General features: G+C 31.8%; 5 protein-coding genes, 6 long non-coding RNA genes and 1 pseudogene across 14 annotated transcripts in view; 7 read left to right on the plus strand and 5 right to left on the minus strand.

The window, feature by feature from the left end:
- LOC11413526 (uncharacterized) overlaps nucleotides 1-1046 on the plus strand; it is a 2261-nt gene extending 1215 nt beyond the window's left edge. For 3 of the 4 annotated variants that reach the window (XR_005646327.1, XR_005646328.1, XR_005646326.1), the window contains 2 exons: nucleotides 1-29; nucleotides 152-1046. The exon at nucleotides 1-29 is cut by the window's left edge and continues 31 nt beyond it. This is a non-coding gene — a long non-coding RNA (uncharacterized lncRNA). The remainder of the gene's footprint in view (nucleotides 30-151) is intronic. The other variant, XR_003012531.2, reaches the window with a different exon arrangement.
- Nucleotides 1047-16190: 15144 nt separating this feature from the next.
- On the plus strand, nucleotides 16191-21931 carry LOC11408657 (potassium transporter 6). Its single transcript, XM_003613201.4, has 8 exons — nucleotides 16191-16461; nucleotides 16610-17105; nucleotides 17750-17803; nucleotides 18638-18898; nucleotides 18973-19025; nucleotides 19839-19962; nucleotides 20060-20314; nucleotides 20675-21931. The coding sequence occupies exons 1-8, from the start codon at nucleotides 16423-16425 to the stop codon at nucleotides 21739-21741; spliced, it is 2349 nt and encodes a 782-aa protein (XP_003613249.1). The 5' UTR covers nucleotides 16191-16422; the 3' UTR covers nucleotides 21742-21931.
- A 25791-nt stretch (nucleotides 21932-47722) lies between these two features.
- LOC11408038 (uncharacterized) lies at nucleotides 47723-51420 on the plus strand. The gene is made up of 6 exons (XM_003613207.4): nucleotides 47723-48126; nucleotides 48219-48257; nucleotides 48343-48420; nucleotides 48495-48554; nucleotides 49524-49584; nucleotides 51151-51420. The coding sequence occupies exons 1-6, from the start codon at nucleotides 47782-47784 to the stop codon at nucleotides 51207-51209; spliced, it is 642 nt and encodes a 213-aa protein (XP_003613255.1). The 5' UTR covers nucleotides 47723-47781; the 3' UTR covers nucleotides 51210-51420.
- Nucleotides 51421-52176: 756 nt separating this feature from the next.
- LOC11411991 (mitochondrial Rho GTPase 1) lies at nucleotides 52177-57925 on the minus strand. The gene is made up of 14 exons (XM_003613208.4): nucleotides 57688-57925; nucleotides 57362-57494; nucleotides 57123-57272; nucleotides 56860-57036; nucleotides 56431-56679; nucleotides 56238-56306; nucleotides 56085-56140; nucleotides 55792-55873; nucleotides 55341-55552; nucleotides 55182-55254; nucleotides 54621-54733; nucleotides 53739-53886; nucleotides 53317-53503; nucleotides 52177-52598 (listed from the first exon to the last, which is right to left on the minus strand). The coding sequence occupies exons 1-14, from the start codon at nucleotides 57831-57833 to the stop codon at nucleotides 52528-52530; spliced, it is 1866 nt and encodes a 621-aa protein (XP_003613256.1). The 5' UTR covers nucleotides 57834-57925; the 3' UTR covers nucleotides 52177-52527.
- Nucleotides 57926-65744: 7819 nt separating this feature from the next.
- LOC11409467 (potassium transporter 6-like) lies at nucleotides 65745-68280 on the plus strand (annotated as a pseudogene).
- A 6693-nt stretch (nucleotides 68281-74973) lies between these two features.
- On the plus strand, nucleotides 74974-76081 carry LOC120580712 (uncharacterized). The gene is made up of 2 exons (XR_005646443.1): nucleotides 74974-75680; nucleotides 75901-76081. It is a non-coding gene; the product is annotated as an uncharacterized lncRNA (long non-coding RNA).
- Nucleotides 76082-78094: 2013 nt separating this feature from the next.
- LOC120580474 (uncharacterized) lies at nucleotides 78095-78577 on the plus strand. Its single transcript, XR_005646174.1, has 2 exons — nucleotides 78095-78176; nucleotides 78397-78577. It is a non-coding gene; the product is annotated as an uncharacterized lncRNA (long non-coding RNA).
- Nucleotides 78578-79414: 837 nt separating this feature from the next.
- On the minus strand, nucleotides 79415-79797 carry LOC120580705 (uncharacterized). The gene is made up of 2 exons (XR_005646422.1): nucleotides 79729-79797; nucleotides 79415-79588 (listed from the first exon to the last, which is right to left on the minus strand). It is a non-coding gene; the product is annotated as an uncharacterized lncRNA (long non-coding RNA).
- Nucleotides 79798-81917: 2120 nt separating this feature from the next.
- On the minus strand, nucleotides 81918-82317 carry LOC120580739 (uncharacterized). Its single transcript, XR_005646495.1, has 2 exons — nucleotides 82232-82317; nucleotides 81918-82091 (listed from the first exon to the last, which is right to left on the minus strand). It is a non-coding gene; the product is annotated as an uncharacterized lncRNA (long non-coding RNA).
- Nucleotides 82318-82338: 21 nt separating this feature from the next.
- On the plus strand, nucleotides 82339-83583 carry LOC120580740 (uncharacterized). The gene is made up of 2 exons (XR_005646496.1): nucleotides 82339-83126; nucleotides 83347-83583. It is a non-coding gene; the product is annotated as an uncharacterized lncRNA (long non-coding RNA).
- Nucleotides 83584-84880: 1297 nt separating this feature from the next.
- Nucleotides 84881-91656, minus strand: LOC11412337 (mitochondrial Rho GTPase 1). The gene is made up of 11 exons (XM_039834649.1): nucleotides 91516-91656; nucleotides 89008-89076; nucleotides 88855-88910; nucleotides 88557-88638; nucleotides 87933-87998; nucleotides 87788-87849; nucleotides 87635-87704; nucleotides 87357-87469; nucleotides 86499-86649; nucleotides 85313-85499; nucleotides 84881-84954 (listed from the first exon to the last, which is right to left on the minus strand). The coding sequence occupies exons 1-11, from the start codon at nucleotides 91654-91656 to the stop codon at nucleotides 84881-84883; spliced, it is 1071 nt and encodes a 356-aa protein (XP_039690583.1).
- Nucleotides 91657-94199: 2543 nt separating this feature from the next.
- Nucleotides 94200-97113, minus strand: LOC120580716 (uncharacterized). The gene is made up of 7 exons (XM_039834832.1): nucleotides 96683-97113; nucleotides 96386-96444; nucleotides 96166-96258; nucleotides 95906-95974; nucleotides 95675-95730; nucleotides 95315-95375; nucleotides 94200-94317 (listed from the first exon to the last, which is right to left on the minus strand). The coding sequence occupies exons 1-5, from the start codon at nucleotides 97005-97007 to the stop codon at nucleotides 95689-95691; spliced, it is 588 nt and encodes a 195-aa protein (XP_039690766.1). The 5' UTR covers nucleotides 97008-97113; the 3' UTR covers nucleotides 94200-94317; nucleotides 95315-95375; nucleotides 95675-95688.
- Nucleotides 97114-111351: the final 14238 nt, after the last annotated feature.

A 111351-nucleotide genomic window follows, 5' to 3' on the forward strand; every position in this document is an offset into this window, starting at 1 on the left:
TTTTTCAGTAAGACCAATACATTATACAGGTCAGTGAAACCTCAAAAATCCTTTCTTTTTGAAGAGGAAAGCATTCAGTTTTCTTTACCACGTCTTTCGTTTATGATTTTTTTGAATTTGCATTAAGTCTCTCAAATAATTCTTTATACAGATTGCTTACACTAGCATAGTTTGTTTCTTGTCGCCTCCTTGCTTATATGGGCCAAGCTGCTTATTTGTTGATGAACCCTACTTCTTATTCATTGATTCTGTTCCAGGTGATATATTTGCTGATATTATGTTTGTGACTGTGCATATTAGTCACTGTCCTAAAAAATTTAATTGAATGTTATCAAACTAGATACGAGATTGAATCGGTGAGACTTCTGGATTATGGTTCAATCGGTTGAAACAACTGTTGTTAAAATTGGTTCTATAGGACTGTAAACTGGCCGTGGTTGAACCAACCTCCAGACTGGCCAGTTATCGGTTGAACCATCCGATCCGGTCTTGTTTTAACAACACTGGTCTAATTATGAGATATTTGTTTTTGCGTGAAACAGGTAGTCTCTTCTTGCTCATGTTTCTGATTGTCACACTTGCTGCTATGAGCCTATGATTGCTAGCCAAGCAATGTTATCTGCTACATTTTCATGCATAAACCAATACGACTTTAGGGTGCTTTCTTGGGTTCAAAATAATTCACACACCTCGACAAAGTTTATGGGTCAAATTTATGTCTCTGTAGATAACTAGTTTCTGATGGTCATGTGCATACTTGTTATTTCCATCTTCCAAGTGTTACTGATATTGCAAATGCATATGGTAAAGTTCCTCTCATCTCCATATTCCATGTGGTACTAGTTGTTTTTATACTCTTTTTCTTTATCATTATTAGGGTCACAATTTGGAGGAATCGATTTGGATAGACAACTTTAAGCCTTATTGTTAGCGGCCAACACTCAGTGTGAGTTAGGCCCCATAATTTGCGACACTTATAGCATAAACACTTATTTTATAAGCGCTTATGTATGAGCTATTTCTATATAAAAAGTCATATTGTTTCATATAAACTATAAGTTGTTTTCATAAGTTATCCTTGAGACGTTATGAAATTAAGTTGAAAATAACATATGATCATGCCATAAGCTCTCCGAAACAGTCTCTCAAATGCTTGTGTCGGTAGATAAGTTTAAATAAGTTAATTCAAACACGTACAAGATGAAAAGTTTGACGATATGATGATTTGAAAACAAATTTATATTCTGGAGTTTTAATATGTGTCGATGTCTTGTCCATGTTAGCGTGTCAACATTAATAGGTCTAAAATCCCCTCGTGCAATTCTTTATAATTATTTTGTTATGCAACCTAATAGGGAACAAAATAGAAACATTGTTAGCGACACATTTTTTTTCCTTTTTTGTTAATAATGTTTGATAAATTTTTCATAATACATTATGGTTCCCAATTGTATATTGTCTTGGTTCATAAAGACGTGTGTGGTCCATACAATTTCTTTTTTCATGATGCATTTCAATGATATTGGAGCTCTTGAAATGTTCATGTCATGGGCCAAAGTAAAGAAAGCTGTCTTTGGACCTACAACTTCAGGTTGATAGGCAAAAGTATCTTGTTTGTCTTTTTTGATTGATTGTTGTAGTGACCGACTTATTTCTGAAAATTTAGCTGCCTTGAGGACAAGGAAATTTTTGAAGTGACTATTTATCGAGTAATAACATTCTTGATCTTAATAAAAGATTCTTTACTTTTTTTTAAGGAAAAGATTCTTTACTAAAAGGTTGGCCAGAGATTTCGAATAAAAATACTATTTCCGCTAAGTTGATGATGAGAATGTTGTAATCTTTTTTGGATTTGATTCGATTGATGCTTATCATTACACACATAAAAGAAAGAGTCCTATAAGATGAAAATAACAAATACGATTTTGGAATGAAGATTTTTTTAACCAAACGACGAACGTAACAAATATCGGTCCAATTTAAAGGACCGAAATTACTATAGTGAAGAAGAAATATTATAACACAGGTTTGTTTAACATTTGCCTATCCAAAAAACAATGCTTATATAGCTAAAATTAGTATGCACAATTACATATATATTTGCCCCACCCTTATCACAATATATATTTTCTCTACTATGAATGTTCACAAAAAAGAAACATACAATTTTATGTCTTTAGTTAGTAACACGTGTCAAAAATGTATGTGGATATCAACCATGTCTCTAGTTCATAAGACTTATTAAAGATGTATTTGAAAAATATTGAGTAAAATATTTTTTAAAAGGAAAATAAATGCTAGATAATTCTAAGATAATTTCATCAAGTATCAGATGCTTATCGTTGTGAGATATCGATACTTTTATTCATTATTGAAGTACATAAACTTCTTAGCATATATCACAATGAAAGTGTCATTTGCTTGAGTATATCATAGCTTGAAGCATAATTAATTATTCCTTGTCACATACACTACTCTTTGATATTGATACAAAAATAAAATTATTAACTATCAAAAAGGACAATTGCTTGAACACATGATGGTTTACGATTCAAGATTTGGTTATGAAAGTTTCATTACTCAATGACAGCTCCAAATCATTTTGCATATCTTTTCAATTCAAAGGGGTGAGATTGAAAACGTTAAATTATATAATAAGTAGGGTCACTTTTTTTATGGGTGGTTATAGATTCATCTCATGTACCACACAAAGAATTAAACTATATAAATAAGTAGGGTCATTAAGGTGACCACACCTTTTAATGTTTTGAACATTAAACTACTTTGTCCTCTTTTTTGTGAGGTGATTATTGACCATGATAGATCCCAATTTAGATTAATGGTTAAGTTATGGTCAACAAAAATTGGTACATTTAAAAAGCATGCAACTCATAATCTACATCAATGTGAGTTCAAATTGGTTCATGAAGGGTAACATTGCATTAACACAATAGTCTCTTAGAACAACAAAATTTAAAAAAGAAAAAACATTCTTAGAGAGTATCTTCAGTTAACTAAAATATCCGTTTATGATTCCTCATTATAATTTTTTTGATAGAATTTACTTATTTTTTTGGTAGAATTTAATTGGTAGTAAGATACTAGCTTGCACTCACGCATGGTAAATTCCCAAAGTTTCATAGACTTGATTTTAAGCCGTGTACGTTGTTCATATACAAAAAAGTTAGTACACGTATGTCCCAAAAAATTAACAGTAGGTTTAATAAAAGTACATAAGTCGAATTAAATTATTACACTCAAGCTAATTAAGTATTTTGGTGGTATACACGTACTTGATATGTTTAATTAATTATTCAATGAGTCGTCGTGGCCTAACAATGGATATGGTATATTGACAGCTAAGTGTTTGATTAATTTTATAATTAGTCTAACTCGTGCTTTGTTTTACCTAATTAAGCTTGATGAAGTATATTTCTTCTGGTTTATGTATTTTTCATATTACAATAGTGGACCCATCAATATATATATATATATATATATATATATATATATATATATATATATATACACTTACATGGGTCCTTATCAAATTGGAGGTTTTGCTCTAATATTACCAGATACAAGTTTGTTTGTTAATTTTCCTTAAAAAAAAAAAAAAGTTTGTTTGTTAATATTGTTTTCACTATTTCTTTAATTTATCTCTCAGTTCCCTCATTTAATCTCTCTTGGTTAAAATCCTAAAAGATTTTTTTTAAATTATTACTAATCACTAGAAAACATTTAAGACAGTTAATGCGAAGTAAGGGTAGATTTTTTTATTTTTTTTTTGAAGGAAGTAAGGGTAGATTTGACAAAGTATAAAAAAGTACAAAAATATAAGTAAAATGGAACAAAAATTTGTTTAAAATGATATGTATTAAACAGCAAAAAGAGTATTCTTTTGTATGCGCTAGTCAAATATTATACTTATGACTACATACTTAAAAGATCGATTATCTCATAACTTGTTGGTATATTTTTACATATTAATTATAAGAGGATATAATATTTATCAATCAGGTCGTTGACGACATCTCTAACAATTTCAGCACCAATTTTATATTCAACGAGATTTTAAACACTTGCAAAATTTAATTTATGAATCATCAAAACTTTAAGATAAGTTTCATCAAGAGACAATCAAATAATGTTGCCCACTTATTAGTTAGGGCGCCATTATCTTATACTAGTTCCAACTCTTAAATTTATGATTATATGTCATCTTTCTATTACAACTACTATTAATACTATAAGATTAATCACTATTAATTATTATCGCATATGGGGTCATTTTCTTTGTTGATTTGTATATGTTTGGTTAGGTTTGATAAACTCCAAAAAGCCTACCTTTTGGTAACAAACAGAGACAGAGGAGAATCAAATGATATAATCTCCAATAAAATAGTGAGAATTTCATAAATGCACACATTTGAAACTACTTAGAGAAAACGACGTGATGAACAATCTATCATGTTGACGATTGTGTAATTCTGAGATTAGCTAGTCATTTGAATCAAATTTCTTCATTAATTAGCTCGTGTTTAGGCCAACACACTTCTTTATTTGTTACAAATGCTTATTATAGCATGCTTTTAACATTTCTTTTGTTTTTTTATATTGCGTACTTGTATAGATAAATTATATCCATGTGTTTTTAGGGTAATTTGAAACCACATTTGTGTAAAGTCTCCAACTCGACAATTTTAGATAGTAAGTTAGTATCGTAAAATAAAAAAGAAAAGGAATGTTGCATTTTAGTAAAAATGGTAGTTACCTTTAATTGTCTTTATTTGTGTCTAAGAGATGTCAACTTAATGTTTAGAGCTTTGTTTTGTAATTTCATAGATACAATATATGGCATATTAGAACATAATATGATGTAGTAAATTGTTTGTCTAGTATGATCGGAGGTGCGATTGAGGGATCTTGGCAGAAGTCATGAGAGAGAAGCAAGGGTTGAGTGCTCTTCTATCTCTTCCTGATGCTTTTATTTTTACTAGTAGGAGACATTGTGTTCTGACCTATTGGAAGCAAGAGTTGAGTGCTCTTCTCTCTTTTCTAGGTTAAAATTAGAATAAAAAGTAAGTACCATTAGTTTATATTTTGTGGTATATTACAGGACCTGCGATCTTTGGGATGATGATATTGAATGACTTTTGAGTAGTACACTTTCGGCAGTTGCTGCATTCTTCTCTGTCGCCAATCTTCTTTAAGCAAATGGGGATGGTGTACCTGCATATGCTCCAATGTTCAAGTTCGTGAGTGTGGGATGATAGGTGTATTTTCTGAATAGTGAACATACCTGACCCTTGGGTCAAGAGCCAATATTTATAATTGACGATTAGGGTTTAGGCCCTTGTACCTTTTCCTAGACAACTATCTTGGAAGGGCAATTGTTATCCTTTGAAGGACATATGTGAAGCTTATTCTTTGGTAGATTCATGCCACATACCATGTCGGTTGTTCACCTTTTAATTTGGTTTGTGTGCGCTCGTGTGCCACAGATCATAGTAGTTGTTCATCTTAGCACGTTTTCTTCTTTTACCACGGGCCTTGGTGATTGTTCACCTTAGTTAGTGATCTTCCCCGTTGTAGGTTTCTTAAGTCGTCTTTCATGTGGATCTGTTCGCCCTCATGTCACAGCCCCATAGACTCCTCCTAGGAGGAACCCTTTGGAATTTATTAGTGGTTAGGCTTTGGTCCATGCTTAAATAGTTTCCCATCAATCTATTATTTGAGGAACTCATGTGATAGCTTGTACATGAAGTTGAAGGGAATCCCTTTATAGTTAGAATATGTTAGCGTGTTTATTCCGTTTCTCAGGCCATTTGGTCCATTATTGCGAGTTAGGTTGCTGATCTTGTGGCTTAATGAGGACAGGTGGACTTAGTGCGTTCCCCCTAGACTGATCATTGTGATTGTTGGCCGTTTATCTCTTTTTTGTGTCATTTTGATCTTTTATTCATGCTTGCATATGAAATATCAAGCTTTAAATTTATGATTTTGTACGAGAGCATAAAATATATTTAAGACTGAGAGTTCATAAGAAAACAAAACCATAGATTTAAAGTTTGAAATTCATATCAAAATATGTGAAGGATCAAAATGACTTGGAAAAAAAAATAACTAAATTATTACTTCATTCATTTCTTTTTAAGTGTTGTTTGAGTATAAATTTAGCGTTTCTAATTTAACTGTCGTTTTGATAGTTTAAAGATACAATTTGTCAATTATACTTTTTTCTCAATTACTCTTTTTTACTCTTTTTCAATAAAACTAATTAATGTTATCTATTTAGAAAACTCAAGTTTTTTTGTTTTTGAAGAAGAAATGAAAATTTATTTTTTGTTAGGAAAATTCTATGGTACACCCAAAGATATGAGTGTATTGGTACACTAAATCATTAAATTAGTAGTTAAATGTGTTATTTTTTAAAGAGAAAAATTGTTTTCTATCACCTATAATTATAATAATTAAATCTTATTTATCAAAAACATCGACGAAATAAAATTTGATTTTTCTGAATTTTTAGTACTCGTAATAGAGAATTTTGATTATTTTTTACAATAAATCTAAAAAAATTAGTATGATTTTTATAAACAATGAAATGATGCTTTTTTTCTTATGAAATGATATTTTCTAAAATATAGATATCAACAAATAGCTTTTTATTTCATAAAAATGATAGTTAATTTATAAATTTTTGAAGTAAGAGTACCGATACACCTTAATTTGCAGGTGTACCGTAGAAGTTCCCTTTTTGTTAACTCAAATTTAAACAAAATTTTGTTACCTATAATAATGCTTCCATGAAAAGTTTAAATTCTATAAATAAAGTAACATCGTTAAAAATTTCAATTACAAAGAACAATTCTAGTGAAAAAAAATAAGAGAATATGTATGCAAAAAATGGAATTTATTAGAGAGAGTAAGAGTAACTAACAATTGTTTGTTATGAGAGAAAAATAACACATTAAATTTATTCGAAAGAAAAAATGTGTGTAAAAAAATATAAATTTATTGGTGGATTAAAATTAGAGTATAATAGAGAAAAAATATCTAAATATCCGTTTTTCTGATTTGGTGTTACTATTATAAAACGACATCTAAAAAAGACGAGGAAGTATGTGAAATTAAGTTAAGGGACATTGAGATAAAAAAAAAATATATATCTAATTTTTATAAATTTGTTTGGAGGGTTTATCAATTTTAACACCTAATATAAAGTTATAATAAGTGTTAAGATTGTTTTATTTCGGAGAACATTTTTATAGGTAAACCTTATTGGTAGTACTCTTTTGACTTTCTCGGATTTCAGGTGTACGAAGGGAAAGTTCTAAACTTTTTTCTATGATTCGTAGTAGAGCAATGAGCTCAGTTTGATCAAATGAAGTTAAAATACAACATGAGTTTTTTTTTTTTTTTATTATGCTAAACTACAACATGAGTGGTATAAAAGTATTCGTATTCAGAGGACTATAAGCTTACAATTATGTATAATATGGACTCTAAAAAATGGACTAAAAGTGAACTATTACCACTTTTAGTAATGAATAAATTTTATAATAAAATAAAATGAAAAGTATATATAATATTTTATTAAAATTTACACACAAAAAATAATAAGGTTTACTTTTGGGCCAAGTTTATATTAGACATCCTTTTATTTCAATTATAGAAGGATCTTTCATCTACCACTCTTTGGATTTTATTATAAAGAAAGTTCATGATACAATATTTATTATTATCATTTATTCTCTATAGAGATTAATATCACGAATCATCATATAGATCACAATAGGTGTAAAATTGCTCCTTAAGAGCTTTACTGATGCTATTATTTCTTGACTAAGTATAAACTTAAGATCTCTGAATAAATGGAAAGAGACTCGAACTATCTCATTCAAGAATTAAGATACGTTTGTGCTATTTTTGATATTATTTTATTTTTAAGCAAAAATGATATATTTATAATTGGTACTCTACCTTTAGCAAAAAAACTCCCAAACACAAACTTCATTTTTGCCAAAGAGGCGACCTCTAGGATTGATCCACCACTCATAAGAAAATGCAAGGCAACCCTTCTCCATTTGCTAGAAACCATTGCAAAGAAACGTGTTGTATATGCTCCACCACATCTTCTACCTTGGCCACTTTATCCTTGAAAACACCATCATTTCTACCCTTCAAAATAGACCATAAAGTAATATGCCAAATCAACATTAATCCCTTACACTCCCTTCCCTTCCTCAAAAGAAGCACCAACTTTGGAAAAAAAATTCATGTGACTTTCGGATAACACCATCACCACTTCGAACCACTTAAAAATTTATACCAAATATCACCCATAAATATACAAGTGATAAAAAGATGATCCTCAAATTCGGGCACAGTCGGATACCACAAACAACTAGAGTCCCCTCCATTTGTACAATCCCTCCTATGAAGAAAATTCACTCTTGTCATTATACACCCAAGGAGCATTTGTATATATATATAAAAAAAAAAAAAAAAAAAAACTATAATTTTTTATGGAGCATAAATCTTCCATTCAAATTTGATCCAACGACTCCCCTTTCATAGATCCCAACAAAAGAGATGTAGAAGAAAGATTATTAAACAATAGATAAAAGACTTAATAAGTTTGTCCTATTTTCCACAATTATTCTTAATATTATTATTATTATTGTTATTGTTATTATTATTATTAATTATTATTATTAGCTTTTGATTTCAAGGTGAAATAGATTTTGGAAGAAGAAGAAAAAAAGTGATGGGTTTTTTGGTCAAAATATTAGGTCATGAAAAGACAGAAAATAGTGGCTACTATTTAAAAAGAGACATGTAGACTTTCCCAAACATGAAATGATGATGGTATGTAACTATGTATCTTTGATGCCGATATTCCACTCCATTTGGCAAACGCACTTATGCGAAATATGAGCGTCTGCTTATACAAATGAGAATCAAGTTCATATTGCCCTTTATAGCCTATCAAAATCTAATGTTAGGTCAACACCATTTATTCAACACCATAATCATCATGAAAACAGCTAAGTACTCAATGTTGTCTTTTACTTTGGGTACAAATTCTCTTTTTCAATTGAATTTATTAGTCTTTTTTATCCTATATTATAAATGTCTCGGTAGATTATTTCACACAAACTAAAAAAACTTATGTAAATAAAAGAAAGAGAATAATAGTTTAAATAAATTCAATTTACTAAAAATTGATGTATCCATTATTATTATTATTATTATTATTATTATTATTATTATTATTAATATAATTAAAGAAACTAATTGCTAAATATTAGTTGAAGGATAAAATTAGAGAGAATAACAATATTATACAAAGCTCTAATCAACATGTATGACTAAGAACACTTGGACAAGATGTTAAGAAATGTCTTCGTGAGCTTAATTCAATTGCTTAGGACATTACATAATAATTGTGGGGTTCAGACACCCCACTTCTCTACATTTAAAATGTGTAAGCTCCAATCACTAGGTTACTTGATTAAAAAAATATGGTAAAAATTTTTTTTACCTCTTAACTAGACGTTATGAGTTCGAATTGTGCTTAAGAAAGCAACAATGTTAAATATCTTGATGGAAAATTTTGTCATTCATTGTAATTATTTATTGAAGTGGAAGCAAAGCAAGGTTGTTACTTCACTTGTTTAATTACTTGTTTGACATGTCTTGTGGTTCACAAGACTATTTCTTGTGGTTCACAAGACTATTTCTTGAAGTGAAAGACAAGCAAGATGATTACTTCATATTTTTACTTTTTGATCGCCAAGTTTGAAGGGGTGTGTGATGTTTATATATATGTGGCTTCTCTTCATCAAATATAGATAGATACAAGAGGTGAGAATGAGGTAAACTAGGGTTTACCAAAAGAGATGATTCTTAGGAAAGCAAAGACCAAGGGCTGGCTCCTTTTGAGATAGAAACTAGGGTTAAGAAACACAATGGAGATAAATCAGTTAGTGGGTTGGTTCCTCTTGAGACAGAAACCAGGGTTGGGAAACACCTTGGGCATAAATCATCGAGTCTATTGGTCATGGAAAGTGATTCGTGTAAATGATTGAAAGTAGGGAGGGTTTGTTGTTGAAGGAAAATTTCTTGTAACTCTTGTATCACTTTGTAAGAAACTCTTTAATAGTGAATTGGAGAAATCTATCTCCTCAAGAAATAGGTCAAATTTGGGCCGAACTGGGTGAACAAAAGTTGCATAAACATTGTTTGTCGTTTCCATCAAAGGCGTGATAACTTCCCCTATTTATTGAATGAACATATTCACCATTTCATTGTTCTGGTCACTCACATGCTGTCAGACACTTAACTATGAATCTAGAGTTAATCCCACATAATCTTGTGGCATAGAGAATGTATGTTGCAGGGTTAATGATGTTGGAAGACATTTCAAAAATTAGCCTTGTTATTGGTTGATGTACAGTTGGCGTGGGTTGTACATCCCTTAAAGGTTATCCTGAAGAGGAAATGGTTGTTCCTTGACGCGCTAAATTTCAAGTATTGGCCTGAATTTGTTTAACTATTTCTTGGAAAGGTATGTTTTGCGATAGGTTACCCCTTTTGGTGTTGCTTCACTCCAACGCTTCAAAAGAAAGTGATAATATGACATTAAGATTTGTAGTTGTCGGCACACTTGACAATGCACGACTGACTCTGCTAGAGATTGACATGGCTATAGCACTCGCAGTACTGTATATGCCAATACTCATTGTATTAGACACATCATCATCATCGTCACTTGTCTTAATTGAAGTTTGTGAATTTCTGACTTTCCACTTCGCAACAACATGCACACGCACAGCAATAATTGTCACAAAAAGGAAAAATCAAACATGTAAGTTACACTAAACACGTCCAATTGAGCGTGTCAAATTGTTGATGGTGATTATTGGTTAAATGTAAAATGTGTCATATTTGACCACAAATGAATGTTTGATCAATACAACTATGAGATCTTAGATGAGTTAATTGATAACTTGATCGACTTTTAGTGTGTGCATAGTTAAAAAAAAAAACGTGAATGGCAAATGAGTTTTGAAATATAAATTAAAAGGTTTTTTTTTAAATTAACTTTGAAGAATGGTGGGTAATTTACCCACCAACCAATGAAAATGAGCAATTTATTTGTGGGGTCAAGATAGTTTATGAATATGTGCTTATGTGACTAATGTGTATTGATTAGGATAAATTACCCATCATTCTTTCATGGGTAGCCTAGTTGTCACCAAATTAAAAACACAAAAAAAGAGTAAAGTAAATTGTGTCAAAATTAAACCACAAGCAAATAACTAAGCTGAAAGTAAATTGATAAAGAACGTAAATTGACTTGAAGTGTAAAAATGTGTAATGAAATGCAAAACTACCCGAAGTTAAAAAAAAAAAAAAAGTTTTAAACTTTAAAGAAGAAAGTAAAATGTGAAAAGATAAAGGTTTTAGTCAAAAGCATAATTTGTTGAATGCTTAAAGAAATTTAAAGATGTGGAAGACATACTTAGATTCTTATAGCATGAATATATTTTTAGTTTAGTAGTAGGTCTTGAAATGTTGTCTGATCTTATTTACATCGTTGAACACTACGATGTAAAATCTTACATTTATAGCAGTTAATTTTACTAAATTAGTGATTTTCAACGCTAATGCGTTGAAAACCAACAAACACCTACCGGTGTCGGTTAATCAATCTTACTAACATTGTTTGGATGTTAATCATCGCTCTTCAATTTTGCTTGTTAGGTGTTGACTATCTTGAATCTATATTTTTGTGTCATCATTTAAAAACGTAGGTCTATATTTTATGACTTTATCTAAGTTTATAGGAAGAGAGGGGAGAGAGGATGGCTATTGAAAGGTGGGGTTGAGAGAACTATATTTAAAAATCTTACATTTTTTATCGTGTGTTTTTGTAAAAAGGATAAATTAATATTTATAACTAATATATTTTTAATTTTAATCTTGTCAATATTTTTTTTTTAATTTTAACTTATACTTGGAGTTGAAAAATTTATCTAATTTTCTTTTTTTTGAAATATTGTTGTTTAGTAAAGTAAAACAAACCCTTCAAAGTTTTCATGTCACAAAAATGTCTATTTTAAAATTCTCTTTCTCAAAATTCTTCCTTCCTCTCTCTTTCAAACTCATAAATAGACATTAAAATTTGCCATAAACACCCTCAATTTTTTTTAAGAAATAAAAATGATGTCACCTTTGAATATTCTGTCTGCAACCTCGAATATTCTGTGTGCACGGTGTGAGTTAATGAAGAATCCTTGCATTAAATAACTTGAGTTAATAAAATGATCTCATCACTTTTTTTTTTTGAAGAAAGAAGAAGAAGAAAAAATGATCTCATCACTTAAATGTTTATTAATGCTAAATTGTCGTTTTTTACAAACAAGGCATTGGATTTTGTTAAAAAATGGAAAAAGTACTGTTTAGTACAAGAAGATAGTTATCTGATTAAAAAACAAAAATAAGATAATTCTCGTTAACTCAAAAAAAGAAGAAGATAATTCTCATCGTATACTCTTGGAATACATTCCATAAAATTCACGATTACAAAACTAAACGAAAGGAAATTACTAGTTTTCAAATTATCCTTATCTATTTTTTACAAGTTTGATTTGTTTGTTTTTTTGTCCAATGCCATTATTTCTCTTGGTAAAAAGTTATTTTCCGTGTGTAATCAAGAAAACTATGGAACTCTGATAAATTTCTTTTAATCAAAATTTACTTTGTAAGGGGATATCAATGAATAAGTAAACAAATTGAGGTTCGAATGCCGATAACGTTCTTATCAATTAAATTATGATTAAGTTATTACATTTTACATTTATCATAATGTTGAAAATATTGATATTTGCTTCGTAAAGTTTAACTCAAGTCATAACACAGTATTCTTAAATGGACAATTTTACTTGAATTCAAACTTATGAAATTAATGTTTGTTTTGTCTTCTTAATACACTTAATATAGAGTAGAGAGAATTACCAACAGAGCATGTGGGTATTTCCAAGGATTTTGTTGATTCTTATTTTTATATAGTTATTACTCACTCTGTTGCAAAATATAAACAAAAATTAATATATTTGATTTAAAATTTGTGCCAAATACATCACATTATTTTATCCATTTTTACTTATATTATAGGACGGAGGAAATATGTTATTACGTTGAAAATACTCGTCGAAATAAGTTTCTATTTAAGAACAATTTGTTTGAACTTAGGGTTACCTGTGTACGTTGTAAATATGATTAGTTTCTTACTATACTTCAATTTAATTGTTGAAAAAATAAAATGCTTAAAATAAACAAATATTACACTTATTGAACCAACTCAAGTTTTCTTATTAGATTGATACAAATTGGCTTGGTCATCAAGTTGAACCAGACATGTGTCGAATGTCGATCATAAACAAAAACCACCAAAGGTGGACGACTAATCCGGCTCATGCGTAGAGGCATGTGCACTGGCCAAATGTTGTTCCCCTTTAGAATCGAACCCGATATTCTCCGGATACGTCCTTAGAATGAGCTCCTTGCCAGGAGCCCAAGCAACTTGGTTAATATGTGATTTATTTTAGAGGAATAAATATGTGATAAAAACATAAATTCCCGTAAAAATTTGCTTTAATTTTATACACTGGTTTGTTAAACAATGACTTCGAGAAATATTATCCATTAACATTTTTCATTCTATTCTTTTTTGTAGGCATAATATTTATAAGAAGTTTCCACCGCTGTTTAACAACAATTACTACCCATTAAAGAATCTGTAGGATACACAATATTAGTTTTTTCCATTTAACCGAATTTTTCCCATACACATGAACTAGAAACGGAATCATAATAATGAAAAATGTCTTTCTTATTGACAAGATAAAAAAAAATGTTAAGGTAACAAAAAAAAGTTAGTAGCATGTTGATGTTAGAATGTCTTACTGTTATACTCCCTCCGGTCATATTTTCAAATAAAAAATCACTTTTTAGATTCATTAAATAACTAATATATTTGATCTATAAATATGACTGAATACATTAATTATATAATAAATCTAAAATATTGTATTTTACTTATAAATATGTTCAGAGAATTATGATTCTCATCATACTTATCACTTTACTAATTAAATTTCAAACTTCAACCGTCAAGTCAATGTATATACTTCTTGTCAAAAAAAGTGTATATACTTGCCATCATTTTTATTTTTTTTAAGGAACTATTATTATTATTTTTGAAAAATATTATTATTATTATTCATGGAATATATGAAATAGTGTTAAATTTTATTGAAAAGAGATAACAACACACTATTCCTAAAATAGGAAATATTGAAATTTCCATTGAAAATTAAATGGGTCAAACACATCGTCATTAATGTCAACTAATAATTTGGGACTATTCGAGTCAAAAACTAAACTTATACTATGAGTATATATATATATATATATATATATATATATCAATTTGTTGGGTCATGCTAAGCAAATACTAGTAAATCTAGGTTTTATGTTACAAATATTAATTTTCAAAAATTTGAAGGTGTTGAATGAATCATATTTGAAGATCAATTTTTTTTTTTTTTTTTTTTTACTTTTTAACAAGCGTCAAAAGTCAAATGTCGAAAGACACCTATGAGCATTTTTTTTAGTTGTTTTACTCATAGACTATGTGTTAGCATACATTGTTTATTTTTTATTATGATTTGCTATCAGTTTTTTAAACATTAATTTCTATTTGCAAATTCAAAATTTTCTCTCTTTTTAACATAATATAGATAATTTTCTCACACATATATCCAATTTTCTGAAAACATGTCAATACATATCTATAGAATGAGGTGTGATTGAATGTACGTACATATACATACAAATCATACGAGTATTATTACCATTTTTAGAATATTATCTACTATTTTTTTGAGGAAAGAATATTATCTACTATTTAATTTACAAATATAAATTATATAAGATCATAAAAATAGTGTTACACAATTACTCTCTCTTGAATCAATGATGACACACTATTAGAGAAGATGAAGCTCTTATCATGAACATCAAAGAAAGGTAAGCAAAACTCCCACCAAACCCCACCTCACAACTTTTATTTTTCTTCTCATCTAACATTCCCCACACACTTTGACTCTCTCTCTCTCTCTCTCTCTAGGTTTCTCTAGAAATACACGCAACTCTTTTCCTTTTTTGGGGCTTCAAATTTTGACACCAAAGTTTCACACAAAGATTGTGCCTTTTCTTGTTTGCTTCTAAGTACTTGTACTTTTTTTTTAAAAATATTTTATTGTCAATAACTTCTCATATAAGTGAACCTTTATTTGCCTTATATTTATCATTTTAATAAATAATAAAATAATGAAACCGATATTTCGTGTGCATCTTCCTATCACATTCCAAACAAATAACTCTAGGCAGGCCAGGGTGGTCGTTTTCTCAGTGTTGAATGACTTAATCTTCATTATTTTATTTTGCCGTAAAGAATATGATTTTGATTCCTCCCTCCTTCAATTAATTCATTTTTTTAAATTTCATCTATTAATTATAGAAAAAAACCCATCATAGATCTGGAAAGTTATATATACAATATTTTTATCAAAAAGGATTAGCTCAAAAACAAAATTAAATATTTTTTTGTTTGTAGAAAAAGTCAGAAGTATTAGTGAAATTTAACCAAACAATTAGATTCAGATGTTTAACGAGCACTAAGAAAAATGAATTGTTTAAAAGAATTTGAGTTTGTTTTTTAGATGAAGCAATTATGTCAGATAAACATAATCTTTTTTCCTTGAAAAATATGGGGTTAATAAAAAATATGTGAAACTCGCCACAACTTTTTACAATAATATTAGTTGTTCGGTTTGATAATATCGACATTATCAGTTGAGATTCTACGAACCAAAGTTAAATAACTAATCGAATAAGGGATGTTAAACAGTGTCCCCATGACATCGGTTAAACATCCAAAACAAAAAAGCTCATTAAACATCCAAAACAAGAAAGTTTTCAGAAGAAAATTTATTTGGTCAAAAATAATATCTTATATTTCCAAGATAAAATTTCTATTTATAGGTTCTTTTGTCAATGTCCGTGGCATTGATTAACATCAAATAAAAAGAAATTTTTTTAATATGATTTTAATTTCTTTTCAACATCAAATTTCACTTGCACACCAAAAATATATATGGTACTACTATAAATACATATCTTTAATCATAATTTCTTTCTAAATCTTTAATTCGGTTTTTCTCAACTAGGAGAGTTTCAGTTGCAGCAATTGGGTGATCATCATCAAAACAAAAACCTTAAATTCTTGGTTCCAGAAAACAAAAAAAAACATGGTTCTTTGAAACTTCAAAAACCTCGCATGTTATGGATCTAGAAGGTGGAACTCGTCGAAATTCTTCAAAGGTAACAGAATGGGCATGCTTCAAAACCTTAAAAGTTTCAATTTTTACTTCTTTGGTAGATTCTATTTTCGATTCTAACAACGTTTGAACATGTTTGTAATGTTACACTGATGTTTTTTTTTTTTGGTTTTTTTTTAAAATTTTTGCAGAAAGATTCATGGAGAACAGTTCTAACACTAGCATATCAAAGTCTTGGAGTAGTTTATGGAGATTTAAGCATTTCACCTTTATATGTGTTTAGAAGTACTTTTGGTGAAGGAATTGGACACTCAAATACAAATGAAGAGATTTATGGTGTTTTGTCTCTGGTGTTTTGGTCTGTTACATTAGTTCCTTTGGTTAAATATGTGTTCATAGTGTTAAGAGCTGATGATAATGGTGAAGGAGGCACTTTTGCACTTTACTCTTTGTTGTGTAGATATGCTAAAGTTAATTCTCTTCCTAATTGTCAATTGGCTGATGAAGAATTGTCTGAGTATAAGAAAGATGGTTGTGGTGGTGGTGTTTCAAATGGTAAAGGATTTGCCTTTAGGCTTAAGTCTACACTTGAGAAAAGGAAGGTTTTGCAGAAGTTTTTGCTTGTTCTTGCTTTGATTGGAACTTGTATGGTTATTGGTGATGGTGTCCTTACACCTGCTCTTTCAGGTGATGATTATGTTGATGATGATTTTGTTATGTTTATTTCTTTAGAAAATGTTTCTGTTTTTAGGGTAAACTAAACAGTCATCTTGGTCTTTAAATTTGTGAGACACTGTCGCAATAGTGCGACAGTCTTTGGATGTATTGAAATTACCACAAGCATGCCTAAATCTGTCTTTTTGTTGTTATTTGTTTTTTTTTTCTTTTCGGAAACTCGGTATCTGGTCCAAGGACCGATTAATCCGTGAACCAATCCCACCATCCACTAGCAGGCCCAATTGATGCCTGGGAAAAGTCCTGTATGGACTGGCCCTACATAGGAATTCTGAACATCTAGAGGATTAGAACCGAAGACCTGGTGATGAGCACACTCCTGGGTCCTAAGCCTACACCACTAGGCCGACCCCTGGGGGTTTGTCTCTTGTTATTTGTAATTTCGATACATTCAAAGACTATAGTAACAACACCTAATAAATATATTTAGGGACTAAAATGATTGTTTACTGCTCTTGTATCCATTTCATGTTTTTACTTTTAATTAAAAAATTGAAACTTGTTTTCAATTTCTTTCCTGTTTCTAAGATTTGTATAGGAATTTATTTGCTTTAGTCCCTTTAAGTCACTGAGTAAGTTATTTTGAATGAGTGCAGTTTTCTCAGCCATATCAGGATTTGAGCTTTCAATGTCCAAGGAACATCACGCATGTAAGTTTTATCTCAATTCTGATTTATGTTTTGTTTAGGAAAAAACGCCTTTTTTTTCTCTCATTATGCCACTAGTAGTTTATCTCTCAGTGTCTAGATGCTCCTTTTTCTCAGTTTGGCAGTGTTTCTTTATACTTTTGTTGGAATGTTTGTGAGAAAATTGTATTAAGGACAGACAATTATGTTGCATTTGTTTCTGCACGTTTAGGGTGTGACTTATATCCGTCCTTGAAAAAGTCTAAATCCACATGATCACATGTGATGGGCTCCAACACTCTGAGCTGCATGCTTGTACTGTATGCTTTAGGCATATAACTTAAATAACAAGTGTGATGTGTTTGATTGAGCTGTGACATGATCAGTTGGAACTTGAATTCTTGGAGTTTCCATACTGGTCGGTCTTTCCAAATGCCAAAATCTGTCATTATTTAATTGAAGCAAGAGCTATATGCTCATTTCAATAGAGGTTTTTAAGGATCCTAAGATCTATTCTGCTGCAATAACGTCCTATACTGTTACTAACTTGCTATGGATGGTGTAACAGATATGTAGGTCACCTGTAATATAATAATTAACAGTAATAAGACTTTTTTGGACTTGCGCACCTATCAGAAATTTATATTTTCTTTTTTTTTTTTTTTTTTGATAGCTAACTTATCAGAAAGGATTAAAGAAGACGAAAAAATTGTTTGTCTCGTTATGCTTTAATTTTGTTCTTCCGTTATATACCTTTTTGCTTATATCTGCACGTGGAATTTTGATACCACTCTTTTTTATGTGAGAGATGTGGCACTTTCCTCGCTGATATCGCTTTTGAAATTTGTTGCTTGACAGATGTAGAAGTTCCAGTTGCATGCATCATATTGGTAGGCTTGTTTGCGCTTCAACATTTTGGCACTCATCGAGTCGGCTTCATGTTTGCTCCAATAGTTATGGCATGGCTATTTTGCATCAGTGCCATTGGAATATATAATATATTCCACTGGAACTCTCAGATATACCGCGCACTCTGTCCAATTTATGCGTTTCGATTTATGAGGCAAAATCAAACTGGAGGTTGGATGGCTCTTGGTGGAGTTTTGCTGTCCATAACAGGTCTGTATGTTTTAGTTGATGGTTAACTTATATTTTATGCCGTTATCCTCACCATTTCTTTTGCACTTATACAGGGTCAGAAGCCATGTTTGCTGATCTTGGACACTTCTCACAATTATCAATCCAGGTATGTTATTTTTAAATTTGGTTTCGTGTAGAGGACAATCAAATATAACTAATACTCCCTCCGTTTCAAAATGAGTGTCGCTTTAGGCTTTGGCACACAGATTAAGAAATGGAATGAAATAATCATTGGATATAACACTTTTACCAAACTGCCCTTACTTTATAAGAAAAAGACAAAATTAAAGTTGCATTGAAAATTGTGAGAAAAAGTTGGAGAGGGTAAAGTTGGAAGGAAAAAATTAAAGTTGTATTGGAAATGTAAAGTGACATTCATTTTGAAACAAATTTTTTTAGCTAAAGTGACTCTCATTTTGAAACGGAGGGAGTATTAGATTTAGCGAACACAATACATTAGCATTTCTCACAATTTCACTTGCTCTGTTTGGATAGCTTATTTCATCTGGTTCACTCCAAAAGTTTTAACTTATCCCCCTTGATATGATAACTGATAAGTGTTAACATCGCTTCTCATATTGGTTTTAGGTCCTGTTTGGAGAAATAGCTTAATAAAGTGCTCATAGAATAAGCACTTATGTACAAAACTATTTCTACAGCAAATATATAAAATAAAGTCAAACTGTTTTCATCTAAACTATAACCTGTTTTAACTTTTAATAAGTTGTCATGGAGAGCTTATGGAAATAAGACGAAACAACTTATGTACATGTCATAAGTCATTTTTATAAGCTCTCTCAAACAGTCTCTATAGTGCTTATGCCAGTAGATAAGCTCAAATAAGTCATTCCAAATAAACTCATTGTTATAGTCAAATAGCTTTTGGAAATGCTTATTTGATTAAGATCTCTTTTTGCAGATTGCTTTCACTTCTGTGGTTTATCCATCTTTAATTCTTGCATATATGGGACAAGCTGCATATCTATCAAGGCATCATGATACTGAGCATGCTTATCACTTTGGGTTTTATGTATCTGTTCCAGGTAGCTGCTGCTTAACTCATTTTAGTTTTGTAGGTAGGATGTAGATTGTGAAGGAGTTCTCGGATAATTGACATTTGTTCGCTCTTTTGCTTTCCAGAGAAATTGAGATGGCCTGTTCTGGTGCTTGCTGTATTTGCTGCTGTTGTTGGAAGCCAAGCCATCATAACTGGAACATTCTCAATTATCAAGCAATGTTCTGCATTAAATTGCTTCCCAAGAGTTAAAGTGGTTCACACATCATCCAAAATTCACGGGCAGATATATATCCCTGAGATCAATTGGCTATTGATGATCTTGTGCTTGGCTGTTACAATTGGTTTCAGAAACACACAGCATCTCGGCCATGCCTCAGGTATGACAACAATCGCAGATTACACATACATTAATTTTCAGCAAGAGGATGCATTTTATATAAGTTGCAGTGGAATTTTGTATGCAACACAAAGTAACATTGCCATCATAATCATAAGCTATGCAGCACTGACACTTCAGCCATGTCGGTGTCTGACACCAAGTGGCACCAACAAATGTAGCTACATTCAATTGTACTATTTTCTTAAATTATTAATGGTGTTGGTGTGTCAATGTTGTGTCTTATCAGTGCGAAATTGGTTATATCGTTAATGCTTGTAATTGCTTATTTGACTTGTGCTTGTAATTGGTTATTTCGTTAGTTGCGATCATATCTGACATAATGCTCTTTGCCTAACAGGTTTGGCAGTTATCACAGTGATGCTGGTAACCACCTGTTTGATGTCACTGGTTATTGTACTATGCTGGCACCAGAATGTTTTCTTTGCACTCGCGTTTGTTCTCTTTTTTGGCACCATTGAGTCTGTCTTCTTTTCAGCTTCTCTTACCAAGTTTCTACAAGGAGCATGGGTGCCGATTGCATTGGCATTTGTTTTTATAACTGTCATGTATGTCTGGCACTACGGCACGCACAAAAAGTACGAATTTGATGTTCAAAACAAGGTTTCCATCAACTGGCTGCTTGGCATAGGTCCAAGCATAGGCATCGTACGAGTGCGTGGTGTTGGCCTTATACATACAGACCTAGTATCCGGAATTCCTGTCATCTTTTCCCACTTTGTGACCAACCTTCCAGCTTTCCATCAGATCCTAGTCTTTCTCTGCATCAAACATGTGCCCGTTCCGCACGTTAGACCCGAGGAAAGATTTCTAGTCGGCCGTGTTGGTCCGCGGAATTTCAGAATCTATCGTTGCATAGTGCGGTATGGATACCGCGATATCCACAAAGATGATGTTGAGTTTGAGAACGATCTCTTATGCAGCATAGCTGAATTCATACGCACAGGGAGCATCGGAATATCTTCAAATGACGAGGTCGAAAAACATGACAAAATGACAGTTGTTGGGACATATTCTTCACAAACCATTTTGAGGTGCAGCGATAATAATTCGGATAATAATGTTGATAATGTCGACTCGGAAGAGACGTCATCAGAACTTAAGGAGATAAAATCGCCACAGGTGAATCAACAGAAGAAAAAGGTGAGGTTTTTGGTACCTGAGAGCCCTAAGATTGATACAGAAGCAAAGGAAGAGTTAGAAGAAGTGATGGAAGCAAGAGAAGCTGGAATAGCTTATATTATAGGACATTCTTACATGAAGGCTAAACCAGGGTCTAGTACTATAAAGAAAATAGCTATTAATTTTGTGTATGAATTTCTAAGAAGGAATAGTAGGGCACCATCCTTTGTACTTGGTGTACCTCATGCATCATCACTAGAAGTTGGTATGATGTATCAAGTTTAACTTTTTTGGTTTCACAAAGCATAGAATTCTCAATGTACATAATTTTCTTGTTATATAGTTTAGTCATAAGGCCACACACCACCTCTCAAATGGTGATATATAGATAGTGTACAAGTTTTGGTCAGTTTTGTTTTGTCCCTTTGTCACTTATAAAAAAATGTGTATAGAGATTGCTATTCATGATGTCAAATACCAATTTTTTTTAGGAGAGTAAAGATGACAAAAGGTGGTGAACATGATATTTGGATCTGAATACTGTTTTTGGGCATGTCCTAGCCCAACACGTGTTTAAGAGTGATACGTATGTGACACATGATGTTCAATTTATAAAATAATGAGTAAATTAACATTTTCATCTTTTAAAGCAAAATAGTAACATGTACTCGAGAACATGTTAAAAAATTATATATAATAATTCTGTTTTAAAAGTTGTATATTTAAATTAAAATTATAAATATTGTTCTTTTTAATACAAAATTTTTATTTTGAGTTTTTTAACATATAATCTTAAAGCATGAGTTAGTAAAACTATTTTTAAAATTTTAAGTATCTAGAAATTCGAAGCACCAAATTTTCGAAATACTATATTGCGTTCTTAAATTGTCCAATGTTAATCAAAATACTTTATCATCAAATAGTTTTATTAAAGGTGTTAATATCTCACGTTAAGGTGTTTAAGTTTATGTCATATTCACACATAACATCTTGACAAACATGCAATGGTTATATTTTTTTCCCCTTATTTATCTTCCCCAGGTTTTCAAATTTGAAAATCTTCAAATCAAGAAATTCAACAATACAAATCTCTTCAAATCAAATATGGGAGAGAGGGAATATGAAACAAGGACGGGGAGAACATACTATTTTGATATGGATACTATTGTTTTTGGATGTGTTCTAATCTAACATATGTTTAATAGTGAAGAGTGTTAGAGTGAGTTGTGTTCAATGACTAATGAATAAATCACTATTTTTAATTTTTTTAATGAGAGATGTTTGCATGTTATCATTTATTTAGATTCGAATTATAGACTTTGACTCCTTTAATATTTAGTTTAATTAATTAAATTATCATTACCCCATTATTTTAATTCTTCAAATTATAATTGTCTAGCAACTTGAGACTCCAAATATACTAAATACTAAAAATTCAATCCATCAAATAATCATGTTAAAGGTTTTGGCATGTGACATTGTGGCTTGTCCACATTGACATCACGTCATACAAAGTGTTTTAACAGTAACAAGACACAATAAAAAACATAAAACTCAACGACTATTATTAATTTTTTTTTTTATCTATTTATCTTCTTCCCTAAGTATATATAACTTTAAATCCTCAAATTTTTCCTTATCTCTTTTTACAAGTTAGATTTGTTTGTTTTTCTTTCGCCAATGGAGTACCAGTTATTTCTCCAAATAAAAAAATATTTTCCGTGTGTGATAAAAATAATCCTTGGAACTTTGTTTAATTTCTTCTAATCAAAATTAACTTTGTGAGGGGATATGAATATGAGGATAATTTGGTGGCTGGAGAGTGGAAATAAAAAGTGGAGTGATACCTTTAAAAAAATAAGAAGTGGAGTGATAAAACATGTTTTAGAAAAACTTTCAAGACTTGCGTAAATTTTCTTCATCTCACGATGAATGTCAATTTGTAACAAAAAAAAATGTCCGAGTGATTGTCATTTTTATTTTTAAAATTGTATCATTTCATTAACATTATGTGCTTCATTATCAATTAATTATATTCCATTTATTTTAATAATGAGCATATTAATTTTTAGTTCGTAAAGTTTAACTAAAGGGATTACGTCAATACTATTAGATTGAACACTTTTATTGAGTTCGAACGGATAATATCGCATGTGTTTTTTCTATTTAATACACATAGTATAGAGGAGAGAAAATTACAGTGGTGGATAGTATTTCTCAAGGATTGTGTTGTTTCTTTTGAAAAATGTTAAATAGTGATTTAAACATTAGTTAAACAATCAAAATAAGTAAATTTTAAATAAAAAAATAACCTAATTATTACTACTTGATCAATAGTAACCTCTTATATTTTTCAGATAAATTTCTATTTATAGATTATTTAACTAATGTCTCTGTGCATTTAAGCAACACCCTTTCTTTTTCTTTATTTTGTACTAAATAGAGAAATTATTGCAAGTTATACTACCGAGCCACCATGTTTGCTTGCCTTCTAAAATTATTGGAAGTTGACAATAACAACGTCATTCATGGAGCTTGTCTTTAGCACGCTGAACAATGAATGAGGGAGATGTATCGGCTATAGAATTGTGATGACACATACAAAATATACAGGATCATAAAAATGGTGTTTACACTCTATTACTATCTCTTGACTCTGGAGTTATGATGACTACTATTAGAGAAGATCACGCTTTTATCAGGAACATCAAGAGAAGCTGGAATAGCTTATATTATAGGACATTCTTACATGAAAGCTAAACCAGGGTCTAGTTCTATTTTTGGTTTCGCAAAGGATAGTTTTATTGTCATTGGAGTACATAGTTTTGTTATATAGTTTAAGTCAAAAAGTCACACACCACCTGTCAAGTGGTGATAGATATTGTTTTGTCCTATTGTATTTGTTGTCTCATTTCTTCATTGTCACGTCTATAAATATGTTTATAGAGATATTTGCTATTCATGATGTCAAAAATGGTTTCTTTTGGGAGAGGAAAGAGGATGCTATTTCAATCTGGATATATACCACTGTGTCCTAGCCATTGAGAAGTAATCTGGGATTCATGGATCTTATATTCTATATGTAGGCATCAAATTCAGATGCCTAATGAGAAAGATGAATAATGAAAGCAAATGGTAGAGAAAAGACGGTCGTTTTAGAAGCAAAAGAAGGTCGTGCATGTTAGGTTTAAGCAATGTTGTTTAATCCACCTAAAATTAAGGATTAAACAAAGGGTCCTAAGGATAAGATTGATAATAAATTGTAAATATGATATGATAGTTTTATCATATTTTGTCTTTATGCACGTTCTAAAATTGTGTTATAAAATTTGAAAAATGATCAAATTGATTGATATTTTTTTAATTTATGAAATTAAACTGCTACTTCACACATTTGAAAAATTAAATTGGCCGACTTTTACCAAAAAGTACGAGACCAACTTTACTCACCTTTTCCTCTCAAACATAAAACTTTAATCACCGTCCTTGTGAGTTTAGCTCAATTGTCAGGGACAATACATAATATATGCAAGGTATGGGTTTAAACCCCGACCACCACAAAAAAATAAACATTAATCATCTTTTAGCTAATGAAAAAAGAAAAACATTACACCCATTCATTTTTTTTATAAAATCAGAGAGTGACTCTGAAGTATACCTTTGGACAAAAAGAAAATATAATTTTTTTTTTTTAAATACATACATGAGGGAAAAAGATCTATATTTTTATTCTTTTTATATGTATATTTGAAAGTAACTTTGAGAAGTTAAAATGTTCTTTTAACAAATATAGCTTTTTAAATAGATTTTGTCTAATGTATATAAGTAAATTAAACTTGGACCATACACAAGTATGTTTTCTACTACTCGATCACTAAGTTACAACATATAACAATTGATCTAATTATAGGAGCAAGCTTGTGTGTGGCGACCTTTCAAAAAATAAAGTTTGTGTTTGGTGCAACACTTATTTCACTTAAGCACGATGTTTTATAACCCATACCCGTTGGACCGGGAATCGGAGATTTGAGCATGTCAGTCTGGCAACCGACCCAGGGAAAACAAGTGTGATACGGGCGGGTGACTAGTTGGACTGTACAAACCTGGTAAACCCGACAAACCAGTTGGTAAAATAACTTCTTTTAAATAAAGTTAGCTATATATTAGCTAGCAACTAGTTATGAATGCGGAACCAACGGTTGCACGCTTAACGAGTTAAATTCCTCTTAATTTACTTAAAATAAATGGATAATAAGAGAAATTGAGATATTAATAAATGGAGAGGATTTTAACTTACGCTTAATATACCACTTATCTTTCTTTTTAATTCATATAAGCTAGAGTTTTCTCACTAGTATATAAGCGTCACCCATGTCATTCAAAAGAATATGGATCATTTTACCTTTGTAGATATAGGGTAAAAAAAATATTTATAAGGTGAATTCTGACTGCTAGGCTACCTGACTGAAAAAAGAAAAAAAAAAAAAAAAGACTTGGATGGTAAATTTTTTTAATGATTTTTTGAAGGCTAGTTCATTTTTAGATGGTAAAAAAATCAGAATTAATTTTCCCTTGTCGAAAAATTATAATTTGATGTGGAAGACCTTATTTTAGCGTCTTAAATTTGTCTGAAAAAAATTCAACCTCTAGTTCATTTTTATGGACTTTTATCTAAAAAATTATATATTTTTCTTTATTTTAATATCTCAATTACAATCCGGTAAAAAAAAAATGGTACGTCATAAAAAAGATCAATGTAGCAAGATTCTGTGTCTTACTAGTGCCTCATGTGGCAAGATTCTCTATCATGTTAGTGTAACTAGGCAACTTGAGGACCAAAATAGGAAGAAATTCAAATTATAGAAATATAATATGTTTCTATTTTTATGTGGTATTTTCGGACGATGTGTATATATACAAGGGTTATTTCCACAATTAACTCTTTAATTTATGTGATGAAAAAAAAATATTGTACATTCACTCAAATAACGTTGTGTAAATATTTGTGGAGATATTTTAAAAATATACCTATAAAAATAACACAATGGAGTTGTTTGATTGGATATGGTATTTACATAATAAGTGCATAGAAATTAATCTTTTAAATATGTCTTAGGTCTCAAATCTCTTTGATCCTCAATTTTAAAATTGAATTAGTAGCATTAATTCTATTAATATTAATTATCTTAGGTTCCATTATCAACTACACTCATTAATTTTATTGATTCACAATGCATTAAATAACACAACAAAATTTAACCATGTTTCATCTTCTTTCTTGATCTCTTATGCTTTGTTTCATATATATTTTTCAACTTGCACTAATTTCTTTGATTCTTTGATCTTTTTCAGCTCCATTAGATCCAAATCCTATAACTGATTTGAATATTATTTTGATATTCACATTTACGTGCAAGGATGTCTTTTTAAGGAGACATGTTAATTGTGTAAGATATGAGTATTGTTAGTATATTAGTCATCTCAATTAATGCATTTGGTGAAGAAAAAAGTAATGATATTTATGGAACTTAATGATATTTCATAAAGAATAAAATGAAAATTACCACGTAGTTATTGCGGATCGAATTTGAAATTGACTGTCATCCATGTAACAAGTCAACTTTCAAATATTTATGAAACTTAATGATATTTCGTTGTGAACTCATTGCTCATTATTGCTAATCGAAATTTCCGGTCATGAATAGATGGGAAAGTAATAAACCAATGTTCACGCCAAAATGTCAACTATTGGTATTTATGATTGACACTAACAACTTTTGGAATTGGAAACGTCATAATGCATTACAAAGCATTATGCAGTAATTGCTTTTATGGCTGCAATGAATAGTAATTATTACCAATAGAACAAGAGTCAAGGGGCAGCGTACAACTTTCAGAGAAGAAAATTTCCAATATCTGTTTCATTTGCCATGACAATCAACAAGAGTCAAGAGCAATCACTTAAAAATGTTGGAATTTATTTGCCGAGTCATGTGTTCTCGCATGATTAGTTGTACGTTGCAATTTCCAGAGTCACTTCAAAACAATGTTTGAAAATACTAATCGTTGATAGAGATGGAGAGAACGCTAATACGACCTCAAATGTTATTAATCACGAAGTCTTTCATAATGTATCTTGATGGTTAATGTTCAAACCTTTTTGTTATGTATGCTACCTTTTCATTTTGTTGCTATTGTTGTCTTAGAAGGGAACATATTTTTAAATTGTTATAAAACTTCCATTAACTTTCTCATTAAAAGCAATTGTTATTGTTTAAACAACATTAAAGCAATTTTGAATTATGATTTCTCTCCCTCCTATTTTCAAATCTTTTTATTACAAATAAATGTGTGTTTTAATTGTCCATTGGAATATACATACTCGATATAAATGTGTACTAATGACATTCAAACCATTTTTAGAAGTTATATAACAAAATAATTAGTTAGCATTGGAAATTGACATGCACATTAAGTATCATTATTAGTGATGAATGCCTATGAGGAACATAAAAGGAAAGAGCTTAATGGACAATTGACTTATTTCAAGCATTATATATACACACACTGAGATTTGTTTAGCCATAACAACAAAGATATCACCCTCTACATAAGAGGTAATAATGATGGACAGTCAATCTGCCATAAATGTCATAAAATTCCTCATTCACTGTCAAAGAGATTTTTTTTCCTCAAAAGGTGTTATCTTTATCTGCATTTTCGTTTTCATATGAGTTGAGGTTTTGCTATCTGTTTCTGATGTCTTTCTTATAAATTTGGCTTTTATAGATATGACTTTATGAGAATATGAACCAACAGATCCAGCTTATATTCATCTCTTGAGGCTTAAATGACGTACTCATCACGTATAGTATCATCCAAAAGAGATATATTTGATAACATACCTAATTTTGTAAAGCCAATCATATTTGTTGTCCTTTGTTCATGTTATATATGTAGCATTTGTAAGAGAAAAAAATGTTATAAATAAATCATTCATATTGCTTTTAAATGTTTGTTGCAACTAATGAGTTTTTGAAAAGGACTTGCAATTGTTGAGTTATTTTATAAAAAAAAATCTTCTTTTGTGTTGCTTAAGTAATTGTTTTACTTATTTTATTTTATTTTTTAATTGTTGGATTATCTACATTTTAGTGAGTTTACCTTGTTCTTAGGCCAATTACATTGAAACCTACAAACCATTTTAGGCAAGTTTTTATGGTTATGCATAGTTTGATGAAAAATATAATGTTTATTCCTTCTCTTTTCTCTATTATTCTGTTTGTTACAATTGAAGAGGTTCTTGCTTTGCAATGCTTAAAGAGTTTGATATGCCTTTTTGTTGTTTGATTGATTTTTCATTTTTGTTCCATGTTGCTTTTCCAAACAAAATTGTTTATATAATTTATTAATTGATATTGACAACACCATTGAACATCAACTTGAATATTGTCAACGCTAAGTATATCGACACTATGAAATTTATACATTGAACAAATCACACTGAATTTAATATCAATGTTGTATGTTATTTAATCTTTGTTGTATTTGTCTTATGTAGTTGCTTATTTATTTCTCTTTTACATTGTTTCTAATATGGATGTTGTGTATCATACTAAGTCTCGGTTTTGCTTATCCTTTTTGCTATTCTAAAATTCTATTTCTGAAATCCTTTTTAATGTGCAATTTTTTAATGCTACAAGTTTTATTGATTACTACACTAATCATATGTATGGTTACTTGAAACACTAATCATACGTATGGTTACTTGAAGTTAGTTGTAAATTTAACCCTTTGGATCACATCTATATTCAAAGAGAGTTTGCAATCATCTCATCAAAATTACATTAGGCAATCATTTCTTGCGAAATAATAGTTATGTTTGAAATTATATAATTTGGATTCAAATTTGCTTTTAGACAAACGAACATTTTGATAGGGTAATCTTAAATTAAGTTCAAGAATACTAATGTGGTATAAGTTGTTCACTTATAAAGAAGAATTTTAACTTATCACGTTCATGAAGCTATACAAAAAAGTTGTGTGTTGGCAATGCGGTTTATATCACTTTTAAAGCCAAAACTCAACCGATCCACTATGTTATTTAATTTTAATTTAGTTTCGTTTAGAATGAACCATTTAAAAAAAGGATTTCCTACGTATTTTAATGCGGTTTAATTTGGATATGTTATAATGCGGTTTTTTTAATATTAAATTTTTAAAATATAACGATATAAACTTATTGATAGTTAATTATTGAGCTTTATTTAAGAAAATTGTGTGAGATGTTTGGTTAAAAATATTAAGTGTTACAAAAGAGTGATGTGTACATGGGATCTATTTAAATAGCAAAAGTACCAAAAATGAGTGTCACATTGTAGATGCTTCTATAAACCTTAGAGCACAAAACCCTAAAAACGTGAACGCTTCAGCAACTCTGAAATGGCGGGAATTCTTTGGGATCTACCTGGAAAACATGTTTGGATATTGATGAAAAATCTTGCAGGTAAACGAAACTTTAACTATTGAGTTATTTCTTTATTGTGATGTTATATGATAGTGATGGATGTAGTTACGTTTAATCGTTGACGATGTTGATTTGATAGATGATACCACATTTTATTTTTTTAGGACGCTGATGTGATTGATGTTACTCGATTTAGATCAATTTTTTTGTCAAGAAATTAAATGATATGCTGCATGGATTAATGTTTCCATATTTAGATCCGTATTTTTCTAACAATGTACTAACTTAGATATGATATTATTTATTTATTTCATTTAATTGATTTCAAAGAGGGCTTAAAAGTAAGATTTGACATTATCTTGATTCATATATATCTAACGTTACCTTGATTATGTTAATATTTATTCTTTAATTAGGTATGCAAAAATGAAACAAAAAAACAGGATCTTTTAAAAAATTTGATATTGAAGGAGAAGTGACACCGTTTTTGGTATGTACAAATTGAAATTTACATTTCTGCTATGCTGATATTGTTATTAACTATTTTAATTTTAATAAACTATTTAAACAAGCAGGAATATTCTAGTAGACAACTCAATTTCCACAACAATGACAAAATTAGGGGCAAAGTTATCAATAACAATCCAAATGTGGAAATAATGTTTGGCTCAACAAATAAGGATTTCACACACTTATTTAAAAATGCAAAGACGTTGTCAAAATATATGATAATTTTACTAAACTAATCTTATTTACTATTGATTTAATACTTTGGAAGTAGTGTATACTAAATTAATTAGAGGGTAAAATTATTATTATTGTTTTTGAAAGAAATATTGTTGTTATTGCTGTTATTATTGTTGTTGTTGTTGTTGTTATCAATGTTATTGTTATTGTTGTTGTTGTTATCATTTTGTATATTTGTTTTTGAAATCGTATGGCTTGTATTTGTTATAAGTGAGTGCAAATGCAAACCGAGGTTCAAAACCACCATTGGTCTGCATATCATTTGTAAACTAATTTAAAGGAATTGCATTTATTTCAATATTTAAAAAAATTAAACGAGACATAAATATTTTTGATAAAGGTAACCGTACATGTTATCACAATTCAACAATGAGAGATAATTAATAACGTAATCAATTCACTTTTTAAATTATTAACGTTATCAGTATACTTCATATTTATATGTTATTTATTTGTGATGAAGGTAACTGTAAAGACAATGTTATCAGTATACCACATGATAGCGCCACCTTATATTGAATTACACGTGTCAACGATACATATATACTGCTATTTCTTCTGCACTGTCTGAATCAGGGCCGCGCAACCCCTAAGCAGCCGCGAAAACCCTAATGGATGAAAAACCCTTTTATGTGAGGTTGCCGGATTCCATTCTTGAATGGATAAATGAGAAATTATCACAGTCCACTTTAAAAGGTAACTGCTACATTATTAATTTTCCTTTTTTATCTTTGAAACAAACCATATAAATATCAGTTCTGTTATTCTATATCTTAAAATCAAAACACCATCAACTATTCATTGATATTATTTAATTTCCTTTATTTTCAAAACATAATGATTCTGATTTTTAAGTCAAACGCCTTGGTTATTATTTCTCCAGAACTAGAGAGGCAGAACATAATCAACCATACAATTATAGATGAAATTGAGTTGAAGCTTCATGGATCAGCGGTAAATAATTTAATTGCAGTTGAATTAATTAGTTATCTACAACTTCATAATTAAACTGAATTTGACTGATGGATAATTTATTACTTAATTTAATTGCAGTTGAAATAATTTGACTTATGGATAATTTGTTACTTTCTATTCCATAATCAGTTCAAACCCCCAAAACCGACGAGTTGTATATCAAAGCCCAAATTGAATACTAAATCTGGTCTATTTTGGACCATTTTACCTTTTAAAAGTGATCTATTTTTTCCATTCAAAAACTACCTTATTTTGGACCATTTTACCATTCAAAAGTGATCTATTTTTTCATGCATATGAAAGCATGACAAATTTTTCAACATTTTTTGACATGCTCAAAATACCCAATCCCATTGTCAAAGTCAGTATATGAGTGAACAACCTTCAATATTGAAACGAAAAAAACATTGCTTAGTTTCATGAAAAATAGCAGAAAATAATGAAACTAGTCTTGTGTTGAATGAATTGCCAAACAGATGAATTACCACTTGATTGATGCATTGCAGAGACATAATTGTCCAGTTTGACAGTTAGTGGATAATTTCATATCTAATGTATAATCAAAAAGAGCATGAACAAGCCAGTTCTTGTTATCACTTTCTTGTGTATCAAGTATCAACGCCGGTAAAACACAATGAAGGATAAATAAAAATATTGCTAAAACCCAATTGAAACAATATGACAAGTAACTAAAATAATTTCAGATTCAAAGCAACAAACTAAAAACAATTAAGGTTTGTAGGTTATTATGAAAAGGAAATAAAGATATGCCTTTTACGAGTGCAGCAGGCATTCAACATCATACCATTCAAAGAGAGTCGTACCTAGTTGAAAGACATACCAACTTCTTGCATTCAATACCAGAAAATTATACACAGTTCTAAAACTTTGCAGCCCTATAGGGTGAAGATCTACAAACTGAACCGCATTTCGAACTCTTGAAACTGAGGAGTGTACATATTTTAATCCATCAATCACTACTAAATTCAGCACATGCGCACAACACCTCATATGAAACCCAAACCCATTCATCATAAGCCCATTAATGTTTATTATTTTCTTTTTCAAATACTCCACTGCAACATCATTTCATGACGCATTATCAACTGTGATAGTTGACACATTTCTAAGTCCCCAGTCCTTCAGCACCTCCTCAATCTTCTTACCCACATACTCACCATTATGATTTGGAATATCGAAAAAACTAATTATCCATTTTTGGTAATTCCAGTCCCTATCAATAAAGTGGGCGGTGAGGGTCAAATAATTAAGATTCTGGAAAGAAGTCCAGCAATCTGCTGTAAGGGTGAGTATGTAACGCCCACTTTCGTTTAATCGTTTATTTAATCGAGTTTAGGTGATTATATTATATTTATATAATATATGCATGATTTTGATATGTCTTGATGATTTATGATGATTTGATTGATGACGTGTTAAGTTATGAGATTTGGAAGATTTGATAAGAATAGGAGAATTATTTTATTGTTAAATAAAATAAAGATTTGAAAATAATATAAAATATTTAGTTGAGGGCTGTTTTGATATTTTAGATAGTTTTGGGGGAGAAAGTGAGATAAGATAAGTTATTAGAAAGAGGTATAAATAGGGAAGACCTAATATCTTTAGAAAACTATTGTACGTGAAAACTTTTGGAAAAAGGGAGAAAAGCTTAGAGAGGAGCAAGAGACCAAGAGTGCTGCGATTTTCTTCAAACAAGGTAAGGGTGAGACTAATGATTCAATAGCATTGATCGTTGTAATTCTGATGATTAATTGACAAAGTTAGGATTGATTTAGAAAAGTTTTGGAATTAGGTCAAAACCCTAAAAATTGATGATCAAACGGTAAAACTTGTTTAGATTGATGTAGAAACCGTCCTTTAACCTTAGAACATGTTTAGGATGGATTATGGGACCAAGATTAGGCTTTGAACCATGTTGTGTGATGGATTTTTGAGAAAAACCCTAGTCTGCCCGTGCTTCTGTTCATCGCTCGCCACGGCGAGTGATGATCCTCGCCTCGTGAGTGATGAACTTCATCGCTCGCCACGCGAGCCCCTTCCCTTCGCCTCGCGAGTTGTTTGGTGCAACTCGCCATGGCGAGCAACCCTTCCTCGCCTCGCGAGCTTAGGCAGAGTGCATGTCATATTTTGTGTTTCGACATTTTCAGTTGGACCTTGGATGCCATAGAGTGCCTGAACATACCTAGTATTGATTAGGAATGAATGTAGGATCAGAGGGAACCCAGAACAACATTAGTTTGGGAGATGAGTGGTACTCGCCATGGCGAGTAAGAACTCTCGCCTCGCGAGTACAACCAGAATGAACTTGCTTGAGTGTTTGTGCGATCTGTGTCCCACGTGTTGATCAAAAGTGAACCCCTAGTTGGTATTAAGACCTAATGATGACGTTTAATGCAGTCTGTAGAGTTGTTTAAGTTATGTTGATATTAAATGGACATGAACTAATCTATTGTATATTCATGCAAGATATGGAAACTTGATAATGATGCAATTTATGTGCTATTGATATTATGATATCATTTTGTTTATGTGACCTGTTTATGCTGCTTCCGTTATTTAACTAAGTGCATAAGTTTATGATGATGTTAGCTCCAAATTATTGGATGCATGTTGATATGTTGATTACGATGTTTTTGTTCATAAGTGTCCATGCATAGCATCTCATTGAGCTTAGTCCTCACCACGAATAATAGGAGCTTTGTCCTCCGCACGTTTTATAGGACCTTCGTCCTCCGCACGATTAAAGTATATTAATACTTATGATGACGATTGGTACCACATGCATGTAGGGAGTCTAAGAGCATTGTCACATTGTCATGATTAAGATGCCTTGTTGATGATGATTGAATACGTGATTACGTGATAAGTGTTTATCAATTATGTGATTTTGTTCATGATAATTGGATATATGATTATGTTATAACTGTTTAGCAAATATGCAATGTTAATTAAGGAATGATTATGATGTTAATTTATGATTCGCAATTACATTGATTAATGTTATTTGATTATGAAATCTCACCCCTTCTGCTTGAAAATGTTGCCCTTCGTATGGGTAACTTGCAGGTGATCGTGCTTAGTGTGCAGTTTGCTTTCGTGAGTTGGCCTTGCCTTCACTGTGTCGTCTAGGTCGCTCTGATACGTAACGGGGTGGGGTTATATGCTATAGCATGCTTCATTCTTTTACGTGAACTGCTATGACAATTTCTGTTTTGATTAACTCTTTTGAGATACTTTATTGGGGCCTGCGTGCCAAACTGATTTATGGTTTATGAACTAATATTCCGCTGCTATGTTAAGATATTATGTGGAAGTTAAATTATTATTTAACTGTTTTTGGATTACGTTTTTATGTGATATCCCGTTTATGGTTTTTACTCTGATAAACGTTTAAGAAATTTGTATATTGGGAAAACGGGGTGTTACAATTGGTATCAGAGCAGGTCGGTCCGTCCGGTCAATTAGAGAGTCGTGTCGAGTCTTAGTAATATTTATATTACTATCTTATGTTGTTGTTGCTACTTTTGTAGAATCTCGGAAATGGCTGGAAGAAACGATGTTGCGTTAGCTGCTGCTCTACAAGCTGTGGGACAACAACCTAACGCAAATGCTGGTGCGAATGCTGAAGCTAGGATGTTGGAGACTTTCATGAAGAAGAACCCTCCAACTTTCAAAGGACGTTATGACCCTGATGGAGCCCAGACGTGGCTTAAGGAGATTGAGAGGATTTTCCGGGTTATGCAGTGCACTGAAGATCAGAAGGTGCAGTTTGGTACTCATCAGCTAGCCGAGGAAGCTGATGACTGGTGGGTTACTCTTCTGCCTACCCTTGGGCAGGAGGGAGCTGTTGTGACTTGGGCTGTTTTCAGGAGAGAGTTCCTGAGAAGATACTTTCCGGAAGATGTTCGCGGGAAGAAGGAGATCGAGTTCCTTGAGTTGAAGCAAGGAAACATGTCTGTGACAGAGTATGCTGCCAAGTTCGTGGAGCTGTCAAAGTTCTACCCGCACTATACTGCTGAGAATGCTGAGTTCTCGAGATGCATCAAGTTCGAGAACGGTTTGAGGCCCGACATCAAGAGGGCGATTGGGTATCAACAGTTGAGAGTTTTTCCAGACTTGGTTAATAGCTGCAGGATCTATGAAGAGGATACGAAGGCTCACTACGAGGTAGTGAATGAGAGAAAGGGCAAGGGACAGCAGAGTCGTCCTAAGCCGTACAGTGCCCCTGCTGATAAAGGGAAACAGAAGATGGTTGATGTTAGGCGACCTAAGAAGAAGGATGCTGCAGAGATTGTGTGTTTCAATTGTGGTGAGAAAGGCCACAAAAGCAACGTCTGCCCTGAGGAAATCAAGAAGTGTGTCCGGTGTGGCAAGAAAGGTCATGTTGTAGCTGATTGCAATCGTACGGACATTGTGTGCTTTAATTGCAACGGAGAGGGTCACATTAGTTCACAGTGTACTCAGCCTAAGAGGGCGCCGACTACTGGTAGGGTCTTTGCTTTGACTGGTACGCAGACGGAGAACGAGGATCGTTTGATCAGAGGTACTTGCTATATTAATAATACTCCTTTAGTTGCTATTATTGATACTGGTGCTACACATTGTTTTATTGCTTTTGATTGTGTTTCTGCTTTGGGTCTTGATTTGTCTGATATGAATGGAGAGATGGTTGTCGAAACTCCGGCTAAGGGTTCGGTGACTACTTCTCTCGTATGTTTGAAATGTCCTTTGTCTATGTTTGGTCGTGATTTCGAAATGGATTTAGTTTGTCTACCTTTGAGCGGTATGGATGTGATTCTGGGTATGAACTGGTTAGAGTACAACCACGTTCTTATTAATTGTTTTAGCAAGTCAGTGCATTTCTCTTCCGTCGAAGAGGAAAGTGGTGCGGAGTTTTTATCTACTAAGCAGCTGAAGCAACTGGAACGCGACAGTATCTTGATGTTTTCGTTAATGGCTACCTTATCTATTGAGAATCAAGCAGTGATTGATAGGTTACCGGTGGTGTGTGAATTTCCTGAAGTTTTTCCAGATGAGATTTCTGATGTGCCTCCTGAGAGAGAAGTTGAGTTTTCTATTGATCTTGTCCCTGGAACGAAGCCGGTCTCGATGGCACCTTATCGTATGTCTGCTTCTGAGTTATCTGAGTTGAAGAAACAGTTGGAAGACTTGCTTGAGAAGAAGTTTGTTAGACCAAGTGTTTCACCTTGGGGAGCGCCGGTTTTGTTAGTAAAGAAGAAAGATGGTAGTATGCGGTTATGTATTGATTATCGGCAGTTGAACAAGGTAACTATCAAGAATAGGTATCCACTTCCGAGAATTGATGATTTGATGGATCAGTTAGTGGGTGCACGTGTTTTTAGCAAGATTGATTTGAGGTCAGGTTATCACCAGATTAAAGTAAAGGATGAAGATATGCAGAAGACAGCTTTCAGAACGCGTTATGGTCACTATGAATATAAAGTTATGCCTTTTGGTGTTACCAATGCACCTGGAGTGTTTATGGAGTATATGAATCGCATCTTCCATGCATTTTTGGATCGGTTTGTGGTTGTGTTTATCGACGATATTTTGATTTACTCCAAGACTGAAGAGGAACATGCTGAGCATCTGAAGATTGTTTTGCAAGTGTTGAAAGAGAAGAAGCTTTATGCTAAATTGTCTAAGTGTGAATTCTGGTTGAAAGAAGTGAGTTTTCTAGGCCATGTTATTTCTGGTGATGGTATTGCAGTGGATCCGTCTAAAGTTGAAGCGGTATCACAGTGGGAGACTCCTAAGTCCGTTACAGAGATTAGAAGTTTCTTGGGTTTAGCTGGTTACTATAGAAGGTTTATTGAAGGATTTTCTAAGTTAGCTCTTCCGCTAACGCAGTTGACTTGTAAAGGTAAAACTTTTGTGTGGGACGTCCATTGTGAGAAAAGTTTCGGTGAATTGAAGAAACGTTTGACGACTGCTCCAGTGTTAATTTTGCCGAAGTCAGATGAACCTTTTGTGGTGTATTGTGATGCGTCCAAGTTGGGTTTAGGAGGTGTACTTATGCAAGAAGGTAAAGTGGTAGCTTATGCTTCAAGACAGTTGAGAATTCATGAGAAGAATTATCCTACGCATGATCTCGAGTTGGCGGCCGTAGTCTTCGTATTGAAGATATGGAGACATTACTTGTATGGTTCGAGATTTGAGGTGTTTAGTGATCACAAGAGTTTGAAGTATTTGTTTGATCAGAAAGAATTGAATATGAGACAGCGAAGATGGCTTGAATTGTTGAAAGATTATGACTTTGGTTTGAATTATCATCCAGGTAAAGCTAATGTTGTTGCAGATGCCTTGAGTAGGAAGACATTGCATATGTCCGCTATGATGGTCAGAGAGTTCGAATTGCTTGAACAGTTTAGAGATATGAGTTTGGTTTGCGAATGGTCACCTCAGAGTGTGAAACTGGGTATGCTGAAGATTCATAGTGAATTCCTGAAAAGTATCAAGGAAGCGCAGAAAGTTGATGTCAAGTTTGTGGACTTGTTGGTTGCTAGAGATCAGACTGAAGACAGTGATTTTAAAATCGACAATCAAAGTGTGTTGAGATTCCGAGGAAGAATTTGTATCCCAGACAATGAAGAGATTAAGAAGATGATTCTTGAAGAGAGTCATAGAAGTAGCTTGAGTATTCATCCGGGAGCTACGAAGATGTATCATGATTTAAAGAAGATTTTCTGGTGGTCTGGTTTGAAACGAGATGTGGCACAGTTTGTGTATTCCTGTTTAGTTTGTCAGAAGTCTAAAGTTGAGCATCAGAAACCTGCTGGAATGATGGTACCTTTAGACGTGCCAGAATGGAAATGGGATAGTATATCCATGGATTTTGTGACGAGTTTGCCAAATACTCCTAGAGGGAACGATGCAATTTGGGTTATTGTTGATAGATTGACGAAGTCGGCTCATTTTCTACCGATTAATATTAGTTTCCCCGTTGCCCAGTTGGCAGAGATTTATATCAAGGAGATTGTGAAGTTGCATGGTGTTCCTTCGAGCATTGTGTCAGATAGAGATCCAAGATTTACTTCTAGATTTTGGAAAAGTTTGCAAGAGGTTTTGGGTTCGAAGTTGAGGTTGAGTTCGGCGTATCATCCACAAACATATGGTCAGTCGGAGAGGACAATTCAGTCGCTAGAGGATTTGTTGAGAATTTGTGTTCTTGAGCAAGGAGGAATTTGGGATAGTCATCTTCCGTTGATCGAGTTCACATACAATAATAGTTATCATTCAAGTATTGGAATGGCACCTTTCGAGACTTTATATGGTCGGAGATGCAGAACTCCGTTGTGCTGGTTTGAGTCAGGTGAAAGAGTGGTCTTAGGACCAGAGATTGTTCAGCAAACTACTGAGAAAGTTCAGATGATCCAAGAGAAAATGAAAGCGTCGCAGAGTCGACAAAAGAGTTATCATGATAAGTGTAGAAAAGATCTTGAGTTCCAAGAAGGAGACCACGTGTTTTTGAGAGTCACTCCTATGACTGGTGTAGGACGTGCTTTGAAGTCAAAGAAGTTGACCCCGAAGTTCATTGGTCCGTATCAGATATTGGAAAGAGTTGGAACGGTGGCTTACCGAGTGGGTTTACCGCCGCATCTTTCGAATTTGCACAACGTTTTCCATGTGTCGCAACTTCGAAAGTATGTTCCGGATCCATCTCATGTAATCCAAAGTGACGATGTGCAAGTTAGAGACAACCTTACGGTAGAGACTTTACCGGTGAGGATTGATGATCGTAAAGTGAAGACGTTGAGAGGCAAGGAGATACCTCTCGTGAGAGTCGTTTGGACGGGAACGACTGGTGAAAGCTTGACGTGGGAGCTTGAGAGTAAGATGCTGGAGTCTTATCCAGAGTTGTTTGCTTGAGGTAAATTTTCGAGGACGAAAATCTTTTAAGTGGGGGAGAGTTGTAACGCCCACTTTCGTTTAATCGTTTATTTAATCGAGTTTAGGTGATTATATTATATTTATATAATATATGCATGATTTTGATATGTCTTGATGATTTATGATGATTTGATTGATGACGTGTTAAGTTATGAGATTTGGAAGATTTGATAAGAATAGGAGAATTATTTTATTGTTAAATAAAATAAAGATTTGAAAATAATATAAAATATTTAGTTGAGGGCTGTTTTGATATTTTAGATAGTTTTGGGGGAGAAAGTGAGATAAGATAAGTTATTAGAAAGAGGTATAAATAGGGAAGACCTAATATCTTTAGAAAACTATTGTACGTGAAAACTTTTGGAAAAAGGGAGAAAAGCTTAGAGAGGAGCAAGAGACCAAGAGTGCTGCGATTTTCTTCAAACAAGGTAAGGGTGAGACTAATGATTCAATAGCATTGATCGTTGTAATTCTGATGATTAATTGACAAAGTTAGGATTGATTTAGAAAAGTTTTGGAATTAGGTCAAAACCCTAAAAATTGATGATCAAACGGTAAAACTTGTTTAGATTGATGTAGAAACCGTCCTTTAACCTTAGAACATGTTTAGGATGGATTATGGAACCAAGATTAGGCTTTGAACCATGTTGTGTGATGGATTTTTGAGAAAAACCCTAGTCTGCCTGTGCTTCTGTTCATCGCTCGCCACGGCGAGGGATGATCCTCGCTTCGCGATTGATGAACTTCATCGCTCGCCACGCGAGCCCCTTCCCTTCGCCTCGCGAGTTGTTTGGTGCAACTCGCCATGGCGAGCAACCCTTCCTCGCCTCGCGAGCTTAGGCAGAGTGCATGTCATATTTTGTGTTTCGACATTTTCAGTTGGACCTTGGATGCCATAGAGTGCCTGAACATACCTAGTATTGATTAGGAATGAATGTAGGATCAGAGGGAACCCAGAACAACATTAGTTTGGGAGATGAGTGGTACTCGCCATGGCGAGTAAGAACTCTCGCCTCGCGAGTACAACCAGAATGAACTTGCTTGAGTATTTGTGCGATCTGTGTCGCACGTGTTGATCAAGAGTGAACCCCTAGTTGGTATTAAGACCTAATGATGACGTTTAATGCAGTCTGTAGAGTTGTTTAAGTTATGTTGATATTAAATGGACATGAACTAATGTATTGTATATTCATGCAAGATATGGAAACTTGATAATGATGCAATTTATGTGCTATTGATATAATGATATCATTTTGTTTATGTGACCTGTTTATGCTGCTTCCGTTATTTAACTAAGTGCATAAGTTTATGATGAAGTTAGCTCCAAATTATTGGATGCATGTTGATATGTTGATTACGATGTTTTTGTTCATAAGTGTCCATGCATAGCATCTCATTGAGCTTAGTCCTCACCACGAATAATAGGAGCTTTGTCCTCCGCACGTTTTATAGGAGCTTCGTCCTCCGCACGATTAAAGTATATTAATACTTATGATGACGATTGGTACCACATGCATATAGGGAGTCTAAGAGCATTGTCACATTGTCATGATTAAGATGCCTTGTTGATGATGATTGAATACGTGATTACGTGATAAGTGTTTATCAATTATGTGATTTTGTTCATGATAATTGGATATATGATTATGTTATAACTGTTTAGCAAATATGCAATGTTAATTAAGGAATGATTATGATGTTAATTTATGATTCACAATTACATTGATTAATGTTATTTGATTATGAAATCTCACCCCTTCTGCTTGAAAATGTTGCCCTTCGTATGGGTAACTTGCAGGTGATCGTGCTTAGTGTGCAGTTTGCTTTCGTGAGTTGGCCTTGCCTTCACTGTGTCGTCTAGGTCGCTCTGATACGTAACGGGATGGGGTTATATGCTATAACATGCTTCATTTTTTTACGTGAACTGCTATGACAATTTCTGTTTTGATTAACTCTTTTGAGATACTTTATTGGGGCCTGCGTGCCAAACTGATTTATGGTTTATGAACTAATATTCCGCTGCTATGTTAAGATATTATGTGGAAGTTAAATTATTATTTAACTGTTTTTGGATTACGTTTTTATGTGATATCCCGTTTATGGTTTTTACTCTGATAAACGTTTAAGAAATTTGTATATTGGGAAAACGGGGTGTGCCAGAGTATGTGGGTAATTCTAATTGAATTTAAATCAAAATAAAACAATAAAAAAACAATCAACATCAACATCAGTAAAAAACAAAAGTGATCACAAGTACATTTTGTGATTTGTATCTATCTATAAAAAACAAAAGTGGTCACGAGTAAATTTTTATGTTAAATCAATTATTGCTCACAATAAAATATTTAATTAATTATCAATTTTTGCCTAAAAAAAACTAATTATCTTATTTATTTTTTGACATGTAATTATCTATTATTTATCCCCAATTTTTTTTATCTATTATTTATATATATCAAAATCAAAATTAACAATATAAGTACATTGTACCTAAAAAATTATCAACACACAGTTTTATTTTTGTGAAGGAAAATTATCATACACAGTTATTGACTTATTTCCCTTAAAAATATTAAGGACGATTAACAACTATTATTATATCTCTACTAAACTGGCCGACAATTATTACTACACCACCATTATCCTCCACTGTTTACCCAATTTTTTTCCCTTTCGTTCATTTTTTTTTTAGAGATTGTTAATGTGATTTCTCTGCCTCACGTGAAACCATTAGCATGTGTGTATTTTCTTCACTTAAAAAATAACATGTATGTACATTGTACTAATGTGCAGATGGCAGACCAAAGCTAGTGGCAGGATCTGCTGAAGGATATTCTGGACATGTTGATGAAAAATTAAGAGAGGCTAGGATGAACCACCCAAAGGGGATTACTGTTGATGACCGAGGAAATATCTATGTTGCAGATATTATTAATATGGCAATCAGGAAAATTAGCTTAGGAAATAACATGACTTATTTGAGCTTGCTATTCAATTGAGACAAGCACTTGTGAGACAATTTTTTGAGAACTTAAGGAAACAACTTACGACATGTTCGTAAGTTGTTTTCGATTTATTTCCATAAGCTCTCTTGGATAGCTTATGAAAACCACTTATAGCTTATATGAAGAGAGTTTGATTTTATTTTATCTTTTGTTATTTGATGTGATTTATGTTGGAAGTAGTTATTCCCTACTTGTCATTGACAGGGGAAAGCAAGCCATCAGGGAGATTCAGCTGCGCTTTGATGACTGTGCTTATCAATACGAAAGTAGATTTCCACTCGGGAAACTGAATAAATTCAAAGTCTGTCTATATAGTTTTTATTAGCTACAAATTAAGAATGTATGCCTTCAATTTGCAGGAATTGCAATGCTGGTTGGAGCCGGCTTCTTTGGTTATATGATGGCATTCCATGTTTCTTGCACTTAGCCTCCCTCAAAATACTTATTTTTATCAAAATAAACTCTTTTTTTCTTCTTTCAAGTTTCAATAGTCTGGCTTTAATATAATTCTTTCCTTTTTTTTGACATTGTCTGCTGCAATATCATATACAAACTTGAGTCAGAAAAAGCAAATCACGGTGATGGCTAGCATGAGGGTGCGGTCAAGTACTTCACCGGTGAGGTAGTAAAAAAAACCTTGATCACGTATGCGGTGTTGATGAGTCCAACTTAAACATAAGGAACACTAAAACTATGTTTGAATTGATGGAATATGATGGAGTGGAATGAAATGGTATGATATAGAGTCATGCTCTATTGTTTTGATTTGTTAAAAATGAATGAAATGGTATGGAACACAATGGAATCCATTCCATCCCATACCACCGTTTCCTTTTATTTTTCCTTCCCCTCAATTTAGGGTGTATTTAATGGAATGAAACATTTTAATTAAATAATTACTTTTATCTCTATTTTTATTTCATCGGTGAAATAATTCTTCATCCACTTTCTTTCTCGTTTCTTTTTCTATTTCTCACTTGTTGTATGGTTGTGATCTTCGTGTTGCTTCGTTTCTTGAAAAAAAGATGTAAAAGTTATAGATTATTTTAAAAGTCTTTGTTTAATGTGTACATGAAAACAATGAATTAAGTGCATCACGTCATTAAACAAACAATGAGAAAGCCTTCGTTTAATCTTTTATCTCTATGTTTTAAGAGAAATGATATTTGTACAACCTTTATGACAATCACTTTTTTTTCTATTTTTATTGGACAAAAACAATAGAGAGAGAAAGTAAAAGAGAGAGAATAAAAAAACAAATGAGTATGAGAGAGATGATTGTTTCAAAAATTGTCAAAAAGTGGTTGTCCAAATATCATTTCTCATGTTTTAAGTGGACCACGTCATTGAACAAACAATGAATTTTTGATAAGTTGATTTACATTTTGATGTGTTTTTATGCCTTTATTGAAATCTATTTTCACGTGTTATTGCCAAGTGGCCCTGAGCATGGCCCGAGGGGGCGGCAGTCCAGGGGATCATAACTTTAGAGGCACCAAAAAATATAATTTTACTACCTATATATGTATGTATGTATATATGTATGTATGTATACTCCTATAAAAAGAATGTAAAATGCTAGTTGCTAACAAAATGAGAGGGATGCTACAAAGTCAAAACTAATAAATGACATTACTAACTAAATAAAATATAAAATAAAATCAGTCAACTACATGTACCAAAAAATAATACGTCCATAAGTTTAGCAACTAAACTGATGAGTTAAAATCAAGTGAATAATCTAATTGAGACGCTAAAATTAAAATAATGATATGAAATGTTAAGAATAATAAAGAGTCAGATTTTTTACAATTACATATTAATAATCACAATATTTCAACCGGTTTATGAGTCTCTTTTCTTTCTAATTCTTATTCACTAACCTCTCCATCTTTTTTTTGTTTTTTTTTTTTTATATGAAGGGAAGAACATAAATTGGAAGAAACTGGAGAAGCCGCCGTACACAAAAATAAGGTTCTTTTCTTCTGAACTGAACTCAACATGTCGAAGTGAAACTAGTTCCCTAATAAAAAGGACGGATAGTCAAACTAGGAGTACTTCTCTCAATTCCACCCGTTAGATCTCACCCCGCTTTCCTAAGCAACTTACTAACCGATTGATCATTCCCATTGATTATTAAATAATTAACAAACAAATATACACACATTTTTTTTTAACAAGCCAAAATGAAATTTTATTACCAAAAACAATAGCAATCTCTTAGCACAAGGTGTGCTTAAAAGACTACTACCAATATACAAAGAAACAAAACAAGAGGATAAACTATCCAATGGTTAGACAATGCCCAGAACTTGACCACCACATATGAGTTCCAAAAACAAAAGTAGCATTTTTAGCTATTTTTTTTTTTTTTGGCTTAACTATTATTTTATTGAAGAAAAAAAAAACTATATTCTTTTATGAGATTAATTTTTACGGTCAAATAAGATATTTGAGTTAATGAAGTAAATGATCTATTAAAATTTTTAATTTAAATCCTTATGAAATAAAATCATTTTCAGTCAACAATATTGGTCCTAAAAATGCTAAATAAAAATGTCACATGAATTAAAACATGTGATTTTATTTTATATGGACTAAAAATAGTATTTGAAATATTTAGAAGTATTGTTTGCTTAATTAATCCAAAATATTTTAAGAACTCTTAATATAAAAAATATATTTTTATTGGTCGTTCTTTTTAACGAGTGCATAACATGTGTTTACTACTTCCTTCCTGCATCCAAAATTATAAGGGAGACAATCATAAAAAACAATTGGAAAAAAAAAAATATTATCAGGGAAAAAATAATTTTACACTTGTTAAGAAAATCAAAATATCATAATTTAAAGTATAATTTTTTGTGTTCTTTATAGAATAAATTTCATGAGAAGATGTAATAACAATTTTGATTTATTATTGGGTATAGAAAATTTGATAAGGATAACAAATTGAATGCAATTTGTATTTAATTTTATAAGAATACAATTTATTTATTTTTTGAAAAGATGATTGTCTTGAAACGTCAAAAAATTGCGTAAAAGATGGTCCTTTTGTTTATCATTTTGGATAAAAAAAATGTATTTTCTTTTTATAATTTGGGGCGAAGAGAGTATTTTGTAGCATTTTTAGATAAACCACTTCAAGTAGTTTATATCTTAAAGTTTATAGTTAATCATTTTTTTTTTATCTTTGTTATCTCAATTAAAAAAAATATTAATTATCCGCTATCAATTATTCCATCAACTCGAATTTGTAAGAGGGATGATATTTGGACAATTTGTTGCTCGACAACGTGTTCACAACGTATAAAAAACTTAAAAACCAATGAATAGTATATAGACTGTATATTCATACATTGTCAGTTGTCAAATTTAATGTCAATGAATCATATTTTAGCAGTATGATTGTGGCCATCAAAGACAAGCGGTTTGTATGTATCAGTATACTTGGCAATAATTGCAGAAAATTGTGTCAAATAACCCACTTGAGTTGGCCTAGTTGTACGTGATCTCCCTTGATGTCTCAGGCAGTAGCGTTGCCAGGACCCTAAAGCAGGGGGTTCAAACCTTTGAACTTTAATATATATATATATTATTGCTTAATTTACATTGAAACATACGAATTTTTGCAGCATACTCGGTCATATTCAAATAAGATGTTCCACCAGCACTTATCTCTTCTTGTCCCATCCATTAAACAAAAGTGAATATTTAAAAGATGAGGGAGAGCACAATGGACAAAATTTAGGATATGTGCCAAAAAAATAAGTATAATGGTATAGGTAAAGTTTGATAAAAAAATTTGTTCCATTTAAGGATCGAACTCAAATTCATTTGAATAATTCGTCCCTGTAGAGTTTAATAAGTCCAATTACTTGGTAATAACAATTATTATATATACATGCACTAAACATAAATATTCTAATGATTATCCTTTTTGATTAGTTATAGTAAACAATTATGAATTATCATGTGGTTTATATTTTATTTATTTTGATTTTTTTAAAACTAAAATAGAATAATATAACTAAAATTTAGTTTCTCCAACACAAGAAGTGAATTGAATTAAACTAAAATAGTAAGCAAAACTAATTTAGTCTCTTGAAAATTCAGCCTCTTGTAAGCAAAACTATAGATAAAAAGCAAAAGACAAAATTCAACATAAAATTAAAATGTAATTATTTAAGTAAACTAAGAAAAGTGAATGAAGAAAAGTAAAAAAGGTACAATAAAGGAAACTTATTTAAGAGCTAGTTAATGACCATTGGCTAATATCTTTTCATCCGAACACAAAACAAACAAACTAAGCTAAGAAAGAAGCAAGCAGAGTGCAATATGTTGGTCAGAAGGTGCAGAGACGAAAAGTCAGGGGATTCAGAGTGCAAAAATACAACAATTTCTGTGCAATTTTTAGAAGGCCAGGGGGTTCATGTGAATCCCCTCAGGTACAAGTGGCTCTGTCCCTGATCTCAGGTTCGATTTTCTCTAATGCCAATTTCGATGAGTTAATTTAGCTAGTTTCATTCGTGTCTGGCGCATGACGAATTAAACCGTTTAACGAAATTCTTTCTTCCAATTCACATATTTTGTTTAGGTCAAAAAGACTTCATCTTATATTTTTGAGGTTGTACCTTTCAACTTATTGTCAGATTCGCCCTTAAAAAAGAATTATTGCTTAATTTGACTAAGTGAAATTATTCCCTTTTCAAAAATAAATAAAAAAAACTATCCTCCTTCAAAACAAATAAAATACATGATCTTGTATGTCCGTTTGAACTGATTATGTGGTTTGATTGAGCTTAGGTTTATGTTCTCTCGTATTTTATATTCTCTTTCATTTTCATTTTCATTTTAATAGTATCTTATAGAGGACCCTCTACGCACAGTTGCTTTGAAAGAAAAAAAATGTTCCCCTACACTCGAACACTAACATGGTACTTACCAATGTTACCATTATTCAAAGAGAAGTGTTATTTGAACAATTATTTGGTTGACAACTTATGTGACAATAATAATTTACAAAAGAAAAGTAGATATTTGCACGAAAACCAAAACAATAGAGAGATAAAATAATAAATAATATGAGTATTAAAGAAAAAATTGTCTCAAAAATTGTCAAAAAAATGTTCAATTATCATTTCTCTTACCCAAATTAAAGGCTTCAATAACAAACCAAACACACTTAGCATACATATGGCCAACGCCGGACCCGACAGCGGCAACATGATATCTGGCTTAATCGCTCGCGCGGACGACGAGATATCACGCGTTATCGTTCGTATCGCCGATAGCATTGCACACAGATTCAGGAAGTCCAACGCCGACCCCAACCGCGACATACCTCACTCTCTTGCCCCCGCATCAGCCGACGCCGAGATACCTCCGTCTGTAAATCTCACCGATGAAGAGATAATAGATCGCTTTGTCATTCTCGCGTACGAACCGATGGTTCGTAGTACCGTCATATTTGGAGGTTGTTACGTTGCCTTCGAATGGATAAATAAAGGCTATTTGCTCGATTTGATTTCCATGATTCAGGTATTAGTGTTGCTTTCACAATATACTTTTTTATTTATTTTTTATTTATTTTTATCTTATTCTGATTATCTAAATGTTTGTTTTCGTCTTAGGAGATATGCGAAGCACTGCTAGCTACCATTGCTGCTCAGGTAATTAACAAAACAAACCTTCTTGTGGATCATTATTTTTTGTTAAGATAATGGTTCTGTTATGTTCTGATGTTAACATATTCAGCTGGAGCAAAAGAATCCTTCAGATAGGTGTCGTAGTTTGTCCAGATATAATTATTCAAGAACTTCACATTTCAGACAGGTGTCGTAGATCTAACTCATTCTCTGTTCATATGGATTGTAAGATAGTATTTATCTCTAAATTTTCACTTACAGGGTCTTAAATCCATCAAAAAAACCTACATTCAACAAACCGCTGTCACTGGCTTTAGACAGGTTAACTTCCGATTCTATCATATCAAATGCTTCCACTTTTCTTCGCTGATGTTCCATATAGTCAAATAAATAGATGCTGTAAACATGGATAGTTAGATGCCTCTTTCTTGAGACCATTGAAATCTTTTTGTATATTCTCCTTACCTCCTCCATTCATGGCAAATTCTTCTACATTTTGGAATTCTCTCTTGATGAATATGTATTTTCTTCTCGAATTCTTCCATTATTAAATCAACGCAATGTGCAGCACAAGATGTCGTTATTGTGCAACATGTTGTGGCCTGAACTTCTTTGCTTTAAATACTTGACTATAATATTATGATATGATGGTAGTTTGAATCCTAAGCCATGTTTTGCAACAAATTCAAGATAGCACGAAATTCTTCACTCATTGCCACATTGAAAGCTATGACATTGTTCTAGAAAAACCTTGCAATATTATTAAGTTTTTAACTTTTAATAATATCTGTGGGTGTTCAAGATGAATCCACATTTTTCCTAAATGCTTAGCCACTAATTAGGAACCTATGCTTAGCACTACTTTAAAGGCACAAATACTAGAGGGAGAGGCATGCATATTGCAAGAGAAGACAAGGATTGACATTAAAATTTAGAATATAATAGTTGTTGCTAATGTTACTACTGTCAATGCAAATAATTTTTTTACTGTCTCTGCAAAAAAATCTCAATAATTGCTTGGTCAAGGAGAGAATGGAAACCATACTCATTTATCAACAGCTTCCTCCACTGCAACACTTCTAGCGTAGCATGTTAGATTTAGTTGATTTTAACTATAGCTAAAATCAATAATATCCTTATCTAAGGCTCAAACTTTAGTAGAATTGTTGCTTCTTGTTTTGTTGGATCCGTTAATTATACCAATTCACATTCACTTTATGTCATTCAATAGACTGGTGTACCGAGTAACCCTTTGAATTTTGTTTTGTCCATTGGATCTGCCAACTGCAGGAAGTAGAGCAGCATCAGGAAGGCACATCTAGAGCTGTTGTTCCAAGCAGTAGATCTACTGGTATGTGTACATCATGTTTTTAATTGACCTTGTTTGTGGAGTTGAGGTGCAGAATTTGATCCCTTAAAGGAAGAAAATTTGCAAAAAGTGAAGTGTTTCAATTGCTTGTTTTTCGACTCCAGAAATGATAGAAAATGGCAATATAAACATGTACCCTTTTGGTGTTTATAGCTTAAAGGTCTATTGTACGTATGATTTTAATGCTTTGTTGTACTGGTAGTATGAGTCGTTTACTGTGCCATGTTTCTAACTGGAGTTGATTATCAATCTTGAACAAACTAATTAAACTGATGATGATGCTGTTGATGTTAATGTTGTTGTTGTTTGGTTCAGCCTTCACTTTACAATATGCATAAAGATGAAAATAAATAAGTTTTTTTGATGCTATGAATCTTTTGTATCCTGCTTGTTGTTACTATGTTGTAATTAGTTATTATCTATGTTGTGTTGTGTAAAGTAGAGAGTGGGTGTATAAATATAATAGAAATGAATACATGAAAAAAAAGTTTCAAAACTTAAGTATTTATATTGGGAAGTGAAGAGAAAATTTCTTCATATGTTGAGAGAAAATGGGAAACAACAACAAGACTGACAAGGAATATGGTTGACGCCTTTGACAATTCATGAGGTGTTGATTAGACAGTGGAATTAAATGCCATTTTGAAATAGATTTGGTTCAACAATTTAGTTCTCAAATTGGAAAAGTTAGAACAATCTCTCTGTGATATTGCTCATATGACATATAATGAAGAGCTACATACGGAATAATCTTTGGCACACTTGCTCTATTTCTACATGTAGTTAGTTGTTTATCTATAATGTTTTCTATGTAGTTGATGATCCCTAGAGTTTGTCTTTCTCCTTGCTCTTTTTGCTTATTTTACTTTTTTTAGGCCATTGTTGCTTATTTACTTATATTTCATCTTCTTTCCCATTAGCTGTATAATTTCTACTATTGCCATTTATTTGAGGGTGAGGTACATGATTCCCTCGGTCTTCACATTCTGTTCATGAAGCATAGACGTGTGTAAATCATATATCATATATAAAGGGAAAAAGGGAAAATTACATTACAAAGGCTTTATTTGCATTGACAACTAAATAGACAATCGCGCGTTTAGTTATTTATACCATAGTTGATTCTCTTCTATGTGCATGGTTTGCAGAGTTGATCTCTTTTGCCTTTTCGAAATGTAATTATATTCTTGCACTCGGTAGAAACCATTGCTCTATATTTTTATTATTTGTTGGGTACCTGAAACTAGTGCTGGATTGTGATGCTTTTTCTGGTTTCAAATTTCAAGCTAGAATGATTCCTTTCCTTTTTGAATTTTGCAAACCCCTTTAAGCTGGGAATTTTGAAATTATTTTAGTTCTCACATAAATGTCAATCATGAATTTTCGGTACCGAATCATTTTATCTATTAACGAGTGTTTGTCTTATTTTTTGTGTATGCTACTTAGATCTTGCTCCTTATAATTGTGTTAAATTAGTATGGAAAGTTGATTATTATTACAATCAAATTTTCAAATTCATTAGCTATTTGTTTTCCTCCTATGATGCAGGTAAAGAGAAACAGATTAAGAGATGCGAAGTATGTTCTAGAGTTGATAATGGAAAATGAAGGTTGTCATTTCTATAACCGTTGATTGTTTTTTTTTTTGTAACTACTACACTATTTGGTATTTAGCTTGAATGTCTATGTCTTATATGGTATTTTATGGTAGACTTGAATATCCAAAAGGTCCCTCTAAGTAGGGGGTCACTACGATTGTAGTCCTGTAAAAAGTTTTTCTTTCAATTACTCATTGCAATCAGTTATTACAATTTATCTATTTATATATTATATAAAATCATATACTACTGTTGTATAAGATTACTTTTGAGTCAAAATTTTGATACACTAGCAACGTAAAATATTTTGTTATCAACCAATCACACGTCACTTTATGTATGCCTTTTCAAGTACACAATAAAAGTCAAACAGTTTTAGTGATTCAACAACATTTAGGAATTGATTGATTGTGTAAAAATTACTTAGGGCAATGCATATGATTTGAATCTATTTTGAAAAATGATACTGGTACAACTTTTTTGTGATAATTTTTAAACAACTTTCTAATACTTGGATTATGTTCTTGTCTTCTCTATTGTTTTTATCAATAAAAAGAAGAAAAAAAGTTGATTTTACACATATCATTACTTCTCTATATTATGTCCGTGTTTTCCTCAAGAAAAAGAAAAACTACTATGTCTGTGTTCCATATATTTCTTGATAGATAGATTTCTCGATCCATCTGTGAATTCAAAATTGTGTTACTAGACTTGTGAATTTTTAATTATAAAGAATATATTTTTTTTTAAATTGTTTCTATGATGCTATGCAGTAAAAACAAAATAAAATTTATCTATCCAAAGGTTGAAGAAAACTTTGGTAATACTTGCAACTGGGAATCGATAAACAAAATTTTGAGGAGGTAAGGCAAATAGGTAAACGCTCACAAAACTTGAACAAGAAAAGTAAGGTAAAGAAAAAGAACACATGGACCTGTGTTCAAAAATTTAAGGAGAGTGCCAACGGCCAATGCCAGTACGATTAACAGCCATTTACGTGCGTTTTTTATGAAATTATGTATGTAATATTAAGCATTTTCCTTAATATTGATGATGCCCCTAAGATATATAATTCGAATCTGTAACTGTTTAACACGAGTCCTATTTATATACACGAATCTTGTAGCTGTTTAACACGAGTCCTATTTATATACACGAATCTTGTAGCTTAGCCATTCACATAAGTGTCTTCTAATATTTCTCAACATAACTCATGGACATCCAACACTAATATAATTCTTAACACCTTTAATGTTAAAGGCAATGTAGCTTAGCCAAGAGCAGGCTAGGCTGCATCCTGATCAAGGTATGGAATGATCGTGACCCATTCACAGAGCCTGTCTTTTAACCTGACGCATTCTTCCTTGCACAGACAGCCCAAACGCCACGGCGACTCCAACTGCAATACAATAATCATTAAACAAAGAAACCAAAGGCAAACTTATATTTTCTAGTAATTTAAATTAATTTTTTGCGGAACACCAAAGCAGAACTAGTCAAAAGTTGAATAAAAAATTCAAATGATCGGTGGCCGACTGAATATCCATAAAGATAGAAAGCCCAAACATGGTCAGCTCTCTTTCATGCCGTTGCCCCATCCTTTGACTCCGCTTTCTGGAGGAACCAGAAAGATGGCTCCCAATTAGGTCCTATATTGTAGGAACTTGGTAACGGCCATTTATTTATTCATTTGCTACATTTTCATTTTGTTGATAATCCATTGGCTAGCTATAATCTAAATTCAAACTCCAAGAACTATTTACCACAAGAAGAAATAAAAAGAAAGTGAAACAAAACTACATGGATGAACGATGGATTCATATCATATCTTTCAACAACACAAGAGAAGTAAAACAAGCTAAACGGAAACACTGATAGGGACCAGTTCAGTTGCTTAACACCTCAAGGTTATAAGTGACAAACCATTGGAAAATCAAAATGAGTATAAAACCAAAAGAGAGAACACGTGAACCACGACAAATCATATCACCGAAAAATTAAACAGGTTAATAGGCTCTTTTTATTTAGTTAGCATGATAGATTGAAAAACTTAATATATACAAAGTCAAAAGCAATTTAATGAAGAAACTAACAAGTAAACCTAAAAAATAATATACCTGAAACAAACATAAGAGATCGATCTATGAGTCTGTGGTACTGCTTGCATGTTTTTCTACCTTCAGTTTTTGGAATGTTTAAATGAGGGTGCTCTGCAGCCGTTACAATTTGGTGAAATATATTATTGGAATCCCCCAACTTCACACTGATCGGCATGGGAGCCTCTACTCCAATGTACTGACTAACCTACAAGCGACAAGAAAGAACATATGCCATGATTATATATGCCATGACTAACCTACTAACCTACATACTATATAATTAATCTTAATCAGAAACTTCGGATGAAATTGTAATTCCAAGATGTGTCACTCACCACGATAAATATCTATTTATCTAACCCATCCAGCAGTTATGTACAGCAATATGCATGTTCAATTATGTATATGATCATTCAAATGAATAAAATAATGAAAAATACCATAGTTGTCTCTTGTATAGCCATTGTAAATGAATCCTGATCATCATTAACTGCAACTGTAAGACAGGGCACCTGAAAGCCGGTGTCTTCTCCATGACCAGCAATTTTTGACAAGAGTTCAGATGATGTCTTCCATGAAGAATCAGACCTAAAATTAATATTTAGTCAGCTGAGCCTGAGCTCTATACAACCAACATTTTTGCAGGCACTTAGTATAAGTTGCCCACAATCCAGACCACATGAACATGAAATTACAGTTAACTAAGAAGCCCACAGATGAGTTAATTTGAACATATTGAATACCATGCAAACACATAGTGACTTATAAATCTTATTTTAAAGTTGTTTGAAGCTTATGTTTGTACTCCTTTCGATTTCAATTATAAAAAGAAAAATGGTTTAGTGCTCTAAAATATAAGTTGAATGATGCCATCCCTAATTAATATAGTTTTTACTTTGCAATAACCCTTTTGTTCTCGTGGAACATGTTCCTATGAAGGGTAGTGTAGGAACTACAATTACTTTTTTTTTATAACATTAAGTAAAATCAATCCTTAATTACTGTATAATTAGGTATTTTGATTTATAATAGAGACCACCAGGAGTAATTTACAATTGTTAGTTTGAAAAATCAACCCAAAATTTGCAGTCTTCAGCCTATAAGTTATTTTAGGAAGTTCATCCAAATGCACTACGGAGTTTTTCTAAATTCAAGTTTGTTATGAGCTAAAAATCTATGGAAACAAGTTATAATTTTTTAGTTTATATGCATCAAAGGCACCAGGTAATAATTTAATAGTGAAACCTATGCTTATAATAACATGAAAAAATGTAATCCATAATTTCTATCATATGCTGATATTATGTACTTCAATATGTCACCTGTCATGAACAAAAACTGCAATGTCACATGAGCCCAGAGACTCCTTGTTTGCTAGCAGCTTTGTAACTCCACCTTCAGAAATCTCTCTCAGCACAATATATTTTTTGTTTTCCTACAAACAAAATGGTAAACAATGAATTGGAAGATATAAGTATCAATATGTACAAAATGAATACATCAAATGAAGACTTTGGTGTGAGAAAAGTTGAAAGAACTGAAGGGTGAGTTTGGATAAAAAAAACTTATTTGCAGCTTATTACAGCACAAGTGCTTATGTATAAGCTTGCATAAGCTATTTTTGTAGCAAAAGGTGAAATAACGTTAAATTGTTTGTATTCTACAAGTTATTTTTATAACCTATATGTGAGAACTTATGAAAAGTTGAAAAAATCTTATGAAAATTGTCTTCAATATTTTCATAAGTTCTCCCAAACAGTCTCACAAAGCTTATGTCAGTAGATAAGCTCAAATAAGCCAAATAGCCAATTCAAATAGGCCCGAAATGTCTTTCTTTGACACAGTAAGAAGCTATTGTCAAATGTCAATCGAGTATCAATTACCGTAGAAATATCAACAACATTGGCAGCAAAACGATCTTCATTTGTAGCTGGATTGTAAGCTTCAGAATATGGCCTGCATAATTAATTTGAACAACAACAAGATGATGGTCAATAATTTAATTTGTGTTACCAGGAGCGTCAAGGTAACAACTAAAATACCTTCCAATGCAACAATTCAATAATGCAGATTTTCCAGCTTTCATAGGCCCAAAAATGAAGCACTGCAATACATTTCTTTCTGAATGTTGTTTTCTGCGATCCATGTGTCGCCTCCTAGTCACACGGATAGCAGATGATGGATCACCAGGATAACCAATGTACATCAGATTCTCCACACTAAAGGTCGGGTTTAGAAGTGTCATGAGTGCCCACTGTTTGGAAAACATATAATATAAAAATCAGCGGTGATGCAAATAAAATACTATATGCAGGGAAAAGATACACAGACCAGACGTACAGTCATACATCATGTAAAACTGAGGCAACCATGATTCTCAAAATACTTTTCAAATATAGTGATAAATATTCCCACCATTTTTCTATAAACATTGTTCAACAAAATATAAGGAAGAGGGCCTAGAGACAAAGATAAATGACTTGTGCACTGCACCTCTGACAAAAATGCATCAAGTGACAATCCTCCAGATGCATTCCTTTCTACAGCATCCTTGTATGGATTTTCAATCCAGGGACTGCAATTAAAAATTTTAAAAATATCAAAAAGCATTGCCAAGAGTCCTAATTGACATTCAGACTCGGGAAAGGCATGCCTATAAAAGATGCCATAGCTGGGACTTTGTTAAAACAGTGAAGAAGCAAAGTCAGCAGTATAAACCACATCCTTAAAAATTGAATGTACATTTGAAAAATTCCACAACATAAGAAAGATTACAATCAACCTACCTTTTTGGGGCACTAGAAAACAGTTCTTCAAGTTCATGGGGTTGCAGCACCTTATCCTGGAGGAAGGAAAAGATATAAATGATTTGAAAATTGTATAACGATAAAGTAACTTAAAATAATGCCCAAAAATGATTGGGCAGAAACATGACTTACAGAATCGCCATCAAATTCATCAAAGATTGTCTCCAAGAAATCAACTGCTTCATTTGTCAATTCAACACTCTGCATACATTAAACCAATGAGAATAGAATAAGTTCCATATATTGTCAACAAATTGAAATACAAACAGGTATAACATATAGAGAACATAATACAAGATGCCACAATTTATCTCAAAAGAAACACCTGATCAGGTGCAAGCTTCAAAGGCGGAAATAAATCAGCAGCAAGCTTGACATCATAATTATATCCAAACTTTTTTAGCACAGTCCATGTTGCCTCAAGAGGCCCTTTTTCTATGAAAAGGGCATGAAGAAATAGAAATCCTGTTGAAGTAAGTCCTCGTTCATTCACGCCTTCTGACAAATTCTTTTTCACAACCTCCTTTACATCCAAAATTTCATGTGGCTTCAGAGGAGCATTGAAACATCTAACCTGTAGATAGTTTAGTTAGATTTTGCACAAATTTGATACGCAGGTTAACTTACCACAACATAAGCTACCATTACGTGATGTGAACAAGTCTATATTCAAGCTAGAAGGTGTGAGACTATTATACTCGAATAATAAACAAGCCACAATTTGAAGTTTAATATGAGAAGGAGAAATTAAGACCTGAAAAGCATTTAGTTCAGCATTACTAAGAGCCCCATCTTTGTCATGATCACAAAGGGTAAAAATCCGCTTCAAAGCCCGCACACAACGAGGCGTTAGAGTTTGTGACTCCTGATCATGTAAAGGAGCCATGGGATAGAGAGCAGCCTTTTGTGCAAAGAAGAAAACTTCCCGGACCTTCAACAAGGAAACTTAATTAGAATTGTGTCACCCTTAAAAAGAGAAAAGAGGAATTTGATTGAAATAATATGAGTAATAGATACCTCGAATGTCTTATACGATGAACACTCAACACATGCTTGAATTTCGCAAAACTGCTGCATTAGTGGTGACATCACCTGTTCTAGGCTCACCTGCTGATTTTCATCTAGCAGATCAAGCTTACAACCAGCCACTATAACCGGAGCTTTGACCTGTTCATGATGTACAAATATCTATCTATGTCAAACATACATTTCCTAGGAATGCAATCAAAAAAACGAAGAACAAGAGAGACGAGAACCTCTAATTTTCGAAGACGAGGGAGCCAAAACGTGGTTAGATTTTCAAGTGTCTCGGAGCGATCACATGCATAAGTAAGGACAACTGAGTCAGCCCGCTGTAATTCTTCAGCAACTTTATCAGTGTCCTCGGTACTACAAACAAAACAAGCACAAGCACATGCACATGCATACGTGAAGGTATTCAATCAGATTTCCAGCAAAAAAAAAAACATATGCATTAATTCGCAGCATTTATTTCTATAATTGGGAAAGTAAGAAACATTTGATTAAATGTGTGTCCATTATTGGAATTTGAGGAAGATAAGAACGAAGGAATGAACGTTACCGTGAAGAAGTGTCAATGATTTTGATCGGGACACCATCACAATGTAGAAATCGAGGCGCGCCGTGAACGAGGCTGGTTTTACCGGTTCCACTGTCTCCGGCGACAACCACATGAACTACGTCACCACCGCGTCTCACTCCCACCATTGAAGAAGAAACCCTCCCTCTGTGTGTGTGATTGTTTTGTTTGGCGAATCCAAGGAATTGGGGGAAAAAAACCCCGCTAACTCTAAAGTACAGTGTGTCAAGCACTAATTTAATTGTTAGTCTTTTTTGTGATATTTTTTTCAATTTTGGCATATTACTTTTCATAAATGTGATAGAATAGAATATAATACATTATTTGCTAAAAAAAAAGAATAGAATTATTTTATACACCCTCTTGTCACTATTATTTTATACACCTCATTTGTAGATTAGAGAATGCTATTCAATACAAAATATTAAGTAAATTAACATTTTGATTTTTTGAAGAAAAACGTTAAGATGACTATATGTTAAAAAAATTATACATAATAAGTTTGTTTTATAAGTTGTATATTCAAATCCAGTGGTTAAGATTTTATGATGTTCTAATCATACCTATAAAATTTAGTGGTTGAGGTTTTATAAGTTGTAGTAATGTTATGAATTTTTAAACAATTTATAATTAATTCACGCATTATTTAAAATTTCATAATTTAGTGGTTGAGGTTTTTACGATGTTTTAATCATACCTATAAAATTAGGTAACAAAATTTGACTCGTGATTCTATGCTTATTTAGTAAAAATTACAATTTTGTATGTTTTGATTGACAAATTAAAATAAATTGAGGTGTAATCTGAATGCTACGAAACTTAACAGATTCTCTTTATGTATTTCTATAGATATATGCCTTCAAAAAACCATCTCAAAATTTGATTTCCAGATCAAGAAGTCTGTTTTTTTTTTTATATAGTTTTTTGTATCTTAAAAATTCATAATTAATTTATCCCTTGTCAAAAAATTATAATTTTGTGTTGAAAGTCTTATTTTAATGTCCTAAATCTGTCTACAAAAAACCATGAAAAAATTCAACAAGTAGATCACTTTTTTGGATTTTTATTTCAACTGAGAAAAATAGGATGCCAAAAATAGAAAGAATCACAAGTTATAAAGTTGGAATCTACGAGTTTTGTTTTACACGATCATTTTTCAAATTTTGTGTATATAACATCATCAATTTAAACAATTAACCCTTAAAATCCTTCAAAAAAAAAACCTTAAAAGAATAGTGTGTGTGTGAGAGAGAGAGAGTAACTCATAAAATACTCTTACGAGGTATTGATGTATTTATCTGTATCATAAATATAAAGTAAAAGATGTTTGATTGGATGTGGAGAAAATGATATTAATTAGATGGTGAAATTGAAAAGAAAGAAAAAATCTTGTATCGAAAATTGAAAATGTCAGTTATTTATAACAAGTTTTATTTACAAAAGGTTGATTATTTTGGGACGGAAGGAATAACATGTACAATAAGAGCATATGCTAACTAAGCAACTTTATATCATACTCTATTTCAAAAGTTGTGTATTCAATTTTTTTTTTTTTTACAAAAGTATTCAAATTGTTAAAATTATTAAAATTGCTCTTTTCAATACAAATTTTATACTTATAAGTTTCTTATAATGCGACCTTTTGGCACAAGTTGGCAGGACTATTTTTAAAATTTCAAGTTCCTAGAAATTTGGGACTTCAAATTTGCGAAATACTAAATCACTCTCTTAAATTGTTTAACATCAATCAAAGTGCTACATCATCAAATAACTCGATTAAAGGTGTTGATATCTCACATTAAGTGACATTCTAGTTTGTTTATGATGATGCTACATATATCATACATAATATATTGAAAACCAAAAATCCAACGGTTATATTTTATTTCTTCTCTATTTATCTTCACTTAGTTTTCAGATTTGAAATTCTACAAATTCAAAAATTACACCATCCAAATCTCTTTCCTTTTTGTTTGGAGAGATAGAAAATATGGAACAAGGACGGGAAGAACATGCCCTTTGGATATGTATACTATTGTTTTTTTATTATGTACCATCACGTGTTTAAAAGTGCAGGATGTGGGATTGTGATGTTCAGTGAGTAAATCACTAATTATTTTTGGGTATGTCTAACATTAGTCAAAATTTTAATCCATCAAATAAATCGATTAAAATGGTTGATTTGTCACATTAAGTGACATTGCGGTTTTTTCACGTTGATGTCACGTCATACAATGTTTTTTGACAATAAAACAACACAACAAAAAAACATAAAAGATAAATGTTTACAAATGGTAGAGATTTTGGGATTTAAAATCACATCTTAATGATGAGTAAACCAACTTAGCTTAAGACCTTAGAATGTTCTCTTTTTAGCTTTGTCTTTAGTGCAGGAGATAAGAAAGTTGTATGGGTCACTCATGTTCATGATTTACAAGGTTACTTGACATGAAACATTGCTTCAGTAGTTCCATTTGCGGAGAGTAAACACATTACTTAGGAAAACATGGGATCATAATCAACAAGTTCAGTTTCCTTGTAGGAAAATATTTATATATATATATATATATATATATATATATATATATATATATATATGCATCTTTAATTTAAATGAAATCAAGATTTTAAGAAAATTTATATAAAAGGACAATTTTGATATTATCAAAAACTTTTTAAAAAAATTGGGTGTAATCAGAAATATATAGGGTGTGAATAGAAAAACTCGTCATAGCTAGTAAATGACGTTACTAACTAAATAAAATCAGTCAACTACATGTACCAAAATAAAATCTTGTAGTTTTTTTTTTCCATGTTTCTTGCACTTAGCCTCCCTCAAAATACTTCTTTTTATCAAAATAAACTCTTTTTTTTCTTCTTTCAAGTTTCAATAGTCTGGCTTTAATATAATTCTTTCCTTTTTTTGACATTGTCTGCTGCAATATCATATACAAACTTGAGTTAGAAAAAGCAAATCACGGTGATGGTTAGCATGAGGGTGCGGTCAAGTACTTCACCGGTGAGGTAGTAAAAAAAACCTTGATCACATATGCGGTGTTGATGAGTCCAACTTAAACATAAGGAATACTAAAACTATGTTTGAATTGATGGAGTGGAATGGAATGGTATGATATAGAGTCATGCTCTATTGTTTTGATTTGTTAAAAATGAATGAAATGGTATGGAACACAATGGAATTCATTCCATCCCATACCACCGTTTCCTTTTATTTTTCATTCCTCTTAATTTGGGGTGTATTTAATGGAATGAAACATTTTAATTAAATAATTACTTTTATCCCTATTTTTATTTCATCAGTGAAATAATTCTTCATCCCCTTTCTTTCTCGTTTCTTTTTCTATTTCTCAATTGTTGTATGGTTGTGATCTTCGTGTTGCTTCTTTTCTTGAAAAAAAAGATGTAAAAGTCATATATTATTTTAAAAGGCTTCGTTTAATGCGTACATGAAAACAATGAATTAAGTGTATCACGTCATTAAACAAACAATGAGAAAGCCTTCGTTTAATCTTTTATCCCTATGTTTTAAGAGAGGTGATATTTGTACAACCTTTGTGACAACCACTTTTTCTCTATTTTTATTGGACAAAAACAATAGAGAGAGAAAGTAAAAGAGAGAGAATAAAAAAAAAACAAGTGAGTATGAGAGAAAGAGGATTGTTTCAAAAGTTGTCAAAAAGTGGTTTTCCAAATATTATTTCTCATGTTTTAAGTGGATCACGTCATTAAACAAACAACGAATTTTTGATAAGTTGATTTACATTTTGATGTGTTTCTTATGCCTTTATTGAAATCTATTTTCACGTGTTATTGCCAGGTGGCCCTGAGCATGGGCCGAGGGGGCGGCAGTCCAGGGGATCATAACTTTATAGGCACCAAAAAATATAATTTTGCTACCTATATATGTATTTATGTATGTATACTCCTATAAAAAGAATGTAAAATGCTAGTTACTAACAAAATTAGAGGGACGCTACAAAGTCAAAACTAATAAATGACATTACTAACTAAATAAAATAAAATCAGTCAACTACATGTACCAAAAAATAATACGTCCATACGTTTAGCAACTAAACTGATGAGTTAAAAGCAAGTGAATAATCTAATTGAGACACTAAAATTAAAATAATGATATGGAGTGTTAAGAATAATAAAGAGTCAGATTTTTTGCATTTGCATATTAATAGTCACAATATTTTACCCGGTTTATGAGTCTCTTTTCTTTCTAATTCTTATTAACCTCTCCATCTCAATTTGTAAAAAAAAAAAAAAAAATCTACTCATCTCAATTATGCAACTATATAATAGTCAAACAAATTTTCACTTTTGAGGAATCAACATTGAATTATGATCTATGTGTGATGTTTTGATTAGGGATGGCAATTCGACCCAAGCCCATCGGGCACCCGCAAAAAATACCCGCAATGGGTGGGTAAATACCCGCACTTATGGGTATGGGGACGGGCTCGGGTAATTACCTGCAAACTTTAACGGGCATGGGCACGGGCACTCTAATGCCCAGCCCGCATATATATAAATATAATATTATATATATAGTTAATTGTAACATTTTTACAAGTATCTAAGTGGTTATGACTCGTTTGTCAATGATAATGATTCAAATTTTGATTTTTCATATAAACTTTGAATGCTTTTGATTTGGCAAAATACTATTATTTGCAAAATTTTATGTATTGATTTAAATTCAGTTATGTTTCTTTTCTTTTTTATTGTTTTTTGTATTAAAGTGCGGGTAATGGGCGCGAGTACGGGCATTTAGATGCCCATAGGCCATGGGGACGGGCAGTAAAATTGTTGCCCACGAGGGTATGGGTTCGGGTACTGACATTTTTTACAAACGCCGGTATGGGGACGGGCATTATAGTACCCTGCCCATTGCCATCCCTAGTTTTGATAAACATGTTGTCTTTAGTTAATTAAACTTGTAGACTTTGGCACATGGATCCTAGTTTAGAGCTAATTGATTCACATTTCAAAAATTCATACTTGTGTTCTTTTTGTACAATGTCAAATGAAATGTTTAATAGTCTTTCCATTCATATCTCTTAATCTTATCATTTTTTGTAAAAATTTTCTTTCTAGGGGCACAACTCTCTTGATTCGCCCAAGACATCCAAATTTGTAGGGCCGACCCTGGTTATTGCTTTTGTATATCTTTATTAAAATCCAGTGCATCATCTAATCAGCCAAACTATTTGCATTTTCGATATGTTATATTACATTTCAATTAAAAATAGTAGAAAATCTTCATACATACTAAACTTATTAAATTCAAAAGTAAGTGTTAAAATCAAAGAGAAGACAACTTTAAAATTTAACAATTTTAATTTCAAGTAATAGTTATACAAGGGTAATAATGGAATAAGAATATCATAATCTATTCCATTCCGGTCACTTTCTAAACAATGGAATGAAAAGTTTGTTCCATTCCGTCGTACAATACCTAAACAATAGAATGCAGTTTTTGTTCCATTCCGCTCCATTCCATTCCTTTTCATTATATTTCATTCCGTTCCGTTTCGTTATGTTCCGTCAATCCAAACAGAGCATAAGGGATAGAGAAAGACTTGCTTGGACACAAGCTTTTAAACACATCATTTAGGCACTCACACACAAAAGTATATTTCATTTAATTATTTAAAAAAGAAAATTATTTAATTATTTTCTCTCTCTACAATTTTTCAATTATGTATGTGTGCTCAAACCAAGTGCTCAAACCCTTGTGCCCAATTAAGTATTTTCCTAAGGGATAATCTTTGGCACACTTGCTTTATTTTTATATGTAGTTGTTTATATATTAATGTTGTCTCCAATAACTTCTCCGCCAATATATTTTATTTATGCTAAAATTGAAAATGTTTATTGTAGTTGATGATTCCAAGAGTATGTCGTGAATGAGAGTCTTTCTGCTTGCTGGAGAATAGTCCATGTAAGTTATGTTGCAAGTTTCTCAGTAAAAAATATATTGTTGCTTATTGCTTTTTACTTTAGAGTGAGATACATGATTCCCTCAGGTCTTCACATTCTGACAATGAAGCATAAATATATATAAATCATATGTCATCTATAAAGTGAAAAAGGGAATATTACATTACAAAGGTTTCATTTGTGATGACAACTAAATAACTAGTCATTTGTTTTATTTTTTGAATTACAAAGTAGTTAGTTTGTTAGATTAATATTTACTCATTCGTTTGAGGACCTCCAACTCCTTATCCCTTAGCTCAAACCGGTTGATTCTTTTCTATGTGCATGGTTTATCTCTTTTGCCTATTTTATAACATATAGTTGTTATATTCTTGTACTCGGCAGAAACCATTGTCTATATTTTTTACTTTGTTGGGTACCTGAAATTGAGAGTTACGATCCTCTCCACTGTCTATATTTTGTATCATGGAGAGGATCTTGACTCCAACTAGTGCTACTTCTGGATTGAAACACTATTCTAGTTTCAAATTTTTAGCTAGAATGGTCTCTTTGCTTTTTGAATTTTGCAAACCCCTTAAAGCTGGAGTTTTTTTTAATTCTCAAATGTCAATACTGAATTTTTGGTATTGAATCATTTTATCTTTTAATGTGTGTTTGTCCTATATTTTGTGTATGCTACTTTGATCTTGCTCTTTATAATTGTGTTAAATTAGTATGGAAAATGGTTCCTTATTATAAAATTGTCACATTCATTAGCTAATTATATTTTTTTTGCATGAGGTGTATATGGAGTATAAACTTATGTAATTGTTTTCCTTCCGGGATGCAGTCAAAGAGAAACTATACAAGTGAAGAGAAGTTGATAAAGGAAAGGTTCATCATGAGTCACTTTCATAGGATTTGAGTTGTATTTTACTATTGGGTTATTTTGTAACTAAAATAGTGTGTTGTACTTAGCGTGAGTGTCTTATGTGATATTTTCTATTAGGTTTAAGTATGAAAAAAGTCCGTACAAATAGGAATCACTTTGATTTTAGTCTATGTAAAGAAAAAAATTTCTTTCAAATTAACCTTTGCAATCCAAACACTTTTAATTTGGTCTCTCGGTATAATTGTTTGCTGAATTGGACATAGTTCATCATTGCCCACTATTAATTAAAGGGTTTTTCTAACCTGTGCAATCTTGCACAGCTTAAGGAGTAATAAATGTCTAATTTTTTAAGTTTTTTCTAAATCATATTAATGAGTCATTTAATTAACCATTTCTTAAAAACTGTATTTTTTTTCTTTCTCCTAATTTTTACATGAAAGGCTCTCTATCTCTCATTTTACAATTGCCAACGAACATCACAATACCCTTGCCATACATACAGCTCGTTGAAATTTCAATTTTAATTAGTGATTCATGCAGGTTCTCATCAATCAATATATTACCCTACAATCAAATTCTAAATGAAATAAAATATTGCAAATTAGAGAGGAAAGAATCATAATCTTTAACATTGAAATTTTGTTTAATTGGCAAAAGAAAAACTGATGAAGATTAAGAGGAAAGAGACGAAACATAATTCATGGAGAATTTAATTGAAAATGATAAAGATTAGAACTGAAGGTCTGATACGTTCATACGGCTTCCGTTGACAAATGTTAATATGAAAGAGAAAGCAAAAGTTTTTAAGAAATAGTTAATTAAATGACTCATTAATAAGATTTAGAAAAAACCCAAAAAATTAGGCATTTATTACTTCTTAAACTGTGCAAGATTGCACATGTTAGTAAAACCCTTAATTAAATAGTTACAGTAACATTTTTAATCAATTTTAATTAATGTTTTAAAAAGACAAAGAAATGCTTTAATTGGAAAGGCTTAATAAAAAGTAATTTAGGGAAAGAACAAAAGGACACATACTTTATTTCACCTCGTTTTCCTTGGGAATCCCAAAACACCACCCTACTATATTTCTGATCCACACTCACTCTTAATACCATCAACACAATGTTAGCAGGTATAGTTAAACAAGTATTAGCAGAACTGTTTCAATTAGTAGACCAAGTAAGCAAAGCACTCGAAGATGGACTGTGCATCTTTCGAACAAGAACGTTTAGAACTCAAGAAGAACTTGTTGCCCTTCTCCATCAAAAGGTAAGAACAAGATCCAATTTGTACGAACAAACTGATTTTAAGTCTAAACTGGGAATGTATTATTATTCTTCACAGTGGCTTTTTTGACGATTGATCTGATGCTACTTCTTCTTTCGTACACGTAATGGGAAATTAATCATGAAGGTGGTGTTGGTCCATTGTTGAAACTTATCAAGGAAGGTAAAAAAGGTTATGATTCTGTAAGGGTTCCTAAATTTGAGAGTGTAATAAATTGATAATTTTAAATTAATTATTGAATGAAGAGTAAAATTGATAGATTAGAACTCAATTAAAATTAATGTTCTTTTTCACTATATATGCACAACTTAAGGTTCCTTGATTTTAGGATCACTAGCCGAGTGTCATTTACCTCAACCAATTATGTTATGCCAAATGTATTTTCTCATGTGTTATTTTGGATCATAACATTACTCCCCCATTCAAATCAACCTTGTCCTCACCTCAAGGTTGTGATGTAGTCATAAAGTCACCTATAGATGTGTATCCTGCAATTTCATCTCTATGTAAACCTTTCCACTTCTAGTTGACAAGTTAGAACCAACAAAAATAGCATAATAAATGTCACCTATAGATGTTGACCATTTAATTTCGTTCAGCCAATCATGAATCATGCTAACAAAAATTGCACTTGGACTAGAAACAATATTTGTAGCTAGTGATTTTTTCTGCAATTGCATCAAGGTTTGTATAAACAAAGACTTGGACATGAAGGGAAATTTCAAATATCATTACTGCTGCAACCCATCTTGTTTCATCAAACTTTCCAATATAATTGTGGTTCTGAAGTCTACACTTAAGTAAAGAGCTTGCTTTGTTGTCAACAATTTGGTGTGATGCGGATTTGGTAAAAACCATAGTTTTAGAAGCAATTAAATTGACAAACGATGGGCTGAGATCACCCTGTTGCATACAAGCTTCAATTGTTTTGGAAAAAATGTATCCACGAGGTCTCACATTGTAAATGTGCCAAAACAGGCAAAACAACACTAATGCCTCGGCAGTATAACTGAGTGTAGCAGTCACATAAATCATAGTGTTATTACATTAGTTTCTTTGGTTAAATATGTGTTCATAGTGTTAAGAGCTGATGATAATGGTGAAGGAGGCACTTTTGCACTTAACTCTTTGTTGTGTAGATATGCTAAAGTTAATTCTCTTCCTAATTGTCAATTGGCTGATGAAGAATTGTCTGAGTATAAGAAAGATGGTTGTGGTGGTGGTGTTTCAAATGGTAAAGGATTTGCCTTTAGGCTTAAGTCTACACTTGAGAAAAGGAAGGTTTTGCAGAAGTTTTTGCTTGTTCTTGCTTTGATTGAAACTTGTATGGTTATTGGTTATTTCGTTAGTTGCGATCATATCTGACATAATGCTCTTTGCCTAACAGGTTTAGCTGTTATCACAGTGATGCTGGTAACCACCTGTTTGATGTCACTGGTTATTGTACTATGCTGGCACCATAATGTTTTCTTTTCACTCGCGTTTGTTCTCTTTTTCGGCACCATTGAGTCTGTCTTCTTTTCTGCTTCTCTTACCAAGTTCCTACAAGGAGCATGGGTGTCGATTGCATTGGCATTTGTTTTTATAACTGTCATGTACGTATGGCACTACGGCACACACAAAAAGTACGAATTTGATGTTCAAAACAAGGTTTCCATCAACTGGCTGCTTGGCATAGGTCCAAGCATAGGCATTATACGAGTACGTGGTGTCGGCCTTATACATACAGACCTAGTATCCGGAATTCCTGTCATTTTCTCCCACTTTGTGACCAACCTGCCAGCTTTCCATCAGATCCTAGTCTTTCTCTGCATCAAACATGTGCCAGTTCCGCACATTAGACCCGAGGAAAGATTTGTAGTCGGCCGCGTAGGTCCGCAGAATTTCAGAATCTATCGTTGCATAGTGCGGTATTGATACCGCAATATCCACAAAGATGATGTTGAGTTTGAGAACGATCTCTTATGCAGCATAGCCGAATTCATACGTACAGGGAGCATCGGAATATCTTCAAACGACGAGCTCGAAAAAAATGACAGTTGTTGGGACATATTCTTCACAAACCATTTTGAGGTGCAGTGATAATAATTCGGATAATAATGTTAATAATGTTGACTCGGAAGAGACGTCATCAGAACTTAAGGAGATAAAATCGCCACAGGTGAATCAACAGAAGAAAAAGGTGAGGTTTTTGGTACCTGAGAGTCCAAAGGTTAACACAGAAGCAAAGGAACAGTTAGAAGAAGTGATGGAAGCAAGAGAAGCTGGAATAGCTTATATTATAGGACACTCTTACATGACGTCAAATATGATTATTTTTTGGAAGAGTAAAGATGACAAAAGGTGAGAAGATGATATTTGGATCTGAATACTGTTTCTGGGCATGATATTTACGTGTGTGACACATGATGTTCAATTTATAAAATATTGAGTAAATTAACATTTTCATCTTTTAAAGCAAAATGGTAACATGTATTCTAAATATTAAAAGATTATATTTAATCCTTAAAATTATAATATGTTCTCTTCAAAATATGAATTGTTTTTGAGTTTTTTAACATATAATTTTGAGCAGAAGTTGGCAAAACTATTTTTAAATTTACGAAATACTAAATTGCTCCTAAATTATTTAACGTTAGTCAAAATGCTTCAACATCGAATAGTTTTATTAAAGATGTTGATATCTAATCTTAAGTGTCATTGTGATTTGTTTAAATTTATGTTACGTCATACATAATATCTTGACAAACGTGAAACCCAAACAATAGAGTGAAGGGTGTGTGAGTGTGACTACGTTGTTTGACGTACAAGGAATCTACTTTGTTCAGTACACAAACTAAAAAAAACCATAATTTCTAAGACATGTTTCAGGTATGTAACATGTCTCGGAAATTAGGTTACTGAATAAAGTAGATTCTTTGTACCCACATGTTTTATTCTTTGTTTACTTCATGGTTGAGCATAGGTGGTTGGACTAAAACTGTCATTTATGTGCGTTTCTGGAGTTTGAAATAGGGAGATCGAACTAAAACTGCAAAAAACATATAGTTTAAGGACGATTTTGTTCGATTTAAAAAAGGTAAGACCATTTTCGTGAGTTGGTCAAAATGGGAGGACCAAAAGTGTAATTAAGCCTATTAAAAAAAGTAAAAAAAAAAAAATACAAAAAACAACTAGGGACATAAACATAACTCAGTCAATCCACACAAAGTGTATGCAACCCAATCGGGTGATACAAAGAAATAAAAACAACATTGGTGAATGTCTAACTTGCGGTGTATGGACCAACCGTCAACACAAAATGGATCCAAGAACCAACAACTCCTTGCGACAACAACAAGCATAACGTCTCTTTCGAGCCAAACAGTCCAACATCAAAGACTGATGAGGATTTTGAAACCTCCCCCAAGTTATAGTGTCAAACTTCGTGAAGGTGAGAGATTCGACCGCCAACACGGATACAGAACCCACGCCTACAACCCACCATGCTGCGACAGAAAGCTTCACGACCATTTCTAGCCAAATCCAATAGAAAGCAACTCAAATCCAATTGAAGGCCAGATCGAGGGATGGTCAATCAACAATGTATAATAGTCATTCATGAAAATTTTGTGAAAAATCATAGAGTGATATTTCAAAGTTTCATCAAAATATTTTTTTTACGGAAAAAAAGAAGTTAAAAGTGAAAAGCATATATCATTTTAAAATCATTAATGTCACTTTTAAATTGTAACATTATTTTCATATCTTCCGAGAAGTTATTTGGTTGAGAGTTTCTCTTTTCAATCTCAAGAAACTCGGTTCGAGATCCGACACATGAGAAATTGTAACATTGTTTTCTATCATATAAAAGTGAAAAGAAAGAAAGTAATAAAAAAAAGTGAAAAGAATGCATTTTTTTTAGGGAAAATAATATATTATTTTAAATATTATGGGTAATGAAATAATTTTTCCACTTAATTGTACATCAATTGTATCGTCTTGATAATGTTATTATAAAGGAACTAAGAAGCGTTTTATTGAAAAAAATGTTAATTATATTTTAAATGAATAAAAACCATTAATGAAAATTTCAATGTGGAGGTAACAACATTGATGGATTGCAATTGTTGGTAGTTTAATATTCTACCACTATACTTGAAACAATAGCAAAAGAAAAAGTGGAGAAATTGTTGATAGTGAAAAATTAACCCAATTCGCTATTAGCTAAGATATAAATAAATTAGACTTTTCTAACAAGCAAAACATTTCATGTATTTCCTCTCAACTTTCCAACACACCAAAGTTCGGTAAAAAAAAAGAGCTTGGTGACATGACACTTCACCCTTGCTCCATTTTTTTTCTTCCAAAATATTAAATACACAATGTAAGTGTTAATGATTTCACATCATCTTTATTTAATATCATCATGACATGTTATCTTCATTAATAATTATTACGAGTTTCTATCGTATGAATGTGTATTTTCTTACTTTGATTGTTAAATCTCATTCACCACTTATCATTCATTTCACAAAAAGCAACCAAATTATATTCTTTTTTTTATACAAACAAAAAAAAAACATCTTTTTTCTTTCAAACAAAAAAAACCTCAAATTTTTCACCGATTAGCCGGAAATAATTATACAAAGTCAACTCCCTTTTGTCTTTTTATGTAAAATTTAATCACCACTATTATACTAATATATTTTTTCCTTTTGAAGAATCCAAAATGAAATTAACATATATGGTCGCTATCTAAAAACAGAGTCTGCATGAAGTCGTAACCAATAAAAACGCATCTAAAAAAAAAACTAAGTGAGATTTACTCGCCAAACATGCAAATCAAATGATAAATTACAAATATTAGCTTTAAGATATTATACCGATGTTGAGAAACATCTTATAACCAATCGCTTAAACATCGTCACAATTTTGGTTTTCAACGAGTCATCTATGACCATTTTTTGAGGAATATAAACAGTAAAATTAGTCATAAGCTATCACTCTCTCACCAACTTGATCTCTAAATTAGAATCGACTGCATGGTCCCTAAACTATATTTTATTAAATTAAATGGCATTTTTATATGGTACATTATTATTACTACTTTATAATTTATACTAAATTTACTTTAAATATACGGTGACTTATATGTCAAATAACTTAAATATATATGTTAATTGTATGTAAGATATATTTTTTCGTGTAACTTTTTCAAGTGAAGGATATAGTAGATTAAAATAAAAAGGAAATACAATGACTGAGGGACCAAAACCTGACCCAATAAATCTACACACCATAGATGCTAATAAAAATAGTGCTAAAATACACAAAAGTAAAACAAACACAAATGTAAACATACATCACTAACGGGTAAAAAAAGGATATGAAGAAATGAGCATTAATCACGAGCACAATCCAACAAACCCACGTACATGGATGAAACTATATTCCAAAAAAAAAAAAAAGTGGTGTATGAACGTTTGCGATCACAAAATTAAAGACGACCACAAAAAACCAAAACCCAACTCTAAAACATGTTGAATGAAACATTGTAGCATCCACTAACCAACAACCCACTCTAACGAAAATGACATTAACAAGAATCAACGACCATCAAACGAACTGAAACACAAAAAAACATCCACAACGCTAAGTCAGCGCCCTTTCGAGCCAAAGAGTCTGAAGCAAATATGAAGGTGGGAAACCAACAGTTGAAACAATGAATTGAATAACAAAACCGCACCAACGCAATCTAAATCGTCCAAGTGGTGAAGCTTACAATCCTAGAAAACAAAGCCAGTAAAGATGGTGGCATAGGCTGCAGAGACAATGATGATTCACATTAAACCCTTAACGGATTATGAAGCATGTTTAACCGACCAAATCTCAGTTTCACAAAACAATCAAAGGTCATATAAAAAAATGGGTATATTGAATTAGTTGAAAGAGGAGAAATGTGTCAGGAAACCCCTAGAAGGGAGAAGAATAATAATAAACTCAAATGCGAGAGTTTATTAATGGTATTAAGAGCTCTGGAATTCCAGAGCTCTTAACGGATTTGGAAGGTTTCTCATCTCGCATCTGGGTTGGTTGTGTTGTTTTTCACATTTTTAGGTTTGGTGTATCTCGCATTTGGAATTTCTTAATGGTATTAAGAGCTCTAGAATTCCAAATCATCGGTTGAAACTAAGGGTGTGATGTCCAATTATGCTGATGAGAAACATCGATCAGGCCAATGGACCGTGTAATGGTACGAGGCTGACAATTACACATCTAGGGAAGAGCACGATAGTTGCTACCGTAATAACAGGAAAAAGGGCAGGTACCAGGGTATTCATTCCCAGGATGAATCTTATTTTGAGTGATCCAGGACTACCCTTCAAATTCAGGCGCAGGCAATTTCCATTGAGGCTTTGTTTTGCAATGACAATAAATAAAAGTCAGGGTCAATCTTTATCTCGAGTGGGAGTTTATCTTCCTAAGCCCGTGTTCACGCATGGACAACTCTATGTCGCTGTCTCTCGAGTTACTTATAGAAAATGTTTGAAGTTGCTCATCTTGGATGAAGATAATAATATTTGCAAGGAGACCACAAATGTTGTGTATCGTGAAGTTTTTCAAAAAGTATGATCTTAGGTTATGTTTTAGAATTGTTGTTGCTATAATTTAGAAAACTAAAGTTGCGTATTGTTTGGAAGTCGTTTTTTTTCTTGTTTAATTTCTTTGTAAGGCGTACTTGTCATGACATGCAATTTCTATGTAAGTAGATCCTCCTGTCATTGACTTTTAATTGATGCACTTTTTAGGTATAACAATACGCGAAATATTTTTTTTTTACATCGTTGTTACCCTAAAATACAATATTTACATTAGATCATTGGTTTTCTAAAAAATAAAAACAAATAACAATTGTCGTATCTGTAGCCCAAACCATATTTATACACACCTGTAAAAAATTTAACTTTTGTATTCATAGGCTAGGTGTATACATCTGACACTGACTATTATATAAAAAAAATACAATTTTTTTAGTTTTTATGATTAATAAAATTTGTTATGTCAACAAATAATAATATACAGTACGTCGGCGTATTTTTGCAAAAATATTACATATGCTAAGTTTAACAATGAGTACATCTTATAATACAAATAATTAATATAAGTATAAATCCAAATACTTTGATCGTTATGTGCAATGTTTAGATATTTCAAAATATATTCAAAATTAAGATGAAATTTTTTTCAATATCAAATTTAAATTATAATCACACTTTTAACTTTAAGATAACATAATATAAAATCTATACATTTGATCAAAAAAGTTTTTTATTTCCAGTGGCAAGAGCTCCTTCCAAGGATGTACCCGGGGAATACCGGGTTCAATTTCCATGGGAAACAACACTTGGTCAGTGTGCATGCCTCTACGCATGAGCCTGATTAGTTGTCCACCTTTGATGGATCGGAAACCGATGTGAAATAAAAATAAACAAAATATTGAGAAAATTAACATTTTGATTTTTTGAAGCAAAATGCTAAGATGTACTATATGGACACGTGTTAAAAAATTATACATAGTAGTTAAGTTTGTTTAATAAGTCCAATATTCAAATTCTTAAAGTTATGAATCTTGTTGTTTTCAATACAATATTTTTACTTTTGAATTAATATATATTATTTTTCATATGAATTTTTTAAACAATTTATAGTTAATTCATTCATTATTTAAAATTCCAAAATTCAGTGGTGGAGGTTCTTATAATGTTCTAACCATGTCTACAAAATTAGGTAATGAAATTTGACTCGTGATTCTATACTTACTTAGAAAAAATTACCATTTTGTATGTTTTGATTGACAAATTAAAATAAATTGAGGTATAGTCAAAATGCTACGAAACTTAGCAGATCCTCTTTATGTATTTCTATAGATATGCCTTCAAAAAACCAACTTAAAATTCAATTTCTAGACAGAGAAGTCTTTTTTTTTTTTTTTTTTTTTTTTTAGTTTTTTGTGCTTTAAAAATTCATAATTAATTTGTTCCTTGTCAAAAAGTTATAATTTTATGTTGAAAGTGGTATTTTAATGTCCTAAATATGTCTACAAAAAATTATGAAAAAATTCAACATCTAGCTTTATTTCATCGTCTGGAAAGAATAGGAGGTCAAAAATAGAAAGAATCACAAATTATAGAGTAAGAATCAGTGAGAATTGAAAGAGAGAGAGGACCTGTTTGAATGAGTTTAAAAACTACTTCCTAAATCAGTTTTAACAAACTGTTTTTAATGAGAAATTTTTTAAATGATACCAGTTTGGTAGGCTCTTTCTAAAAACTGCTTTGAGCATTGTACTCACGTGTTTTAAGGTGGAGATTAGAGAGTTGCAAAATATTACCATAATGTCGTTAATAAATAATTCAACGGCTCCGTAATTTTTATTCAGAATTGCAACAAGAAAACACAAAATTGAAAAGGAAAACACATTTAAGCTGTTTTGCTTTTAAAAACAACAAATCTTTAAATTTTTTTTTAAAACAAATTTTTCAACACACTATATCCAAACAAGTTTTCAGCTTTTAAATTTTTTAAAAATCAAAAAACTGTTTTTAAAAATTGAATCATACAGGCCCACATTTTTTATTAAAATACTCTTACAAGGTATTGATGTATCTAGCGGTATTGTAAATGTAAAGTAAAAGATGTTGGATTAGATGTGGTGAAAGTGATATTAATTAGATGATGAAATTGAAAAGAAAAAAATGGTGTATCATAGATTGAAAATGAAAGCTATTTACGACAAGTTTACTTCACAAAAGGTTGATTATTTTGGGACGGAAGGAATAACATGTACCATAAGGGCATATACTAAGAAACTTTAGATCATACTTTATTTCCAAATTCTTAAAATTATAAATTGCTCTTTTCGATACAAATTTTATACTTTTAATTCATGTGACATTTTGGCACAAGTTAGCAAGGCTGTTTTTAAAATTTCAAGTTCTTAAAAATTTGGGACTTTAAATTTATGAAATACTAAATCACTCTTAAATTGTCTGACGTCAATCAAAATGCTCCATCGTCAAATAATTCGGTTAAACGATATCACATTAAGTAACATTTTAGTGTGTTTATGTTGATGTTCCATCATAAATAATATTAATGTATTTATCTAAACTAATTTTATGTTTGAAACTTTTGAGTCATATTGCTATCTTTCTTTTTTTACAAATATTGCTATTTTTACAATTTTACAACTAGCTAAATCTTAATTAACTGAAATAAAGTATAACACAAAAGATTAAATATTATTCCCTCAAAAAATTTAACTAAACTTTTTATTATAAAATTTTACTCCGTAAAAAAAATTATAAAATTTTATTGATGAACATTTTATTTTATTTTGAAGGGTTTATGTAATATATTTAATATTAAAGTTTATGCTTTGTAATATATTTTATATTATATATTTGCAAATCATATGTCATGTGCTCCCCGTGAGGTACACAGGTTAACACTCTTTAATTATGTTTAGTTTAGAAGTAGTGTTAGTTTTGCCAGTTATTTGGGAAGTACTTTTTATATTGCTCATTTATGTTGAAGTCACGTGACATTAGAATAAGGACAAAAGCAATAGAATGGGAGAGGATAATATCAAAAGCACGTGACGTGACAGATATTATCCGTCACTATTTGACTGGTTAGTTTGATAAAAGCCGCCGTCAAACCCTAAGCAGCGGGGAGCCCCAGCCCCAGCCTCAAATGGAAAACAAAGAAGCTATTTCCAAAAAAATCTTCAAGAGAGTTAAGATAATCCATGACGCGCCGTTCAAATGGGAATCTGCTTATTTAAGCGATGCAAAAATTAAAGGTAAATAACTTGATTAAATTATCGTGTTTTTTATTTGTTTCTCTTTAAATTTAATAGCTGAACGTAACTTTCCATTAGTATTTGCTCAAAATTCTCAATTCATTAGCCCAGTTAAAATGATTAAAATGATCGTGTTATTTAATTGTCTCCTTAAATTTAATGCTTTTGTCTTAACTTTTCATTATTATTTGCTAAAATTTCTCGTGTTACTAATTCTCAGAAATCAAGCACCAAAATGAATTAAACCGCAGAATTCTGGAAAATTTGATGTGAAGATTCAAAGAGCTACGGTAAAAGTCTTAATTTTAACAATAATATGATTATTTACAAGAGTTAGGATCCGTTGACACCAAATCTCATCCCTCAATCTATTTAATCCAAAGGCACATATTGTTGGTGTAGTGAACTCGTGTGAGCTTTTCTTTCATGCAATGTTTTGCCGCTGAATGTGTTATGAGGAACAAAGGAAGCAAACAGTGGAAGCATGCATGTCCTGCACTGTAACCTCCTTGTTCATACCTGATTGTGATTTTACTGTACTAAAAAAATTGGCCACTAATTAAATTTATTTAAACGGTTTTTCAATTTCGTCAAAATCATAAAATTGATTTTCCATATCCATGATGTTTTTCAGAGAACACTAACGGATTTCAAAAACACTTATCCATGAAATTGCTCATAGAGAATTTCCATATCCATTAGAAAAACAAGGAGGATATTGATCATAAAATTGATCTCCAATCAAATCAATTGATAAAATTGATATCCATCAAATTGTTCTCATATCCTTAGAAATTTTAGTATGTAATTTCTTCTTGAAACCAAAACGTGTATCACAATACAATGAATTAAAGCATGAATAGTATTGTTTTTTGTTTTAACTTAATGAAATATTGACTATATTTAATTTTTTGTTTTTATCAACTTTACAATTGTTGGTCGTTGTATATCATGCTGCATGAAAATTATGAAGATTGCATATTTGAGCTATATCCTTAGCTTAATAATTTTTAGTTAATGAAAACAAGTAAATAATGTCATATAGTTTTTAGGTTCTAGTGTTGCAGATTTTTGTTTCAACCTTTAAATCTGTTTTGCATTTTCCCCAATATCTTCACAAAAAACTGAAATTGTAGTCGAACTTCGTAATCATTTAATATATTTTTATCGCCACATGTCCTTAAAAGTAATAGGCTAAATTCCCAAACATACAAAGGATACACTCAAACTATACAGAGTACAAGGATGTTTAAATATGTACAAAAACTAAAAATTGATATAGGTTACAAGGGAAAGAAGAAAAAAAACGATACAATTCAATAGTTATAACAAGTGCATTTGCCAAAGCCTTCAACTTGATCGTTACTCATAGACAGCAACAAGCTTCACAAAAGATGTAGATTCCAACAATTCTAAACAACAAATGAGAAAGAAACTAGATTAATTAAAATCGTTGAAAAGTCTACATGCCAATAAAACTGGAAAAAGCAAAGTTGAGATTGAATTGGATATTGCGATAAGGTATATGAAAAAGCAAAGTTGGATGGCTTACATGTATAGAATACTGTATGTTTATAGGTGGTGTTGTAGTTTTATTTTATTGAGAGAGATAGCTATAAACTATTCATTGAATTTATAATGGAAGTACCGTACAATATTAGATCAGAATTTTTTTTTATCAATTTTGATGGAATATTGTGTTTGAAACTAAATTCTGAAACTTTGCGTCAATGTAGCAAATCATATGCCCCGTGCTTCCCGTTAAAATGAAACTTTCAGAATTATTAATGTATTTATCTAAACTAATTTTATGTTTGAAACTTTTGAGTCATATTGCTATCTTTCTTTTTTTACAAATATTGCTATTTTTACAATTTTACAACTAGCTAAATCTTAATTAACTGAAATAAACTATAACACAAAAGATTAAATATTATTCCCTCAAAAAATTTAACTAAACTTTTTATTATAAAATTTTACTCCGTAAAAAAAATTATAAAATTTTATTGATGAACATTTTATTTTATTTTGAAGGGTTTATGTAATATATTTAATATTAAAGTTTATGCTTTGTAATATATTTTATATTATATATTTGCAAATCATATGTCATGTGCTCCCCGTGAGGTACACAGGTTAACACTCTTTAATTATGTTTATTTTAGAAGTAGTGTTAGTTTTGCCAGTTATTTGGGAACTACTTTTTATATTGCTCATTTATGTTGAAGTCACGTGACATTAGAATAAGGACAAAAGCAATATAATGGGAGAGGATAATATCAAAAGCACGTGACGTGACAGATATTATCCGTCACTATTTGACTGGTTAGTTTGATAAAAGCCGCCGTCAAACCCTAAGCAGCGGGGAGCCCCAGCCCCAACCTCAAATGGAAAACAAAGAAGCTATTTTCAAGAAAATCTTCAAGAGAGTTAAGATAATCCATGACGCGCCGTTCAAATGGGAATCTGCTTATTTAAGCGATGCAAAAATTAAAGGTAAATAACTTGATTAAATTATCGTGTTTTTTATTTGTTTCTCTTTAAATTTAATAGCTGAACGTAACTTTCCATTAGTATTTGCTCAAAATTCTCAATTCATTAGCCCAGTTAAAATGATTAAAATGATCGTGTTATTTAATTGTCTCCTTAAATTTAATGCTTTTGTCTTAACTTTTCATTATTATTTGCTAAAATTTCTCGTGTTACTAATTCTCAGAAATCAAGCACCAAAATGAATTAAACCGCAGAATTCTGGAAAATTTGATGTGAAGATTCAAAGAGCTACGGTAAAAGTCTTAATTTTAACAATAATATGATTATTTACAAGAGTTAGGATCCGTTGACACCAAATCTCATCCCTCAATCTATTTAATCCAAAGGCACATATTGTTGGTGTAGTGAACTCGTGTGAGCTTTTCTTTCATGCAATGTTTTGCCGCTGAATGTGTTATGAGGAACAAAGGAAGCAAACAGTGGAAGCATGCATGTCCTGCACTGTAACCTCCTTGTTCATACCTGATTGTGATTTTACTGTACTAAAAAAATTGGCCACTAATTAAATTTATTTAAACGGTTTTTCAATTTCGTCAAAATCATAAAATTGATTTTCCATATCCATGATGTTTTTCAGAGAACACTAACGGATTTCAAAAACACTTATCCATGAAATTGCTCATAGAGAATTTCCATATCCATTAGAAAAACAAGGAGGATATTGATCATAAAATTGATCTCCAATCAAATCAATTGATAAAATTGATATCCATCAAATTGTTCTCATATCCTTAGAAATTTTAGTATGTAATTTCTTCTTGAAACCAAAACGTGTATCACAATACAATGAATTAAAGCATGAATAGTATTGTTTTTTGTTTTAACTTAATGAAATATTGACTATATTTAATTTTTTGTTTTTATCAACTTTACAATTGTTGGTCGTTGTATATCATGCTGCATGAAAATTATGAAGATTGCATATTTGAGCTATATCCTTAGCTTAATAATTTTTAGTTAATGAAAACAAGTAAATAATGTCATATAGTTTTTAGGTTCTAGTGTTGCAGATTTTTGTTTCAACCTTTAAATCTGTTTTGCATTTTCCCCAATATCTTCACAAAAAACTGAAATTGTAGTCGAACTTCGTAATCATTTAATATATTTTTATCGCCACATGTCCTTAAAAGTAATAGGCTAAATTCCCAAACATACAAAGGATACACTCAAACTATACAGAGTACAAGGATGTTTAAATATGTACAAAAACTAAAAATTGATATAGGTTACAAGGGAAAGAAGAAAAAAAACGATACAATTCAATAGTTATAACAAGTGCATTTGCCATAGCCTTCAACTTGATCGTTACTCATAGACAGCAACAAGCTTCACAAAAGATGTAGATTCCAACAATTCTAAACAACAAATGAGAAAGAAACTAGATTAATTAAAATCGTTGAAAAGTCTACATGCCAATAAAACTGGAAAAAGCAAAGTTGAGATTGAATTGGATATTGCGATAAGGTATATGAAAAAGCAAAGTTGGATGGCTTACATGTATAGAATACTGTATGTTTATAGGTGGTGTTGTAGTTTTATTTTATTGAGAGAGATAGCTATAAACTATTCATTGAATTTATAATGGAAGTACCGTACAATATTAGATCAGAATTTTTTTTTTATCAATTTTGATGGAATATTGTGTTTGAAACTAAATTCTGAAACTTTGCGTCAATGTAGCAAATCATATGCCCCGTGCTTCCCGTTAAAATGAAACTTTCAGAATTATTAATGTATTTATCTAAACTAATTTTATGTTTGAAACTTTTGAGTCATATTGCTATCTTTCTTTTTTTACAAATATTGCTATTTTTACAATTTTACAACTAGCTAAATCTTAATTAACTGAAATAAACTATAACACAAAAGATTAAATATTATTCCCTCAAAAAATTTAACTAAACTTTTTATTATAAAATTTTACTCCGTAAAAAAAATTATAAAATTTTATTGATGAACATTTTATTTTATTTTGAAGGGTTTATGTAATATATTTAATATTAAAGTTTATGCTTTGTAATATATTTTATATTATATATTTGCAAATCATATGTCATGTGCTCCCCGTGAGGTACACAGGTTAACACTCTTTAATTATGTTTATTTTAGAAGTAGTGTTAGTTTTGCCAGTTATTTGGGAACTACTTTTTATATTGCTCATTTATGTTGAAGTCACGTGACATTAGAATAAGGACAAAAGCAATATAATGGGAGAGGATAATATCAAAAGCACGTGACGTGACAGATATTATCCGTCACTATTTGACTGGTTAGTTTGATAAAAGCCGCCGTCAAACCCTAAGCAGCGGGGAGCCCCAGCCCCAACCTCAAATGGAAAACAAAGAAGCTATTTCCAAGAAAATCTTCAAGAGAGTTAAGATAATCCATGACGCGCCGTTCAAACGGGAATCTGCTTATTTAAGCGATGCAAAAATTAAAGGTAAATAACTTGATTAAATTATCGTGTTTTTTATTTGTTTCTCTTTAAATTTAAGAGCTGAACGTAACTTTCCATTATTATTTGCTCAAAATTCTCAATTCATTAGCCCAGTTAAAATGATTAAAATGATCGTGTTATTTAATTGTCTCCTTAAATTTAATGCTTTTGTCTTAACTTTTCATTATTATTTGCTAAAATTTCTCGTGTTACTAATTCTCAGAAATCAAGCACCAAAATGAATTAAACCGCAGAATTTTGGAAAATTTGATGTGAAGATTCAAAGAGCTACGGTAAAAGTCTTAATTTTAACAATAATATGATTATTTACAAGAGTTAGGATCCGTTGACACCAAATCTCATCCCTCAATCTATTTAATCCAAAGGCACATATTGTTGGTGTAGTGAACTCGTGTGAGCTTTTCTTTCATGCAATGTTTTGCCGCTGAATGTGTTATGAGGAACAAAGGAAGCAAACAGTGGAAGCATGCATGTCCTGCACTGTAACCTCCTTGTTCATACCTGATTGTGATTTTACTATACTAAAAAAATTGGCCACTAATTAAATTTATTTAAACGGTTTTTCAATTTCGTCAAAACCATAAAATTGATTTTCCTTATCCATGATGTTTTTCAGAGAACACTAACGGATTTCAAAAACACTTATCCATGAAATTGCTCATAGAGAATTTCCATATCTATTAGAAAAACAAGGAGGATATTGATCATAAAATTGATCTCCAATCTAATGATTTTCAATTGATAAAATTGATATCCATCAAATTGATCTCATATCCTTAGAAATTTCAGTATGTAATTTCTTCTTGAAACCAAAACGTGTATCACAATACAATGAATTAAAGCATAAATAGTATTGTTTTTTGTTTTAACTTAATGAAATATTGACTATATTTAATTTTTTGTTTTTATCAACTTTACAATTGTTGGTCTTTGTATATCATGCTGCATGAAAATTATGAAGATTGCATATTTGAGCTATATCCTTAGCTTAATAATTTTTAGTTAATGAAAACAAGTAAATAATGTCATATAGTTTTTAGGTTCTAGTGTTGCAGATTTTTGTTTCAACCTTTAAATCTGTTTTGCATTTTCCCCAATATCTTCACAAAAAACTGAAATTGTAGTCGAACTTCGTAATCATTTAATATATTTTTATCGCCACATGTCCTTAAAAGTAATAGGCTAAATTCCCAAACATACAAAGGATACACTCAAACTATACAGAGTACAAGGATGTTTAAATATGTACAAAAACTAAAAATTGATATAGGTTACAAGGGAAAGAAGAAAAAAAACGATACAATTCAATAGTTATAACAAGTGCATTTGCCATAGCCTTCAACTTGATCGTTACTCATAGACAGCAACAAGCTTCACAAAAGATGTAGATTCCAACAATTCTAAACAACAAATGAGAAAGAAACTAGATTAATTAAAATCGTTGAAAAGTCTACATGCCAATAAAACTGGAAAAAGCAAAGTTGAGATTGAATTGGATATTGCGATAAGGTATATGAAAAAGCAAAGTTGGATGGCTTACATGTATAGAATACTGTATGTTTATAGGTGGTGTTGTAGTTTTATTTTATTGAGAGAGATAGCTATAAACTATTCTTTGAATTTATAATGGAATATTGTGTGTGAAACTAAATTCTGAAACTTTGCGTCAATGTAGCAAATCATATGCCCCGTGCTTCCCGTTAAAATGAAACTTTCAGAATTATTAATGTATTTATCTAAACTAATTTTATGTTTGAAACTTTTGAGTCATATTGCTATCTTTCTTTTTTTACAAATATTGCTATTTTTACAATTTTACAACTAGCTAAATCTTAATTAACTGAAATAAAGTATAACACAAAAGATTAAATATTATTCCCTCAAAAAATTTAACTAAACTTTTTATTATAAAATTTTACTCCGTAAAAAAAATTATAAAATTTTATTGATGAACATTTTATTTTATTTTGAAGGGTTTATGTAATATATTTAATATTAAAGTTTATGCTTTGTAATATATTTTATATTATATATTTGCAAATCATATGTCATGTGCTCCCCGTGAGGTACACAGGTTAACACTCTTTAATTATGTTTAGTTTAGAAGTAGTGTTAGTTTTGCCAGTTATTTGGGAAGTACTTTTTATATTGCTCATTTATGTTGAAGTCACGTGACATTAGAATAAGGACAAAAGCAATAGAATGGGAGAGGATAATATCAAAAGCACGTGACGTGACAGATATTATCCGTCACTATTTGACTGGTTAGTTTGATAAAAGCCGCCGTCAAACCCTAAGCAGCGGGGAGCCCCAGCCCCAGCCTCAAATGGAAAACAAAGAAGCTATTTCCAAAAAAATCTTCAAGAGAGTTAAGATAATCCATGACGCGCCGTTCAAATGGGAATCTGCTTATTTAAGCGATGCAAAAATTAAAGGTAAATAACTTGATTAAATTATCGTGTTTTTTATTTGTTTCTCTTTAAATTTAAGAGCTTAACGTAACTTTCCATTATTATTTGCTCAAAATTCTCTATTCATTAGCCCAGTTAAAATGATTAAAATGATCGTGTTATTTAATTGTCTCCTTAAATTTAATGCTTTTGTCTTAACTTTTCATTATTATTTGATAAAATTTCTCGTGTTACTAATTCTCAGAAATCAAGCACCAAAATAAATTAAATCGCAGAATTCTGGAAAATTTGATGTGAAGATTCAAAGAGCTACAGTAAAAGTCTTAATTTTAACAATAATATGATTATTTACAAGAGTTAGGATCCGTTGACACGAAATCTCATCCCTCAATCTATTTAATCCAAAGGCACATATTGTTGGTGTAGTGAACTCGTGTGAGCTTTTCTTTCATTTATTGATTCTTTGTATTTTTAACTGTTAGTGCATTAATGTTGTTGTGAATCCGGTTCCAAAGAAACCTTCACACCAATGAAATACAATGACGTGTAGAGCAAGTGATAGTGGTAATCAATGAGAACAAATGGTCTCCAAACCAACAACAACAAAACAGCCCTAGACTAGTGTATAGCAAAACCACACAAGAGATTCCAAAGCATAAACAAGATAAGCAAGAAAAGGAAGAACAAAACACCAAGAAGATTGTTGACCCAGTTCAGCCAATATGGCCTAATATGGGGGAGAGAGCAGCTCTCCAATCCAATATGAGAAAGTGTTACAAAAGGTTACAAGACTCTAGCTTTCAAGCTTTACACATGAACAAACCCTAGATTCTACCCTTTGGTATTTTCCCACTCTCACACTATGAACCCTAAAACCCAAGGTGATTACAATGTTTTTCCCAAACCCAAGAGACACTCTCAACAAAGACACTCAACCCATTGGTTCCCTCCTTTGCTATCCAAGTTCTCTCTACAAAGCTCATACAAGCTCTCTTAAGTTCTTCTTCAAAAAAGCACAAGAACACAATATATACTAGTCTTCCCCTGAAGAAATCGTGCCACGATTTCCCTAGATCGTGTCACGATCTGCAACGGACCCCAGGTTGACCAGTCCTTATCAGTGATACTTAATGAGCAAGTTTCTGAATCGTGTCACGATTTCCCAAGATCGTGCCACGATTTGGCGTCCTGCAAACTGGCTCACGGCATCTCAAATCGTGTCACGATTCCAAAATCGTGTCACGATTTCTCTGTTCTTCCAAACTACAAATTTGAAGCCAATATCAACAAATGTTGTATTTCTTTTTGCTCTCGCCGAATACGTCTTGTACTTGATTTCAATTTATTTGTCTGTTTAAAACAAAGGTGAACTTAGTTACAACAACTTATGATAAAAGGTATAACAGACTGTCTTAACCCGTAAGAAATAGAAAATATTGTTTTAAAAGGTTAAAGATAACACCGATAAATAAAACCTATATAGACCCGTTAAGGAATCAATGAAAGCATGGTTCTTGCTTACAGTTTCAATAAGAAAAGACATCACAAAGGAAGCAAGCAAGGAATCTCAAATAGATTGATTGGCACTCCAAACTCCCTATAATCTAATTCAACCCTAACAAAAATAAAATTGAAGGTTGTAATATAATCCTTAAAAAGATTGCAAACTCTACAATATGTGGCGTAAAATATGCCTCTAATGTTAAGACAATGTTGCTTAGCCAAGGGATGCATCCAGATCAATGTCGGGATTACAACCCATTCACAAAACCTGTCTTTTAACCAGACGCATTCTTCCGTGCAGCAACATTCTTCCTTGCAACAACCACCACAAATGCCACAGCCACTACAGCTGTAATATGATGCGATGATAAAATCATTAAACAAAGAAACAATATCTACACTTATATTTTCTTGTGATTTAAATTAATACTCTTCGGAAAAACCAATATGGACCGGCAGAAACAAAACAATCTAAATGGAAACACAATAGGGACCAGTTCAGTTGCAATACACCTCAAGATTATAAGACATTGGGAAAAACAAAATGAACTATGAACCCAAAAGAGAGAAACTCATGACCCACGACACAAATCACATCACCCAAAATTTAAACTGGTTAATAGGCTCATTTTATTTACTTAGATCACACAAGATTGAAAATAATATACAAAGTCAAAAGGAATTTAATGAGCAACTAACAAGTAAACCTGAAACAAACTTAAGAGATCGATCTATGACCGTATGGAACGGCTTGTGGGTTTTTCCAGCTTCAGTTTCCGGAATACTTAAATGAGGAGGCTCAGCAGCACTTACAATTCGGTGGAATACATTGTTGAAATTCCCTAACTTCACACTGATTGGAATAGGAGCATCAACCTCCATGTCTTGACTAACCTAAAAAAGCACATTGGCATGTCAACATTGATCCAGGATGAAGTATTTGCTTGAAAATTTCTCACCATCAAGAAAAAACATATTCCAAGATTATATATGCCGAGGAAGAAATCAGAATACAATTTTTTTTTTCCTCAATCTGTTCCAACACTCAGCTATACATACTCATAAATGCAAAAGACTCTGTCGTTGCTTGCAAATCAGTAAAAAAGGTTGACAATTATAAATTTCAAATATAACCAGATCAAATGTAAATGGAGTCATTATCTGAACACCAACAGGATCAGGTTTCGAGCTACAATATGCAACTGTAATTGATAAAGCTTAACAAAACGGTCATAGTTAACAAATCAAAGATTATCTATAGAACCAAATCAAACTTCTGCTTGAAACAGGTATAGCAATATTTATGTAAATAAGATATAGCAATATTTCCAAAATTTTAGCTAATAGCTTGAAACTGCCATTCAAATATGACAGAGTAAATGTAAATGCCCAAAAAAATGTCACAATATAGTAAACAAGAAATTAAACTACCTTTCAATCTGCTTAATTAAATGTCAATCTGAAGATCAAAGCGCATACAATCAGAAAGTTTGGGATGAAATCTGATTAATTAGAGTTGATAAGTAGTTAAGAGTTGTTATAGAAGCTAGTTGGGTTGTTGAGTTTGTTATAGGGCTATTGTATAAGTAGGAGAATACAATGTAGAGTTTATCTTTATTGAATATTGTAACCATTTTTTAATAGAGTAGCAAGTCTATTTTGAAGGGGAAACCCTTGGAGGAGAGATTTCTCTCCTATTCTTTTCTACTTATCAATAAAAGTGTTCTTTCTTTGGAATCCAATTCTTGGGTTCCTAACAAAGTCATAATTCCAAGACATGCCATTCACCACATTAGATATCTATTTATCTAATCCATCCAACAATTATTTATATCAATATGCATGTAGAATTATGAATATGAACATGCAAAGGAATAAGTGAATGAAAAATACTGTAGTTTCTTCTTCTATAACCATTGTAAATGAATCTTTATCATCTTTAGCTGCTACCATAAGACAAGGCACCTGAAAGCCAGTATCTTCCCCGTGTCTAACGATTTTTAACAAGAGCTCATACGATGCCTTCCATGAAGACTCGTCAGACCTGAGATGAATAATTAGTCAGTTGAGCACTTCTATACAAGTAACATTTTTCTTGGAAACAGAGAAATAGCAATACAAAGTAGAATAGATATTGGAGAAAGGTGTAGAGTATATTATTGAATGTATTTGAACAGAAACTCAGGAAATTGATGGATTCCCTGCAAGGGCTATGCTCCTTCAGAGTGCATACGCTGCCTCTACCACAACAGGAAAAATAACTAAATGAATGACCAACTCATTCTCTCCCCTAATTCTTATAACTAAAACAGAAAAATAACTCAACTATTGGCCTCGGTAACATTGGACTGGAAACTCTCATTAGAAAATGTTACTAACTATTCTCATTAAACACATCTGGCAACATATCTTAAACTACTAACATTTTTCATTTAGCACTTCTCCATAGAATACCTCTCTCACTTTATTCTACGGCAATCTCATACGCACTATTCTCCCCGAAGTTCCCTCGTCGAGTTACACTCTTACTGTGCCACGTGTCCAGTGGTAACTCCCAACTCCCCCTTTTTTATTCCTCCTCTCATAAACTTTCCACGCCATAGGTTTGGATTAGGCATGCTGTAACTTCATATGCGAACCAGCCTCTTTTGCCATGGGTTTATCAAAAACTTATCCTTATAATACAGTAAAAAAGGTAATCCATAACTTCATCATATGCTAGTATAATGAAACTTTAATATCAGTGGTCACCTGTCATAAACAAAAATTGCAATGTCACATGAGGCCAAAGACTTCTTATTGGCTAGCAGCTTTGTGACTCCTCCTTCAGAAATCTCTCTCAGCACAAGATATTTTTTGTTTTCCTACAAACAAAATGATTAACCGTGAACTGGAAGATATAAATGCCAAGATATATATACAAATGAATACATCAAATGAAGACTTTGTGCCGGAAAAGGCGAAAGAAGTGAAATATCTTTCTGTCACAGTTAGAAGCTATTGTCGAAAATCAACCAAGTATCATTTACCCTAGAAATATCGACGATATTTACAGCAAAACGATCCTCGTTGGTTTCATTGTAAGCTTCAGAATATGGTCTGCAATATGAATTCAACGACAGTATGATGCTAAATAATTAATGTTTTGTTACCAAGAATCTTCATGGTAACAACTAAAATACCTTCCAATGAATGAATTCAACAACGCAGATTTTCCGGCCTTCCGAGGCCCAAAAACGAAACCCTGCAACACATTTCTTTCCGAATGTTGTTTTTTGTAATCCATGTGTCTCCTCCTAGTCACATGGATAGCAGACGATGGATCACCGGGTAACCAATGTTTATAAGGCTCTCCACACTAAGGGTTGGGTTTAGAAGTGTCATGAGTGCCCACTGTCCAAAAAACATAAATATTGTCAGAAGTCAAAGACATCCAAGTGTTCATTCGAAATGACTTCTGTATATGTGTCAATCATTTAATATATATATATATATATATATATATATATATATATATATATATATCAATCTGTTTTTATGTATGTGTTAGTCTGTTATTTGGAATTTGTTGTATGAAACTTATTATATAACTAGGACCGTTGTAAAGCATAAGTGTTTAAGGAAAAGCTACGGATAAGGGAGGAAAACAAGCTCCTCCAACTTCTTGATTTGTGTGTATGTCTCTGTTTCAACAAAATTCAATAATTCTTATATTAGATTAGTCATAGCCACAGACCAAACATGAAATATATATTATAAAAATCAATTGTGATGCAAATGAAATGATACACACACTGAAAAGATACACAGACCAGACATGCAGCCATACTCTCAAAATAATTTCAAATTGAGTGATAAAACTATCCATAGAAGCCCACCACTTTTCTACTTGCATTTTTCAACAAAATATTAGGAAGAAGGACTAGACACAAAGATAAAAGACTTGTGCACCTCTGATAAAAATGCATCTAATGATAGTTCTCCAAATATATTCCTTCCTACAGCATCCTTGTATGGATTTTCAATCCAGGGACTGCAATTAAAAATCATAAAATATCAAATAACATTGCTATGAGTTCAAATTGACATTCAGACTCGGGAAAGGCATACATATAAAAAAATGTCATAGCTGGACTTCGTAAAAAACAATGAAGAAGCAAAGTCACAAGTATATACCACATCCTTTGGAAAATTGCTATATGTGCATTTGAAAAATTGCTCAATATAGGAAAGGTCATTAGCAATCTACCTTTCCGGAGCAGTAGAAAACAGTTCTTCAAGTTCACGGGGTTGCAGCACCTTATCCTGGAGGAAGGAAAAGATATTATTAATTTGCAAATCGTATAACGATAAAGTCAGTTGAGATAACACCCAAAAATGATTGGGGACAAGCATGTCATACAAAATCACCATCAAATTCATCAAATATTGTCTCCAAGAAATCAATTGCTTCATCAGTCAATTCAACACTCTGGAGACATTAAATCCAATGAGAGTAGCATAAGTTCCATGTTGTCGACAAATTGAATACAAACATGTATAACATATAAAGAATATAATACATGATGCCACAATTTATCTCAAAAGAAAGACCTGATCAGGTGCGTTTCAAAGGTGGAAATAAATCATCAGAAAGCTTGATATCATAATTATATCCAAACTTCCTGAGTACGGTCCATGTTGCCTCAGGAGGCCCCTTTTCCATGAAAAGGGTATGAAGATATAGAAATCATGTCAAGGTAAGTTCTCGTTCATTCACACCTTCAGACAAATTTGTTTGCACAACCTTCTTTACATCCGAAATTTCACATTGTTCCAAAGAAGAGTTGAAACATTTAACCTGTGGATAGTTTAGTTAGATTTTTCACAAATCTTACACTCAAGTTAACCCACTCAACACTTTCCGTCGAGCACAGATAACTCTAATGGGTGTTCAACACATGATTTAGTTCTCTAATCCATCCTCCTATGATGCATACCAAATACAAATTGTCTGTTTTGTTTGACACACCCTCAGTCGCGTTTGCATCATACACAATCATCATTTTGAACTATAAAATGCCAAATTTGTGGGTATCACTGTAGTGGACTAGCCCAAGACTCTGAATTTCGTAAATGGGATTAGTTACACATCAGGGAAGAAAACTCATACGACCACCAATATCATGTAGGAAACCAACTTTCAGCGAAAACAAATTAAGGTATCACAAATATTACCACAACAAACTACGTTTAACCAGGACCTTTTTTTCGAGATCTTACGCTTAACTGTGAGATAATCTCGACTCTCATCCTCAGCAAGTCTATTCAACATGAAGAATACAAATCCTCCTCTCGAATTTTTTTCAAATTAAAGTATCACAAGAAATCTTTTGCAACAATCTTCTTCAGATCACTTACAACAAATTAAGATCGACATCCCCCTTTTACTCTTCATTAGACAAGGTCACATCGACACTTTTCATCCATGTGTCCTCCGCCCAAGTAAATATAATGTTCGGAGTAGCAAAAAGGTAATTTATAAAGTTAAAACCCATTTCAAAAATGATGTGGGGACCATCTTGTTTCCTACTTCACAAAGTCATCCCCACGAGACATTTAAGGATACCCTATTCGCAACACATGACATCTAGCTCTTGATGTGCTAGCAATGAAATATATATTTCCTTACATGTTCATGTAAGAAAATATTTTCCTTGAAGGTGAGAAAAACACAAAGGGGAAGGGATTGAATTGTATTGACTTTTTTCAGAAAATCTTTTCTAGGTTAAAGATAGAACAACATTTAAGAAAAGATAACAACAGTGAGAGAGAAAATCAACACAAATATTTATCCTAGTTCACCCCACAATCTGGGATTACGTCCAATCTCCTCACACTTGAGAGACTTTTCAACTTTAATCAGCCTTGATTAAAGAGTACATATACACACTGGTCTATATGATTTCTGCCTCTCCTTCAGGACTCCCTACAATCCAACAAGATTAGAGTTTTCGATAGAATTGATATTTCTTTACACTTGAACCTCAAAGAGTAGTAAACTAAATGAAGCACATACTCTTTCTAAACACTTCAAAAATTCTAAAATAAAAGTTTGTATTTGTGCTGGTGATCTTTGATCAGAGATTTACCACAATTGAAAGTGTGCAGTTCTCTATATGTTTCAATCACTCAACTTTTATAAGAGAAATGAACAAAATCGTTGTTTGAAGTAATTTCTAGCACATCAAGAGCTTTCTTTAGATTTGAAATTTTTGGCTTTAAGGGATAATTCTGTTGAAGGTTATCAAAATTGCTACGTTCTCAAGGTCTTTTTCTATCTCCTACTACGGTCTCTATTTTTATTTTTATTTTTCTCTACATCAACCATCACATAAAGGTTATCAAAATCGGGACTTTACTTCAAGTCGAAAAGGAGTAGCAAAATCGGGACTCGTAAAATCGCAATCAAAATCGAAGGATTTTACTCAAGGACTTTTGTAGAATAGGATAGCAAAGTCGGAACTCGTAAAATCGCAATCAAAATCGAGGATTCTACCAAAACAAAAATAATGTTAAATATATGTTATAAATTGCATATAGTCATGACTAAAGTTCAAAATCCACCTTTTGGTTATTTATAGAACGGGTCATGGATTCAAATCAGGTCAATTTACGAACCGGGTCAAAAATTGACCCTTATAAAAAAAATGAACAAAATCCTTCAAAATCCATCAAAATCCCTGCGATTTTGTGCGATTTTGATAGGATTTTGCTTGTTTTTGGGACTTTGCTATGGATTTGAGTCGTTGACGCAAAGTCGCAAAAACCAGGATTTTGATAACAACAGTAATTTGAAATTTAACACATATTGTGTGCTAAATTATACTGTTTCCACCTACAGGGTCTTAAATGCATGAGAGAAACCTACATTCAACAAACCAACGGAGACTTTAGACAGGTCAGCTTCCGATCCTATCATATCAGATGCTATGCTTGTCCCGCTTTTCGTCAATGATGTTCTATGTTGCTCTGTGGACTGCCAATCCCTCATTTGTGGCCTGAACGTCATCGTATGATGGTGGCTTAAATCCTAAGCCTTGTTTTGCGAAAAATTGAAGAGTAACACCGAATTCTTCACTCCTTGCCACACCGAATTCTTCACTGCTTGGGGTAGATCCTATAGATAAATTTAGCATTTTCAAAAAAAAAAAAAAAAAAAAAAAGGCTATAGACGTATTTCCACAAACACAGGTATATAACGTTTATGACATAAGAACTACAAGGGAATGCTATCGAAGATATATGAAACTAATGTCTATAGTAAGCTTCCTTATCCATTTACTTACTCATTTAGGATTTCCTTTCAAATCTCCCAAACAACTTCATCAACCAAGTACTGTCACAAATCATCCACTGAACAACGTCGTCACCATTATAATTGTCGAAGTCGTGGTTTAGTCCTTCAAGTCTATTCTTGCATAGCATTGTCTTGTCATCCTATTCTTGCCGCACAGTCCTCCCTTATCCACCTTTGTATGCAACGTGCCTTTCATTTGTTGCAAGAACTCGACCTTCATGGTAAATAACAAATCAAGCACAGTTTTCATTAGATCTAGGTAAGACACAAATGATGGAAGTGTTGGCTCGCCCATGTAGGTGTAATGGTGGTTGCGACAATGACTTATGTGAGAATACTCTCTCCTCTACTTCAATGGTTGTAGATTGGGTGGTTGTTGTTTAAGTGAGAGTTGCAACAGGTTTTGCAGGTGGAAGGGTATAGTTGTTTGTGCATTGGATTCTACCAATTATACAAACTGACACTTTGAATTTCGTTGTCCATTGGATCTGCCAATTGCAGGAAGTAGAGCAACATCAAGAAGGCACATCTAGAGCTGTTGTTCCAAGCAATTGATCTACTGGTATTTGCACATCCTGTTTTTAATTGATTTTCTATGTTGGTCGAGGTGCAGATTTGGGTCCCTTTAAGAAAGAAAATTTGCAAAAGAAAGTATAAGTATTTCAATTACTTGTTTTTTGACTCTAGAAATGATTGAAAATGGCAATATAAACATGTACCATTTTGCTGTTTATAACTTAAAGGTACATTGTAGGTGTGATTTTAATGATCCATTCTACTTGTAGTATGAGTCTTTTACTGTGCCATGTTTCTAACTGGAGTTGATTATCAATCTTGAACAAAATATAACAAGGGTTTTTTATTTTTAACTCTTGGATTGTGCTTTTTTCTACTATTGGTTTCTACTATATAAGCAATTTTGGTTCCAATCATTCAAAAAACATCAATTGGTTAAAATCATTTTGTGTAAATATATCTAAAGGGGTTGTTGAATTTCCGATTTAAGTGGTTTTCATACATTTGATTATGCTCGCCACCTTTCTTGCTGAAGTATATTCCTTTGGCAACACAGCACTATATTCATCAAAACTTTGCATGTATGCATTCATATGCTAGGCTTGAATCTGCATTAAATCTTCATTCTATATCTACCAAATTGAAATAGATTCAAGAAACAACTTACAAGAGAACTTGGCCAAAACCCTAGTACATTTGTGGACGACAGTTTAGATCTGGCGGAAAAAGAAGATAATTGTCGTTGAAAATTGCAGATTTTTCCATTTAGAGCAACGAAAGGAAACATAAAAGATGATTAAAATTGATAAAAAAAAAAGTGATTAATATTTGATTAATAGTGGAGAATGATAAGTCTGCATAAACATAGCCTTAGTCAGGTAGTTATTAAGTTATAAGTGTTTTGAAATTGCAAGGGTTAATTGAAAGAATTTGTTTACAGACTATGATATGATTCGACTAGTGTTCCGTCGCACAACTCGAGAAGCCCCTTTAGCACACCAATCTAACTTTACCGGCGCCAAATATTTCATACTTTGCAGGAGGATGAATGTATATCCGAAGGCCATATACTCCCTTTCCGGTAAGGGATATATAATTATAAGGGGATTACTGAATTTTAATTTAATTGGTTTTCATACATTTGATTATGCTTGTCACTTCCTTTCTTGTTGCGTACATGCAAGAAAGGACTTGATTACCTCGGCCGCACTATATTCATCAAAATTTTGTAGGCTTGAGTATATACTAAATCTTCATTCTATATCTTTTAAACTGAAATAGATTCAAGAACCAACTAACAAGATAAATCCTTTCTTTCATTCCATAATGCCGCAAATGCCGCGATTTGTTCTGTGAATTCTGTTGAGAAAGTGTTCACGGTGGCCGCCACTCTCATACACAGCATGTTGGGGCGGCCACCCACTGATCCGCTCTATTATCGCAATACGATTTGCCACTATTAACAACCTAGCCTAAATCCTCAACTTGGTTTTTGTCAAGCCTTTTTAAATTAAACATTTTCCTTCTGAAGAAAAAAAAAAAACTGATTAAAGTTAAAAGTTCTTATGTAAACCAAATCATCAAATAGTATCCACTAAAGCAAAAAATTCTGTCAACCGACCAAGTTAAAAGTGCTTTGAAATTGCAAGCGAAAAATGTTTTCAGGGATTAAAATCAAAGTGACCACTGATTGTTTTGACTTTTTGAATATTTGAAGTCTAAAATAAGATAACTTATATAAGACATTTAAACTAAGAACCTTCGTGTATTACAAAATAACTCAATAGTAAAATGACAATCTTGATGAATCTTTCCTCTTCAGAGCAACTTCTCTTCACCTAATCTGTTTCTCTTTGTCTGCATCATGGGAGGAAATCACTTATACAGATGTGAAAATTATATCATAGTAACACAATTATAAGTAGAGAGATTTTTTGAAACAGGTAGAGATATCAAAGCAGCAGATACAGAAAATAAAATAATTCAGCATAAAAAATTCATGATTGACAATTATGTGAGAACTAAAAATAAATCCCAACTTAAAAGGAGTTTTTTTTTGGTAGTGTAACTTAAAGGAGTTTACAAAAATAAAAAAGGAATGAGAACCATTATAGCTTGAAATTTGAAAACAAAGAATTAAAAAAATAGTTTCTACTGAGTGCAAGAATACAATTAAAATTTCGTATACAATGAAGAAAAGGCATAAGAGATAAACCCTGTAAACCATGCACATAGAAGAGAATCAACTATGCTATCATGTATCTCGCCCTCAAGTAAATGGCAATAGTAGAAATTATAAAATTAATGGGAAAGTAGATGAAATATAAATAAGCAACAAGAAGAGCTTGTTAATGAAGTAATAAGCAACAAGAAGAGTTTGTTAATGAGGAACTTGTAGACATAACATACATGGACTATTCGCCAAAAAGGAGATTCGCATTCACGATAGACGAATAGACATCATTTTCAATTTTAGCATGAATAAAATATATTAGCAAAGTAATTGGAGACAACATTAGTTATAGATAAAGAACGATATGTAGAAATAAAACAAGTGTGCCAAATGAGGAATATCACATAGAAAGACCCTACCCTTAAGGAATTGATAAAGCACATTACTACTAATACATTAGACTTGATTCCAGGTACCACAATAAACAGCGTCAACAGAAGCATCATCAGTTTAATTATTTTGTTCAAGATTGATAATCAACCCCAGTTATTAGAAACATGGCACGGTAAAAGGTAAATACTCAAGTACAACAACAAAGCATTAAAATTAAACATACAATGGATCCAAATCTGCGCCTTAACTTCACAGAGAAAATCAATTAAAAGCAGGATGTACACATACCAGTAGATCTACGGCTTGGAACAACAGCTCTAGATGTGCCTTCCTGATACCGCTCTACTCCCTGCAGTTGGCAAATCCATTGGACAAAACATAATTCAAAGGGTTACTCGGTACACCAGTCTGTTGAATGTCATAAAGACTAAAGTGAAAGCTAATTTGTATGATTGACAGATCAAATTAGGAACAAAACAAGATGCAAGAGTTCTACTAATGTTTGTGCCTAGATAAGTATATTATTGATTTTTGCCATAGCTAAAACCAACTATAACATGTTATACTCAACCACGATTCGGTTGATATAAGCCTGCTAATTCAAACCTCAGCAACAGTCTTTGCTATATGATATAATCTGAAGCTGACCTGTCTAAAGCCCGTTAGAATTCTTGACTGGAGATTTCTCCAATGCCTTTAAAACCCTGAAGTTGAAAACAGTATCACTTGGCATACAACATATATTAAATTTCAAAGCAAGATACCATAGCATATAGAGATAAAAATTGTCTTAAACTCCATACTAACATATGATGACAGCCAAACTTGTGACGGTTAGAAAAATAAAAACAGAGAACAAAGTACGAGATAGAACAACACCTTCAGAGTTGGAGACGTTCTAGAATATTTAGACAAAACAATGGGCTTCTTTGAAGGATTCAGTCGTTCCTGTTGAATATTCATTAATTACATCAGATGATCCGACAGTTATTTAAAAAAATTGGCACAGCCTAACACTGGCTGGCACGTAATAAGCTAACAACTGGATTGTCCGACCCATCCGAAACCGGCACTATAATTTTGACAATTGTACAATTCGAAAACAAAACCATTAAATGATCCACAACAAGTTTGTTTACCTGAGCAGCATTTTTAGTGTAAAAGACATCACATCTAGCAGATAACAATCTTTCTTGACGAATAGAAGATAAATATCTTTTGTTCAACCACCACTTTGACCAAAACAAACATATAATAAAGAAAATAACACCGTTAATTCAGAAAAAAAGAATATTGTGAAACCCTAGTAATAACAAAAATCATATTGTATACAAATTGTAAGTGGATTGATTGTGATACCTTGTACAAATCAGAGGAAATAGTTGTTATGGGTACAAGGGCAATGTAGCCAATTAAACCTAAATCAAGAAAGAAAGCAACAAGATAAGATGAGCAATGAAGTAAAATGGATAAAGAAATAAGTTATATTTTTTTTCAAAAACCAAACTAATCCACTGAAATTGGCATCGAGAGAATGAAACCCTGAGACCTTGAGAAGAGCAAAACTTCAAGGTTCCAAGCCAACACCACCATACCAACCCAAGTGGGTTGTGAAAAAGAAAATAAGTGTGAGGGAGATAGGAAAAAAGTACTAACTCAAAAAAAATATCTTGAAGATCAAAACGGGAAAGCAGTCAGATATGTGTTCATATTCAGGGGGAGTAATCTCTTTGTCTTTGGCTTTACGAGGGAAAAGTAGAGATAGCAGGCCTTCCATGAGAGCAAAGCAGTGAGAAAACTCGGCTTCGATAAGGCTATTCATCTCGTCCTTGGAGAGGTGAGATAACTCATCCTCCATGAGACGAGATAGCTCGTCTTCGGTGAGACGAGATATATCGGCTTTGGAGAGGCGAGTGACCTTGCATGCGATGTTGTCGCAGGCATCGCGAAGAGCCGGGTGAAGTTCGTTGCAGCCAGGCATCCCTGCGTCTGTGTCAACGTGTATGCTATGCTGCTTATTCAAATTCAAATACACAGGTACGAAGACAACTCAAAACCGAATGGACAAAAGGAGTAGAAGAAAGGAAGAAGGAGAGAAAAGCACAGGAAGCATCAAGTGTGTATTTTCTCGTGTGTGTGAGCTCTCATTTGTAGAGAAAAATTTGCAAACTTTGGGAACAAGTAATACATTACTTTTACTTTGACATTATATAATTCACATATTAGATCTAGTACAGAAATATCTCAATTGGAATATTTAAACCCTAATGTTTTGGGCTCCCTGCGCTGGATCAAATTTATTATTTTATTTTTTTCACTTTTGATCTGTCTTTTTTAATTGAGCAATTTTTGTCCCTAAAATTTTGACTAATGATCGATGATATTCTTATGCTTTTTTTGGAAATTTGGAGGTGAGAAATATCAAAAATAGAAAAAACTTTCACATTTTTTAGAAGGGCAATTTTTTAGAGAACCGTAGATTAATACTTATGATTAATATATTTTTAATTTTAATATATATTGAATTTGAAAAAATCATATAAACTCTCTAAAATTCCTAAAAACCTTCTCCCAATACAATTTTGAGTTCCTCAAATGAGGGTAATTTTGTACTATGAATAAAAAATTAACATCCAAAACCCTTTGCTCGATCCCGATGTCTTTTATTTCTTCCACTTGCTCCTTCCTTTTTTCCAAAACCATCTTCTCCCCTCTAAACTTCCAAACAAAGCCTTAAGAAGTCAAAACTCATGACTCTCTTTGCTTTACTTATCGTTAAGACAGTGACATGATTGATGTCAATTTCAATACGAACAACATATTTATTTTCATGTTGTTTTAATGGAATTGATATTAATTAGGTCATTATCTCAATCATGACTAAAGGAGAAGGCTAAACTATACACCCTCCGATCACTATTATAAGAAAAATTAACATTTTAGATACATCCATTAAATTATTTATATGGTCTATTATAAAAATTATATACATCATTAAATGAATGAATTTAAAATGTAAATTTTGTTTTATCATAGAGTCTGAAAGGTGTACTTAGATATGATGTTGATGAGTCAATAATTATATGTTTTAGCTTAATATTTAATTTAATTTTAATTAGATTTAAGTTTATTTTATTTAAGTTTATTTCCTTTTTAGAACTCTTTTACTACAATTGCATATTATTATATTTCGGGAACAAATATTCTAAAGATTGAGTCTTGGAGCAAAAGAAAGGAGAATTGGAGCTGATTCGTGTCAAAAATATAAAAGATCTTACACAAAAATATCTGGTGCAAGGATTGAGGACAAAAATATGAATATCTCATACAAAAATATCATGTGCAAAGAATTTGAAGATCTTGTACAATAATATAAAAGTGGCACGCCCCATTATACCCTTTTGCTGTAATTGCTTAGATTCTAAGTCGAATGTAAACTATAAATAGAGTAGCTAGCCATCACAAATATTCATCTTTTGTTCTCTGAAATAATAAGTGACAATTGTTTCTTTGAATAAAAGTTCACCTTTATTTTGGGTGCGGTTATGGTGCATAAATCCAGAAATGGTTTTGGAGTACAACTCACAGAAACTATTTCCACAGCAAAATGGTTTTGGCATAATTTTATACAAAACATATTATGATATATGCAGGGTGTTGGAAACCAATAAGTACATCTAATGGTTTTGGAATACAACTCACAGAAACCATTTCTGGATTTATGCAGGGTGCATAAGGGATTTCCTTATGCACCATAACCGCAGCCCTTTATTTTATGTTCTTCTTCTTCTTCTTCTCTTCTATGTCTACAATGAAAGTTGGTGAGTAGACTTCTCTTGTCTTGGGATTGTTGGGTAAGTCTAATGATATAATCCTAATCAAGCCAAGCCTTAAACCCTAAGTGAGAAACTTTAGAAACAAGTAATACATTACTTTGACATTAGGTAATTCACATATTTAGATCTAGTACACAAATATCTCAATTGGAATATTTAAACCCTAATGTTTTGGGCTCCCTGCGCTGGATCAAATTTATTATTTTATTTTTTTCACTTTTGATCTGTTTGCTTTTTTAATTGAGCAATTTTTGTCCCTAAAATTTTGACTAATAATCGATGATATTCTTATGCTTTGTTTGGGAATTTGGAGGTGAGAAATATCAAAAATAGAAAAAACTTTCACATTTTTTGGAAGGGCAATTTTTTAGAGAACCGTAAATTAATATTTATGATTAATATATTTTAAGGGTTAATAGGTCTTTACCCCCCTGTAATATAGGACACTTTTGGTTTTGCCCCCTGTAAAAATTTTTTTTTAGATTCCGTCCTTGTAAAATGAAGATTCTTCAAGATTGCCCCCTGAGCCCTGTGACTCAGCAGAATCTATGATGTGGCGCCTACATGGCTTTTTCTTTTTATTTTTTATTTTTTTTTGCTTGCCACGTGTAAAAAATAGTTTACACGTCATTTTTATTTAAAAAAAATAAAATAAAAAATAAAATTTAAAAAACCGAAAATCATATTTTAAAAAATCTGAAAAAATTCAAACTATTTTTTTAAATCGAAAACAAATTAGATTTTTTTTCCAAAAATTAAAAAACATTTAGATTTTTTTCCGAAATAGAAAATTGTCTTATCTTTTTCGAAATTAAAAAACATTCAGATTTTTTTCGAAATAAAAAAGTTTTTTTAATTTTTTCTACAAAGAATGAAAATTCTGGAAAATATTTTAATTTTTAAAAATTTGGATATAAATGTTTTTAAATTTCAACTATTTAATCTGGAAAAAAAATTGATTTTATTTTAATTTTTAAAATCTTAACTTCAGATATTTTCGAAAATTTTAAATTTAGAAAAAATTCTGATTTGTTTTTGAAATTATTTATAAAATCCAGTTTTTTTTTTTTAAATACTTCCTAATTTCAGAAAAAAAAATGATTTTATTTTTATTTTTTTATATAAAAAATAAATTCGTAGAAATTCAGGAATATATTTTTTGAATTTTTTTCTAAATGCTAACTTAATATATTTCCCATCACTACTAAAAAAACAAAAATTAGTGAGGGAAATTTTGTGAGGAAAAACGTGAAATCCCTCTCTAATTCCGTCACTAAATTTTGCGACCATGAAATTTGTGAGGAATTTCATTTTTTCGGTCACTAATTTCCCTCGCTAATTTTGCTTTTTCTGGTAGTGCATCAATGACAGGAAAACCCATATGGTATACCATTTCCATTCTCAAACTTAATATATTTCCAAATTTTCCAAAAAAATTATATTAAATTTTAAAAAAAAATCCGAATTAAATTAAAATTATAAAATTTGGAAAAAAAAAGTATTATCTAATTTTTTTGAAATTGTAAAAAATATTTGAATTTTTTCTAATTATTTAATTTCAAAAAAGAATTTATAAAATTTCTGGAATAAAGACTTTGAAATATAAAATATTTTTTTTTATTTTAAAAATTAAATTAAAAAAATCTGCATGTTTTTTCTGATTTTAACAAAAATCCGGAACTTAATTTTTTTTTAAAATCTGAATTTTAAAATTTTTTTAAAAATATCTGAATTTTTTTTTGATTTTTTAAAAAGAATTAGGAAGTATTTTAAAAAAAATCTAGAACTTTATTTTAAATTTTTTTTTTCAATTTTTGAAAAAAAAATTCTATTTTTTTTTCTGATTTTTAAATTATTTTTCGATTTTTAAAAAAAATAGATTTTTTTATTTTTTTTTTAATTTTAAATGACATGTAAATTATTTTTTACACTTGGCATCCAAAAAAAAATGAAAAATAAAAAAAAATGCCATGTAGGTGCCACATCATAGATTCTGCTGAGTCATAGGGCTCAGGGGGCAATCTTGAAGAATCTTCATTTTACAAGGACGGAATCTAAATTTATTTTTTTACAGGGGGCAAAACCAAAAGTGCCCTATATTACAGGGGGTAAAGACCTATTAACCCTATTTTTAATTTTAACATATATTGAATTTGAAAAAATCATATAAACCATCTAAAACTCCTAAAAATCTTCTCCCAATACAATTTTGAGTTCTCAAATAAGGGGAATTTTGTACTATGAATAAAAAATTAACACCCAAAACCCTTTCCTCGATCCCGATGTCTTCTATTTGTTCCACTTACTCCTTCCTTTTTTCCAAAACCATCTTCTCCTCTCTAAACTTCCAAACAAAGCCTTAAGAAGTCAAAACTCAAGACTCCTATGCTTTACTTATCGTTAAGACACTGACATGATTGATGTCAATTTCAATATGAACAACATATTTATTTTCATGTTGTTTTAATGGAATTGATATTAATTAGGTCATTATCTCAATCATGACTAAAGAGGAAGGCTAAACTATATACCATTTGGTCATTATTATAAGAAAAATCAATATTTTAGATACATTCATTAAATTATTTATATGGTCTATTATAAAAACTATATACATCATTAAATGAATGAATTTAAAATATAACTTTATACTTTATAATAGTGCCTAATGTACTTAGATATGATGTATCTCGTCGTTGAAATTGTGATTATTTTTTAAGTAATTAGTCAACAGTAGACCATGGTCCGCATTAGAATTTACCTTCTTTAAATGTTTTTGTTTATGAGCAATTTATTTTTATATCAAGATTTTAGAAAAAGAAAATGCATGAATAATTTAAATAAATCAAGGAACAATTATTATTTTTATGATAAAATTTAATTAGTATCGGGCATGCCGCATGTGTATCAAGAAGCTAACAAGTGTCTTGATGTTTTTGCCAATATACATAATGAAGGTGACATGGAAATTACTTTTTTTTTTTTCAACAGCCAATATTTATTATTAGGAACCAAACTCACAAAGTGGAAGTTTGTCCCAAAAACACAATTACAATACCACAGCACAAAAGCTATAGGGAAGACCAAAGAGAAAAACAAACACCTAAGCAAACAGCACCATGAAAACATGGTCTGCTGCCCAGCCACAACAGTGCGTCCCAAACCTGCCATAACAGAAGAAAAACAGCAGAAAAAACCAAGACAGCAGCCCTATAACAAGCAGCCCCCAAAAAACACCATAAAGGCTATCTAAGTAGACGCTCCCGAGGGTTCCAACGCCACTCGTAATACAAACACGATATCGTTTTTCGCCTACTCATACTCCAATACCAAGCTAACGTACACCTTGATATTCTCAATCAATTCCTCTACCTCAACCACACCATTATTGAAGATAATCTCATTCATATGCTTCCAAATAACCGAAATAGGCAATGTCAATAATATTGAAGGCTTCACCATATCATATTCTCACCTCCTACAATATGCTCATCACTAATGTGCGTCCTCTAGTCCGATACTACTAACCACTCTACCACCAGCTCCAACTACACTATAATTTTACTACAATAGTATCAGAGCTGCGTTCGGTCATTAATTGGGCGTAGCAAAATATGACCTCTTGTCACCAACTATATATTCTACAACATGTATTCTACTATCCTCCAACTACACTATATATTTATCTCATTCACATCGCTACCAGTCAAAATTAGATCATCAACATATAAGCACATGAGTATCTGATTACCAGTTTTCCCTTTCTTCACATACAAACCATATTAGATTTACATTTCACAAATTCTTGCTGCACAAGAAAACTGCCAAGCCTCTTATTCCATGCTCTTGGTACTTGCTTCAAGCCATAAAGAGCCTTATGTAATCTGAATACTTCCCTTTAATATTGAAGCATGGAGGTTGTGTAACATACACAACTTCATCTAATAGACAATTTAAGAAAGCTGATTTTACATCTAAGTGATACATGGCCAGTTTCTTCCACAAGCTATGCCAACTATCAATCTCACAGTTTCTAGTCTAGCTACAGGTGCATAAACTTCAAAATAGTCAAGGCCAACTTTCTCCATAAAGCCCCTTGCTACTAGCCTTGCTTTGTGTTTTCCTACTTCACCATTTGGCTTCAATTTCAACTTGAATATCCATTTCACATCAATTGCCTTCTTGTTAGCTGGTAACTTGGTGAGCTCCTAGGTATTGTTTATGTTGATTGCATTAAGTTCCTCAATCATAGCATTCTTCCATACCTTTTCAGTCATTACTATTTCATAATTGATTGGTTATCAATCAGCTAATAATGCAAAATGAACAAATTCCCCTTCTTAATTGACTTCATTATCAGGTGTAATTTCATGACCAGCTAATCTTGTTGAGACAAACCTTTGTCTTTGTGAAACTCTAGTGGCTTGATTGTCTCCAATAGGTATTTCATCTTGAGTACCAGCCTCTTGTTGAACTTGTTCAACTTGTTCTTCTTCAAGTAATGCAGGAATTATTAAGTTGGAATTTTCTTGTTCCAATCCCAAGCTTCAAATTCACAAACTTTCACATCTCTACTGATCACAATTGAATTATTCAGAGGATGATAGAGTCTATAGGCACTTGTTTCATGTTATCCAACCAGTATCACAGGCTCACTCTTGTCCTCTAGTTTTCTTCTCTTTGCATCAGGGATATGCTTATATCACAAAGAACTAAATACCCTTAAATGTTTTGCAGCTTGCTTGCTTCCCAACCATACTTCTTCGGAAATCTGACATGCCCTTTAGTTGGACATTTGTTTAAGATGTATGTTGTAGTTCTTACAACTTCTCTGTAATGTGTTTGGCATACTCTTCAGTTTCAACATGCTTCTGGTCATATCAAGCAAGCTTGTATTCCTTCTTTTAGCTAATCCATTATGTTGTGGAGTGTATGGAGCAGTTACTTCATGAGCTATGCCATTATCTTTGCATAATTTCTAAAACACCTTTGAAGTATACTCACCACCTCCATCAGTTCTCAAAATCTTAAAAGATTTTCCACCTTGCTTTTCTACTAAGACTTTGAATTTCTAAAATATATCAAAAGCATCATTCTTTACTTTGATTAAGTATAACCAAATTTTCCTGCTAAATTCATCTACGAAACTGATGAAATACTTGTTTCCACCTAATGAAGGAAACTCCAAAGGGCCACATCCATCTGAATATGTTATATTCAAGACATCCTTAGATGTATATGCAATGCTTGAATTGAATGCAGTTCTAGGTTGCTTACCAATCATGCACGTATCTCCAATTTAGGTACTCCAAGAATCATGTCTTTATCAACCAATTGAATAAGACTCCTACAATTGAGATAACCAAACATATAGTGCCATAACCAACTATCTTCTTCTTTCACAATAGCTTATAGACAATTCAATTCTACAGCATTCATATCATTTTGAAAGGTTATATTCTTTGCAATGGGAGTTGCCAACATTAACCTTTGAGGCTTATCAAACAGTTTCAAAGAGTTATCCTTCATGATGACTGAGTAGCCTTTATGAACTAACTGACCAACACTCAACAAGTTACACTGCATGCCAGGAACATAGAGTACATACTCAATTATTGCTAACTTTCCACTCTTTCCGTCAATAACAATCTTCCTCATTCCTTCTGCAACTAGTGTTCTATGATCAGCCAATCTCACTTTTGTGTTCTTTCCGTGATCAACTTCCCATAACCAATCCTTATTTTCAGTCATATGATTAGAACAACCAGTAACTAAGAACCATCTTTCTGAATTGCAGCTCTCATTACTAGTTGTTGTAACCATCAATAACATTGTGTCAGAATCTGAATCCTCTTGAGCAATCTTAGCTTGTTCCTCATCATTCTTTGCTTGCTTTCCTTTACCAGACCAACATTCGGAAGCAAAGTGATCAAAATTTTCACATTTAAAACATTGAATCTTCTTCTTATCAAAATCTTTCTTCTTTGTTTTGATAAGAACTTCCTTCCTTTGAAGATTCACCTTTTTATGAACCTTTGTTCTCGACTTTAGACCAGTTTTCTCCCTTAGGGTGATTCTTCCCCTTCTTGAAGTTCTTTTTATCAGAATCATCTTTCTTCATGGTCTGAACTTGCAAGGCTTGTTGAATTCATATTTCACTGCTTCTCTCAGAAACCATCAGTTCATGAGCCTCCAGTTAACTTTGCAATTCTTCAATCTTAAAGGTTTTCACAGCTTTTGATTCATGAACTGTTACCGCTATAAATTCAAATCTTGATGACAGTGTTCTCATGATTTTCTCAACAATTTGTTGATCTGTAACTTCTTCTCCACAATATTGATGAGTTTGGAGATGTACTCAGTAATCTTATGCTCATCCTCTATGAAGCCTACATACTTCAAAATAGATGATGTATCGTATCCCATGTGTATTCTGCACCGATATCTGCCCGATATTTTCCGATACGTATCGGAAGAGTATCAGATGATTAAATTTTATTTTATTTTTAAAATAATTATCTGATACGTTTTCGATACGTCCCGGATACGCAAAGGATATGTCTGTGTGGTCCGATATGCATGGATACGTTTTTTTTTATATTATTTTTATTTTTGTTTTTTTCTTTTAAAAAAACATTATATTACTATAATATAATATTTATACATTACTAATTACTAATATTACATCTCCTTTTTTGGATATAATGCTTCTTTTTTGGATCAATATAGTATAACACTAACAATGTTCCTTTCGGATATAGTATAGCACTGATGGTGCTCTTTTTGGGATATATTGTGTATGTAATTGACTAATCATTACTCTCTTAATCGTCAATATTATTTACATATTAAAAAAAATGGTTATAATTATAGTATACATTTAATTATATAATTGTTTTTATCATCGTACCCCGACCGTATCGTATCTTGATTTTTGAAATTTTTTTGTATCATCACCTTAATGATACTTTTCAAGAATATCCCAAGCTTCCTTTGATCTTGTGGATTTCAAAATTCTTTCAAAGTTTCCTTCATCAAGACTTTGTTGAATCAGGAACAAAGCCTTACGATCCTTCTTCTTTAATTCTTTGTGCGCATTCCTTTGAACTTCGGTTGCATTGCATCTAAATCATTGTACCTGATTTGCACAATTTCCAACAAATCGTGTGCCCCAAACAGGTTCTTCATCGAAGTACTCCATCTTTCCCAGTTTCTTCCTTCAAGAATTGGAAGATGTGTATTGAAACTGCTGCTACCATTCATTGTTTCTCCTACAATGTTTCTTCTCTTGATAATTGTGTGATTCAAGGTTTCTTGCACCCCTTAAAACGAAACCAGGCTCTGATGCCAATTTGTTAGCGCATCACACAATGCTTGCAATGCAAGCTAGGGTTCTTAGGGTTTTGATTTTAAGAAACTGATACACACAAGTGGATGTACCGGGGTTCGAACCCCGATCATAGCATCCGGCCTAACAATTTCGACATTTTTTCCAATTGAGCTAGGAATTCTGGATGGCAAATGAGTGGTTTTATAAATAATAAATGTTGTTCATGTTTCTCGTTAAATTTCAAAGTGGTAATTGTTGTAGTTTATAGTTTTTCATAAAATAATTTCACCTTACAAAATTTTATGTGATTATTTAAAAAAAATCGGTTATTTGAAAATTAATAAATATGTCATACATAAATGTAATAGGGATTAAAATTTGCAAACACTTTTATTTTTATTTTTTGTATGTAGACGAAGCGACAAACACCACATGAAACTCACACAAATAGAAGATCTCCGGATCGAACCCGAGACACCACAAATATCTGGAATAACAATTTGGACATTTGCCGATTGAGCCAAAAGATACAAATGAAAATATTATATTTCTTATACATAGACACACACATATTTATAATTTATGCAGGTAGTTGATGTTGTTTTTTTATTATTGAAATGCATAATTCCAAGAGTCATTTTTAATTCATGAGAATTAGAGAAAATCAATTGTGTGTAGTTTCTCTAATATTCAAAATTGATTTTCTAATTTAGAATTGATGACATATTATTGTGCTTTTATCTTTTTTTAATTAATAAAGTATATATTCATCAAGATTCGATAGATTTCTAAAATGCTTATCTTTTATAATCGATTCAAGCTTTTATAATCGATTGAAGCAAGTTGTAATTGATGACCATACTGATGTAACGAAGTTGCTTCAAGGTTATGTTACTTCATCAAATTCAAAGCCCACACATCTATTCCAATTACAAGTTTCTTTTGAGAGCACATTCCGGATTGAAAGTTTGAGACATTGTAATAATGTGTAATATCAACACTTAAAAATTTAAATTTGTGCTGTATTTGGTTTTCGATATATGTCAGTGTTTGACACCGAGTCACCAACATCAATGATTATACTCAATCACTTTTTAAATAAAATTATTACTGATGTTTATGTGTCCGTGTGTCTGGTATACCTAACCGGTTTCGTGGCTCTGGAAACATAATTTTGGTTTCATACTGACGTTCATGAATGAGTTATGGGATGACAACTCATATCACGTAGTTGGTAATATCAATTGGTGTATTTTAACAGGGGCACCAATAATTTGCATGACTACATTATTTTTGTTGGGTCACCTATAGTATGACCTAGGGGTGTTCGCGGTGCGGTTTGGTTCGGTTTTAAGCATAATAATCATCCAAACCGCGAGAGAAAAAAGCATGCGATTTGGTTTGGTTCGGTTGATTTTTAAAAAGTCATCCAAACCAAACCAAACCAAACCAATGCGGTTTGGATTGGTTCAGTTGATGCGGTTAATCGCGAGATAAATAAAAAAATTACATTAACTCTAATATTGCCAACTAGTACCAAGCAATTTTAATTATTCAAAAAAAGAACTTGAAGTTCCAAAATAGCATTACAATACCAATAAAAGTTATTTATCTAAAATAACATTACAGTACCAAAATAATATTTAAGAACCAAAAAATAGCTGGATAGTGTTGGGCTTGGGCTTGGGCTCACTTTGGTATTGGGCTAGTACAGTACTTACTTAGTTTAATAACATTGAGTATTTTTGCGGTTTGGTTTGGTTTGGTTTGGTTGTTGAGATGCAAACCGCAAACCGAACCGAACCGCGCGGTTCAGTCTAAAAGTCATCCGAACTCATCCGAACCAAGTGCGGTTTTTTGCGGTTTCGATTTGGGTTGGTTCGGTTTGCGGTTTTTCTATTGGGTTGGTTTGGTTTTGAACACCCCTAGTATGACCTAACTTATTATGATGGATCCAGCATTGATCACTATGTTTCACCATAGTAAAAAAAAAACTATATTAACATTTTACTATGGATTTTATTGTTGTAATACTTTTAATGATTTATTGAAAGGTTTTTATGTTACATTAAATTACTTTTTATCCTTTTTTGAATATGATATATTTGTGTTTGATTGTTGAAAAAAGTGAAATGTGCTTGATCCTCTTTGGTGGTTGGACCACTCGCTATGGATGGTTACGAGGATGGAAGTTGAATATGAGGTTGTAGGTTGGATTGGATGGGTTTAGTACACACTTATGAATGACAAAACTTTTACTAGTTGGTTGGCTAGTTTTGGAGAAGAATTTGATGTGTTCAATACATATACAACTTGGTAATGCTGTTACTGCAAAACAATCAAAATATCAGAGCATTATTTCTAGGTCTAAGAAGCCACCATTGGTGTCCAATAGTTTTGTTTGGATTTGTAATTTGATAAAGGTCCCTAGTCCCTACAACACAATTCATGACTCAATTTCTTAACCCCTCATTTAATACCTAATTTCTTTGTGAAAGATCCATGTGGGAAAATACTTTCAATTATGAATTTACTTCACACTAAAATCATAAATATAGAGTGATGTCGGTCTCCTTTCTTGCATCAACATCGTCTATTATTTTTCCGAGCTAAGATTTTCTCTATTTTATAAAATAAATGATACGAAGTAATATCTATTACCGTAGTTTTGTAGTAAATACATGATATAAATATATATGTTTTTAAAATATATCTTATTAGTTAGATATTTATACATCAAAACTATAGAAATGAATATTGACATTTATTTTAGAAAATAGAGAGGATATTTATCTGTTGTTCCCGGCAAAAGTTCTGGCTAGGGATTGTGTATTTTATATAGGGTTAAATATGTTTTTATGCCCTACAAAATCATGAGTTTTTATGTTTAGTCCCTGTAAAATTTTAATGGTTAAAATATTGTAGTTTGTAATAATAGTCTCGATTTTGAAAACTTTTTACAAAAAATGGATATTTTTAGTCCTTCAAAATAGTCTCTATAAAATGTAAATAGGGACTAAAAGTGAATAAATTTTTTTGTAGGGACTAAACTTAAAAATTTGTAATTTTTTAGAGACTAAAAATATATTTATCCCTTTTACATATCATCTAAATAATTTATCATAAGTAACTATTAAAGCAAAATAACTTCAATATTTTTTTTGACTTGAAATTTAATCAATTTATAACACTTCACTAATTTATCTATAATTAAAGAAAAACAAGGTGGAAAATCACAAATGAAAATAAATGTGACTTCCATAATTCCATTATGTAAAAAGAATCCCTTGAGATTTGAATGTGCGTTGCATTGCAACTTTTTTTGACAGATTGGTTAGCAATTGAGGAGTGACTAATTTGGATTTTTGAAAAATCAATAAAAAATTCAAAAATATGAAGATCATGTTTTTTTAGAATCTTTTGTCAAAAAAAAAATGTTTTTTTAGAATCAAATGAATACCAGTTTTTTTTTTATTCGGTAAAAAATGAATATCAAATTTAGTAGTTAGAGTTGTTGAATGAATTTATTTGGAATACACCATTGTGTTTGTGGCTACTTACAATGAGGAAATAAATACTCTTATTTGGAATGCACCATTGGGTTTGGGTCACTGCAGCTAACATGCATAAAACATATAAACTTAAGTTATTTTGTTCTTTTTTTGTCTTCTAGCTAGTTGCATTGTCACTGTATTTTCTCGAAAATAATCTGTTTTGTTGTTTCCCCCACAAAGGAGAATAGAAAATTGCATTGCATTGTCACTGTTTATTTTATTCTTTTGTTGTGATTATTTATTTATATACATGCTACGGTGCATATTGCATATAATGTTCAATTTAATGTTGAAAAATGTATACACCACTTGAAGGCAAATAGTCTCATATCTTCACGTGGTATAGAATAATTGCCAGCTTGCTCTGATGAATAAATATAGTAGTAGCCGATTTTATTGGTATAGATTGGTCTTGAAAATAATCATCACATGAGTCATGGATTGTGACTATATGGCCTTTTGAAAGGCAATGCGTTGCACACATCAAACGCTGATTATGTCTACTCAAAAAAAGGAGAGAAAATTTTGATAGTAAAATCTACTTTACTATATAAAATATTAAGCACTATGGTTCAACAAATTAATCACAACACTAGCCTTTCATTACCCTAGGGTAGAGATCCCACCCAACAAAAATAATAAATCATTTTCACACATGTTAGTGCTGCTGCATGTTAGTATATATGGACCGCAAAGCCGCTCAATTATGAAGACGGCAATAATGTAAGTAAAAAAAAAAGAGGTTTAAATAAAAATGACTTATATTGAAACTGCGGTTGTTTGACTGTGAGTGAGAATTAAGTGATTTTTTATTCAAGTTAAACAATAAATTTGAGTCTAATAATCAATTCTAAAATAGAAATTTTAGTTTTAAGTTGCAATTGCTAAATAACAATCAAACATGTTAAAAAATCAAAAACTCTCTGCGAAATTATCAAAATGTCTTTAATGACCTGTATTTGTCCACAATAAATGTGTTCATATGACATTTATGTACATACATACAATTCTAGATTTCGGTTTTAGAAATGTCAAAACTGATTTTGAGATATATAATTGATTTTGATATGTTTGAATAAATTTTAGTAGAATTAATTTTACCTTTAGGATAAAAAAAAACTCGTATAGTCATTTTGATTCGTGAACATATAGCGAATAATCACAACGATACACCTTAATGTATCAAAATTTCAAAACAGTTTAAAGAAAATGTGAACCCGTGTTCCTGAAGCACGGATTAAGAAGCAAATATAGTATGTACTGCGTTGGAAAAAGTCAACAAAGTGTATTTTTTTAATTTAATTTTTTTTTGTTTCCTTAATCAGTGTCACGAAGAAACCGGTTAACATGACCCATAGTTTAATTATATACTATGTTATTCAAATGAGAAATGTTAACGAGTGTCGCAGAACACTCTTTAAGAGCATCCACAATGGAGACCCTCAAATTAAAGGTCTTAAGCGGGTCCCACTTATACACATCACTTTTTATTTTATAATAACAGTACCTAATAGGTACTCGGTCACTCTAATGGAGATCTTCTAACAAAAAGTCTAAATGAGTCCCACCACTAACTCTTAATCATTTAAATTCCACCACTAACAT

Source organism: Medicago truncatula, chromosome 5 (assembly GCF_003473485.1).
Source record: "Medicago truncatula cultivar Jemalong A17 chromosome 5, MtrunA17r5.0-ANR, whole genome shotgun sequence".
Taxonomy (NCBI): Eukaryota; Viridiplantae; Streptophyta; class Magnoliopsida; order Fabales; family Fabaceae; genus Medicago; species Medicago truncatula.

Coding starts and splice junctions, on each gene's coding strand:
- LOC11412337 (XM_039834649.1), bottom strand. CDS start 91,656: ATGACGTTCAGGCCACAAATGAGGGATTGGCAGTCCACAGAGCAACAT. Junction 86,650..87,356: donor GCAATTTTTGTTTATGACAG/GTGACCACTGAT, acceptor TATTCATCTCAG/GTCTGACGAGTCTTCATGGA. Junction 85,500..86,498: donor TTATAGAAGAAGAAACTACA/GTATTTTTCATT, acceptor GTGCTTTTTTAG/GTTAGTCAAGACATGGAGGT.
- LOC11411991 (XM_003613208.4), bottom strand. CDS start 57,833: ATGGTGGGAGTGAGACGCGGTGGTGACGTAGTTCATGTGGTTGTCGCC. Junction 57,037..57,122: donor CATCGTATAAGACATTCGAG/GTATCTATTACT, acceptor TCCTTGTTGAAG/GTCCGGGAAGTTTTCTTCTT. Junction 55,255..55,340: donor TTGAATTGTTGCATTGGAAG/GTATTTTAGTTG, acceptor TTAATTATGCAG/GCCATATTCTGAAGCTTACA.
- LOC11408657 (XM_003613201.4), top strand. CDS start 16,423: ATGGATCTAGAAGGTGGAACTCGTCGAAATTCTTCAAAG. Junction 17,106..17,749: donor CCTTACACCTGCTCTTTCAG/GTGATGATTATG, acceptor GAATGAGTGCAG/TTTTCTCAGCCATATCAGGA. Junction 17,804..18,637: donor GTCCAAGGAACATCACGCAT/GTAAGTTTTATC, acceptor GTTGCTTGACAG/ATGTAGAAGTTCCAGTTGCA.
- LOC11408038 (XM_003613207.4), top strand. CDS start 47,782: ATGGCCAACGCCGGACCCGACAGCGGCAACATGATATCTGGCTTAATC. Junction 48,127..48,218: donor ATTTGATTTCCATGATTCAG/GTATTAGTGTTG, acceptor TTTTCGTCTTAG/GAGATATGCGAAGCACTGCT. Junction 48,258..48,342: donor TAGCTACCATTGCTGCTCAG/GTAATTAACAAA, acceptor TAACATATTCAG/CTGGAGCAAAAGAATCCTTC.
- LOC120580716 (XM_039834832.1), bottom strand. CDS start 97,007: ATGCCTGGCTGCAACGAACTTCACCCGGCTCTTCGCGATGCCTGCGAC. Junction 96,445..96,682: donor CTTCAAGATATTTTTTTTGA/GTTAGTACTTTT, acceptor TTCTTGATTTAG/GTTTAATTGGCTACATTGCC. Junction 95,975..96,165: donor ACACTAAAAATGCTGCTCAG/GTAAACAAACTT, acceptor AATATTCAACAG/GAACGACTGAATCCTTCAAA.